At 35.6% G+C, this 144179-nt stretch overlaps 1 protein-coding gene and 1 non-coding gene across 2 annotated transcripts; both read left to right on the forward strand.

Moving 5' to 3' along the window:
* The first annotated feature begins 754 nt into the window (after nt 1-754).
* CEP128 (centrosomal protein 128) lies at nt 755-83937 on the forward strand. The gene is made up of 24 exons (XM_072338965.1): nt 755-915; nt 5681-5841; nt 7761-7847; nt 9020-9146; nt 10123-10244; nt 11014-11105; nt 11818-11890; nt 16098-16214; nt 24596-24682; nt 25437-25511; nt 26474-26606; nt 28221-28381; nt 36170-36520; nt 37166-37816; nt 42443-42607; nt 46173-46349; nt 47554-47613; nt 49628-49820; nt 61148-61197; nt 65313-65336; nt 73676-73753; nt 75673-75786; nt 79129-79252; nt 82585-83937. The coding sequence occupies exons 2-24, from the start codon at nt 5695-5697 to the stop codon at nt 82689-82691; spliced, it is 3315 nt and encodes a 1104-aa protein (XP_072195066.1). The 5' UTR covers nt 755-915; nt 5681-5694; the 3' UTR covers nt 82692-83937.
* On the forward strand, nt 33122-33192 carry TRNAG-CCC (transfer RNA glycine (anticodon CCC)). The gene has a single exon. It is a non-coding gene; the product is annotated as a tRNA-Gly (tRNA).
* Nucleotides 83938-144179: the final 60242 nt, after the last annotated feature.

Here is a 144179-nt window from a genome sequence, read left to right on the forward strand (position 1 = left end):
TGGCCTCTCTACAAGCAATCACTGTAAGGTGACTCTTGCAACACAGCACTTCAGATAGCAGAAATACTGAGATACTTGTTTGTGATTTTATATAACAGTTTTGTGCGTGAAAAGTTAAACGGCCTCTTAATCTTAGTATGCATATTTAAATAATTGTTTTCTTACATATCATCCTCCCAAACTGAAAAGGTGTTCTGCAGCAATTATACGCTGTTGCATTTAACATCCACATTGTTTCATTTCTCTAACGCTTTTCAGCACAGCAGTCTGTAACATTTTGCTCTTTCTATTACTACACACAGGTAGCAGATGCAGCATTTGTGAGCAGCGAGGTGCCTGGCTCAAAAACGCAGTTCTGGAAAAGCTGAGGGGAGGGGGAAAGAGGTGCCTTCCAGCCTCCTCTTGTGTACAATGTACGGAGCGTGCATCTGCTTCAGCAGAGCCACAGCTTGCTTGCTCTCTTTCTGTTTATTTACATTATGTTTAGAGAACGTAGATATTTGTAAACATTAGCGTGCATTTTGTAAAGCTGTATCTTTTAAACACATTTATAAGCACCTCTGTACATCACGGACTGCGCTCTATCGTAGCGGCTACTGCAAGAAGCGGGGAGCAACCCCACAGCCCTCTGCCCACCGGGACCCCCGCAACCGCGGCCTCAAAAGGGCCAACGGCTCACGGAGGGGCGGAGCGTGGCCTCTAGTTATTCCTCCTGCGGGTATCCGCCGCTTGCCTCGTCCGGCTGCCCCGCAAGGCTTTTTGGGAGTTGAAGTTCTCCGTTTCTCCTTCCTTAAGGCCGAACTGCAACTTGAGAACTACGTGTCCCATAGTAACCTCGTGGGCTGCCCAGGCTCCCGGAAGGCGGCTCTGCCCGCCGGTGTCAAGGCGGCCAGTTCAAGTTGCCATAGCGGCGAGGTGAGGAGGGTGGGAAGCTTTAGTGGGGAAGGGGTTTGGCTGCGTCCCGGGGAGGTGGGGCTCAGGCGGGGGTGCGGTGGGGGTTGGGGGCTGCGCCTTGCGCTGCTGGTGGCACGTGGGGAGGCGCTGCCCTGAGCAGCGCGGTGACGGCGGCGGGTTGCTCCTGCGGGACCAGTGCGGGGCCTCGGGAGCAGGCGGGCGGTCCGCTAGGAGTTAAGGCGGCCGGGGACCCTCGGGATGGGATCGGGTGTTGGTAAAGCCAGGTTACGTGAGTGTGCTCGGTGTGAACGGAATGAGAGTCGTTCTCTGTGCCGTGCTTTGAAGAGCTCAGTGAGCGTGATGTCACGTGTTGGTGGTAAATGTAGTTCTGGAAGCACGGTGCTGGTGTGTCTGCTTGTGGCATCGGGTTCCTGAATGCTTTTGGCACAAACAGAAGCACTACAGGTAAAAGGGTTGCCAGGTATCGTGCTGTCCCTTTTTGGAACCGCTCTCAGTCCTTATCTGGTTCACCCATAACTATAAGGCTTCGCTCACGGCTTTACCACTCAGTTACCTAGTGATGGATTAGCGTATGTGGGGATAAACAAATAGAAGCGCTTGGGAAGCAGTCGGGCTGTGCGTGCCCAACTCATCTGCTAGCTTTAGGCTGCGGGCTGCTCGTCGAGCTGCTGTTACCCTGCGGGTCGCTGCAGGAAGGTCCCCCGTCGTCTCGGCGCACTGTGCACTAACCAGGGACGGCGCCTGGGAGAGCTGGCGTGTTTCTTACTGCAAGAAACGTTATGGCCTGAGTAGGTACATTAACTGTACATTAGAAGACCCAAATAAAAAGCAAAACTGACCACAAACGTTTCTTGCTGTCACATAGGTTATATGGTTGTGAGCTGCAGTCAGTGTAGTTTTTTGGAAAAAGTGGTGATAATTCTTTTCTGGTTTACATTAATGCAGCAAATATCCACGCATAGTATTTGTACACATCTCTGCTCTGTATGATCTTGGTGTTTGTAGTTCGTTTGTTTGTTTTTTAACCTCAAATAAAACTTCTGTAACTCCTTTAAAAATGAGGATGTTGCTTTGTATGAAATGATCCTTCTCCAACTTAAAAGTGCCTACAGTTCCTCTATGGTTGTTTATAATAGCAAGGAAGAATGCTATGTAACTATAAATGGGAACTTTTCTTCAAGTCTGTGTAGTGTTGCCTTTTAGATTTCTGCCATTTACTGCCCTTTCCTTAGTACCTTAACCACTTAGTATCCTGATGAGCTAATTTTGGTCAGCTGAAAACAACACCATCAGTTGTATTACTGTAAATCTTCATTTCCGTTTTGTTTTCTTCAGTGGTGTTCCTGTTCTGATTTTCACTCTGATGATTGAGGTACTTCTCAGAATTATTATCAACACCTTTCTCTCTTCTGCCATGAGTTCTATAATCATCTAATGAGAGGTGCACATAGAACTGTGTGCAGTGACCAGTTGCTTTGAATTTGGGAAAATGTAAAGAATTTTGTTCCTGTCAGCTGACATTCAATAACTAATCTTTGGGATTCTGCTGGCTTATACCATTTTGTCTTAAAGCGAATTAGAGTGCTGAACTGATGAAGAGTGTTTTGACATGTTTTTTCTCTATGCAGGTATCCTTAAGAAGCCCCATTTCACTAATGTGAAATTATTAATGTTGTGAAAGATGTTATTTTGGGATTCTTTGGTATAGAAAGAAATGTGACCTCATGGAAGTGAGAATTAAGTCTTATTTTTCTCTTGGAGCTGTTAAGCTATCAGACAAGCTGAATGAATTGCATAAAGTAAGGTTAGTTTTTCTGGACTCAGAAGATACTTATGTGCAATATTTTACATACAGAGTAAATGTAACACGCTCTTTCTGCATATTTAGGGAGTAAAATAATTTGTTTTCTGCGAACTGCAGATTTGAAGAATCTAATTTTCTTGAAACAACATTTACTATGACTTTGTAGTTGAGATAAAATGTGTTGGGTACAGGTCCTCAACTGTTTGCTGAGATTATTAAAGATGAATGTACTTCAAATGTAAGAATGATAAGTGGAAATATGGTGGTACAAAGGCCTGTGGACAAATAAAGAGTAGATTCCCTTGGATTAATGACTCAGGGCTGGGTTTCTGATCTCTTCTAGGGCTGATCTTGTGCTTTATTTTTAGTATGGCCATTAATAGCATTGAGAGATTGCTTGGTGTCTTAAAAACATTTTCATGAAGTGCACTGAAGATGAGGATGTTTGTTATTTTGAGGAGAGTGGTTGCCAAATCCATTGTTTACTGGATTTTGAGTGATTGTGCTGCCTCTTGTATGTAGTGGGCAAGAACATTAAAAACATAAAATAAAAAACAATACCCCCCAAACAGGTGATGATTTTTCTTTGAGAGAGAAATATCTTTTTATGCTTATCAGTGATAAAAGTGGTTTGTGTGCTAGAATATGGACTGTGCTGATGTCTGTGTGAGTTTGCAGTAAAGACTGATGGGGAAAACACAGCTTAATACAGTGATTAGCAAGATGTTATGCTAAAAATTGAACTTACTCCACACTGTCATTACTACTTGTGCTTTATTTCTTTTCTTCTTCTCTCTTTGAAAATATCCAGTATTCCTTGTTTTTTTTTTTTTTTTTTTTTTTTTTTTTTTTTTTTTCCCCCCCAGTGCTCAGTGTTCATGCTTGCTTAGCCTCATTTAGACTTAATTTCACTTGACTGGAGTGAGACATACTGGAACAGTGATTGCTGATACTGGCAGTCAGAGTGTGCTTTAGTAAGATAAGGGGAGCAAAGATGAGATAAATTCCTCACTTTAGAAAACAGCTGTGGGGAATATTGGTGTACTTAAGCAGAAACTGCTTACATTGATTTACTCTCATATTCCAAAAGTTTCTATCCAAGTCTAGCAGACACAAATTTATGTCCTTTTAATAAGACTCTGGAGAAACATCACGTGGCGTGTATATAAAATACAGCATAAGAGTTAAATCTCATCCATGGTTTCTTTGGGAAGCTTCTGTTTTAGTGGCTACAAGAACAATATCTTTACTATGGCTTTTTCTTGGATCTACTACAGGATCAAAAGGAATTAAAAAAAAAAGTCTTTTTTTTTTTTTTTTTTTTTTTTTTTTCCTTGTCCCCTGAAATAACATAGATTCAGACTGCTTCTCCAAACTGATATTGCTAGCATAAATCTCAATGGTAGTAACTCCATGAACACTGGGGAGACTGCTGCATTGTGTAATAATTTAAGAAGTTCTATCTTAACCTAGTTTTACAGGGTTGCGATTTTGATCTGTTAATGCTTGATTTTGCTACAGCAGTCATTACTGATCCAAGCTCTTGTCAATTTTTTCTTTCAGTTTTCTCACCACTACCTTGCCACTCTCAGTCCCCACTCTTTTCTCACAAGCTACATCTTTTCTACCTCAAATTATTTTTGAGTTTGATTCAAGCAGGTTTCTTTAACCTCAGCACAGCCACAGGGTGATGTTGAATGCAAGGTGGGTAAAAGTAGTAGTATTTCACTGTTTATGAAAGTAGCTTTTTTTCCCCCCCATCTTTTAAGATGTTAAATTTTTCTTTCTAGGACATTACATTGTCAATGCGTACTGAACTTGGATTACTGTCTACCAAGTATAGTTGTTGTTTTTTGTTTTTTTTTGTTTTTTTTTTGTTTTTTTGTTTTTGTTTTTTTTTAATTCTCCTCTGATTCTTCTGCCAGCATCTATAAACTTCTGCAAATGTAATAAACATATTCCATTCTATTATCAGGTAAGCTAAAGAAAAAATGTAGTAGAATTACTGTAGGTTCTTACTTGATTTTTCTCCATTTGACACAACTTCTTTATGAATTTTGATGTTCAATCATTTCACTTCCTTTTTATTAAAGCTTAATTTGGTTCATTTTTCTTTAGCTTAATTTTGTGTATGTCATGAGCGTTTAATGCTTTGTTTGTTTAAAAGTAACCTCTACTTCCTCTTTCTTGTTTAACAAACTCTAGTTACCTATTATTGGCACAACTGATTTGATATCAACTCATACATTGCTTTTCTTTTTTTTTGAGTAAAGCTATTATACTAGAAACTTAAAATAGCCTATTTTTGTTTTTTTCCACATATTAAAATTAAACTGATAAGTGTGTCATTTCTGGCCCCAATTTTCTTTCTTTTCTTTTAAAGACTCAGTATTTGCCTTCTATCATAATGTCTCAAGTTCTTGAGTCATTAAAGACACTGCTTCTTAATCTTTCTTTGCATAATCAGGGGTATTAGTTGAGCGCAGTCAATCTGTACATAGCCTAGAATTGAGGGAGGGAGAAACAAAGGGAGAATGGTTCTGATAGAATAGGATAGGGTAGTTTGGTTGGAGCCTATAAAGACTGCAGTGCCCAACTGCCTGGTCACGTGAGAGCTTCATCAATTGTTCTGCTCTCTTGATGTCTCTATTGTGTATTTTACAGAGAGAATTTGTTTTCAGCTGTGATTTTTGCCTGTGTACTGAACAGCTAGTAGTGTAGAGAATACATCTGTTGGTTAAGTTCTGTTCAAAATAAGTCTCCTTCTTGCATGTTGGCCCCTGCTTCATGGTGTGAACAAGCATAATAACTGAGGAACACTTGGTAGATGTGCCTCTGAAGTACATCCTGCTAGTGTAGTGGTCTGAGTAGTTTATGAAGTTGCTTTGGGAATATTGTATGGCTTGGATTTGTTCAGTTACAATCAGGATTTAACATTCATTTTCTGCTCTTTCAACCTAGGTTGCAAGATTCTGATGGCAGATTCATCCAGTGATTCGGACAACTTTTTTAGGGCTCGAATAGGAAGATGGCCTCCTTCAAGGGCATCCCACAACAGAGCTCGGAACTATGGTGCTGAAAAAGTTACAGAGAAGATTCATACGCTAGCAAGCACTTTACAGGTTGCTTACGAAATACTGTTTCAAAGTATATAAACAGTTTGTAAAGAAAAATCAAAAAAGTGAAAAATTTTCATTTCTGAAGTTGTGCAATGTATTGGTAGTGATGAGAAACGTTGCTTTCTGCGTAAGCCAACAGATATTATGTATCTGATCATGTTGCCTCGGAGGTGGAATTAGGTAGCTTGATGCTACGTGGAATAACAACTAACTGAAAGCATAATGGAATACTGTTAGAAATAATAATGTGTTTAGCAAAACTACTAATAAAATTAATGAACTGAATAATGCAGAAAACCCTTTCATATCATTACAAATGATGCTGAATTTTGTAGTGGAAACTTCCAGCCTCATCTTTTACAGTCTACAATTTTCAAGTTCTATATAAAGAAAATAGGCAGGCAGTCTAATCTGTTCCTCATAACAGAGGAATCATAACTTCAATAATTTGTAGATGTGGAACAGCACAGTGAGAAGCAGTACTTGTCAACCTGGAGTAGATCCATACCTGAGCAGGAAAAAGTGTTCAACTAATTTCTGCTTCTTCAGTGGAGGCAAGAGAGCAGGTTTATTTTGCACATAGGAGGAGGTGTTTAAATGACTGGACATCATTTATCACTTGAAGTCATTCACATTCATCAGTATGAAAAAATTAACCTTGTGGTGAGAATCCCTGTTCTAGCTAACAGTCCTAAGAACTTGGAACAAGCAGACTTGTACATTATTGCTTGTGCTTAATTATTGTTTCACCTAAAATAAATAAATGTATATACACACATACATAGTATGTGAGGAGAGAAAAGATGTGCTCAATGCTGAGGTCAAACTTCAGAACTTCTTGGCTGAAAAGTGATCATCAGACTAGAAGGTTAAGTTAATAACAGTGTAATATGGCTTTTTTTTTTTTTTTTTTTTTTTTTTTTTTTTTTTTTTTAACCTCTGTCCTTGGGGTTTTTGTGTTCCAATCTAACCTCTTTCTGGCTGCTCTTCTGAGAATCTGATTTTAAGCTAATGGCTTCTCAGCAGACCTACCACCATACCCTCTCATTCTTCACCTGGTTCAGGCTTCATTGTGTAGAAAAATTGTGCTGAAGAGTAGGGTAGGACTGCAGCCATCTGGCTGAAGACATTTTAAGCTACTGTGAAACTGTTATATAAACTAAATAATGGTATTTTGGTCAAGTTGCTCCACAGTAAAGAATGCAATATTTATGTCTTGACTCAGTCATCTTTAACTTGGCATTTCTTCCCATTATTGTGTAGTTTTATGTAAGCTGTGATAAACGCTGTGCATGCCATAGATAAATAGTGTCTTGAGGGCGATGTAATCTTGCATTAAACTTTAAGAAAGTATATTTATGTTGACCTCTTAAATAGGATGCTGATTTCCTGCCATCAATAAAATGTCACCTGAGAGCCTTTATAACCATTTCTTTAATTTCTTCATGGAAGTTTTAAAATGTGGCTTTAGAGTATCTGCTATATCTCTGCTTTCCTTTGTCTGCTTGGTGAACTTCCTTACCTTCGATAAATATGTTGATCTTCAGGAATTTATTTCTCTGTTTTGCCAGCAAAATAGAAGAAAGTTACTTTAAGATCTCTGTATAAAAATATATACTTTTTTTCTGGTGAGTGGCCGAGTATTTACACTTCTTTTGTCTGCTGTTTAAAACAAACAAACAAACAACAGAAAAAACCCCACCACGTTGTATTTTATTTTTTTTTTTTTAGCTTCTCTGTACTTCTTCAGATTTTGGCTTCTTAAATAGGGTTTGGAATTTTTGTATGCTTAGACCCTTGTTTTATTAACAAGCTACTTGTTTTATTATTCATTAATCAGGAATAGTGAAGACAACAGTGATGTTAGATTGTTGGAGATTTCTATTTGACTTTTCTTCCTGAAACATTATTTTATTTTTAAGGATACCAACAGAAACCTGAGGCATGTTGACCATCTGCTGGGGCAATACAGGGAATACAACAAAGAACAAACAGAAGCAATAGCAACTGTGAGCAACTTTCAGTTTGTCTTCTCTTAAATCTTTTTTTCTTCCTAGTAGTATTCACAGTTGAAAACTTGGCAGTGATGGGTAGAATATATCAAGAGTTAAGTAGATGTTAACTTTTTGTAGTTACTTGAGCAGCCTACTCCAAAATTCAGTTGTATGTTATACAATAAAACTCCAGTTTCTGAAATTTTATTACTTTTCTGATTTATCGACTCCAAGGAGGTTATGTTGTAGTATGAAAGCCTCGGAAGTACAATGTGCAAATAGGCCATGTACATTTTGTGTCACTAGTTTTTTTTCTATGATTCTACAATAGCTTCTGAATCCAGCAAACACTTTTCTCTAAATTTCAGATGAATAGAAGTTTTAGTAAAATCCAGGGTTATGCAGATTTGAAAGCAGCTGTCTGAACAGAGGTTATAAAATAAATTAATGTCTTTAGGACAAGAGGGATCTATAACTTTGTTTCAAACTTACTGCATCTGGTACTTCCTTGAAACTTAGTTACAAGGCAGTATTATTTGATATGTTGAAGTGGACTGAAGAGGGGAAGAAATCCTGAATCTATAGAAACAAAGAAGCACTTCCTTTTGAGAGCACTTCCTGTCCCCCCAACAGTTTCTTTCTTGGTTTATGGAGTTTTGATAAAGTAATACAATGAAAACACTTTAGAAAAAACCTAAGCAAACTTGAAAAGATAAAGTGAAGATTTAAAATAGTGTTTTAAGCTTTAGGAAAAAAAACAAACAAGGCACCCAGGCGATCCAACTCTCTTAATTTCTGCAATAATAAAATAACAATTTAGCAACTGTGTATATATCCCTGTTAGGAGAGGAGGGATGATCCTCTAAAAATAGAGATTTTGTGGACTTTCAGATAAAGGTGTGGTAAAAGTGAGAGGTTTAAAACCAGAGTTGGCTTATTGTAGATATACAAGTATTCCTGGTGCATCTATATTTTAAGAAACTTAATATTTGATACTGCCAACATTGAAAACTTGTTTTACAACAGCTAGGAGAATATTATGTATATGAGAGAACCAAGGAAAGCCACTGTTTGTTCATGATGAAACTTGGCTTAAAAAGTGCTCTCATTATCTTAATGATTTAAGATTATTTGCATGCTATTGTATATGTCTTTGTTTATATTTCGGTAAACTGATTTCTTTGCAGTTAAAAGAAACATTGGAACAGTCTATAGGTCAGCTAAAGAGTCAACGACTAAGTGGAAACTCTGGAATGAGAAGTGCTTCTCTCTCAAGCTTGTACCCTAGTGATCTGGATGGAGAAACAGTGCCAGGTAAAATACTTAAAGTGCTTGAATGTACTTAAATTATGTCATTATGTGGAAATAAAACTGTATAAAGATATTGACATGAAGAGCTATCGTTAATTTCTTCAAAGAAATTCATTTTAGAAATTTGGAAGACCTGTGTTAAGTTTAGGAGTTGTTTACTTGGTAAATGCCTATAGCTTTCCAGTATGTATTTTCTTTTCTGATATCTCAAGAAATCTAAATAATCCACTGATAGTTGCTATGGAGAAAACTGCCTTGTCTGCTGCATGGGTTGTAGCTATGTGTAAGTTGTAGTTAGTCCAAAAGATTGTATCTTCTGAAGCTTACTTCACAGCAAAAAATAAAATGTAAATTTTAAATACATAAGATAATGGACACGTAGGTAAAATCATACTCAGTGAAAAAGGAGGAGATAAAATGATGTACTTTTCTGTAGGTTTTACTATTTTTCTTATACATCTCTTGAAAAATTCATTATTTTTTAGGTTAATGTGTATTTGGGAGGAATATTCATGTCAGGAATAGCATTAAATGCATTTTAGGAGAAAACATTAAAATTTTCTTTTTATTCCTAATGTAAATTCTAAAGATTTTTATTCTAGTTTGAAGCTTCAGTATATCCAAACAGAAAAGAATCCAGTGCTCAAATAGATAAAATTTGAGGAAATTATCTACCTACTTCCTTTACCCTTCATCTGTATCTGTATATACATATACATGTATATGAATCTGTATAACAAAATATTTTGACTGTAGAAGAATCCTGGGGAGAGCTAAACAAGTATGCCTGTGAATTTTAGGTAACTTCAGTAATTTACCTGCAATGTGATCCATATTCACAAGATGAAGCACGAGTTTTTCTCAAAGCAAAATTAATAGTTTTCTGTATATTAAAAAAGATAATAATAAAAAATAGTGAATTTTTTTTTTTTTTTTTTTTTTTTTTTTTTTTTTTTCCCTTGTCTTTTATCACATAAAGGGATCCACCACTTTGTGCCTACATCTCCTCTCAGGGATCATGGAGACTCACGGGGCAATAGACATCGGAGGTCTAGATCTGCAAGTGTTCGATTTATCAACGAGGCTGACAATTTGAATCAGGTTTTAACAAGAGTTGCTAATGAGAGTTCTTTCCCCAAGCAGACAGTGTGTGTCTATCAGGCTCTTTGATTTTACATCAGATGAAGTTATTTTGATGGTGAAGCTAAGGATGTTTCAGCGATGAAATACTTTTTCAGTGTTCTATGCAATTTTTTATTAAACAGTAATCTCTTAACCATCAGTGTCCTGAAGTTTCATATGATTCTGTCTTCATAGATTTAAAAGAAAGTGAATGGCGTGATATCAAAAGTGATTAAAATAATTTCTGTACGTTCTAGTTTCTGAAAACGTCATAATACTTTGCTTGGTCACTTGCAATTTTACATGTTGTCTTTCTTTAGTAGTACATGTAGCTGGGCAGAACTTTTTCCTCATTTGTACTAGCATTTATTAGCAGGAAATGTCTGTCCTGACTTTAACTGTTCAAATCTTTCAATTTGCCTTGCATTAAGTTAAAAAAGGTGATGCAATGTCAGATAATTAAAATGAAAGCATAGAAAAAACATGGTTGGGAAACTTAGTTTAGCAAATAATGGACTGAAAATCAATGGCAAATGAGCAAGTGTTGTGAAGGGTTGTTAGAAACAGAAACACACTTGCTTCATCCAGGCTGATCTGCAATTCATGTGGACTTGTTTCATGCATTATTTTTATCTGCTGCTTTCTATTTAATATTTTCTTTTAAAAGGTGTGTATAGATGTACTTTTGAAATATCACAGATAAAAGCATTCTTAAGCCTTGGCTTAATTTATGTACTTTTACTTACAGCTGCATTCTTTTCACCAGTCTCTTCGTGATCTTAGTAGTGAACAAGTTCGTCTCGGAGATGACATCAGTCGGGAGCTTTCAAGAAGAAATAGGTATAGACAGAATATAACTTGTATGTGAACAACAATGGAGAAAATAGTTTGTGCTTCTAAATAATAAATTATTCATCTGTACACTGTACCAGTACATCTGTACAGCTATTACTATGAATGGCTTGTTACACATCCTCTTGTGCAGTATTTCAAGGTGTAAATAGCAAGTGCAAGTTCTGATTTGTATAGAATATGTGGCTTCCTTCCTTTTTTATACGTATACAAAAAGAAAAGGCGTTGGGAATTTCTGTTAGTAAAACTTTGCTCTTTTTATGTTCTTGATACTGGAGTTTCATGAGGACAAGCTCTCATTCAGGCCATAATGTTTTGGTTATTTCAGTACATGCTGTTTCAATGTATGATGTTTTTCTAATAACAATAACAGGAATTAGTACTCTTCTTCTCAGTAAGAACTAGTCCTGTTCAATAGGATTGTGTCGGTGTCTTCCTAATTTTGTACTTGTTGATCTGATATCTGGTATTTCAAATTAGATCGCACCATTATTAGGTGCTCTATTATCTTCACTAGAGAAATGGAAATTCTTTCTGTCCACTTGAGGCTGGTCTCCAATGATGCTAGGAGTATAGAAGCTGTAGAATGAATTCAAGTAGCCTAAAAATCCACAAGATTGTTGCTGCTTAAAATTAACCCAGTTGATCCTTAGTTTTTGCACTGCAGAATATTAAGTCTTGCCTGTATTTTTCTGTGAAGGGCTGATGCAGAAATGAGAGAGACTCTAGCGGAATTGTCTGAAAAGCTCACTGAGTCCCGAAGACAAGAAACGGTGAGTGTGCCTAACAAGAAAAGATCATGTATGTTTAATATTCTAAGCAAGTTGTGGGTTACTGTTTATTTTGGTACTCAGCAACATGTATTAGTATGTATATCTGAACAGGATCCTCACTAGACCAGGTAAGATTGTTGTAATAATATCCTTCCTTAATAAAATTAGCAGAACAAGTGTGTTTATCTATGGTACTTGTGTAAAGTAAAAGTGAATATTTTACAGTTGGGTGTGCAGTGAAGTTGTCTAAACATTCAGTTCTGGAGAAAGCTGCTGTTTGAACATAGTTTTGAACACTTCAATAAATGCAATAGATACCTTTTGAGAGATAGACATTAGGTTTTCCTGTGTTAAATAAGCTTCTATTTCAACCATGAAATCTGAGTGTTTTTTTTCCCTCTTCCTTCCCACCTCCCTATCCTTTTCAATTCTTATCATCTGTGCAGTCTTCTGAAATGAATGAGTCTCTTGGGATTATGCTCTTCTCTGAAGGCACTGTGGCAAATGTTTCAAAGGAGACAGTGCAGCTGTGATTGTCTCTTTTTTGCCTCTTGTATCTGGTGGAAGGAGACTAATTCTAGTGTTTTGAGATGGAAGTCAAATCAGAGTATTGCTGCAGGCATGAGAGAAGATGAGAACTCCACATTTAGGTAGGAAAATCCTGTAGGTAGTTCCAGACTCAGACTTGAGTCTATGCTTTTTGTGCGTGCTAAAGTGAAGTAATACTAACTTTGCAGAGCAAGTTGGGTTGTGTAGTTATTTTCTTCAAGATGGCTGACCTTGCACTAAAGTTGCATAAGTTAGTACTAAGTGATCTGGCAAGATCTTTAGTTATGCATTTGTCATTGATATCAGTATTGTAGGCAAAAGCAAATTCTTGACATCAACAGGCTTAATTATTGTACTTGTGCAGATGATATAGAGCAGAGATTCAATAAACTATAATCTATCAATACCACTTAATGTGATGGAATTAATCAGCAGAGGAAGACTTCCCTTTTCAGCCTTCCTAGAAGAGTTTAGCAGGGTGTCTTTGTTAGAATGTTAGCTCTGTTTATCTGGTGGGGAATACTTCTATGCTTGCAAGACTGTTTTTGCTGTTGCCTGTTTCTCAGTATACTATTTTTCCCCTCTCTAATGTCCCATGAAATTAACGTGCTCTTATGTTTTAAGCAGGATAGTTCACAAGAAAATGGCTTCTGCAGCTGACCAGAGTACAGCTGTTCTGTGCCTTTGAATCAGAGAAACTAACCTTCCTCTTCAATCTTCTGGAATTCTGGCAGCCACTGTCTTAATTTTTGAAAAAAATAAACAGCTTTTTGTTTGTGACCTACTACAGCAAGTTTTCAAGACTAGAAATCAGATGTCGCAGATTTTATCTGAGTGAAGCAAGAAGTGAGAGATGTGCAGTGTAACGAGGAAAATCTATTTTTTTTTTTTTTATTTTAATGATAAGGGGAATAGAAATAGAATAGTAATTCTTTTCAAGGATGATAGTTTCTCTCCCAAATAAAGTTTTGAAAGCTGAAACATTTAATGATACACTTCTAATGAGGACAATAATGCTGTAGTTGGCTGCAGAGACATCATTTTCCGAGACAGGCATTGCCACCTTGGTTTTAAATGGGATGTTCTTTACTTTGTGCTTGATTGATGATAGTAGGTGGCGCTTCTTAACAGTCAAATCCATTTTTAGCAATTTTGCTGCTAAATGGAAGCCTAACACAGAGGCGGAGCTCTTAGCATCATGAGTATTGTTCAGTTAGTCTGTGGTGCTGAAAAGGCATTTTATGTCATGTAGAACCTCTGTGTTCCTTGTACTGTTCTTCAGTGAATCACTTTTCTACACTAAAGCTTTTGCTCTAGAAGACAAGATACATACTGTTATGGTAGGAATGTTGTCCTGAATTAGGGTCATCTGGGATAAAAGTAAGATAATTGAGTTTTAGTCTCTTCTTCGTGTGCTGCTTGCTTACTTAATGGCTCTAATCTTTCTAATGTCTTTAGTCCTATTATTGCATGTCGTGCATTCTGTGATAAACTAAGGAAGGCCAGAAAGGCTATAAAACCAGGAAACACAATTCTTAAGTGTACACTAGTGTAGACTGGGTAACTGTCATCTTGCAAGAGCTACATTTTTAGCTGGTGTATAGGTACTTCATGTGGCTAATAAACAAAAACTATATGAGAAGAAAGGACACTTGTTATAAATCAAGTCCCATGCATGGCTTTTAATATGTCAAGTACTCAAATGGGCAATGGATAGAGTAAAATATTTCCAGACAGCATGGTTGGATTATTGGACTGTACTGAAAAATTTGTAACTGAGAATTTGCTCCATTAGTGTTATTGTGGTGTTTCTATCTGTATGGGAAATTAGTAATCACAGCCTGAATCTCTGATTAATCAGCTGAAGCAAGTGTCGGGTCAGCTGTGGGAGCACAGGTGAGAGTAATTTAGCTGTGCTCCTGGAAGAGGTTAGCTTGACTCCACCTCCTCTAGACCTCATTTAATGGCTGATCACCACTAAGACAGTATCTCTTTGAGATTGCTCCTTGGTGGAGGTTGTCTCAATGTTTCCCAGCAGACTGAAGGCTTCTATACAGGTGAGTTTTTCCTGTAGATAACCTTTGAAAATTTATTACCAGCTCTCTTGTACGATTACCATCTTTACATTATTGTCACCGTTCACTATCTGTTGTTGTTTCCATGGAAGTAAATAAGAGGCATTACTTTTGGAAAAACCTACGTAGTTGGAATAGCTTGTGATATTGCAAATTTTATATTTATGAAATAACATTATCTGAAGAAAAAGCTTCAGCATATGGAGGAAATGAGAGTTGGACAAATATCCAAAAATAGTTAATGCAAATTATCTTTAAAAAAAAAATAAAAAAATACATATATATATATATATAGGAAGTGCAGGAGTATACTTATATTTGAATATTTGACTGAATGAGAAGCTCTTAATTTACTTAAGGCAGAGTGTAAAAGCTAAAATATTTTGAAACAACCTCATACATGTTAGCTGAGATACTTAACTGTCTGAAGTGGTCTTAAAATTGCTGCTGAAGTTTTTTGTTGTCTCTTAAATATTTACTGATCAATTTCTGGAAAAAGCAAGCTCTCTCTTACAGTTGTGTATGAATACTCTAAAATTGTGATTAATTGCGAACTGACCACAAACAAGGAACCATTTCTATCTGACACATTCCTTTTGTAAAGATATAAGGACTGTATTATTTTTATAGTACTCATGAAGCTCAGAGCATAAATGTGTCATTAATTGTTACTTTTGCTACATAACTGTTCTTGTTTAAATTTTCTGTCCATACACATGCATATTGTTCTTAGAAGCATGTTTAGTGAAAATTTGTTCACTCCATATGTATATACAAGAAACTTGTTGAATCGTGTTTTAAATCTTTTTTCTTTTCTTTTCTCTCTCTCTCTCTTTTTTTTTTTTTTTTTTTTTTTTTAAAGTACGGAGGAAACATTATGTAATTGTTTTCCTTACTAATCTTCAGCTTAAATGGTGTAAATTTACTTTGCTGCCCACAAGAGGGTGCTGTCTGCTAGCAGCTTGAAAAGCAAAACTATTGTAGCTTAAGGTTGGATTATTGTATTAACACAGATTGCTTTCACAAATGACAGATTTTTATTTGCACTTGTTTGCATGTGAATTGGTAAAATATTGGGAAAAAATCTTAAAGTTTATGTGCTATCGCACAATTATTCTCCAGTACTTATGTCTTGTTTACTGCTTGTCTCTCATGGGTTTCCGAAAATAAAGAATTTTTTTGTTTTGGTTTTGTTTTACATACAGGGAATGTGAAGGAAGTGACTCTCTAGAGATTAATTAGGCCTGTGGCAGCAGAGAAGCTAAGATTTATTTATTGTGGCCTCAGCTTAGGTGGCACCAAGCTTGGTATTGACATATTTAGCACTTTATTAGAACTACCACTGTGCAAAAAAGTAACATAAATGAAGAAGGAGGGTAGTACTAGCAAGATAGCAATATTGAGTACTCAGTGCTATAACTCCGTTTTTTTGCTGTACAGTTCCAAATCTTGCTTAAAAAAATAAGTCATTTCATTTTCCTTTCATCCTGCCCCATACTTTCTTTACCATTTTCTCCACTGTTATCTCTGTATGTGGTTAAAATACACCCTAATTTCCTGCAGGTTTTTATTTTCCTTTGAAGGTTTCTGCACGTGTAGAGAGAAGACTTCAGGAGATAGAACAAGAAATGCATGCTGAAAGACAGCTTGTAGAAAGGCGCCAGGACCAACTGGGACAGATGTCTGTTCAATTACAAGAGGTATGCAAATGAAAACTTCCTCCATACTCAAGATCAAATAAAAACTCCTGATACTCAGGATCAAATTGAGATTTTCCTGTTTTTGTGACCCTGTGTCTGGCAAACTGGCAAAAGTGCCCATACTTATGATGTGTTCTCTTAACTGTATCAAGCCTACTTCCTCTTGATTTGCTGACCAGGTGTTAAGACCAGGTTGTCTGTGTTACTCATGGTACTTTGCCTAGATTTAGACCTTTTTTGATAGCTAGCACAAACGTTCATTAAAGAAAAGCAACCCTCTTCCCACAATATTCTCCCTCAAATCCACCCCAAAAGCAAAACATTTGCTGACTGTTTTCAATTAAAACACTTTGTATTTTAAAATGTAAATGTTGCGTGTAATGAGTGGTTTATTTTATTTCAACAAGCAATCAAATACGCTGCACAGGCTTCTTAGTGTTTTTCATACAGTTTAGGGCAAAGCAAAAATCTGATGAAATATGAAACATTGTTTAATAGACAAATAAAGATGTTAATAGTTTTCTGTAATTTTAATTCATAATATAATGTCTTTTTGTGCTTACTTTAAAAAATATATGAAAAGTACGTCTCTATTTCTGCTTATAGTGCTATTTGGAAAATGTGTGAATCACAACGTATTGTGATTATTTGATGTTCATAGAATCATTGACTAGCTTAGGTTGGAAGAGACCTCTAAGTTCATCTTGTTCCAACCCTTAAGATATGATTTACAGTGTCATTTCTGACAGTGTAATAGAGAAGCGTAGTTGAGAAGAAATACATAATTCTGGTGTTTTTAATGATGGTACATGTGCTTTTTTGGAAGGCAGTTTTATGCTGTGCCATGATATTGAGGGGCCTTAAGGTAGACCTCTGCTTTACATTTCATATGAGGATAGAGACTCTTCAAAGAGGTCATATTTAAAAAGATAACGTACTTTTAAAAATATGAATTAAAAATACTTATGCTAATATTTCAGAATCAATGCATCATTTTTTCCCAATTGATACCTTAGTGGGTGAAATGAACTTTTATATGAAGGAGAGTGCTTTATTACAGTTTTGAGAAGATGCGATATTTCATAGGGATTTTAATCTTCAATATGCTTATGGATTGGGTCTTCAATCTGGTAGCAGCATGAATTATGAGAGGAGTTACTGTTACCTGATAGTGTTATCTGTTAATTGGAAAAATCTTCCATTGTGCTTTTAAAGCAGTAATGACTTTTATCTATAAAGATGTATTGATACTGTGATTATTCCCTTGCAAGAAAAATCTGTTTTCAAGTGAATGAATTCAAATGTATTTCAAAGAGTTTCATGAGATTGGCAATGTGAATCATAAGCCTTCAAGCCAGATACCTTTTGTTCAAATAGCTCGTCTTTTGTGTTCTATGCAAAATGAATGTGAAATACTAAGTGGTTGCCCTAACCTTCCATTCCCTTAAGCTTTCCAGCTGCATGTGAAAATGTTTTAATCTTTTCTGCAAGTTCTGTTTTGTTCTATGCATATTTTTTTATAAATTATTTTTTCCAAGGAGCTCCTTCCAGTTTAAATAAGATTTTCTGATATGATTGTTCAAAAATTTGGTATTCAGGCCCTAAGATTTGCAAAGCTAAAAGGGAAGTTCAGCGCCTATTAGTTTGCTTGATAAACATTCACTACTAAAGATTAGCCCAACCCACAATTCAGAGCCAGTCCTGACTGGAACAGACTTATTCCACATCCAGCATTTCATAATTGCAACTTTTCTGAGGTGAATCTCATTCTTGGTGAATGTCTTCACTCTCTCAGGAAGGGTCTTCTATTTCTGTTTCTTCCTTCTGCATGAGTGAGTTTTTTCCATTATGGCTTCTGGATTTCTTTGACTGGGCTCTCGGCTTGGGAATCCTAATTAAAAATCAGATTACTGATGTTGCAATGAATGGAGGATTTTTTTTTTTTTTAATTTTTATTTAATTATCATTATTATTTTTCCTCCTCCTCCAAGCTCTTCTAACCTTTAGCATGAGAAGTAGAATATGGTGACAAGTATGAAAGGTAGCCTCTATAATCTTTGATGGATTGCAGAAGAAAATGGACGTAGTTTAGACTTTGAAACAAAGGCTTCCATTACACTCCCAGTAGTAACAGAACAATATGTCCTCTTCCTGCTACTTATATCAAGGCTGTTATGTTTGACGTCCAAGTAAAAAATTATCTCAATTCTGGATAGTGTTTATATTTCTTAGGAACAGTTAAATAGTTGGTTGAGCTCTTCAGCTCACACATTGGCAAACTGGACCAGGTTGGGCCTTAGCTTTGGAACTGTTGTTTTTTTAAAAACAAAATAATATGAACTCTATACATGTTGTAATACTCTGTATAATACAGTCCTCAGTGTAATACTAACCTGTGAAGCTGTTGTATGAAAAAGCTTTCAGAGGAAAATTATTTTCTGTCTAATTGAATATACATTACATAGGAAATAAAAGTATAAAAATTTCTAAGGAGGTAAAAAGTCTAGAACTGATCTAGCCTTGAATTTAAAACAAGGAGAGGAAAAAATGCCATCACCAAAACAATCTAACAATTTGAGTTCTTGAACTGGTATTTTTTCACTTTTTCTCTTGTACGTGGTGATAGAGATAAATAGATCTTCATTGCACCAACAAAATAAAATGAATAATGAAACCTTTGACTGTGAAGCATTTAAAATTTATGAACAGTCTTATATGACTGTCATTTCAACAATGTATCTGTAAGCTGAGTACTAGTTGTCTTTTTTTTTTTTTTTTTTAATTTGTTCATTACTTCCATTGATTGTATTTTGCTAAGGTATTAGTTTTTCTACAGTATAGAAAAACTGTTTGTCATTCATTCAAGTCTTTGAGCAAAGTTCTTAGAAAAACTTGTTAGTTTACACATTTCTCATGAATTTTTTTTTTACATCCTATACTTGAAGGTAGGCAGTCTTTGCAAAACCTGGGTCTTGTGGTGACCACTGCATGGATTTAATACTCTGTTGAAGTCTCTTTTTATCCTTTTTTTTCTTTCTTCAACATGCTTTACAAGTAACACTACTGGAAGGGAGATAAGGTTTGGACTGAGATCTGAAATCCAATCATTCAATATGGTATGGATAGTTTACAAATAAATACTATTTAAAGCATTTTTGGCAGTTTAGTGTGACAGCTTTTTTCATTATTTTGCCCTCTATGCATCTCAAGCTAAATAAAATCAAATTTAACTTTTGGATTTGATCAGCAGCACTTTTAATTAAAAATTCTGGTGGGATTTAAATATTAGAAGTGATCTGTAAGGAAAAGTGCAATGCCTGCAACTGACCACTACTTGTCAGTATTTTACCATCTTAAGATGGACATCTTCCTAAATTTAAATTATTTAATTATATATTTTTAGAGTTCAACTGAACATGATGATACTTTACTATTTCTTTTTTGACTTCCCTTTGTCTGCCTTTCTCATGACATGCAAACTTTATTTGTATTTCATTGTTACCACTACGAACTGATTATCAACAAAGAATACATCTAATTATATGCTGACTGTAAAGAAAACTTCAAATATAAAATTTTACATTTTTAAAAGTTTGCATGTATATATATATATTTTAAACTCTGTTCTTGGTAATATGTCTTGAGTTTATAGGTATTCTAGGCCTGCATAAGCACTGTTTGTAAGGTAAACCTGAAAATAGTGTGAGTCATCCATCTTCATTTTCTTCTGTCTGTGATTCAAACTTGTTTCTAGTTAGAAAGGACACCAAGTATGTTGATTTTTGTCAGTGCTGCTGGTGTGTATGTATAGATTTTTGATGAAATGAGAATCATTTTGATAAAATTCATAGAATCATAGAATGGCTTAGGATGGAAGAGACCTTAAAAATTGTCTCATTCCAGTCCCCCTGCCCTGGGCAGGGTTGCTACCCAGTAGATCAAGCTGACCATTCAACCTAGCCTTGACTTGCTTCAGGGATGGGGCATCTACAGCTTCTCCACAACTTATTTCCACCCTTTGAGAAGAGAATATTCTTCTGACATCTAACCAAAACTTTTAAATGTGTTGGAGTGGCAACTGCATCAGCCAATTCCTTCAAGAGCTAAGGAGCATGCATTTTTTGCTTTAGATGTACAGAATCATCTTAATAGAATGTTCTGAACACACTGACTGTATTAAAGTAATAACTATGGGTACATCTTACTGCATGTACTGTGAAGTGCAAGAGGCTGGTGGATGTTAAACAGAGGGTAGGGTAGAGTGATGGTCAAAAATGTTGAAAAAATGTTTTTGTATGTCCTCTATGATCCTTTTAGACAAACATAATCTTGATCTGTACTCTGACACATCTGGTTGTTTTAATGAATCACTGGTATTTGTCTCCTGGCTCTGTGCTATGCTACCTGTGGCTAGTAATTTCTGCTTTGATTGTGGTTTGAGTTTGGCTTGCTTCTCTGCCTTGTAACATGAGCAAGTCTCATTCAAATGTCACTGAAATAGCTAGGCAAGATGTTTAAAGAAATAGTAAAATACTTGGACCAGTGCTAGCTCCAAATGTGGCAGGTTAGAGAAAAAAAAAAAAAAAAAAAAAAAAAAATCATTCAGGTTAAGTACTTTTTTAATTTTTATTTTAAAATAAAGCATGAAGCTGGTCTGCTTGTGTATTTTTTTCTAATATGACTTTATTTCACTGTTCAGTTTCACTTTGGAAGAGCCAACTTCAATTTGTGGTCTGTGCGCTACTTTCAAATCTGTTTTTATTTAGGAAAAATAAGAAAAGAAGTTAGTAGGTTTAAATAATTCATACGTGTCTACTTGAAGATTTTCTTCTATGTTGGAAAAGATTACTGAGATCTTTGTAACAACAGTTCTCATACTTTCCCCATTTATAATTGTAGGAAGTAAATGACTTTCTTATTAATATTGTGGATTTGAGTGCTCTGTTTGTGGATGAAGTTCAGTGAGTAGAGCTATATAATGTATGTTGATATTCTAGTACTATCTCATGACAGTAAAGGCTATAAAAAACCTGTAAGAATTGCTCGCTTGGGTCAATTCAAAAGTTCATCTTCCCTGTCAGAGATGATAGCCTGTTTCTGACTGAGCAGACTGCAGAACATCTAGATGGTCCATCCTGAAACCATGCTATAAAGATGTCTTAACACACAAATTCTCTGCTTCCTTGTGGCTGTCTCCAAGGCCTTGCAAGTTTATACAACCTCCTTGCTAGCTATCTCATGGCCAGTGTAGACATTAATCCCTTTAAGGAAAAGGCATTGTTGAGGGCATTCTAATGACTGTAGACTTATTTTCTTCCATTCCTTGGGACTTCAGTGCTGCTTTGCTAAACTTCCTGGATGATGCTTTCCTGTTTTTAGGAAACTATAAGGAAGGAGTGTATTGGAACTGCTGTACTCAGCATCCACTTCATATTTGTTATTTTTGACCCTTTTGTTCCCCCATTTCCTTCTTTGGAGATAACAAAGAAGGAGAAAAGGAGGTTCAGAAGAGACCTTATTGCTCTCTACAACTACCTGGAAGTAAGCTGTGGAGAGATGGGGATAGGCCTTCTCTCTCAGGTAACTAGTGATAAGACAGGTAAGTTGTGCCAGAGTAGGTTCTGTTTGGGTGTCATGAATCATTTATTCTCTGAGTTGTCAAGTATTGGAACAGGCTGTCCTGGGAAGTGGTAGGGTTGTTGTCCCTAGTGATGTTCAGGAAACATGTAGATATGGCACTGAGGTATATGGCTCAGTGGGGGTGGTGGGGATGGATTAGTGGTTGGAATAGATGATAGAGGTCTTTTCCTTAATGATTCTGTGAAATGAAATAAATAAATAAAAAATTATTGGCTCTTTATATGATGCTTTTTACATTTTTATGTAAGCCTTCCTTTCCCAAGTTAAAACTTTTGCAGAGAAATGGCTTCAATAGAGGAGAACAAGAGTGGCATAAGGCCGGAAGAGATAATTAAGAAGGAGGGCAATAGGTAGCATGCAGCTGTCTTTTACCTATGTAGTTTCTGAGTCATTAGTAAGAGCTACTGCTTGTCTGGTTGTGGGTGACCAAATAGTTCTGTTTCTTAATGACATTCTAATTGCTTAACTCATGGTCGGTCTGGTACCTAGTGGAGAAACCTGTGTTTCACAGTTGAAGCAGTGCATGTGCGGGATATGTCTTATTTTATTGTACCATCACATTCTTTGTACGGTATTTTAATTGTGGCATATTTGAAGTGTTTTTTCTTAATAATAAAATGATTATGGGTGATTCTTTTTTTTCTTTTTAAAGACAATATACAGCAAATAAAAGCAAACATCATATTTGTAGTATCAGCAATATGAGAGACTGCCTTTTTGTTTGACATTATTGCTGATTAATAGTCAAAATATCATACAGGGATTCTGGTAATTTGAAATGACATATTGATTTCTGTGGATCTTCTATGAATTTGGATGTACTAGTGATGCAGAAATGTATTTTTTGTCTTCAACAGGGGCATCTTTGAAAGCTTTGCTAGTATTTGTAATTTCAGTTCAGCTTTTATTGAGTTACAGTTTAGTTTTCCTTAAACTGTATTTTATTACCTTTATATGCTGACTTTCCTAGCGAAATCAGCACATGAAGAAATGTATTTTTTAAAAATTAATTACTAATTTACTGCAAAAAATAATATTGGCAAACAGTTGGCTGTGTACAGCAGTGCTTCTAATTTTGCTAGAAAAATGAAACAGAACTGCAGTTAGTATGTATCACTTAAAAATAAAACAACCACCACCTTATGCGCAGTAATAACATTAGCTGAAATGTTGATCTTAGGCTTGTTTTTTTTTCCCAGCGCTGTAGCTTTTGGGGAGTTCTTTGAAGAGTCCTTTCAAGAAAGTGGGAAAGTGTCAGATTTGAATGCAACTTTGAGTTATATTGGTACTCATAAGGACTGATTTCAATATGTATTCAATAGTTAGAAAAATATCTTAGATGTGTTATAATCTTGCAGTGTCTGATTATGAATCAGTAAAATGAAACCTTAATTCTTTATTTAGCATAATATTTTCAGTGTCATAATAAATAGCTTCTAAAATCTCATTTTTTAGTATAAACAGTTCAAGCAAGAGAGAAATCCAAAATATACTGAAACCCATATGTTTTATGAGATGAGGATATAAGGTTAAGAGCAATATAGACATCAATTTATTTCTCTACAAAGCTACATTTAAAAATAAAACTTCTACAGCTGAATTTTTAATGAAGTGAAAGCTTTCCCCAGCATACAGCAAGTAGAAAATGTTCAGAATTGCATGAAATTGCTCTAATGACAGGAATCAGTTTTAGGGATATTTGTTTAAGGAGATATTCCTTTATGATGTAAAATAAGTATTCAGAATGAATAGACTGGAAAAAAAGCTTTTTATTGTGGACAGGCTATAGGTGTTTCTATGTTTTGTAATATTGCAACAAAATGAAAGGTGTGTGCTGAGATCTGCAATGAATTGATTTTGTGGCTAGCCTGGAAACTGCTTGGTCATGTTGTATAGAAAAGAAATGAGTTTTGATACAATTAGTAAAATTCACAGCAAATGAAGTGGATGAGTTTGTTATGGCTTGTAACACCCAAGCTTGGGCTATTATTTTACAAATCTCATATAATGTCTGCTGCATTTCTTTGCGAGTAATAAGCTATATTTTGTAAATAGTGTTGGTTTATAGAAGAGAAATATTTCAAAATTAATAGTCAAAACAGTTTTATTTTCATAAGATGCTTTGTAAAATGTATGTTGGTGGTTTTAGACACTTAATTTGGAGCGGGACAGGAAAAGTCTGTAGGGTTTGTCTATTTATTTTTGAAGTAAAGCATAAAAACTTTAGATCAGGAATGATTCAGTTAATCCCGCATTAACACTACAATTCTAAACATCTGTCAAAATTCAAACACAACTTTATAGAAGGGTTTTCCTCACTGCAGTGCATCGTTTGTCATGTAATCACACATTCTGTGCCGGGATTGTCCTCATCTGATATTTTTACAGCTTATCTATAGGGGATATCTTCAGATTTGTAGTCCTTCATTTCATAGTGTTTGGGGTCAGTCTTGGGCATCTGCAGATCTCTAGATCGGAAGGATATTAATGCTAATTATAACATTGTATGTGGCCCAGTTCTGTTTATGTAGGTGTTTATGTGTTCATGAGCACTTTTTATTTATTTTCAATTTTTCATGACAATAGATACTGACTTTAACTGGAAGATTTAGACGCAACCAGAAAGCACTCGCTTAGCTCTTTTCTTAAATGTATCGGCAGATTGCTTCATTTTAATATACTTAAAAGAAACATTTCTAACTTTTTAAATGAAGCTCACAATACATTTTTCACTTTTAAAGGCTTTAAAGAAACAGGATGCTAAAGCAACTGAGACAGAAGAACTTGTGAAAAATAAACTTGTGAAATATGAAAGTGAAAAGACACAAGTAAGCCTTTTATTCTTCTTTGGCTTAAGTGAGTGTATAATGTCATATGTTGTAGTATATTCTTCATCCTTCAGAGGAACCATCAGGATAAACCTTTCTTTACTCTTTAAGATAACGTGGTGGTTTGTTTTTTTTTTTGTTTTTTTTTTTTTGTTTGTTTTGTTTTTTTGTTTTTTTTGTTTGCTTTTTTATATCAGACACACAGAATGCAACTACACTAAACTTATGTTGTTCTTACCAAACTTTTTAGTTACAGTCTGTTTCTTCTACACTTTACACTGGACAATCAATGTAGCATTTTATATCGTTACTTCTTAAATTTCACTAATACTAATACTAGTCCTGTTTACTTTGCCCATTTGCCAGCCTCCTTAGCGTTCACAAAAGGGATATTATGTCTGCAATAACAATTTCCACTTTGAAATACTATTTTTATTTCCATGTGCATCTTTTCAGTCTTTGAGTTATTTTTAACGAGAGTTCACAAAATATTTCATAGCTTCTGTTTTCTGGTTTTGGAATGGTAATCAGTTTGATGTCTTTGTATGACTTAAATGTAACTGGGATTTAGGAAAATACAGATGAAAATTTGTGTTAAAATTTGTGATTTGGATGAATAAACATATGATATGCATTATATTTTATTTTAAAAAATAGTTTGTGCCAATTAATTTGTGCCAGAATTAAGAAGTTAAAAAGCACTTTTGTATTATGATGCACCCATAGATTTTCTGTCTTCATTATTTTCTGTAAGCTTGAGCAAGAATTGGAGCAGTCCCGGAAAAAGCTGAATCAATCAGAAAGCAATAGAGAAGCTCTTTTGCATCAGGTAACTGCTTTTGTGTGATGGAAATACTGAAGTTTTCATATTTGGCTATTTCAGAGTCTTTCTGATTAATCTTCCTATCTCATATTCTGATAATGTTCTTTTGGAAAGGAAAGAAGGAGATTCAGAATGAAAGATTTGAACACAGGTATAGACCTTTTTGTATGTATATTCATGCATTAATAAGAACAGTAATAGCAGTTGTGATACTTTTCAAGTACATAAGCACATTATTTGTAACTGCCCTTCACTGTATGCTCTGGAACAACTTCTAAATTAGTGATAATTGTTATGCAAAGTGCATGACTTCATATACATCAGTGGCATAGCAGTATTTGCTGTATTGTGCACTATCGTATGAGGGGAAAAAAAATTAAAAAAGAAAGCAAAGCACCTTCAAAATGGTTCAGAGTGTGTTCTGTATGATGCCTACTGGTGCAGATATGATAGAATCTTGAGGATGCAGGAACCTGGATGATTATAGCGTTAGAAAAGGTCCTTTTACCTAAACATTTGTTACTGTATGTAAGAGATGGAAAGTAAAAAAATGTAAAAGGCTAGTATTTTTCTTAAGAATTGGTATATTGTATATTTAATTAGTAGTATTTCCATAAAATATATAACCTTATATTAGTATTTTCAGTGTAAAAATACTACTAAAATATATAAAATGATGTTATTTTGTGTTGTCTGGAGAAATTAATAGTCAGCCATGGTCACCATAACAGATTGAAATGATCCTTTTAATTTTGCTTGAATAAACACTTTGTGGCTTGTAACTAGGAATTAATTATCTTTTTTTGTTGTTGTTGTTTGTTTACCATCTGCAGAACTATTCAGATTTAATATTGTATAAATATTGTGAATAGTTACTGTTTATGTTTGTTACAGTTTAATAAAAGTGCATTACTTACACTTTTGCTCTGTTTTCTGTCAAATGTCTGATACTTCAATATGCATTTTAGATTGAAGATCTCCGTTCCCAGCTTTTGAGAGCAGAAGAAGATCGTGCAGACTTGCAGCGTCAAATTTCACGTTTGGTTATGCACCATCAGAGCTCTCAGGATGTCTGCGAAGATGAGAGGAGAATTAGAACAGGTACAGCTCCCAAGTTTGGTGCTAGATGCTTGCAAACTAGTTAGTCAGCCTGGATGTTAATATTGTCTTCGGCTGTTTCAACTAAAACAATTGCTAAAATCCTCACTTTCAAGTTAATAAGTACTGTAACAAATAAACATCAATTTTGAATATTACACCTTGATTTCCATGGCTAAAGCAAATGAAGAATTACTAGAGAGAATTAAAGAAAATTGAGTAGTATTTTTACATTATTCCTAAATACTTTTTTTTTTTTTTAATTATTATTTCACATTTTATTACTTTTGCAGTTTAAGCCCTGTCAACTTGAAAATCATAGGAGATTGCCATTTTGTAGCTGGCTAATAAGGTTGCTGAGCTTTTGGTAAAAGCTCTTAAGAGGTACCATCATATTCCAGAGTCTTTAGGAATATTATCTGTATAATCCAGTATAATTCAGTCATGACTTCTAATTGCAGTTTTTTGGAATTTTAGGGATGGAACCATGATATGTAGAAGAAAAACATTTTAAATTACAACATGAAATCATGTATTTAATTGCATCTTTAGCAAGGCCTTTGCTGTACTCTAAGATAACTATCTGTATTTAAACTTTTCAAATGTAATAAAAATGCATCCTCATTAACAAAGATATGTGGTATTCAATATTATAGAACAGCTACTCCAAGTCCAGTGTTTTGGAAATGTTAAATTAATTTGGTTAATGACTTTTTATGCTTTCATGTCTCAGCTACTGAATCTTGGTCATGGAAATGTAAATCAGGTAGTCAGATTCCTAAATCTCATACAGGGTACTTCAAAATGGTTAATTGTGTCAATGGTTTAGGTTCAGATGCAACACTAAAATGACAGTCCTGTACTTTTTCTTCAGTTACTTCAGTGTTAGTATGCAAGCTTAAAAGAGAACTTACTTGTTGCTATACTTTTCATGTTCAAGAAAGCTTTTTTTTTTTTTTTTTTGTTTTTTTTTTTTTTTTGTTTTTTTGTTTTTACCACACTTGTTTTATAATTGTAACGAGTGCTGCAAAAATGTGTGGAAATGTAATGGATGTATTAAGATACATATACATATGATATTTATAAGAGAGGAAAAAGAAATGAAAATTTAAGCAATTATTCTTGTTTCCTGATGTATTTGACTTATTTCTTTTGCATGGAAGATATATGCAAACTGAAATTTTCTTTGCCTCTAAAGACTTTTGAAATTCTGGCCTAGGATACTTGCAGCTTATTTTCATGAAGAACTTCTATTGTAGTTGTAGTATGGAGGCATAGTTCACAGAAAGCAATGCCTGTCTTGGAACTCACACTCAGGTTGTCTAAAATCTTTCCCTTGAAACTTGTGGGAAATTTTCTTATTTTACCTGTTTATTTCCCCCCCCCAGGGATAGGGGGTGGGGGACCCCCTAAAATGATTGGTTAACTGTAAGAGCTGAAATACTGATCTTATTCAATGGAAAGTTATCATATAATTATAACCATTTTTTTCACAGATTCATCAATAGCCTTGTAGTAGTCACATATAGAAAACTGCCAGAAGTAAAATAAGAAAAATAATTTTCCATGACTCCATGTTTCTACTAGGCATATTGTTCTGTTCCCACTGTTTTACAGTAGCTGAAAGATATGAGAGAGAAAAGCAAGAGCTGGAGAAACATATTTTGGAGCTTAAGGCAAAACTGACTCATAACACAGCAATGTCAGAGGTAGAAGAGCTAAAGAGACGTATAGAGCATAAGGACAAGGAGAAAGCACAGCTTGTATTGCACATAGAGGTAAGTTTCTTTGTAAGTTATTTCCCATATGCTTAAGGTATGTTATAAGCCAGATTAGAGCGTAATTGAGTGACTGTCATGCTATACTGAGTTTATTCTATAAGAAAGTTTGAAAGGTGGTCTGATCTTGGAGATGGTTTTCTCTCCTGTCTTCTTAATAAACCAAAGAATTTTCTGTTGAACATGAATTTGATTTGTTTTACTTGCCTTCTTCTCATGTCCAAATAAAGGATGATCTGATTTTTATCTGCTTTTACCATGAATCATGGAGTTCGTGGAGTTACTTCTTTAAGTTTAATTTCAATCAAACTGAAATACCTTGTTTTATGAGAGAGAAGTATATTAACAAAAATAAATTTTAACTTCTCCTTTCTTCACTAATAGATGCAGGGTAATAATGATGATAATTATTATCATTAGCATGCTTATTTATGATAAACCCACGTGATCTATGAGGATGGATAGATATTAGAACTTATTGCCCATAGATTCCATCCCTGGAAGTCCTCAAGATGAGGTTGAATAGGAACCTAACAACCTGATCTAGTGCAAGATGATTCTGCCTTTGACAGGAGGTTGCAACTAGGTGATCTTTAAAAGTCCCTTCCAACTCAAACTATTCTGTGATTTGACAGTCACATAAAAGATCCTTTCATATAAATTAGAGGGACTTGTGTTTGAAGAATGGACTACTTGGTGGATAAAGAATTGTCTGGTTGGCCACATCCAAAGAGTTGTAATCTGTGATTCAGTGTTTGAGTAGAGACCAGTGATCAGTGATGTCCCTTGAGCATCTGTGTTATTGCTGAAACTACTTAATATCTTCACTGATGACACGGATTAAATAACCTTCTTTCACAAGTGTGCAGAAGGCACCAAGCTGAATGATACAGTTGGCAGTCCAGACAGACATTTCAGAAAGGTCCTGCTCTTTGGCTGGGGCAGTGTCAAACAGTGTTGTTTGGATGTGGTGCTCAGAGATATGACTTAGCAGAGAGAGGTTAGAGTTAGGGTACTATGGTTAGGCTGTGGTTGGACTTGATGAACTTTGAGGTCTTTTCCAACCTGAGTAATTCTATGATTCTATGAATATAATCTGAGTGATTTATAGATTGAGGGCAGCCTGCAAAAAGAAACTGGAGATATTCATAGATGGGAAAAATGCAACATGAGCCAGCAAAATGCACTTGCAGCCTGGAAATCCAATTGTATCCTGGGCTGCATCAAATGAGGTGCGGGCAATAAGCTGAAGGAGGTAACTCTTTCCCTCTAGCCTGCTCACGTGAAACCTCACCTGAAGTATTGCAGTGAGTTCTTGGGTCTCCCACGCAAGAGGGATGGGCCTGTTGGTCTGAATCCAGCGAATGATCAGGGGGCTAGCACACCCCTTTTGTGAAGCCAGACTGAGGGATTTGGAGTTGTTTATCCTGGAGAGGGCTTTGAGGAGTCTATTTTGCAGCCTTCCAATACTTAATGAATAATTAACCTTGTATGGTGTGGAGCGACCCTTTACTTTTGCTGTATTCTCACCATTCTATTGTCAGCTTCTCTGCTGTTTTAAATTAAACTTAATACCTGAAGTTGCATAGGGAAAAATTAAAGTCTCATAATAAGTTCCAAGATGCTGTTTGAAAGTTGCCTGTTGAGCAGGTTTAAAAAAGCCCAGGCTGCTCCTGTAAAGGAGAAGGCAAGCTGAATGCATTTCCTACTGCCTATAGAATTGCTCAGGTTGGAAGAGACCTTTGAGAATATCAAGTCCAACCACAACCTAACCATACTATCCTAACTCTAACAACCCTTCACTAAATCAAGTCCTTGAGCACCAGTTTTTTGGGTGGCAAGAGTTAATGGGGTACAAACATGGAAAAACATCTCTTAAAACTTTTTCTCATGGAACATGCCATTTGAATGTCAGAATGATGTTCTACTACTGCTCTGTGAAAATAGGAATGGATGAGGACTCAGATAGGGGTCATTGTCATTCCTGCAAGTTAGGAATCTGACTTCTCTGATTAGCTTAACAGAAAACACTTTGTACTTCTTATCTGCTTCCCACTGCCATTCACCTACAGAAGCAGCAACAGGAAAATAGAGGTGGTGGTTTTTTTCGGTATTATTTAATGAGACATCAAGGAAACAAGGATGTGAATTTCTAAACTTATGTACTAACAAAGCATTTGTCAAGCCTGTTCCAACAGCTGCTCTTATCAGATAGTCTGATTCTCAGTTGGAAGTGAGCAGTCCTGTTTAAATTGAGTTAAACTTATCTTTGATTAGTGGAGAGGATGTAACTGTTTGCTTCTGGTGTACATGTGATATAAGAAGTTTCTTGTCATTTATTTAAATGTCATTGTTTTCAAGAATTTGAGTTGTGTTGTACATTTAGTTCCTGCTACCATAAACATACAATGTGATGTAAAATGGAGAGGATGAGAAAGATTATGATCGTGTTCTTAAACTCATGATTAGAAGTGAGTTATATCTTTAATTTTTAAATTTCATAGAGAATTTTAATTTTAATTGTTCTAATTTACCTGATCTTGAAGATATATATAATTATTTTATATATGTTTTTCTTTGTGAAACTTAATAGAAATTGATTCAACCTTACTATTATGTTTAAGAAGTAAGCAAAGTGCACAAATTGTAAAAGTGCAATAAGCTAGTTTCTCCATAAGCATACACAAACTTCTGAATTAATTTGATTTACTGATGATTTATATAATTCTGATTAGATTCTACTTAGGTCAGTGAGGTCTTATAGTATTGTTTATTAGAGTGTAACAGCAGACAGTTTGTTTAACATATTTAAAATTTCCTGAGAGAGATATATTGATTTGCTTATTTAAATCTTTCAGTCTTAGGAAGATTGAGTGACATTTTTAGCCTTGTTAAAATCTATTTTATGGCTTTTCTTCCATTAAAGATGATGGTGTTAGCCAGTTATTTTAATTATGCAGGACAACTGAGATATCTGAAAATCAACCAATACAACTTTTATAAATTTATTCTTACAAAATATGAGAAATCCATGACTTTACCATAGTCCAGCTTGTATCTGTACTATATCAGTGATTTGTAAACACTGAAGAAACTTTATGAAAGTGACTAACATACACATGTTATAAATGTATCTGAAATCACATGTCAGACTTAAATTTTACAGTGTTTCAGCTGTGTCTTTACATTTACATATGCTACTACTTACCAGTGCCACTAGCACTTAATGCTTGGGGAAAATATGGAGAAGACACCTCCTTAATTGATTTTGTGCAGTAAACCTTTTAACGAGTTATGAATTAATATGTTAATTGACAGATTGAGTGTAGGTATCTTTAGTTTTTCAATTAACAGGACTTGTTTTTGTATGAAAGATCGAGACCCTCTGGATCAATGATTCTTCGTGGTTAGACAGAACACGAGTCATAAGGGGTTCAGATGAAATCTATGCATCATGTATTCAGTAAAAATTACATAGGTTAATCTGAAAGCAATGCCTCCTATTTATTTCCATGAAAACTAAATCAGATACAAAGAGCACAGTAATACTCTGTCATAGAGCAATTTCTCAGCTACAAAATACTTTTTTGCAACATAGTTACCACATGAGCTGCGCTTTTTTGCCAGTGATGATCAGGAGCCTGTATGCTGCACTTGTAAAATTTTGCAGAAGTGGGGATGACCTGCTGTTACCACTGCTGAAATGTACAACCCACTGCCTCAATTTGCTCACAATTTTTTCTGCATGGAGAAATTCAAAGACACACTTTTGCTTCATACACACTCTCACATCAGATGCCATTCTATCAGACTGCCCTTCTGCTGCTCTCTGTGGCATGGAAACAAAATGTAATGGAATATTGGTGGAAAGGTTCAACCTCTGCTGCCATGCCACCAATTTCCACCTCTGAAGTTGTGAGCTAACAACATAAAATAGAAGGCATTAATTTCAAAGTAGCTCTCGTACTTTAGCTGGCTAACATAGTAAGTGTGGATGAAGTGAAGTATGACTTATTTAATTCTTATTATAGATTGTTTGCACATAATTGATTTAAAACATGTCACTGTATGAAATGAGTTATCTTTACATTCATTTTAAATGTTAATAAAAGTTTTAAGGATTGTTGCACTGAATACACAATGCGGTTTATTTTCTGTTCCTAGAATGGGATTTGTTTTGCTGTTTGTGGTGATTAGTTTTAAATTAGGTTGAAAATGCAGGTCACTGAGTAGTCAAGCAAGGGGAATGTAGATCTGAACTAATCACATGTTTAAGACCTATGATGATTAGTTTATATTTCAGATAAATAACTACCTCTAAGGAGAAGAAGTTGATCTTTGCCTACAATTTCTTGTGAAAGTTGAATAATAAGTCTAATATTGGGATGCTGGATACATAGTAAACTAGAACCATTAAATACACAACTGTTTTATGTGGGGTTAATGTTGCATCAGTCTTTCAGTTTTTTAACCCCCTTTCCTCTGCATCATCTCTAGATGGAGTCTGTCCACTGAAATATTACTGGTGTTCCAGTCTGAGGGCTGATACAAACTTTAATCAGTTTTGAAAATAACACTTGTGTTGAAATCTCTTAAGCATTAAGTTGTTGTACTCCAGGATCAACTAACTAAATATAATGAATTTTTAAGAACTGCAAGGAAATTAATTTTCTTTAAAAAATATATATATATATAAAAAATTCCTAGATATTAATGCCAGGAGGAGCATTATTGTCAACTGCGCCGCTGGTGTAGTGGTATCATGCAAGATTCCCATTCTTGCGACCTGGGTTCGATTCCCGGGCGGCGCAGAAAGTTTTGATGATCAGAGGCTGAAGCACCTCTCCGATGAAAAAAGACTGAAGCAGGTTCTAGGACACTAATAGTAAGATTATAACTAAGACATTAATGATATGTGGTTACGGCAAAGTACAGAACAACGTCTCCTTTGAAATCTAACTATTCAGGGCATTGATCCAAAGTGTTGATCCAGACCTGCTTCTTATACAAGCAAGTAGTTACTGAGCATATAGGAGAACATATAGATAAGTGATTCAGTCAAACTCTATTTTAGGAGTTACTTTATTTTAGGACTTGCTGTAGACAAGTCAAGCACAATTTTGAGGTGTACAGATTGATAATAGGAAGTGGCAAAGAGATTACTTAGCTCTGTTACCTTAGAAGTGTTAACTAAATGTATTTGCCAGGAATCCTCCTCCAGTTTTCAGTGAATGTCTAGATATTAGGAATGTGTTAAAATTTTCTAATGAACCAAAAGACAGGATCATAACATGCACTTTTTACAGACACTTAAGTGATGTGTGAGGTGTACTACTATAGATACAGGTTTCTCCTACTAATACTTGTATATGTCAATTCCTGTAATGTGAAGATATTCATATACCACAATGGGGAAAAAAAAAATTGGAAAATTATTAGTAACCAATCTCTCTCTATATATAGATAATAAATATCTTTTCATGAAAGATTTTTTGCTATAAGAACTTCGACATATCTTATGGCAGTGCATATCTGAAAAGTTGCTTATTGAATGTTTTAAATACCAGTAGGGAAAACTTCTACAGATTGAATAGAATTTTGACAACTACATGAATGTCAACATACAGATAAACATATGGGTTTCATACATCATAATAGGAATTCAAAAGTACAGGTCAGTACATTTGGGAGTCCTGTTATAGAAATAAGAAAATACAGGCTGTGGAGAGAGCTACACTTTTTCTATGCACCTTGTTTTACATGGAGAGCTACGTGAAAAATTGATATGCTGCAATTTTGCAGATTCTATCCTCTTTGAAAAGATCTGTCTTATTTCCTTAATAGTAAATTCAAATTCACAGTAGTACATCCTTGTCAAAGTTTATGCCCCCCCATGCAAATTAGCTAGTGTTGATTAATTAGTTTCTCTTTTTTTTCTTTCGTTTTACTATAAATCAATATTTGTAGACTAAGAGTTCTGTTAAGTGAATGTTTTCTATTAGCTTAGCATTGCTTTCTGTATTTAATCTTAGTCTTGTACTCTATTAAAATGTTTGTGGAAATTGTAGTTGTATTTGTGAAATGTGCTCTGGGGGAATTTTGGTCAAATATGTATTTATATATTGTTTTAGGCTGATGGCTTCTGTAGTGTCTCCAGAAAGATGTGAAATGTGAAGTGATAATCTTTTTTTTCTTATGAGTCAGTACTGAAACAAATTGTGTGTGTCTTTTTCTGATGTATAGGATTCTAAAGCTAAGAAATTTTCCTGTTTTCTTGTTGCCACCTGCATGGTATTCACTTTATTGCCCAATTAATGTGATGATAACATTTATTTATTATTTATATCTTAGTTGTGTCTAGAGTGAGCATGTACATCCTACAAGTGAACAACTGATAGGCAAGTGGATCATCCTACTTCAGTTTTACATCATGGGTACAAATAGCAAGTTGATCCAATTGTTCGTGCCTGTTGTGGCAATGCATTCCAGACTGCAAAGTGTTCTGGCAGACCCACAGGCTGTCACATGCTAGTTGTCTTGCCAGGACAGTAAATGCTATCCTGAAAAGACTGATACAATTTATTGTCTCTTTGAAGGTGGGGGGAAAAAAGAAAAAAAAACAGAAATATTTTGTCATGACCTTTGATTAAACAGTCATTCTGTGTGTGTTTGTAAAGACAGTTATCAATTCCTATGCAAAATAGTTTTATTTTGTCCATTCTGAATTACATTTCTGAGTTCAGAGGACAGTTCCCATTTGTTTCAGTTGTTCTGAAATCTAATCCTCAAAGGTTTTTCCATCCTTTAAAGCTTGATGGTATTTTTGAATGAAGTAGGCCTAATAAATCCATTTAAGTCATTAACAAAAATAATGAATAGCATAAAAACAGTCTAAATAGGTCTGAGATATGGAATGCTAATCTTATGTTCTACTTGACAATCTTAATAAAATTCAGTTTGGGATTGTGAAACTTCAGTAACTGTTTTCTGAATGTGCCCTTGCAGAATGCTTATGAGAAACATTTTTACTAACTTGCTTATGAGACTGTCTTGGGAAATATCACTAGATTCAAGATAAGCAGCAGTTATTATTTTTAAAATACATGTTTTTATTCTTTCCTACTTCATTCCATCTGTCAAATTTAATTCAGTATTAAAGCCAACTGATGTCTCCAGAATGGTTGCTAATGTTATGCTGAAATGAGGTGCATACTAAAAGTTGTTTAATTTATTCTAGAAACATCCAGCAAGCTGCTGTATTTTCTTTGTATTTCTTCCTTCCTTCCATAAGACCCTTATTCTGTCTGTTGGTGATATAAAATTGGGTAATATCTACCTTGTATATAAGTTAATTCTGTTGTGATGACAGGTGTTCTTTCCTGGCTTTTCCCTCACAATATATTTACGCTCATTTCCTTATAACTTACTTTTTGATTTATTCTGTTTGTCTAGTGCATATCATACTAGGTTCTTGGTCGCCGATTCTGTTTTAGACTTGAAATACAAATAACAACATGAACAACCATAAAATGAATAAATGCCAAAAGGAAAATATAGGATAAAATGGCCATGTATTTTGTATCAAGTGTTGAAATTATTTACCAGTTCAGAGGAAGATTCTGTGAGCTAACAGGGTACTTACTGCCTAATCAGATAAATCTTTTAAACAATTATTACTTTAGATAGAAATGTGTTTTGAGCATTGCTGTTTTTTTTTTTTTTTGTTTTTTTTTTTTTAAATATATCTTTACTTTTGAAATGTTTTGTACTTTTCTATGATGATTTTAGGCATTAACATCTGACCTGGGAAACAGGGAGAAGCAGCAGCAAAAAATGCTAGACCAGCTAAAAGAGATAGAGAGTTGCTACAAGGCTAGTGAGAATGGACGTAGGCAAACAGAACGCCAGTCTGCTGAGTTAGCTCATCAAGTTGAAGAGAGTACCAAGGAAGCAGAACGGTACCTTACTGAATTAAAGCACTCAGAGGCACTCAGGCTGGAAACTGAGAAAAGAAGAGAAGATTTGAAGGTGAGAGCACAGGAAACCATCCGACAGTGGAAACTGAAGTGTAAGAAACTGGATCGTGAGGTGGAAAAACAAAATGAAACTATAGGTGAACTGATGGACAAAAATAATCAGGTAAGATAGAGTCTTTATTTGTAACCATCACATTTACTTTCAGAAATGAGTATAAGTTTATTGATGCAAGTTGTAACTTAAACCATCCACCTTCTTATATTCTGGACTAAATTTTCTAATGAATCTACAAAACAGCAAAAAGATGGAAATATTTATCTTAAATATTACAGAGTTCCAAATTCTGTTCTTTAGCCAGTTTTGAGGATTTTTCTCTTAATCAAAGCTTTCTTCTTGCAAAGAAGAAAGTTGTGCTATGAATGTTGCTTTCTTTTTCTTTTCACTTTGCTGTTAACATAGCTTATTTTTGTAAGATTTTAATCATATGAAAACGATGAAGTTGTACATTGTTTAATGTAGTATGCTCTGGTCACATCTTTGAATATAGTATTTGTTTTTCCTGTGTATGTACAGTTGCTAGTGTATCTTAATGCTTACAGATTTTGACGCTCTAGGCATATTTTTAATTCTGTTGTGTTTTTAAGCATTTCTCAGACTCTAGAGTTATAGTGATACCTTTTGTTGTCAATGAAGTCTACAGGTTCTGAAATTTTTGCAGAATGAAACACTCTATTTTGGTGTTAGCTTCCATTGATTTTCTTTAAGTACTTTAGGTGGCACTGGATTTCCTATTTATGTTTCTCCTAGGTCCTCAAGGAAAAAGATGACCTCAGAAATCAACTTCTCTCTGCTATACACCAAATAGAAAACCTTCAGAAAGAGTTGGATGATGTGCTTGCAAAGAGAGCTCATCAGGAAGAACAACTTCACTGCAAGGAGGTAAAACTAAATGAAATGAAGTCTCAACAGCTATCTCTGGAAGAAGAGATAAAAGAAGTTCAAGGTACTGTAAATAAATTAGAGAATGAGTTGAAAATGCAAAGCTTTCTACAAAATCAGATGCAAGCTGAAAAGGAACATTTGGAGCAAGAACTTGCAACTAGTAAATCAATTCATGAAAAAGACCAAGAAAGACTCTTAGAAATGCAAGCAGATGTAAAAAATTTGAGTGCTGTGCGTGTGGAGCTAACGAACAGAATAGCAGAAGAAGAAAAAATCAAAAAGGAATTACATAAGAACCTCTCAGAACTCCAAAAACATCAGGAATCTAAGCATGAAGAGATGACTTCAGCTAACAGGCAGTTGAAGATGGAAAGAGAAGCTCACCAACAGGCGCTAGCAGATCTTCGATTAGAGTTACATAATGCTAAAATCAAACATGAACGAAACATTCAAGAGCTTACAAAACTCCTTAAGCAAGAAAAGGATGATGCAGATGCTCAGATTAGGATGCTAAAGGTATTCTGTATAACTCCAAAAACAAACTGTTTTATTTCTTTTGAGGGATGAAAGTAGTAAAATATATGTGACCTTATTGCCCTCTTCCAGTACCTGAAAGGTTCTTACGGTGAGAGTGGGGCAGGTCTCTTCTCACTAGTGACAAGTGATAGGACGAGGGGAAATGGCCTCAAGTTGTGCCAGGGCAAGTTTAGGTTGGATATTAGAAAGAACTTCTTTACAAAAAGGGCAGTTAAGTACTGCAATAGGCTCCCCAGGGAGGTGGATGAATCACCTGTGGTGCTCAGGGATATGATTTAGTGGAGGGTTTTGGTTAGTCTGCGGTTGGACTTGATGATCTTCAAGGTCTTTTCCAACCTGGGTAATTCTATGATTCTATGATACTATGTGCTGTAAATCATTTGACACACATTGTTGCAACTCAAGTCATCATAAAAACTGTACTCTTATAGTTCCGAAGTAATGGCCTAGCTATATCAGTGATCAGAACAGGAGAAATGTAAGGCTTTAGTTTTTCCTTGTTCAACTACTATTTTAATAAACTATCATCATGGCTCTATTACATTACTCACTTTATTTTGGGGAAATGGATGTTCTAAACTGCAGATAATTATTGACATTTGTACAAAATCTGTATGAGCTAAACATTGCACTGTTATTTAAGCAATTTGATTACATGATTTAATATATATGTAAGATAGTAACTTTTTCTGTGTTCTATTTGTGTCTTCATATTAGTGGAGGCAGCAATTTTCAGGTTAGGTTGTAAGTTATCAACATAATTTGAATGTGCTTCAGAAGCACTATAAATATGCTATTCTCCTCAGTTCCATCAGATATTTTTAATTAAAAATTTGCCATACAAAAATTAAAGTCATTTAATCACAGAAAGCTATAAAATCCTTAATCAAAGCTGTACTGATTGCTGGTGTATTTCATCATAGGTAACGTAAATTAATTTCTTTTTCTCACAAATACGCAGAGTAGGTTAAAATGCATGTTTTCCACATCTTGGCAGTTATGAATTGATGTTTCTTAGAGAAGCGTGGTTAGTTATCATTCATAGCAGAACTGACAATATGTTAAGGACTGTATAACATAGCATTTAATAAAGACAGTAATAAAAAAACCTGAACTCTGGGTAGCTGTTAGTGGAAGGATCATTAGAAACAGAAAATATTTTTATAGGAAATGCTTAGTGTTTTGGGAAATTAATTTATAATGTGTCTAGCATTGTTACATAAGTGATCTGTCCAAGTAAGATTTTTTTGGCATGAAATTGCAATTTCAGTGTCAAGGGAAGTGAATTCGGGATGGTGGTAATCAAAACCTGAGTTGATTGTGATTATTTTTCCCTTGAATGGAAAGGTCAGTGTAATAGTATGGGCATTGATATTGATCCTGACATTTGTGTCTTAACAGAATATTAAGAGAATTCACTTCATTTTTTTCATTTACAGAGCTGTGACTTTATCCTAGACTTTTTAATCTACATGTAATTTTTTACAGCTTCAGCACAGATGAGTGGAAAGCCTGAGGGAAATGAATTTTGTAAGATACCTGGGTAGGCAACTATTTTTAGCAGCACACAATAATAATACACAACAGTTTCAAGCAAGGATTCAAACATTGTGAGAGCAACAAAATAGCTAATCATATTAATTTGTGAGAAGATCTGATAAGTTTGTGGCGGTACAGGTGGTATAGTTTCTTTTTGTCTGAACTCACCATTAGATTGTGTTTGGGTTTCTTCTTCCAAGTGAAGTTAAAATTAGCATGATTTTAAATTCTTTTTTTAATGTGTTTTTGTTTGTTTGTTAGTTTTCCCCTCATTTCACTACATTTTTATGCCTGATAATCAACAGTCTTTTCCAATCACCTAGATAGTCTTGACTTTATTTATAATCTTTGTTCAACCTTTGTTATAAGTACTTGTAAGCACTAATGTGAAAAATGATACATAACACTGTTCAAAGTTGATCATAGTAAAGTCTGAAATATAAGTCAGCTGAGAGGGATGTTGTAGTGGTAAAGGAAAATTATGTGTTTCTTAAGAACCAGAGCCTAATCTGAGGAGGATTTCTGATGTGAAATGTTCTTTTATCCTTGGCAGTTCTTTCCTCTCTTATATCTTCTGCATGATACCTTCTGCTTCACTCTCATCTGATTTGCTGTGTTGCTGCATTGGATTGAGAAGTTATAAAATAGTTAAGAATTTTTGTTTTAATGAGACATTTGCATTGGGAGTATTGTATGTTGCAGTAGTCTAGAGAAGCACGTAGCATTTCATACAGGATATCGTTGTGTCGTTGTTGAGAAGGATCTTACTGTCTCAGTACTGAGATTCTGGTAGTTCCATTTCTTCTGGAACCTGTTAAAGGAGGCCCAACCAATGTCCTTTTTTTTTTTTTTTTTTTTTTTTTTTTTAAATGGTAGATAAATGAAGCAGAGGAAATGAAGTAGTTTACTATGTGGTTTCCAACTGCTGTGTGTGATCAGAAGCCTTAAATCTCCCTCCTTAATTTTGCTACCTGCCCTCATTTGCTCTTCAAAAGCATTCTTGCAACCTTAGAAAAAGGAAATACAAAATCTTCTTGTCACAAGTGTTTCAAGTATTAGTCTTAAGGATTGTAAAATGATACATACGTATACATAAATATTTGTGTATATTTCTTTGCTTTTGATTTAAATTCTCTATGCACTCAACAAATTGGTATGTTTTTTTCTTCCTGAAAATTATCAGAGGCAGATTCAATCCAGATCAGTGAAATTATGACTGTGCTGGAAATAAAAATTAATGTTCTCAATTGTGACTCAAAGGTAATATGATTGAGGAACATGTTTCTTGTTTGTGTTTTCATATGCTTTATTGTACACTTACCTTTAGTAGGAACTGAAAAAATAGTTGTATAAACCTGTTAACTGGAAATATTTTAGGTGTTGCAGGCTTGCCTTTGTGTCCCAAGTCTAAATTAAATTGTAAAAACATTTTCCTTAACCTTCTTCCCAATATAATGTATGAGGGCTGCTCAGAAAGTAATGCCTCCTATTTTAATATATTTGTCCATGGTGTCAAAGGCAGATGCTGGTGGTGCAGTGGAGGTTGAACCTTCCTGTCAATATTCTGTTATGCGTTGTTTTCATGTGACACATGGCAGAGAGGGGCACTCTGACAAAATAATTCCTGATGTGGAAGTATGTGTGAAACAAAGATGTGTCACTGAATTTCTCCATGCCAAAGAAAACTTCAGTGCCCATTGATAGATATTCACTGACACTTGCTGAACATTTGTAGAGACCAAACAGTGAATATGAGCAAAGTGAAGCAGTGGATAGTACATTTCAGCAGTGGTGACAGTGGTTTAACTCCACTGCTGCAGATTTTTACGAGCGCTGCATGCAGTCTCTTGTTTGTCACTGGCAAAAATGCACAGCTAATGGTGGTGACTGTGTTGATAACTAGAGTTCTGTAACTGATAATTTGTTCTATGAAATAGTGTTACTGTGGTCTTCATATCTGATGTAATTTTCATGAAAATAAATAGGAGTTATTATTTTCAGAGCAAGCAATGGATATTTACAGTCTTGACTTCTCCTCAGGAAGGAATTTACTCTGCAGGTGTTTTTTGCTGTATGACTGCATCTTGCAATTAATCTATTTTAAATCTGGTTTTGGATAATAATATGTTAGTGTAATTTTCTTTGTTTTGTTGTGGTTGTTTTACTGTTCTGTAGATCTTCTGGAGAATTTCTAAAATCAGTCAGCTGAATGAGAAGCAAATATTTAATTGAGGAAAGGCAGATTTCATCTTTTCCACTAGAAACTGATATATTTTATTCATTCAACTACTTTGGGCTCTTAGATCTCTTAGATTTCTTTTTTCAAGTTTTCGTCTGTAACATCTTTATGAATAGTGTTAAGAATGCACAGTTCTAGAAATGAAAAAGCATGCAATCCTTTGAAATTATTTCCCTGCACATAAATATTTAGTATTCTTGCAATGAAGTGAGCTTTGGTATTTCTGATTCCAAATGATTGCAGTGATGGAAAATTTGCATAAACACTGAGCTTCTTTAGGTGATGTCAGCTGATGAGTATAACAGACTTGAAATGCAGAGTCTGAGACTTCTACATTCTGCTTTAAAGAGACTGTATGGTGCTACAGCCTGTTACAGAAATTCAGGGTGTACTTAACTTAAAAGAATGTCAATGCTAAGTGACCTGGTTTTGCAGTTATATTTGTATTTTTGGTAAAGTTCAGGACAACTCTAAATTATAAAGGAAAAATCTGTATCATTTAACTTTTTTTTTTTTTTTTTTTTTTTTTTTTCAGCACAAATAATTCATCATAATAACAAAGTCATATTAAGTCAATGTCTATAATGATTTTACTTTGACTGCGTGGGTTCCTTAATTGATTATTATTTGTGTGATATATTTGCCATATTCATATAAGAGATAGCATTTAATGTAACTTGAATGAAAGCAAACAAACAAACAAAAACCCTAACCTAAAGTTAATTATCATTCTATGATTATGTTCCATGGTCTTGAAACTCAACTGTCTGAGAATGATGGAAAGTTCATCATAGTGACTTTGTCATCTATTTATCTTTTACCTCCAGATGGAACTTGTAGAAGAGAAGAGCATAGTCAAGACTCAGAGTCAGCAGCTGGAGAAGATAAAAATAGAATGTGATAAATTGACAGAAGAATTAACCCAACGTGAAGAAGAAAATACAAAACTCAGGCGAAAATTTGAGCTTGTAAAACAAGAACTGGAGAAAAAGGTAACCGTAATTTGTCTCATCTTTTTTTAAACTTCAGAGAAATGTCTAAAATGAAGGTGAATTATAGAATTAGATATAGAATAGAAAATAGAATTAGATATAGAATTACAGAATAAGCAAAAACAATACCTAGGCAGATTCAGTAACAAATGCTGTAGTACATACTTTGTATATTAATCAGTCTAAATTATGAATTATATTCTTCCATAGTAATATTGAAACTAATTATTTGTGAAGTAAAATAAAAAAAAAATCAGAGTAGGAATATAAGTTCCTTTTTTCTTCTAATATGGGTAACTGGGTAACTAACAAATACCTAATTAAGCTCTTCCAATTCTCTTCATATTCTGTGTATGAAGCTATGAGTAATTCAGAACAAATCTGAAGTACATAAGGAATGTAAACGTGGGGAAAATTTTTTTTTAAATAACTTGTTTAAAACATTCAAGTAGGAAATATTTTTAGCACAGGCTTTCAGAGAAATTTACATCCTTTTATTATACTGGTATTTTATTTCTAGAGATGTGCTCTCTGCCAGCCATTCATATTGCTGAATATTCTTCTTACTAATATTTTTTTATTAAGTAACTATTCATATTCTCACACCCTTCAATTATTTTAAAAAATCTAGTGGTAAATCTGCAGGTGCTGAATAAAATTTTATTTTGCAAGTTCATCTGCTGTTTACTTGAGTTTTTTTGTTTCCATGATTGGTGCCACAATATTACTTTTTAATGTTTTCCTTAAAATTATTGTATTTTACATGGTCCTGTTTTTAGCTTAATTTCTTTTTGCAGAATTGTGATTTCAGTTGAGTATCTCTGTACAAGAACAAGTTTTACTTTCTCCAGTACAAAAAGCCTTTCTGTCCATTTTTGATTGATTTATATTAAGAATAATATTAAGAATAATGTTAAGAATATGAAATTAAGAGCACCTACCCTACGAAGACAGACTGAGGGAGCTGGACTTGTTCAGCCTAGAGAAAAGAAGGCTGCAGGGTGACCTAATTGCAGCCCTTCAGTACCTAAGGGGAGCATATAAACAGGAGGGGAGTCAACACTTTGAAATTGTAGGTAACAGCAGGGAGTCAACACTTTGAAATTGTAGGTAACAGCAGGATAAGGGGAAATGGTTTTAATCTGAAGGAGGGAAGATTTAGGTTGGTCATTGGGGGAAGTTCTTTTCTATGAGAGTGGTGAGGTGCTAAAACAGGATGCCCAGAGACTGTGGATGCCCCATTCCTGGAAGTGTTTCAAAGCCAGCTTGGATGGGCCCTGAGCAGCCTGGTCTGATATTGAACATGGAAGCTGGGGTCCCTGCCTGTTGTTGGGGGGGGGTTGGAGATTCATGATCCTCAAGGTCTCTTCCAACCTGGGCCTTTCTGGATTCTGCATGTATGGGAAACTGTTGATCACAGCTGAACCTCTGACCACCTGAGGCAAGCAATGAGTCAGCTGTGGGAGCACAGGTGAAGGTAATTCCTCTACTTCCTAGATCCTATTTAAGGGATGACTGTCCCTGAAGAAGGATCTCTTTCTCTGGAGATTGCTCCTTTGTGGAGTTTACTGTGAGCCTTCAACATAAGTGAGCATTTCCATTTATTATAGATTCTTTCCATCATGATAATCTTTCTTAATGAAACATCTGTTTAAACTTCTGTTTACCTATTGGTTGTACAACTGTATACTGTAATATACTGAAAATGATTGTTGACAAATTAAAATTGAGTTTCTAAATTAAAATTCGAGGAAACATAAAGAGAAAACTGTTTCTCTTCCTTCAGGAAGTCGCATATAATTTTTTTAGTATATCTTCGCTTTTTAAAAAATGGATATTTGTGCTGCTACTTGCAAAGTTCTTACTCTCCTATGTAAATTCAGTAATTACTTATCACTGTGAACTTAAATTCTGTGTTATAAGCGTTTCTCATAGCATGATACAGGTTTATTCATTCATTGCACATGAAACACTGAATTGTTGTTAGATGCTTTAGCTCAGTTTATTTAAATCTGTTAATAGATGCCACTTGATGCTGTGGATCCCTTTTGACTTTTCAATTTTTTCAATTTAAATTTCAACCCATGTTTTGTTATGATAAATGAAATATGCAGTCACCGCATAAACATTGAGTTTAAAATCTAATGAACTCATTTTGAACGTAGATAAGGAAAAGGGATCATTTGGAAATGCCATTAGTTCCTTTTGTCATATTACTTGTGTCTACAGTGTATGCTGACTTTTTACTGTGAATACCAGCCCTAAGAGAAGAATATAAGTTTGTTTTTTTTTCTTTTCTTTTCTGAGAGTATGCATTGAAAAAATCTTGACATAATTTTGTTTGCTTCTTGTCTCTTTTCCTCCTTGTCTCCAAAAGGAATATGAGACTTTTTATATGTATCAGTAACCTGTTGAATTAAACACAGATTGACTCAATTGGTGTAAATGATAAAGTAAACTTTAAAAGCTTTTAGAAATAGAAAGGAAGACTGCTGGTTTTGCTGTTGTTTCATTAGCTGCAGCTACTCTTTGGTTGTGACTAGTATGTTTACGAAGTTAATGTATTTTTTTTTTTAGGGGTACAATTGCACAGGGTACAATTTCTGTTGTATGTGACAGCAATTTCATAGTTTACTAGTGAAATACCTATGGATTAAAAAAATGGGGACAGAAGTTTAATTGAATGCAGATGTTTAGGTTTAGAACTGAATAAAAATGGTTTTCAAAATTTCTTCTTTCTGTGAAAAAATTAATATTAATTTTCATTATTACAATTATTACTTTCATTTCTAAGATAATCTTAGACTTACAGGCCATAAATTTGGGAAGTGAAGTTTGTTTTAGCTAGCTTCTGTTGTTCTAAAAAAGAAGTTCTTTAAATGCTCAACTCCATTAGACTGCTATGAAGTACTTCAAAGGAAAATTCAATTTTTTTTTTCTTGGTTGAGATTTTAATAGTATAATGTCTGTTGTTCAGAAAATCTGACTGAAGGAGGGTATTTAGCCTCCTCCAGTGAGTTGAAAGCTAACTCCAACTTCTGTAGTATTAGGAAGATACAGTTTTTAGACAGAGATGATCATTTATCTTTAAAATGTTTTCCTCAGTGCTAGTCAAAAAGAGATTTTTTAAATGCATTTCATTTGAGGAAGTGCAGACTGCCAATTCAGGTTTCATTTGGGATCCTGTGTTTGTGATGAGTGATTAGATGCCTGTTTGAGCTTCAGGACAAAACATTAAAAGTTAATTTGTAAATGAATGTATTATTAGCTATTTTTCTTTTAATGAAAAATGGATTCATGATAGAATGTATTGTTTTGTCTATGAAATCAGGCTTGATGATTGCTGGGTTTGGGTTTAGTGCACTTCTTTCAAAACTGATTTCCAGGAGAATATGGAGAATCAAGGGAGGATTTTGAGTTAGATGAGAAGGTGTAATATTCCATGGCAAGGAAATTTACTCAGTCCCAGGGTGTGGAGTGGTTATAATATTGGAAGATAGTTATATCGCTGTTTATGCACATTACTTTATTGATGCAATAATTTGTTGTTGTTTTTTAACTGCAGGATAAACAGATCAGTGATGAAGAAGATCATTTAAGAAGGATTGACAAGGCAAGACTGCAGTTTAAGGTTCAGCTTCATCATTTAGAAATGGAAAAGGAATCCATTCTCACCATGATAGGAACTGAAATTGATGCTGCTTGTGAGATTTTTTCTCGGGATTCCGTGGAGAAATTCAAAGTAATTCTAAGTTTTGCAGTATGCTGCCTTTATTGTTGTTTTCTTAATGAGTGATTGTAGCAGAATCTGTGTGTGTGCAGATTACACACACAGATCTACAGATTTTGACTATCAACAAGAAACGTAGATAGCCAATCAATAACAATTTGCTTAAAAAAAAAAAAAAAAAGTATTGAAATAGCTACAGTGATCTGGGTTTCCCACTATATCAGTTATTTTGAGATAGTCATCAGATTATTCAACAGGGTAGTATTTGTGTGCTGAGGTCATGTACCACTCATTGGGTATTGATAATTTAGGGACAGCAGGATTAGGGATATTTATTTGATGTACATAGAGTTGCTGGGTACTGGGTATTAGAATATTGTGAAGGTATCAGGAGGTAAATTTCTTAAAAAACAATGCAGCTTTGCTTGCCACAGTTCTCCCCATGTATGTTGGATCTACCTGTTTGTAATAAGTGTCGTACAGTGGAATCCCAGCAGAAAGCTGCTGGCTGAGTTGGGGTGAGCACCACAATCTTTCTCCTACAGATTCTGCAGAGACAACGAGGCTGGTGAAGGGCTTGGAGAATATGTGATGTGAGGAGCGACTGAAGGAACTGGGGCTGTTTAGTCGTGGGAAAAGGAGGCTGAGGGGAGACCTTACTGCTCTCTTTAAATACGCGAAAGGTGATTTTTGGAGAGTGGATTTGGTCTCTTCTTATTGGTGACAGGATGAGGCGAAATGACCTCAATTTGTGCCAGGGTAAGTTTAGGTTGGATATCAAGAAAAAATTTATGGAAATGGTGGTTAACCACTGGAATAAGCTCCCCAGGGAGGAAGTTTAGTCACCATCCTTGAATGTGTGTTTAAAATCCATTCGGATATGGTGCTCAGGGAAATGACTTAGTGGAGAGTTGATAGGGTTAGGGTAGCATCAACGACAGTATGATTAGGTTGCTGTTGGGCTTGATGATCTTGCAGGTCTTTTCCAACCTGAGCAATTCTATGGTTCTGTGATTCAATGAGTTTGCATAATTTACCTTTAAATCTAGCTTGCTTATGGCTCAACACAACTGTTTATCTATTTATGGATATAACTTTCCAGCTGGACTTTATAGCAAGGAATATTTATTTGATGATTTTTCAGTAAACTGGAAAGCATATTTTCCTTTTCTAATGTCCTTTTTATTGCATGCTTCTCTGTCTCGCTGTTCTACAGGCAATATCACTTACACCAGCAGTGCTGAATGATCCTCATCGCTGGTTAGCAGAGACAAAGGTAATAGTCAACTTGTCTGAATTGTTGCTGAGCAATCTAATATCCAGACTTCATAATCAGTAGAATTTGTGTTTGAAAAGACAGTTTTTAGGGGAAAAAATGCAAAAGCTTTCCTTTGTCAGCAGTTATGGTGTTTCCAGGCTGTTATTTCAGCTGATAAAATTATTTTACAGATTTTACTATCAACAAGAAACGTGTGTCTCTATAGCCAAATCAATAACAAATTGCCAAAAAATAAAAAAATTAAAAATAGATACAGTGATCTGAGTTTCCCACTATATTAATTATTTTGAGATAGCCAGCAGATTATTCTACAGGGTAATATTTAATGAGACAAGAAATAGTTTGAAACAAGGCTCTTAAATCTAAAGGTTATTTGATTGGTTTCCTGGAATTTCCCTTCCACTTTCCTTTAAAGCTTCTGAATTCTATAATGTAGTTGTTGTGTTCATGCTTCAAAACTGTTTTGAGGTGATGACTGGTAAATCAGAACCATTGCTTTTCATTTGGTAGCTTCCCTCCTGTTCCCCCAATATATGCTTCTTATCCAGTATCTTTTAAAAGAATTCAGCTTTTAATCATCAAAGTAGATCACAAGAAATTGTGGATTACATAAAAATTTCTACTTTGTTAGGGTGAAAGGAAGAAATGGGTGATGTACATGTAAGCTAATTTGAGGTTATTGCTGATGTATGCTTTATGTAATACTTGTAGACCAGGAGAGACTGTCACTGCAAATAATAGAGATAACATTTCTTCTTTGACCTTATGTATTTTCATAATTTTAAAAGTGGTACTGACATATTGAATAGATTACTCAAAGTGCACCTAATTATTCTTTGTGTACATTTCTCTTGTAAGTATCTTTGGATACTGGGCGGAAGTTTAGAATGAATGAGAGCTTGAGATGACATCCCTCTCTATTTTCCTTTTTTCTTTTTCTTTTTCTTTTTTTTTAAATAAGTGATAAAAAATATCTGTCAAAAGCAAAATTAAAATAAGATGATATAAATCTCAGTCTATCAAGCCATAATAGTTACCCACATTTCCATTTCTGCATCATTGCAACTGCTTATGAATAATCAAAACTTGAAGGAGTGCCAAGATTTGTTTGTAATTATAATGGCCTCAAAACTGATATTTTTGGTAGCATAATTAAGTATCGTACTCACTTTTTCAACTACTTCTGCCAAACTGCCCCTTTTTTCTCTTCTGTATATTGATTTTTCTCTAGATTACTACAGTCTCTTGAAGGTACAAATTTGCTGCTATATTTTTGGGACATGATTTTTGAACTTTAATGTTAAATACAGAGTTTGTTTCCTGCATTTTTCTTCTATTTCCTGATTGTAGATGAAATTGTTTAAAAGCATAGTTTGGAATGTATTAGGAACATTTATTTTAACTTTTTGGTAAATATAATTTTTCACTGACTTTGATTTTTTTTTTTTTTTTATACACCCTCTAAGTGCTGTGTATATTTCTACTATTCCATACTGATGAAAATTTTATGGGAATGAATAGCAGAGTACATTAACAATGCTGTAGAAATCTCACAAGACCAGATGGAAATGACAGCTAGATCTTGTGTGGAGGCAGAAAGGTGTCTATGTGAAGCTCTACCTATTGTGGCTGACCTCCTGGAAGAAGGATGATTTAACAAAAGAGTTTGGAAGAGCATTTTATACTGCGAAATGAAATGCATGTTATTAATGCTAAGCTCAAGAGCAGCTCTTGGTACCTATATAAAGCTCTAAATAAATATGAATATCCTTTCTTACATACAGCAGAAAAAAATAGAAATCTGTGTTTTGCTTCCGTTGATACAATTATCAGCCTAAATATATCTCTGTTGAGATTCCTTGAGGATCCTTTTAATATACGAGTGCTTCCTTGTATTATAGTTGTGCATTAATAGCTAGAAATAAGTAAGCTGTGATTCCGAAGATAATTTGTTCAGTTAAATTTGTCTTTTTATTAGAATTCTGCTTTTTGTCCACATTTTTCATTGCAGACTAAGCTGCAGTGGCTGTGTGAGGAGGTGAAGGAGAGAGAAAGTAAGGAAAAAAAGCTGCGACGCTACTTGCTGCAGAGCCAACAGCATCTCAAGCACCTTACACAGCTGAAGGAGTCTGAACATCAGTCTCTCTTCAAACAGATAAAAAAGCAAGAACAACTTTTAGAAGAAGTACACAGAGAGAAGAGAGGTATGCTGCTGGTTGTCTTTTTGCTAAAAGGAAGAAAGTTTTAAGAAAGGTACTAGTTATTATTCCTGTGCATTCAGGTGTAATAACTAGTTGATGAAATACAAATCCTTCTGTATTGACAAATGGAGTAAGACAAGCTTTGATTCTAATTGGAGTGGATGACATTACATAGAGAATACTACATATCACATAGTTTTCTCCCTCTTTTGGCTTGTAATTTTTACTCTGGAGTGTAACAGGATTGGTGGTAGCATCCACACCATCTGGGTTTGTTGTGAAAGGAAAATAATAATCTAATTTTACTGATTAAAAAAAATTTTAAATAAAAATTTTACAAATTTCTGGTGAGGATGGACCTCACTGTCTCATACCGAGTGCTAGTTCTAAGTCTCTATTCCAGTACTTGTAACTTTCTATTTTATAGTTTTCTTGGAGATTGACTTTGAGCAGAACTCTGTTAGTAGTAGATAAACATACTTCCAGCATGAGTTCCTTTCTTGTGCTGAGTGCTTCATGAAACTAAGGAGATCTTAGTCTTTCATCATCCTGCTTTTCATATACATGCAAGCTCACATGCATGCACTTCTATGTTAATGAAACATATTTATTCAATGAAGAGTATTTTAATAGTAAAACCAGAATACTATAGCAAATTCAGAACATAGATTTTGTACAGTACACCTTTATTTTAATCTTCAGAAACAGTTTATTTCACTGTCAGAATATTTGGTAGTACAACGCTACAACCACGTTAAAGAAAGTTATAGCAAGGTGGAATTCAGCCTCTTCACCTAGGTAACTAGTGATAGAATGAGAGATAATGGCCTCAAGTTAGTCTAGGGGAGATTCAGGTTGGATATTAGGTTATGGCATTTAGGGACTTGATTTAATGGTGATGAACTGATGTTGGACTAGATAATCTTAGTGGTCTTTTCCAACCTTAGTGATACTATGATTCCGGTAATAACTAGTGATAAGTTTCTGTCCCTGGATACCATTGTACGAATCATAATGGTGAAGTAAAAAGTGTAATGTAGTTGATGCAGAGAATATGGTAACAAAGGATGTGGAGCAAGAAGCTTTGTATGGGAAGAAGACAGGAAGTGCATCTCTGAATAAGAAATTAATTCCAACCACTAAGGCTTGATATTATCACAGAATTACCAAGGTTGTCAAAGATCTGAGGTCATCAAGTCCAACCATCAACCTACTACCAAAATTTCCCCACTTAAACCATGTCCCTCAGTGCAACATCTAAACAATTCTTGAAGAAGTTTTTCCTAAAATCCAGTCTGAATCTCCTCTGGTGCAGCTTGAGGCCATTTCCTCTAGTTCTCTTGCTAGTTACACAAGAGAAGAGGCCACACCTCATCTCGCCACAACCTCCTTTCAGGTAGTTGTAGAGAATAGTAAGGTCTCCTCTGAGTATTCTCTTCTCTAAACAATCCCTGTTCCCACAGATATTATGCTCCTTATGCTTCTCATAAGGTTTGTGCGACAGAACTCTCACTGGCTTTGTTGTCTTTGTTATCTTGAGGCCTGCAGTGAACATTTTGAGAACAGTAATTATCTTGTGTACGTGAATGTGTGTATAGTCACTCCCTCTTTCTATGGCACTGTCCCAACAGAGGGGCAAGTCTCTTAGGGCATCTGAAAAACATGGATAGTTTGGTATCGTACAAGTGGAGCTAGGAGGAAAATGATTAAAGAAAAAAGAGGTGGTCTCTATAACAGAAAAATGAATGCAAGCAGAGAAGCCAATGCTAATTTGATGCGTGTTTCTGGGATCAGAATTTCCATACTGGAAAAGATTGTTTTTTCATGTTTTCTTTTAAAACTTTGTTCTGGCCTTTATTCAGATTTCTGTACTGATAATGACAAGCCAATTATTTTGTCAAAATACTACGTTTTGTTGTTTTTTTTTTTTTTTAGTCATTTTGTATTTAGATTTGGTGTAGATTCACATCAGAGTGAGCTTTTAAGTAAGTTTATTTACAGCTTCTGGTGGCTGTCTTAAATATTATTGAAAACGTTTTATAAAATATTGAAACAAAAATAAAACAATAGCATGACAACAGTAACAGTAACAAATAAAAGCAAAGCATTTTTGTAAATATTTTGTAGAACGATATGGATTATTTTCTCTACAGTAGCAGTAAGATCCTGCCAGGATTTTCCACCTCCGCTTACAGAAAACATTGATAGGGAATGTGCTTTGATCTTTCAGGATTGAATGTTTCCATTGTTGTCTTTCATTTCATTAAATTGTTATTTCCAGGACCCAGATATAATTATTAATACTGTTTTAGTGTTCTTTGAATAATTGTCTGCTAAGATGATCTCCCTCAGGCCTTATCATCATTTTTAATTTGTGTATAGTAAAATAAAACAAACCTTATTTAGTTTTTAATTCTGTTCTGCATATTTTCTTCAGATTTTCTCAAAAATTTGTATGTTGTATTTTCATTTTAAGCTATAACCAAAGCTATAAGTAAATACAAAACTGACAAGAATGGTCAAAATTAATGCTATTCTATAAGAAAAAAGTGTAGTGTGTAATCTTATGCTTTCCATTTAGAGAGTGATTCATTTGTTCCTTACAAATACGCACTATCCAAATTCAGGAGAGATCAGGTGAGGTAACTTGTTTTGGCTGCTTTGATAGATTTTTACCAAAGTATTTCCCTTGCAATCTTCATTTAAAAGCATTCCTTTATCAATTCATTACACTTGCTTTTATATATAATTTGATTCCAGATTGTCTAAGATGTTTTTGAAGTTCTGAAAACAGTCTTAATGAGTGCAAATTTGGTTTATTTAATCATATTCTAATTTGATTGGGTCCAATAGGCAACAAGATTCATAAATACAGATTAAGATATAATTTTGCCTAGTAGCATTGTATTTATGTAGCTTTAGATGCTATAGTGTCACAGGCCTTCCATTAGTTGGCCCTCCACTTTTAACAGTATTCAGAGCTTTAGAACAAACATACAGAATGAATAATTAGAAACATGGCATTAAAATATAACAGAGATTTACCACAGGTAGCTGGAGATTAACCTGGTATAGCTTTCATTTCACGATGCAGCTGGTGGTTACTAGCTAACCAATAATTTTAGCAGATGACAGCCTGTCTTACACTCACCTATGCTAGAAATTATTAAATAAAAGAACTATAAATTAGATTAAGGAATGTTCTACTCTGAGGAACAGATGGGTAGTTGATGAAAGAGATGGTTATTCAGTCCTTCTTCATAGATGTTGGTCTGTGGGCTCATTTTTTGTTGTCAATGAATTTACTATAAAGAGCTAATAGGATAATAAAATTTGGAGCCTTAGTGCATTTGTTGATACATGGAGGAAGTGGATCATGTGATCACTCCATTTCTTTTACCTGGTGCCCAAGAAGGGGCACTTCATTTATTGCTTTTTTGTATCATTATTTGTATCAATTTTGAATTTGAATCACTGTGCCACTGATTTTTTTAATAACACAGGACAGTATATGCAAGAATAATGGACTTACCATCTCCATGTGAATTTAATTTGCGTCCTTCCAAGTCTTGTCAACATAGGTTTTTTTTGGTTTTTTTTTTTGTTTGTTTGTTTTTTTTTAATTTGGATGACTGACTTTCATTTAACAAATCAATTATTTTAAGTTGGTAGAAGATGTAGAAATAACGGAATTCATGTTTGTTACTGCATGATCCAAGGGCATGATTTATGAAGTGATGCATTTAAATGTTTAGAAAGTGTTCTTTTTTTTCTTTAACTATGTTCCAAGAAAAAGTACAGCTATTTAAAATTCATATGTTCTTACAAAAAGCTCAGTTTTTAACTGTGATGCAGCTAATAGATTGTAAACCTGTAGATATAAGTGACTTGGAAAAGAAAAATGGAAAAGCTATTTTCTCAAAGGAAAAAGAGAACACTACTAATACCATAGAAAAGATGTTAAACTGTAAGGAGAAAGCAATTTTCAGAGAATCCAAATGAAGGAGAGAAGATGTTGGTTGGCTTTTGTTACTTAAAATAATGGAAGAAGTTGCTCACAGAGAATACAAAGGCAGTCATGTAGTGACATCATGGGTAAAGCCCAGATGCAGCAGTAAAGCAAATGAATGAAGAATGCATTTAGTCCAATTGTTATGAAGGCTCTCTGTTCTTTTCTGTTAGAAAAATTTTGAATGCCTGTTGTCTTCACTAAAGATTGTTGTCTTCACAAATATTCTGTTTTTTATGGCATTTTAAGCCTTGCACATATAGTACATGATATTAAATACATGTACAATACAATTATCAATTTCTTAAGTTAGAACTAATGCTGTGTTTGTGCCTCAGATTTATCAAGCTATGCTAGAATATATATTTCAGTGTAGCTTGTTGATTTGTTCAACATCTTTTCTATCCTTTCAGCTGATGTTCTCTTTAAAACTCTTTATTCCCCAAAGTTAATGTTCATGATATTGTGTTTTTGGACAACTGAAGTTTCAGTTCTATTTCAGTGTCAATACTTTCTCTTTGAATAGAGCTATGGTCACTTATAAAGCTAGTATCTTCAAGGTAATGCCTGAATGTATCTGAAATTCAGCTTTTATTTCTGTTTTTTTGACTGAATCTCGTATTTATTTTTCACAAAATAGGGACTCTACTTTACAAAATCTGTAAGGCAATTAAAGTTTAAAAAAAATTAAAAAATGGATTTTGGCTTTTGAACCAAGCACAGCAAACAGTTTGTGTGGTTCATATGCTATCAGTGAGATCAATACCTTTGGGATTTGTATCTTACCTGCTGTCCTTTGCTGAAAATGTTGTGAAGGGCCTGTTTGATCTTCAAACAGCTCATACCTTTCTAAACTCCAGTCATTTACTCATCTCAAGTAACAAGTGTCTTCAGCTAGGAAACCTTTCTGTATTGCAGCCGTTTACCTTGGTCAGTTTGCCCAGTTCCTGCAATTCAAGTGAATTGTGCTGACTGCTTCAGAGAACTTGTTACCTTTATTTGACTTGCCCTTAGCTGTTAGATCCAACATCAGTTCTCTATATTTTTGGGTATTAAAATATGCAGCTGCCTTTCAAATATAGCCAAAAGGAAATTTGTGGCTATGCATAAATATGTTTGGGATAATAAACATCAGAAAAAGGAAAACCTATGATATTAAGTCAGAGAACTCACTCAAGAAAGCAGCATTCAATTTCCTGTTTTGTCATTTTATATATGCCATACCATAATTTTTATGTAGCTGCTGTGCCCATAAGCATATCAGCATGATTTTCTAAAACAAGAAATGACAAATTATCTTTTCGTGCTTGCACTTGGTGAATGAAAACAAATTAAGTTTCTGTTTCTTTCTGTGTACTTCAGGGAGGTTTTATTCATCATCAGAAAGGAAATGTTTCTGCATTCAGTAGAGAATTGTAAAAATTATGTATTGTATGCAGTGACAGAAAAGAATGTTCAACTGTCTACAACAGCAACAATTCTGATTACATGGCTTTGAGAATATTTCCTATCATATTTTGTTTTATGTAATGCTGATTTATTTTCTATTTAATATGTTTTCTAATAAAAAAAATATGCAGGAAAAAAAGGCCATTGCTCAGTCATCCTGGATATCTCTACACTGTATCCAGAGGCATGACTGCAGTTCACATACTGAAATCTAAAATCACCATGGGTTAGAATCATAGAATGGCTGAAGTTGAGAGAGCCCTTAAAAATCATCTAGTTCCAATCCCACTGCTGTCTGCAGGGGCATCCATTACTAGATCAGGAGTTAGTGTTTGCTTATCATTGAGCCCTTTTGCAGTCCTGTTTTGCTCATTATTAACTGTGTATTAACCATTTGTTTCCTCAGTGTAGACTGTTCCAGTTGTAATAAACTCAACTGTCCTATGTGGATGTCCAGTGAATATTACAGCCAGGACAAAGCATTTAAAAGAAATGCAGCATAAGGGGCAGAGATCAAAGAGGCCTTCACGGTTTTTAGCAAATGCAGTTTGTGATGGTGTCTGGCTTCATCTTGTGGGACTAGGGCACTTAGTACCAGCAGCACTTCAGCTGAGTTTACAGCTTCTCTTCTACACAGTAGAATCAAGTCATTAATGAAACACTGGCATTAAGGCTTTAGAAGCATTGATAATATTCACAAAATGCTTAGTGGCAGGTACCATTTCCTTGCTAAATTACTACATTTACTTAAAACTGAACAATTCACAGGTCAGCAAGAGGTTGGTGAATGGAAAGGCAGAGCCTAATGTATTTATCCATATCCCTTTTGCTAGTACTTTTTGTGGTTCATCTCTAAGCCTCAGGGAGTAGAAAGAGAGTACAGTACATTCCTTTTCCTGCATAGCAATGAGTCTCTATTGTAGGGAATCTGAACTTGTCTCTCAGCTTCAGATGCCTTTTCTCCTTTCTCTGTTATGATTGTGGGTATTACTTCAGGTTCATGCAAACAAACACACCATTGTAGATTTAGGAAACTTCTAATGTTTCATCGCAAAAATAATGGTGTATAGTGAAAATGGATTTTCATCAAATTTTCTGTCATCTATATTTCTCTCCAAGTTCTCTATTGCTAAAGATTACAGCAGCTAATACTTTGCTAGAGTTTTTCAAGGCACAGAATTTAGCAAAAAAACTTTTTTTTTTTTCTTAAATATTGTTATCCATGTTTATGAGAATGCTGTTGATGTAGGTACAGTTAACAGGTAATCTATCCCTGCTCATTATGAGCACGGCAGTCATTACAGTGGTGGTATCCGAGTTATAATATTTAAAGACTGTCTAATGTGATTGGTGTTAATATAACCATTTGCTCATGCATTAGAAAACTGTAACAAGTATTAAAATTCACTTGAGACTTTTTAGGTTTAGCAGAACTGCAGATAAAAATCCAGTCAAATTGATTGACCGTTGAGTTTGGCCATGACTACTACTAACCTTCTGAATATAATTCCAAAGAAAATAAAAGTTGAAGTTTCTTCCTGCTTTATCTTCAATCACAAGTTAAAAAATATATCACCATAATTTGTTTGCTCTTCAGTTCAATATTTTTAAGAATGTGCAATAATTAAATAGGGAACTTTTGCATCAAAAAAACCTCTGTTCATGAACAGTGTGCAGTTGGAAAGGCTGTTAAAAATTCATTTAAATTTTAAGAAATATTTTTTTCCTTCATTATTTCTGTAATATATACTGCAGATTTGCTAAAATGATTTCTGATCTGAAGACCACACAACCTAGGGTTAAAACACTAAAAAAAAGGGAAAGTCTGTGATAGGTTTAATACTGTAGTTTGGAGATGTGGAGAATCTAGTAGTCATAGGACCATGTTATTTCATTTTCATTCTGTTTACCTTTTACTTGGACTTAATTTGTTATTTAGATTTATATTAAACCTATGAATATGACAGGAATGAAGTAGCAGAATACTTTATATTTTAGAAGTACTATCTTTTATATTCAAGTGATACGGTTTCCCATTTAAAAGGATATCTCACTTAGGATTATACAAGCACATTACTGAATGCTTTTAATTTATGGACCTTGTTCTTTACTAGCAAAAATTAAGTTTCCAATAAGCACGTATTTCTGTATAGTTCCTTTAAGATGGTGTCTTTATAGAGAAATTCCCTTAGTGGCTTACACGTGCTGTTTCAATTAGTCATTTGAAGAGAGTCTCAATATTGTTTTATATCTCAGTTGTATTTAGTGCCAGATGATTTGTTGTGTCCAGCTTGATTGAACAAATGTCCAGACTTGCTGAAATACCTTCTAGTATCCAGTGTTCCTGGACCTGTGTCAGGATACTTTGAAACCATCCACCAGAACCATGCTAACACAGGTACAGGGCAAGACTGTAGATCTGTCTGGACAAGTGATAAACGTATATATTGTGAAAAATTTTGCTTGAAATAATTCACTTACAAACAGCTTAATTCACCTCCTTCAAAAATTGTGCTGTAATGTCTGAATCATTACGTGAAGACCTTGTAAGTGGTATAATATATGATTAAACTTTGCTGTGTAGGTATACTCAAGATAAATAATTCATAGTTGAGGAAAAACTGGTTTATGCAGGTACTAGAAAATTCCCTTGTGCTTGATGGAAATCTGTTTGGCTGCCTTGTGCACCTGCAGGAATGTTGTAGTATCTGTTCAGCAGCTCTCTGGGCAATGTATCTGAATGATGATTGAAAACCGCAGGTTGTGTATTTGAAGTTAAAACAATTAGAAAGACTTGAGATAAATCTACTGCAAATTCTGATGAAGGCAATTTTAAAAGATATCTAATTAAGTGATTTCTCAAGAGCTTGTCCATAAATTTGTGAAATGTGAAGTACAAATTTTCAAGGTTGCAAACCTGGGGAGATCAGAATAGATTTACTAATGTATAATAAATTCCTGAGGTGTTTTGCGGAAGAGCTCATTTTAGCTTGATGGAACAAAAATATGTCTTGACAGTATTCTCCAAACTGCTATTATTTTCTTGCAATAACTTAGATTCCTTGTTTTAATGCCACATCATGGAAGTATTGAGATTGCCCTTTGAGTACCATAACACGGTTGTGCAAAGTTTGTGTAATGGCCTTCCTCATTGATTGACCCAGTTAATGTTGAAGTCTGTTTCTTTAAAACATGCAGTTATGTTCTTTTAAATATGCAGCCTGTTAAAAATGCTTAGCATTATATTTGGGAAGTTTTTATTTTTCAAGTAAAATCATAGTTTCATTAGGTAGCTAATTATATACTTTCCATTTCACAGGTGGTAGAACTAATGCAGAGAACCAAATTCCCAATGTACAGTATATATGTTCCTATTACTATTACATCAGAGATAAATTTTATTTAGGGAAATTAGTGGTGAGATTCATTTTGAAATTGCTATCTAAATGAGATGGCTGCATTTAAGCTACTTGGCTGAACTCCCATTACAGCCAGTCAAAATCTAGTGGGGCTTAGGAAGCTATTCTACCAACCACAGTGTCTCATGAACAGATGTTTATAATTGCTGTATGAATTTCCATACAGCTTCCTGTGTAATCTGCAGCTTTTTTGGAGGGCTGGAGGTATCTGACTTAGCTTACAGTATCCTAGCTATGTATGAGAAACTGAATTGAAGTACAAATGTCAACTTCAGTGTAAACAAGTCTTACACATTTGAGTCTTATATATGCTTGTGACTATTAGAAGAACTAATTTTGCGTACGTCTGTATTTGTGTCACCTTTGTTGGGAGAGGTGGTGAACTGGCAGATACCAAAACATAATTTATTCAGTGTCTTTCAAAAATAAAGGTCCAATTTTTAATTCAAATTGTCTTGATTTTATCAATTCAGCATCTTGTTTACCAGCTTATTGCTCTCAGTGTAGAGGTAACTGAGTTGAGATTTTTTAAAATTTATATATATATATATATATATATTTAACATTTTTGTCTAAGTTCTGAATAACAGCAAATCCTAACTTATTATAGAACATATTAAATAGTGTCTAGTTTAATATTTATGAAATTTTGTGACTTGTTATGTTCCTGTATCAGGCAGACTGCGAAAGGTGGTCATTGAATGTTTTAAATCATAACTTCTGTATTTCCTGGAATTTTGATTGGATAAATCTAAAGCTGTGGTATAATGTCACGGAACTCAGCTGGTGTTTGCTGATGCATCAGTTAATTTTGTAGAACTATACGAATGTATGATGCTTAATTTTTCACACAATATTCTGACAAGCTGTTGATTTTGAGTATAATTAATACAACTGATATATGTTTGATTTTTGAATCATTTTAGCTTATAACTCACTACAGGACTTTGTACTTCTTACTAGGCTAGAAATAAAAAATGGGACATACGTTGTTTAACCATTGATGCCTGAGGTAGCCTTTGTGATACTTTTCCCTTACTGCTGATCATTCCAGACAGTCTATAAATTGGTGTGTTCTGTGCTCCATGAAAATGAAGATATATTACTTAAACCCCTGTGGTTACCTTCGACCTGGAAAGATAGTTATAGCAGGATTGCTGAGCAATGTAGAAACTGTTGGCACAGATCAACTGCCTTTAATATAGAAAGGTGTCATTAGAGAAAATCAGAGTGTTCACTGGATGAATTTAAGGAGCCTTCACTAGGAATAGTGATAATCTTCATTATGTTACAGACACAATGCTGCTCTATCTTTTAACTGTAATGTTATTTTTCAAAACTGAATTTCTAAAGCTTTTTTTTTTTTTTAAGTGGGAAATATTTCACAATTTCTAAATCAGCAGAACTTTTGATGTCAAGTAGGCAAAAATATTTTGTCCTTAAGAGTAGGCATATTTAAAAGAATGTTGAAATATGCAGAGTTTTTAAGAGATGCTTTTGCAAACCTGCTTAATATATGTTGCTTTAATATCTATTTTTTTCTTCAGCTTTGTTTTCTTAGATGAGGCATTAAATGGAATCATGAGCTTTGATACATAACTTGTTTCTTAAATATGTGGCTATAAAGGGCAACTCTATAATGTAGAAGTATATTATCAGTTAAATTACATCACTTTAACAGCTATCTGTCTGGTCCAGAGCTTCATGAAGTATCATGCTGGACAGACAGTTTAGGCAGTGATACAGCGTAGGGAATTAATTCTGAAGATAGATAATTTCAGACAGAGTTTTTCAAGTCTAGAGACCATTAGCAGAAGTTACTTCAGTTTATATTTTATAAAACTTACTTGAAAAGGACCTTGTAATCACATCTTCTTTGCTTAGAACAATAATGTCATTCTGATGGAATGTCAGATGTTGCATTGTAATTCAAATAAAGCCAAGCTGAGTATACGAATCTTTTTTGGTCAAGTGGAACACAGGGAGGAATCTTCTATTTCACATACCTTTTACACAGATGCATTCCTCCTCTTTTTTTTGTAAAAGCTGGTTTTACAACATTAATTTTTACCAACTCGATTACAGTAGTGAAATCTACTCAAGCAAATTGTGCAAAACTGCCACTTTCCAAACCCACATTCAGAAATCGGAATTCTGCAGAGTAAATTTCTTCACTTTTAAAACTGAAATCTGTAAATACTAGAAGATTGATTTAACCATAGGGAGGTAAGTCATGTAATTACTAAAACTGTCAACTTTTGAGTTTTTATTAGTGCTCTCAACAGTCTGTGCTTGGAAATAACTGTATCACTGATGCACTACATCAGTTAGTATAATCAGGTTGTACAAGGAATGTTGTGAAAACAAAACAACTCACTATTACACATTGTACCTTTTCTGTCAGACTTTAAGACAAGTAGGGGAATTCATGGGTTTCATTTTTTATTTTACAGAGCTACTAGAGAAGTTGTTCAGAAGAGAGGAAGAAATGGGAGCTCTCCAGGTATGCCTTTTATATGATTAAGTTACATGTTTTATTGCCTTTAAAACTAATACACCGTATCTTGTATCTTAAATTCAGCATGGGAAATGCATGTAACCAAACAAAGACCTGATAGCTAATAAGACTCACAGTTGAGTTTCTCCCCACATTTAGGTTGCACATTAGAAAAGGCTGAAGTACTTAGCACTCTCCAATTAATAAATCTAGTCTTTCTATGAAAAGAATGGTTCTTTTATGTCACAGCATATACTGAAGTTGTTCTGTTCTTACTGTTGGCTTCACTAAAACCAACAGTATGGGAATAGTTGTGGTGCAACTCTGCATACAGAATTGCAGAAATGCTTCAAATTCTACTTCACTGGCTAAGTTAAATTCTCTGAGTATGTTGCTTTCTTCTGTATCTCCAGAAAAAAATGGAAGTAAATTATTTGAAGTAAGTGTTTCAAAGCTCTGAAACAATCAGTGTTCGTCATTACCTTTGTGAGAAAGAAAAGATCAGTAGATATATGCTAGATGTTGATACAACATATTAAATTCTCATTGTCTAGCATCCATAACATTTACTTCACATTCGTGCTTGCACAGTGAGAGCTTCGCCTCAGCTATGGAATAGTATTAAAGCATTACAGTCAAAGAAAACATACACTCCTTTGAAATGAAAATGTCTAGGAATGCGAAACCAAACTGGAATGTCTCAGTAGTGAGACTTGGGAAGTTATAAGGGTAATTCATGTTTTCTTCAGGATGCTGAGGAATGGAAAAAAAAAATTACAAAAAATTACATCAAGCTATGCCCAGTGTGAGCATAAGAAAGCTTATATTCAGCATGAATAATGTATCAGTGAAGGAGGATCCTGTAAAGTTAGTGGGAACTGAATTTTCATGAGGAAACTGAGTGACTGTTAAGGAAAATGAAATTATGTATTGACCTGAGTTTTGACCATAGGAGTCCGAAGCTATGCTGACTCTGCTCATATAATAAATATAATGCTCTTTGAGGGCTAGAAATGTCAAAAGCTTAGCGTAGAAACAGCTTGATCCAGAAAAAGAGACAAGTTACGAGACCCAAAAATTACACAACACACCAATCCAGCTGTTTCCTGCTCAAACAAAAAATTTGGCTTAGCTTTCTGGCAGCTCAAGTTCAACAGGGCTGAGAGCTTGTCTGCGCAAGCAGTTTACACAGGTGCATATCTAGTTACATCAATGTAAAAAGATCTCCTTTCATGTGAAGCAATTCTGTATCTGCTTTCCTGTGAAGCACTGTAGTTGACAAATTGTTCTAATTATTTTCCTTCCGACTGAATAAGGAATGATGTTATACTGGAGAAATGTTGCATCAAATTAGTGTCTTGTGTGCGTGTATGTGCACGTGTGTATTCTGATCGTCTGTCAAATGTCTGACCAGATAGCTCTATGCCCTTCGCTAATGGGCCATTTTGTTTAGGTATGTCACTTGTACTGCTCTGTTTGCTGTATTTTTACTTAAGTGCTTCAGAACCTTTTTCTTTATATGTTTTCAAATGCACATGTTTTCACAATCAAAGTATTCAGCAGAGAGCATCAATTATTTTTCTGGATAGTAATTTGTCCAGAATTGTCAATATGTTTCAAAGTGGTTCCAATCTGGAATGCTCCGTTCTTTTATATTCAAATTTTGCAGTAGTGGAATATACACAACTTTGCTAGCAAACAGTTATTAAAAAAAAAAAAAGCAGCTCAAGTCATAGATCACAGAATGACCTGGGTTGGAAGGGACCTCAAGGATCATGAAGTTCCAACCCCCCTGCCTGGCAGGGCCACCAAACTTCCAGATTTACTAGATCAGGTCATAATTAAACATTCTGGGGCCCCCAGCACAAGGAGGATGCAGAGCTGTTGGAGCAAGTTGAGAGGAGGGCCACAAAGTTGATCAAAGGGCTGGAGCACCTCTCCTATGAAGAAAGGCTGAAAGAGTTTGGTTTGTTTAGCTTGGAGAAAAAAATGCTTTCGGGAGACCTCGTTGTGGCCTTCCAGTACTTAAAGGGAGCTTATAGAAAAAAAGAAGGAGGCTAATCTTTTACATGGGCAGATAGTAATAGCTTAAGACCTGCTTGAATAGAATTCCTAGGATATTATGACCTGATCAGTCAGTTCTTTGCTTGGAGATTGCTGTTACTTTTTGAGTACAATTTCTAGGGTCCTATTTTTAATAAGCATCTTAAATATACAGAGAATTGTATGAAGTATATCAATTCTTTGTGTGTTCTTTGCAGTCTGAATAGACTTTATGTAAAAAGTATGTTCAGGAAACAGGTAGGCAGAAACATTAGCATTCATACTACGGACAAACAATTGAAAGTAGTCGGATTATCATGGCTGAGGGAGTTCTTCATGCTTGAACCTTGAACATTGACCTCATAGAAAAGCTAGAGGTATAAGGAAAACTATGAGAAATCAGTGCATCGCTGTGGATATGACCATGGATACATTGAGGTTCTTTGCAATGTCTCTATCAGTTATCAAGAATATTCCCCAGAGTTAGTGATGTGGTTTTCATTATATTTTTAGTTTACTCATTTTTGAGGAGATGCAAGCATCACCTTTTGTTTTAAAAAAAAAAATAATTAATGAAACTTAACAGGTTGTAAGTAAATAGTAAAATCATACTTCGTAAAGTGGAAGATATGAATCTTTGTATATTTCAGTATGAACCTCGAAATATGGTCTTATGTGTCGAGTATGGAGTTTTTATGTAAATATGTGCTGTTCTTTGATGTGGGGCTTTTTAGGAGGTAGGACACTGATGCAAGAATACATCACTTATTCTTGGTTTTGCATCTTCAACTGTTTTCATACTTTTTACCAAAGTTTCTGTGTTATACACAAATTTGGGTGAGTTTATATAATTAGATATGAAAATACCTATGCTCTCATTAGAGTTATGCTCGCTCTGTTTTTACATGTACTCTCATACTCCTGATATGTATTTTTTTTATCTTCTGAGGAGTCTGGAACATTTTCAATATTCACACTTTCAAATACAACCTCACTTTTTTTTATTATCTCATTGGAGGTTAACAACTCTGATTTTAAGTTTTTCACCTTCCTTTTTGAGTATACTGTTCCATGGTACAAACCATTTCTTTCTTGAAAATAATGTACTATGCATGACTGCAGTATTCAACTGCATGTATGTTCTCCGTGAAAACAATCACAAGCCATATTCTTTGACATTAGTGACACACGAATATAAAAAAATAGAACAGAAAATAGAGAGTCCCAGTTTAGACGTATCTTGATAATGTATAAATAATCTGTGGTAGATTTCCAAATATGTTACATGGTGGCTTAGAAAATGTACTGAGATTCTAAGAATTTATTCAGCTTTTAGAATTTTGGCAGCTACATCATGTGCCTCGAGAGTCATTTTGAAAACTAAATTTATTATTTTATTCTATCACTTGAATCATCCTACTTATGCCACGCTGACTCTAGGACTTTATTATTCAATTAGTCCTTTGTAACTGAAGATCTGAACTGCTGTTTGCTATCACCACAAATTTGAGATCTGTAAATGTCAATTTTTTTATAGTAATTAGATTCCCCTTTGTTTAATCAGTAACAAGATGTTGTTAATACTTCTTCAAAGCAATTTATGGTAACAGAATAATGCTATGGAATTTCTATTCATATTTACATTTTCCTTCTCTAATTAAATACCTCAAACATAACTAAAGAAAATTAAAATAGATGCTAGTGTGGCATAAACTCCAAAGCATTCTAGATTTACAGTCACAGATGATCAGAAAGGGAAGCCAAATTCTGGGATGTGTGAGTAAAATCAGCAATATTGAAAATTCAGCTGTTTTGGAAAATCTACTGTTTGAAAAAATATATACTGGAAAAAATAGATTTTGTTTAAATTCTTTTCTGGGAAGTTTCTTTTTTAATTTTCTTCAGTGCAAAGCTTTAAGTGAGATAGTTTGATAAATGGGTCAGAGGTCCAGTTAGGTATAGCAGTTTCTCTATAAGTGACAATTTCATGAAAAATAAAAGAAGCATTTAATTCTTGTTCGACTTATGTTCCGGTTATATTCTTAGCTTTCTAACTTCATGTTCTACTTTATTTGTAGGAACGAATTATGTCCTTAGAAATGGTAAGTTTCTTAAATTTATTTTCAAACCAATCATAATGAGACTACTGATGATTCAAAATGTATTTATTTTATTTATTTATTTATTTTCAAATGTTGCCATCTGGATTTTTTATTGCCATTGAAGACACATAATATTTTTACACTGCACCTTTCTATTTAGGTTTTTGGTACAATATATGAGAACTGGCTATTTAATATTTAATGTAGTATACTTTTCTGTATAGTTCATTGCATGTTTTTTTGAAGTGAAATGTAGTAGATTTGAGTCATACTGAGGGTGAGCTGAGAGGTTCAACTATTGGCAAAGTGATTGGGGTGTATGTCTAAGCACTCTAGTGCCTTTTATGTGCTGTAAGTATATTTACTCTGAAAGGTGCAGATAGGACCACATCTGGTTACACTGAGACTAAAATCAAGGAGAAATACCATTCTGAAATACTAAGCTGAAAGTACAAACACCTTAATACATGTACATGCCATGAATGCAGCTGGACTTATTCTCTAGATTACTCGAGTTAATAAGTCTACAAAGTGGATAGGGTGGAATGGATTGGAACCAAATTTCTTTTCTCCTCTATAGGCATGTCCAATAAGATATCTTACAATTGTTTCTATTTATCAGAAATCCAGAAATTTTCATATAATGACATTAGTACTGACACAACATCAAGTTTGCAAACACTTAAAATCTAAAATAATTTAAGTTCCCTCATAAATTACAATGCAGTATTGGAACATATCCCTCCACCTTGGTAGAGACAGAGAAATTGTATTTGATATTAACCAGTTATTTCAGTGAATATGTGCCTTATATATGAGTTGGTAATAAGAAAACTCACTGTTTTCAGTAGAGAACCCAAAAGTGAGGATATCACCTGCATAGATTATTTGGATCTGGATGTTATTCGGCTTTTTGTTATAATGTCATAAATTTAGAATAACTCCATTAATGTTGATAGTATTCTGCAAGATTGTTTTTTGACTGAAATTTCCTTTCCAGTATGAACATCTACATGTTTCAGTTTAACTCATGTTTTAGGTTATTGAAAATAAGGCTTTGAATAACAGCAAAACAAATTTCTGTTTGCACACACTCAGGAATGTGAAAGTTCCTCTACTGGAGCAGCAGGCTCAAAGTTGCATCATTTTTTTGATTATTCACTCATTTTGATGAAGAACTGAATGGGTGACAATGCCCAGTGCAGGGAGATTACCTGACTGCCTGACACTATTCACATTCAGGCTCTTTTTCTTTCTTTCTGTGTGGCTTCTATCGATAAGCAAACTCTGCAAGTCGCTCTTGTGATTATTTCATGGCTGTCCCACTTTGCATGCATGAATATTTAGTTTTTTGTTTTTTTTTTTTTTTTAATCTAAGGGTTAATACTTTCTTCTGTCCTTGGTTTGCTTCTGTAGTGTCTTGCCAAGACTACCATTACATCAAAGGCCTTCTGATCCTCCCAGAACACAGCAGCTCTTTGATCTTATACAAACGCCTGGGAGAGGAGCAGCATCATCCTGCCCGCCTCTCCCTTTCCTTTCCTTTCATCAGCAAGCCAGTGTGTCACTTCCTTTCACTGGGGGTACAGAACTTTCCCAAGGGTCTCCAGTTCCTTCTGCTCACTCCCACCAAGTAACTTTTGTTGCCTGACAACACTCATAGCCAGGTGTATCTTTTCTCCTAATGCTCTCCTTACCTTCTCCTTTGCTGCTGTCTGCTCCTCCGATGTAGCTATTGCACTTGCTACTTAGCCATGCTTTGCTCCCTGCTGCTTGATGTTTTACTTATTCTTTTTTTTTTTTCTTAAAGAATATATTTTTCCGTTAAGAATGATTTACTTATTTATTTTTGCATTGCTCTCTGTTATACTTATTTCTCGCCTTTTGCCCAGTTTTTGAATTTAGAGTAGGAATCAAAAATATTGGAATTCACATCTTTCTAACTTACGTGTTCCATTAGGCTGCATGAAAACTAAAAGAATGAAACTAAACATGTATGTGTATGTTTCTAATGTTACCTTCTTATCACTCTTCCCTCATAAACTGATAGAATTATTTTTAAAATGACTCTTCACTAAAGCTGTTTTTCACTATCTTGAAAAAAAGAGTTATTAAATTAATTTAAGGAATAACATTGTTAGAAAAAATATACTTGTGTTGAGACTTTGAATGCAAAACTTGCATATAAGCACAATCAAGAATATCTTGATGTCTATTTTTAAACAAATGTTAAAAATATTGATTTGTGTATTTATTGCTAAAGTTCCTTAAAAAAGAGACACTGCAAAATATGGATAATTCTGTACACTTTATTAAACTGCTCTGTTTCTGGAAGTCAGGATGAGTTGTTTCATATGTACTGATCCCTTCCTGTTTCATATTTACTTATTCATAAATAGTTATTGTGTGGCTTGCAACTTGATCGAATAACTTTACATTCTGCCATGGTGATATTAATAATATAATACTTCTCAGAATCATGAAATAGTTGAGGTTGGAAGGGGTCTCTGGAAGTCACCTTGCCCAAACATTGGTCAGGTGGCTTTTGAAGATGACTCGGGAGGAAGGTCTACAACTCTTTTCTCTTGGTAATCTGTACCAGTGCTCAGCCACCCATTACAGTACAGAATTGCTTTTTGATGGTCAGACAGAATTTCTAATATTCCAGTTTGTACCCATTACCTTTCATCTTGTACCTGGACACTACTGGAAGAAGCCTCACTCCATATTCTTTGCACCCTTCCAGTGGATATTTGTGCACTTTGATGATATCCCTCCTGAGCTTTCTCTTTCCCGGACTGAAGAGCCCAACTCTCTCAGCTTTTCTGAGAGAGATACTTCAGTGCCTTTAACAATGTTATTTGCCATTTGCTGGACTCTTTATGGTATGTCCATGTCTCTTATGTAGAACTGGACTCAGCAGTCTAGATGTTTCTCATCAGTGCTGAGTGTAAGGGAAGGATCTCGTCGTTTATTTAAGAATTATGTTGTACATGGCACTAAGGAACAATGCTGAGTAATGGGACTCAGTAGTACAGATTTACAGTGGACTTGATGAACTTGAAAGTCTTCTCCAACCCAAATTTTTATATTTCTACTCTTTTTCCTATTCTTATTCTTATTCTTATTCCTCTTCATTTAGCCCTATTCTTTTATTCCTGTTCCTATTTTGTTCAACCTGTTGGCAACACTCCTCCTAAAATAGCCCTCAGATGCTGTGGACAGAAAGCTCCTTTTGATATTGTAAAGTTAGTTTAGCATTTTCTATGTATGGAAAATATTGAATATTTTTGCTATATTTTAATAAAGCAAAATAAATTTGATTTTCTATTAGAGAAAGTAAAAAGCTTTATTACAAAGGACTAACTTTTTTAGGTATTAGAAGTGTTCATTACCAAAGATATTTTTAACATAGTGTGACTACATATGCAACTAAGTATAATTTCAAAGAGATATTTGTGTATTCTATTTTAAAATGTTGACTTTTCATGATGAATTCTGCATAATATATGATCCTTATTAAGTGATAAGATAGAAATATATGTGGGGTATAGCACGCATTCTCTCATTTGATATATGACACATTAAAATTGTGATTGACCACAGACTGGTGACCAGAATGTTTCTAATATTCTGCTAATTCCTTCACTTTAGATTTGATTTTTTTTTATGTTCTCTCAAATTGTCACCTTAGGAACACAGGCTTTAATTAGAACTGTTGGTGCAACCATAGCTGATGTTTGTTTTTGTTGTTTTTTTTTTTAATTCTCTCATTGTCATTCAACTTTGATTACAATAAGGAAATCTGTAAAATAATTCCTATTTTTTTTTTCTTATTCTGACACTAATTTGGTTAAAACACTTGTTTGTATTCCAGTTTTTCTCTGCTGTAAGAGAAGAACACTATTTCTTCTTTCCTGTGAGAGATGCGTGATTTAGTTTCTTATAATGTATTCAGAAAGGCTTAATGAAATAATATTAGCAACAAAAAAAAAAGAAAAGAGTTACGTGTAAATGTACATGTTTAGCCTGCAGAGCTTCAGAAAATTGAAGTCAGCATTACGAGTGACAAGGAAGCCCTTCTACATTTTAAGAATGTGTACTTACTAACATCATGTTACGTACACTTCCTGTTGAGTTATATTTCTTTTAATTTCCTGTAAGGATCCCTTGATATCTTTTGATAAATTCTTTGTAAATGATAAGGAATTGATTCCCAGAAACCTTTTTTGTTTACCCCTGGTAGGACTCCGAACACTGGTTGATGATTCATGGGGATCTGGCTTGCCAAAAGGTTTCACTCACTCCCTCCTCCACATTTCCAGCTGTTAGTATGCATCAAACAACTGAAAATTTATGAAATACTTTCCTAATACTTTTCCATGTAAACAATTCCTGTAGTTACCATAGGGATGATGAGTGGTCATGAATGTGAAAAGTGATGGTCCGTGTTCCTGTGAATGGGAAAGGAAGCATCCATGAAGCTCTCTTAATTAAAATCTGCAAAAACATCTGGAGTCTGAATTGAAAGTTCAGTTAGTTTGATATTTGCAATGCTTACTTAACAAAGATCTGCTGGTTTTGATTAGTATAAGTGCAGTTTTTTGCTTAAAAAAATCGTAGTACTTTGAACCTCAGTGAAAGAATGTAGTTTAATGAAAACCAATTGAACATGCATGTTGTATAAACAGGTTTTATATGTTTACCTTGGTGAAGGTAAATTTATTTCTTAATGTGCTGAAATCACCAAAACAATGGCATAATTAAAAAGGGATAAAATGAAAGTATACAAAACATATATTTCCCTCTGTATGGAAGATGTTTGAGGCCACAGAATGTCCCAGTTAGAGTGAAATTTTCCTGGCATGTAGAGGTCAACAATGAATCTCACTCTGTGTTAAAAGATTTTAAGTTGTATTATCAGTATACTGCTGGAGATGGAAGCTGACAATACGGTTTTGTAGTTTAACAAGAAAGTCAAAAGATATCTTCAAACATGCTGGAAACATCCTGCTCTTGCTATTTAAGTATTCAATTTGCAAAGTTGATTTAGGAATAAGACATCATAGGTCACCTTCAACATTACATCTTTTATTTGAATTGCATGTAATTCCCTGATGAAATACATTACAGTCAGTTAAAATTACAGTTGCACTTAATCTTTTTATGGATATTCTTTGGGGACTGGCTAAATGTTACTGAAGTCAGATCTAATTTTCAAAAATATCTGTGTTATACAAATATACATTTATTTTTACCTACCTCAGAAAAGAAACGGACATTGTAACATGAAAGTCAGTGAAGTCTGGTTTCTGGTTTGTGCTTGTGTTTTCAATATATTGACTATAAAGCTAAACTTTGCAAGAACTATACAAAAATCTGCTTTGATTTATTTCAGTTTACCATTGCAGATTTGAGGCTAAAAATAATACATGTATCTGATCTTGATTTAGATCCATCTCCTGAGACAGTGTGCGACATTTGCATCAGTATAGGAGGATTAGCTGTTCACATGCAGTTTAAATATAAAAGTGTTTGTATGGTCTCATGGAAAATGAGTAATTTGTTTTATTCTTCTTCAGGAATATAAAGTTCTCGTTTTCAAAGCAAATAGCCTTTATTTTAAAAACACAAAGATTAATAGCATACACTCTGTGGAGGAGTCTGCTGTTAAATAAAATATCATGAATACAGCTTCACTCAATACAATTGGTGTTCCTCTTATCAGTACAATCAGTACACTATATCAGTACCTTCTGTTCCCCTTTAAATAATGAGCAGACAGATGCATTTGCTTTCTTTAGGATTGTTTGTATGTATTAGGGTATATACCTTTCCGGTTTCTTGGAAAAAAGTTAACAATGCTTAATCGCCTTCTGTGTCAGGTGCATCTAATATCTCTTTTTACATTTTATCTTGCATGGCTAAATTCATCTCTCTTAATAGAGTATAGTCATTAATGATACAAGTGTGGCATTTAATCCACACTGAAGAGTTGGCTGTGTGTTTCACTGAATTGCTGGACAAATTTCTGTGGGCCAGCTGAAAGGTATTTCATTACTTCTCCCCTCATTTTTCAACATGTTATTTTGTTGCCTTCTTCTATGTCCAAGTTCTCCTAAGAAATTTTGATTTTTCTTTTTCCATTTTTGTTTGTTCATCGTCACTGTTTCGTTAGTTTTATGTTTCTGCCTGTGAATATGCTACTGTATGTTATTCTGATCACATAATCAGAGAATTGCTCAGGTTGGAAAAGACCCTCAAGATCATTAAGTATTTTAGAATGTAAACACAGGCAAAGTACAACCATGACCAAAATATAATACTTAGGGAAGCAAAGAGCAGAAGCATATATTTTATTTTTTGTTCAGTCGTTTGGTCAGATTGTAGCCATTCAGTGGTCAGGGAGGCTTCTTCATCATGAACAGGCCCAAATTCTTTCAAAACTGATATAAACTTTTCTATCATTACATGATTTGTGATTACCATTTCTCCCTTTGGATACCTAACTTCTTTGCTGAAGAATCCTGCTCTATTTAATGTTTCTACTTATTCACTCTTTGCATGGAAAAAGAATTCAATAATATTGGTCATTCTTGTTGTTTTTCTCTAAGCTTTCTCCATTTTTGTTTCTCCTCTAACATTTTACAGCTGTGGAGACAATTGCATGCAATAATCTGTGAAACACTATGTTTAGTCCTCCTGCCTGATTGCACCATTTTAAACACTCATTGTTAATACATATGTGAAAGATCTATCATTCCTTTCTGGTAAAGAACCAGGTATGTTACAGGAAAAGCAATATTATTCTCCTTAGTAAGATCTCTGTAGATGAGTTTTGTAAAATGGAGGGGAGAAAAAAAAAAAGGAAAAAATAGAAAGAAAAAAAAAAAAAGGAAAAAAAAAAAAAAGAAAAAGAACAAAGTCCACCTGATTGCAAATTGTGTCATATTAAAATACAGAATTTCTTAGGAAGATTTTAAAGAAAAAAAGTAGTTTTGATCTAAGCACAGCTAGCCAAATGCAAAATCTGCTAATCAGTTCATGTAGCCTGTGAGAAAAAAGGGTGTATTTTTTTGTTACAAGTAATAAACTATATTAGTTTTGACTTTACAATTTTGTGAATTTGATAGGCCCTGCTTTCTTCACTAAAGATTGGCACAAGTATGCACCTTCCTGTCCATACAGGGTTTTTTCATCATTCATAAAAATCAGACGTCACCTTTGCAAATAAAGACTTACACTGGGTTTTCTCAGTGCTGCCTATGACAGGAAATGGTTTACTTGTCTTTAAGGCATGTCTTCAAATATATATTCTTACATAATTCCTGTACAATTTTTTTAAAAACTAAGATGTTAGATTATTGCTTTTGTATAAAGGTAAAAGTCATTTTGTTTTGGGTACATACACAGATAACTTCTACCTTACTTTCACTATCTTGTTTGTTCTGACCAAATGTCTAAGGCTTCTTTTTTTCTTACTCTGTTTCACTTCTGACAGTTCTTCCTTTGGTTCTTGAAATCTTAAAAATACTTTCTGGTCAATCCTCTTTCTCCATTTGGTAGACTCCTTTTTTACTCTTCATATTATTCTTGAAGAAGCTATATGTGCAGCCCTCTCAAAACTTGTTCCTCTGCTTCAATAACTGTTCAGTTTTGTTTTTTTTTTTGTTTTTTTTTTCTTTACCCTAGTGTGTTCTTACTCTGTTGTATGTTGTGTGAAGAATAAAATCTACTCTGAAACAAGAGATGACAGATTCTAGACTTCGCTTACTTGTTAAGTATGATAAGACAGGTGTACATCTTTGTTTTTTGTTCCATTGAGTCTTACATTCCTGGTTTAGTATTTAACAATGGGGCGAGAGCACTTTTTTAGCTAAGTATGCAATGTAAGGATATAAAATATTTCCTTGAAGCTGAGAAGCTGCATTATTCTCATAAAGAACCCAGATTTCTGTAAAACTGATTTAGCCAGGTGGTTATTTAGTAGAAATAAACACTAATATCTTTTTCCAGTATGACTTTTGGTCTAATTAAACAAAATAGTTAGTAGAACTGAGAAATTGCTGTCTTATGCCTAATATATTTTGTATTAAGACTGTATTGGTTTCAGATTCAGTTTTGTGAGATAATACAGAGAGAAGGTGAAAAGAGATTGGTTATTCATTCTTATGTGTACAAGCGAGCATGTGATTAATATAACAGTTACTACATTTTCCATGTACTACATTACAGTAATTTGAAAAATTGCTTATAAATTATAGTAGCAATGGCATGTTTAGTTCAATTTATTTATTTTTAATATTTTTTAATATTTTCTCTTGTTTTCTCTTCCTTAGAGTACTCAAGTAGCTTTAAACCATCTGGAGTCTGTTCCTGAGAAACTGAGCCTCTTAGAAGATTTAAAAGATAATGGAGTGAGAAAGACTTCACTTGACTCAGTAGTTCTAAATTATCTCAGTTAAATGATGTCGACCCCATACATGTAGACAAATCAATTAATAAGATATATAAAATTACATGTGACAAAAATATACAGTGAGACATTTTTTGTTAATATAGCTTTACTGAGACCATGAATTTAGTCCTAATTATAGTAATACAGCTGAGGTCTTCCATAATGCAAGCAAATGTTTAGTACTGACTATACGCAGGTTGCTCAGAAAGTAATGCTACTTATTTCCATGGAAACTACAACAGAAACAAAGAGCACAATAACACTGTTTAATAGAGCAAATTCTCAGCTTCAAAACAGTATTTTTCAATTCAGTCCACCATTAGATATGCATTCTTGCCAGCAATGAACAAGAGCCTGCATACCATGCTTGTAGAAGTCTGCACCAGGGGAAATGCCCAACTATCTCACAGCTGCCATGATGGACTGTTGAAAATATTACCCATGCAACATTTCATGTTTCATCTACCCAAACATATGGAAGTCAGATATGCCAAATTCCGAGTGTACAGTGGGCATGGTAGGACTGTCCAGACAAGATTGGGAATTTGCTGTATGGTCTTCAAGCTGATATACGGCCTGTTTTTCTCATGTTGCAAGAAAAAAGTTGTCATCTTCTCTGGCCTGACTCCAGAAGTTTGAGCCTTCAGCTTCTTAGCTTCATAGTGCAGCAGACAGTTGATGGTTTGTCTGAATTCCAGGAAATCCAGAAGCATCACCTCTTCCCTATCGCAAAAGACAGTGCACATCACTTTTACACCCCTACAGCTGCATCTTGAATGTTTTCTTTAATGGGAAATTCACATGTTGCCCATCCATGGGCTGCTTTTTTGTCTCCAGCTAGTAGTGGTGACATCACATCATCACTGATAATGGCAGGATTCTGGAAACTGTCACCTTTAGCTTCATATCGATTCAGTAAGTTGTAACAAACTTGCATACAGTGTTCTTTCTGTTCCTCTGTGAGCATTCATGCAACCCACTTGGCACAAACTTTATGACACTCCACCATTATTGCTATTATTTCCAAAACACTGAAGACAATATTTAGCTCCATACACAGTTCTCTCATCAAATAAGCTAATTTGTGCTGAGAAGCTGACCTATATGCTCTTTATTTTATGGTTTGTCAGCTGTGCATGGCTGTCTGGGACAAGGTTAGTCTTTCACTTCGTTGTTGTCACTGCTGAAACATATCACCCACTGCCTCAGCTGTGGTCTCTGTAAACTTTTAGGAAGCATCCACAAATGTGAGTAGATGCAGTTTTTTCTCCATGGAGGAATTCCATGACACTCCATGTCAGATGCCATTCTATCATACTGCCCCTCTGCTGCCATCTGTTGCACAGCAACAACCAGTAAAGGAATACTGGTGGGAAGGTTCAGCTTCTATTGCCATACCACCAGTATCCACCTCTGACGTTGTGGGCCAACATAATAAAACAAAAGTCATTACTTTCAGAGCAAACCTTGTAATAGGTCAAAGCCTAATGAGCATCTCAGAATATGCATATGAAGTGTTGTGTTATGATATTCATTAAAAGAGCTTTTTCTTAAAACATTTTTCTAAAAAACTGTAATTAATTTTTCTACATTGCAAAATTCATTTGTTAGAAGCTATGAAATTTTGGAAAGAGTTACCAGACATCAGTCACAAATTGAGGATTAATTCTTAATCTGTGTTTATTATAATATTACTCTTTTGTACATAGCATCATACTTTCACATGGTCCTTGTATTTCAGCCTCTGAAAGTTAGTGATTCGCTCACGTGAGCTGCATGTATAGTCCTGGGTGATACTCATATATACAGTAGCCAGCCAACATTTACTAACTGATTTTCAAATTACAACATCATTGAGATATTTCAATGTGTTTCTAGGAGTCCCATTGCAGGAGGGAGATGATTGAGGAGAGGTATACAAAGTATAAAGAAATAGTGACTTCTCTGCAGCAGCAGCTGGAAGACTCAAAACAAAGAGTCCAAAAATTCAAAGTAAGTGTGTGTACTACACTTTGGTTTTGTGGTTGCTTTCGGTTAGTACCATAAGGTTATTTAATGTATATCAACTCCTGATGCAAACACAGACTACAATGATATGTGTATGTTGCTCTTTCTGTCCTGGACTGTCAAAATTTTATGTAACTGCTATAGTAGTTGTAAAGTTTGATGACGTTGTGTTGTCTTTGTTATTATCTGAAATAATCACAAAAATCTTAAAAATTTAATGGAAAAGCAAATCTGTATTCTACTGTTCTCAAGACTTAGCTTGTGCTGGTGCTTTGTCAAATTTTGTCCTCAATTTTTTCATTGGTTTGTTCGCTTTTCCCTTGTCCTTTTAGGTTGAAGAGAGCTATTGAAATCTGTTGAAGGGAACAGGTTGAATTAATTTGTAGATTGCATATACTGGTTGTTTGGTTGTGTTTTTTTTTCAGTAGCTTGTCTCTTTATTCTTTTCAATCATCTATCTCATATATAAACAAAATTGAGACAAATGGGAGATGTGATTTGCTAAAGGTCACTAATAGCAGAGCTAAGCATAGTTTCCTAATTCCTCTCATGAGTCCACTTTTCCAGTGTTAACATTTCTTTTTATTTATATAGTCTTGTTCCTTATCATATTATTTCTCATTGCACGTCCTTATGTTAGCAGCTTACCTTGGCACAACTACAACAGTTTTTATGGTGCAGAATCAAGTAATGTTGAAATAAATGTTAGAAATGAGAACAGAGAATTTTCTGCTATTGCAGTCAGGATTCATTGGCCGTGTCAGGTGTGTCTCTCAGCAGTTGAGATCCTGATGTAGGACCATGCCCCATTTTACAAAAAACTTCATGCTGTTCATGCACCTTCTCCACAGCAGTCTTCTGTCTCTAAAACATTAATCTACCTAGAAATAAGTTTTCTAAAACGTGGAAAAGATAAAATGAAGATGGAATATTTTAGCTGAGCAAGTCACTGCTCTAAGACAACAGTGTGAAGCTGCCTGAGAAAGGAATAGAGCAGATTCATTTTCAGACTACTGCTACTAATAGTCTTCAATTTCTGGAATTTCTCTTGCCTTTACACAAGAGTTGTGATTTCAGTGGCCACTGAAATTTGGAAAATATTGAAAAATCTAAATGGAATGCAATCAACTGAGAACAGAATATAGTATTGCCCTAAGATGACTGAGCTTACGGAGCTCATGTGATGTGTTCAAAATCTGTGAAATGCTGATTCCAAAATGATATTTCCTCTTTCTTTAGGCAAGAAGGAGCATTTAATGGCTTCCTTTTAGTCAGTCCTAATTGTTTTTTTGCACGACATACAGTCCTATTTGCTGTTACAGCTGTTACAAATAGAACAGAATGTTCAAAAACATGTAACAGACGGGTGCTAATCTGATTGTAGTGATCAGGCTGGCTTAGTCTAAAAAATCCATTTTTAATGCTTGCCTTTGTTACCCTCCCTTGGAACTGACTCAAATGCATTGTTGTTTCATTTTTTTATTTATTTTTTAAAAATATTTACTGTTAGTTAGTAGGGAGTCTCTAAAATTGATTGGTGGAAGAGTGTTGTCTGGAGGACATCAAAGTTCATTATGATGGTTTTGATTCATGCTCTATATACAATGTTGTGCTGCTGTTGTGTAAGGCTGACAGATATTTGGTATATAATGTTGCTTGAAGACACTAATCTGAGAGAGGTATTAGCTAATCCCATATCTAGCCTTTTTTCAATTTAAGGACCAAAAAGGAAAACCATGTTAAATTTGTCATAAAAACACTTATTCTTCCTTCCTTATGGTTACCTTTGTCCCCACTCTCTTTTTCCACTTCTCAGTAGTCTTTTCAGGTGGCTGTGAAATACCTGTTGCTTAGAATGCCAGCAAAATAATAATTCTCATTCACATAGGCTAAAATGTAACATTTCAGCTAATTAAGGAAGGCAGATGTTGAGGGTGATTTTTCAACTAATGAGCTAATTGATAGTAGCTAAAAAAGAAAATGCGAAAAAATGAGGTTAATAAAATCAGTAATAATAAAATAAGTAGTAGAGAATACCAACTAATGCAAAATCAAAAGAAAAAGCAAGAAGAAACCTAAAAATTGTTATTTTGAACAGATTAAAATATATTAGGGCTGTTTTCCTGCGAAAAACAACTGACCACCTAGTAAAACATGTGTAAGTATTAAAGAAAGTATGTAGTGATTGCATGTTCTAATGTATGTGCTTTGTTTTTTGTTAAAAAGCTCTGCTCTGACAAAGCATTTCTGGAAGCAGAATGGAAAAGACTAAATTTTTATCTTCTTTTAAAGTTGTTGTGCTATGTACATTTTGTATACTAAGTCTCTCATCAGCACATAAGGGGATTAAAATGTATAATTCCTATTAGTCTTAATAGGAGTAAATACCTCTTCAATGGTAGGACAAAAGCTTATTGTATCTGTAAATTAACGTTAAAATTTATTTTGTTTCCTGTTCAGTTTTCAAATCTTAGCATCAGTATTAACAGTAATTTGAAGTCAGTTTTAACAAAATTCCCTCAGGGTGTTTACCTTAAGAATTCAGAAGCAAAATTATGTGGTTTATATACCAATCTGTTTGTGCAGTATTATCTTTTCTCATTTCAAGAAACTGAGTAATTAGGATACCAAAGCAAGCTTTCAATCTTATATTGGAAGCTATTTATTACAACTGTGGGCTACCTGCTGCATTGGTAATAAGTATTTACAGAGTTTTTTTTTTTAAATAGGCTTTTAAAAAATACCTTTTCGTAGCTTGCAAACCAAATGACTTCTCTCTCTAAAAAGCTATGTTGTACAGGTCTAGCCATAAATATTAACATTGGACTTCAAACTTTATTAAATGGTTAAAAGAAAAAAAGAGAAAAAACATCCTCAGGTACTTTCATATGAAAAACCAATGAAGTTGGAGTTTCCTCAGTGGCAAGGAAAATGGACTTAAATTTTATTATTACTAAATTGTTGAACTTCAGTAAATTGATGTAGATGATTCACTGGTGGAAACTTCATTATTTGTTGATGCCTGTCTTGCTAATATGCTTTGCTTTGCATTGTGGATGGAGAAAAGAACATTATTGCAACTGATTGTAGTAACAACAGCAGTGCTCCCATTTTTTTTTCAGCTGAAGATTTTCAAAGATTTTGTAGTGATAAAGCAGGCATTGAATTAATAAGCAAATACCTATTGTAACACTTAGTCTGAGAATTCTAATCAGTATTCTCCAGAATGTGTGAAATCAGAGCATATATATGTGTAACTGCATGTATTTTGTAAAATTTTACAGCTTAATGATACGACATCTTATTTTGTTTAATTGGCTGCCATAGGATGTATGCAGCAACCATGTGGAAATGGATGCTGAAAATTCTGGTATACAAGTGGCTGCTGCTTCTTCCAGTTGGCGAACTCAAAACAACTTTTTGTCCAGCTCGCTGCTCTCAGATTCTAGTTGTAAGTATTGTTTCACAAGAAAAAAAAAAAACCCACAACAGGTAATATATTTTCCTCTTTTAAAGTTGTTTTACTTGAAAATGTAAGACTCTTAACAAAAAGTGCTAGAACTTTCTGACGAGTTCTGCTATATTTCAGCATTAGGTACCAGATGGATGTCTATGAATAGCTTTGTAACATCACAATTATAACTTTATTTTTAACTGGAAAATAAAATATTTATGTTTGTCAGCCAAACCTCTGCCAAGGAATAGGACTGCATTTGGTTTCGTGGTCTCTATGTAAACAATCATGTGTGTAAGCTGTGCATCTTCTCAGAGACTAAAGATTTACCCTCCATTCCTGATAGAATGAAAGTGTTTTTACTTTCTCACTTTGCTGATTATTTTCACACAAGTGCTATTATATGTTCCTATATGGGGACAGGACTAGGGGAAATGGGCTGAAACTTCAGCATAGGAAGTTCCGCACGAATGTGCGCAAGAACTTCTTTACAGTGAGGGTGACGGAGCACTGGAACAGGCTGCCCAGGGAGATGGTGGAGTCTCCTTCTCTGGAGATATTCAAGACCCGCCTGGACGCCTACCTGTGCGACGTGGTGTAGGGAGCCTGCTTTGTCAGGGGGGTTGGACTCGATGATCTCTAGAGGTCCCTTCCAACCCCTACAATTCTGTGATTCTGTGATTCCTTATGCTCAATTACTCGGTAGGAGAACAAGTTAGGTGCCTGTTGAAGATTTCTCATATCATTTTAGATGTCCTAGAGCATGTTTCCACCAGTCATTGCAGGACAGCAGAGGTTTCCCTTAAGTTTCATCACATACTTTGCATCCCTTTGTGATGCCTCAGAGCACTAGTGCATTTGAGTTACTCCCTGAACACTTTTTAGTGACTGCATGTTTTATGCTGAACCTGTTCTCCAACAGTCATATTTTAAAGTTGTTGCTGTGGTTTCAAGTAAAAATTCTGCAGAGGTACTAACATTTGGGAGCTTTTCTTGCAATTGCTAATAAGCATTAAATGATAAAATCAACTACTTCACTCATCTTAGTCACATAAACTACAAGAACTTTTAATTTCAGTAATGATACTAATTAATTATAACTTTAGTCTTTGACAGTGAAGTCTAGTTTGAGGTCTTTTACTCCCAAACCTCCTGTAGCTTTTAATAAATCTACCTGTGTCATCACCTATTTGCTATGACTAATTCGTCTTATTTCAGAAATAGAAGACCTTTCTTTTTAATTCATTTTCCAGAGCAATTTGCAAGTCTTTGTGATACAGTGTGTATCTCTACTCTCTTAGACTCATGAAAACTTACAGACTATAGTCAATAGCTGGTACAAAAAAGTCCCTTCCTGATAGGGGCTTTTGTGACATTTAAAGAGCGTCAGGGTAGAGGGAAGATGCATCTAATGTACTTTAATTTATCTGTGGGGGGAAACCTGGGATTTAGGTTCAAAATTAGTTGAAGAAAGTAGGAAAAAATACGAAAGAATAGATAAGGAAAAGACAATCTGCATGTCTCTCTATGTATGTAACATAATGTTGCCAGTGCAGCATGCAGATGAAAGGAAAAGTAATTAGCATTCTGTTTTCATTGATGTACATTTTTCTACCTGAAGAATCTCTACAATTATAATGTCTTTTATTTAAAAAAGAAAAAAAAATGCTATTCTAAAGATGTTATGGAAACTAGCTTTTATTTCTATACTCATGTTCTTAGTAAGGAAGATGTGTAACCTTCAACATAATTTATACAAGGAACTGTTCATTAGGTACAGCTTGCAGTCTGAAATATTATCAGACCAAACAGTTGGTCTAAAAACTCAGTACTGGTTGTTATCTAAAGAATAATCCTCAGAAACTGTTTTTCATGACCACTGTAATTTTCTATAATTTTATATTATGAAGGTCCCAGGAGTTGCAGATGCTTTACATTAGCTTTGAAACTTGGTTCCTGCCTTTCTCTTTGTACAGTTCATCACTTCAAGGCCTTAGCCTGGATAGTTTCCCAGCAGCCACATGTGTTTCTGGCTGTCTGTTGGTTTTGGGAATTCATGTTCCAGGGCTTCATAAGCTATGACTTTATGGAGAAGAAAATAGCCACCAGTTTTCTGTGTGGCTATCTATAACTAGGATCAGTCTTCTGTGACCCTTGTCACAACACTCTTGTTATGATGTGGTCTATAGTAGGGTTGATATCATGACTGTATAAAAGGAATTTGTCCTAAATGTTGATTTTTATTGCCACAGCAATTAAATCCTGCAGCGTATGCTGATGCCTTTCTTTATCCCTCTATACTTTTTCTCGGGCTTTTAAGACAATTTGAATTGATGTTTATAAATAAGTAGCTTAATAAAAATTAAAAAGGCATTATAATGTCATATTAGATAATGTTATAGAACAAAATCTTGTGTTGCTCAATGGTAAGAAGCTGGAATGGTTGGAAACTAAAATGAAAATTCTTTTAGTACAGCAATTAGTTCTGTGTGTGATTTTATTTTTCATCTGGACATGAAAACATCTCACTCCTCTTAATTAAAGTATGAGGATGTGATCCCTACTAAATGGTTATATATGTCTACAATTTTACAGCACTCTTCAAAAGTTGTCATCTTAGTATTTATAATAAACAATCAAGAATCACCATTGCTATTACATTCATGAGATAGAGGAGAGGCCATTAGAAGAAAGATACATTGTATATAATATCTACTTTGTTCCCCTTTATTCCACCTTTGTCAATTTACCAGATATCTGGATATTTTGATTTTTTCTTCCTCCAGCACTTCATTATAAAATGTTTTCTCAATATATATTGTCTAGGTTTTGATACAATATAATGTATTTAGAATTTCGTAAGTGTCCAGTTGAAAAAGAGTATACATGGTATGTGATCCTATGAATGTCTGTTCAGCATCACTTGTTGACTTTTATCTATGCTGTTCATTATGACATTTCCTCAATAATTTCCAATGGTTTGTTTTGTGTTATATAAACAAAAGTGTTGTAAAATTAGATAGAAATGGGATGTCAGTGAAATTTCTGAATTTCAGAAAATGCAGAAGTTTATGTTTGTTCAGCATGAGAAAGATACGTTATCTACATCCATATTACACAGCTTTGGATTGTATTTCTCTGAAAAAAATGAGTCTGTTTCATCAATTTGTAGCTTTACTCATAATGAATACTTACTAATGACATATATTCTGCTATGTAAAATATATTATTGCATTATGAAACATACTCATGCTCAGCAAAATGTGTCTTTTTTTGAAGGTGTTTAATTGTTTTTTTGTTTTTGTTTCTGTTTTTGTCTGACACTTTAGCACATGTGCAGAGAATAGTCCCTTTTGATACAAGTGCCACCAGGGAGGATTCAATTAATGTTGCCATCAATGAAATGAAGCTGCAAGCAGGAAGAGGAAAGCAGTAGGATATTTTACAAAAACTCAGAACTTTTTTTTTTTTTAACTGTGGTAATTCCATCTGCTGTTGGTAGAAACATCCTTAATGATTTAATGATTGCCAAACACTTAAATGAAGAGTCCCAGAAGACACTTTGTTTGACTTCTGTAACCTGTACACCAAAGGTTTTCTGGGACTGTTATATCCTCTTGCATTTTTTTCTGCAGTTGTAAACTAAATGTATTGTATCCCTGAAATATTATGAATTTAAAGAACTGTGACATTGATCTTTGATATAAACTTATTTACCCATGTACAGGACTTGTGCTGAGGTGTTATTTAAAAAGATTCAATAATATTATTAATAATCAAAAATATTCATAAACAATGTTTGTCCTAATATTTATTGAGTCATATACAGAGTTATACATTTATGAATTTAAGTGCTTCACTTTGCAACAAGCATTTAAGAAAGAAGCAATAAATATTAAAAGCTAATTTCCTCAAAATCATATCGTGTCTTCAAGCTCAGCATATGTCACTTACAAGCTGTTTAGAATCATTATTCTGATCAGAATAGTTTTATCAGATGCTATGGCAAATTTTATCTTGTGGGACCTCTGGTAAAGCACTTAATAGCACCTGAATCTCACTCATCTGTATCAAGTGTACAGAAGGGCATTGCTAAGTGGCTGTGAAAGTTTTACTAGCAGGGCTTGATGATCACTTATTTATACTGTTTTCTTCTCAGATAGAAAAAGACACATCATACTGAATGTAAAATGCTATGGAAATACAATATTGCATCGCTGTATTTGTATGGATGAATCTGTATGATGAAACAGTAATGGTACAAATTCCGCATTACCGTGATCTCAGGCAGCACATCACAGAAGAATCTGCTGTCAGAAGAAATAACAATTCTTCTGATGCTCCTGATTGTATTTCCCCCCCCCCACACACCTTTTTTTTGTGCTTCTGATTGAATCAATACTAATGAGCCTTAAGTGTTTGCCAAATCTATTAGAGTACTGTAGTAACACAAATACCATTATGATAATTGTTTTGTACACTTCTGTCATGCTTAAGAAGTGTTTCTCCAAAACACTTTTTTAGCACCATAGGAATCCTGGGTCATTATGTGCCACCTGAAAACAGGACTTTTTTTATATTTTCTTTTTGAGTTTCTGAAGTTTTCTGCCATCCCAGTGGGCTCTATAGCCTTAACAGAGTCCGTATGGATTCTGTCTGTTTCTCTAGAAGGAATTGAGGGGAAAAAAAAAAAAAAAAAAAAAGAATTTTGCTTTCATTTTCTGTGGACTTGATTTTTTTCTTATTTATTTTGTAAAGTTTTCTTTACCTTCTGTATGTGTATAATGCTATGCATTATAGTGCTGTCATTGGTTTTTTATACGTCTGTTAGTTCAAAAGGTCCAGAAAGCAAAACAGTCATATCCATTTCTTCTCATCTCAATGGCAATGGAAGGACAGGACAAACACATAACTAAATAATCTCTTCTGGAGAGGGCAGGACAAATAGAATTAAATTTCTTTCATGATCTATAAAGACTACGGATGTAATGAAATAGTGCGTAACTCAGGCCACAGTTACCATAAACTAAACCAAGTGTATGATGTATCCAACATTTGTAATTTATTTTTTTAATTAGATCAGAGCACAGCTAGAAATGGGGTGTTTAAAATGTTTAAAGTGTTCTTTTCTATTTCTGTTTAAATATTAGAAAACTGCAAGAAAATAACCTGCGTGTGGATTTTATAGTACCTAAAAATTATGACAAAAATATTTTTTAAAAGTCATTTTAAAATATATTATAAAACAGTAAATCATGCTCTCTAAGTCTGAGTAATGGTTTGAAAGTAGTGCCTCCTCTTTTATTACATTGGCCCATAATGTCAGAGGTGGATATTGGTGGTATGGCAGTAGATGTTGAGCCTTCCCACCAATATTCCATTCCACATTGTTGCAGAGGGGCAGTCTGACAGAATGGCATCTAACATGGAAGAGTGGATGAAGCAAAGGGGTGCCGTGGAATTGCTCCATGGAGAAAAAAACTGTATCCATTCATATTCATGGACGATTCCTGAAAGTTTACAGAGACCAAACAGTGGATGTGAGCACAGGGAGGCAGTGGGTGATGAGTTTCAGCAGTGATGACAGCGACTGTGTGTCATCTCCACTAGTATAGGCTTTTATGAGGGTGACATGCAGGCTCTTGCTCACTGCTGATGAAAATGCATAACTAATGGTGGTGATTGTGTTGAAGAATAGTGTTTTTAGCTGAGAATTTGCTCTATGAAATAGTCTCATTGTGCTCTTTGTTGTAGGGGGGTTGGACTTGATGATCTCTAGAGGTCCCTTCCAACCCCTACAATTCTGTGATTCTGTAGTTTCCATGAAAATAAATAGGAGGCATTACTTTTGGAGCAACCTATGCATATCATTTTGGAAAGAATCTGGTGCTGATGGATAAAAATATGTGCTCTACTCACCTTACTGAAGCTGAAATGTTTTTTTTAAGAAAATCGCTTACTGGAAAATGAATGGAACTTAAATGTCTCATCTGAGAAGCAATGTGTTGAGAAATAACATCCTCTCTTTTTTCTAAGGTATTTGTAAAAATCTGGATATTGCTTTTACCATTTTATATATTTATACATTGTTCATCAGTTGTAACTAGAAACCCGGTGTCTTTCCTTAAAACAGCATCATTTCTACTTTATAGCATTTGACAATGATGGATGAACAGTCTAATCTCTCTTGCTATTACATGAAATTCTGAATTATTTTTTAAAAGTGCAGGTGAATAAATTTAGTAAGTTCAGTGCTCAATATATTTGCCTTTGACTGTGTGATTGGGTTTGCGGTAGAGTTCTTTCTCCTTATTTTCTAAAAGGGCTGAGGGAACAGAAGAAAATCAAACCACACACACACATAAGTTAATGAGAGGGCTTATGGTTTCCAAAGCCAGGAAATTGTTTCTTAAATTTACCCTCTTGGCATGGCAGACCAGATAGCATGTAATATTTGTCTCTCTTCCACCTTGGATAGAGGTTCATATTACAAAGTCAATTTTGTTTCCTTTTTACTGAATGCTAAAGTTCCTTTCATGACATTATGTGAAACTGTCCCCCTGTGGTTTAAGAAATAATATTTTTTCCATATTGGCCTGAAATAATATTCCTCTGACCAGTTTTATTTTTTAAAGTAGAAAACCAGATTATTAGTGTATAAAGCATACTGTATATGTCATATCTTAAAAATTACTGTCCTTTCTGTTTATCAGAATGGATTTTAACTCTTCAGTGACTCATTCCTTCGTTCTTTCCTAAAACACCAGTTTTCAATAAGGAAAAATATGTCTTACTCCACCTAAAGTGGTGTTCTATTTCTTTGTTCTGTTCAATATTTGGTAAGTAAGGCAACTTTGTATGTATATATTTAATAATGGCTATAATAATTTAAGACCACGTATCCATGCTTTTAAAACTGTTCTGGAATACAGGGGTACAATATAGGGCTTTCAGAAATGCACTTGGCCTTTATTTTGGCATCAAATAATTTTCACTTAACCTTCAGATTTTGTAATGTCCTTCAGTTTTTTTAAATAATTTACTGGAAATATAGGAATATTTATTTTAATTTCTTTTGAGAAGGTAATTACTAAATATTCAAGAGAATAAATTTGCATTATATAAACTTCAAATTAAAGATGGATCTCAGTGTAGCAAGGAGTATCCATCCCTTCATGGAGTGGAGAACTGAATCACAAAGCAAAACAAAGCAGTTTTCTTATTTTCCCAAAATTTTCATGAAAGCCATGTTTTGGTGATGGTGAAAGTATTCCTTGAATATTCAGAGCTCAGTCACTTTATTATTCTTTCTTTTCAGCTGTCTCGCAAATGTAAATAAAGAAGATGAAATTACAAAGAACAACGAAAACACTATTCTTATATTCTCCAAAGTCCATTTGTGAGCTAAGGAGTCTGCTTATCAGTTCATCTCTGGCTTACAGACATAGTGGCTGCACCATGGAGTGCTGAACCTATTTTTCATGAATGAAAATGCCAATACTACGGTTAAAGAACAAACTATTTTTATAACACTGGCACCATTCGCTTTTTACAGTCAAAAGGTTCTCTAAATCTCCTCGCATTCAAACTGCATTCCTAATATACCAGTGCCTCTTTAGTTTATGTTTTCACCTCCTATTACTTAAGTCAGTGAGAACTGGAGGCCAGCTATCTGGAAATGCAGTAGAATGCAACACTGATTCCTATTGTTTTGGTTTGATTTTTTTATCTAACTGTAGAATTTAGAAATAGATGTAGAAAAAAACTGGCAGTACTATGAGGAAAAGGAAGCAAATGCTGATTAAATTTAAATTTCAGAACAGTTTATTTTTGTTGTTTTAATCTAAAACCATTGATATTTCCATCTGAATCAAAGCAATCCCTAAAAAGGAGCCCATCTTGGATCTTCTTTCTTTATTTATTGCATATTTTCCACTCTAGCAGAAGTCACCACAGCCCTTTACTGGAAGCATAACTGGGCTGTTAGAAGTATGAACTTAATTGCTTTTCTTTGTAAAGAACTAAGTGAGATTTTAAATCTGAAATGCTTCTTAGTGCTGTATACAGAAGTACAGCAGTACAGAATGTGATAATCTCGGTCTTTCAAAAATCTGTAACCTAATGTCTCTGGGAATGCTGACAGCAAAAATGAAAGAGGTTACTGTGGTTGAAATACAGAAACATCCAGCATTTATTGTTTGTATTAACAACAATAGCAACCATGTTTCCAAAGCTAAAGTTGCAAATCTGTCCTTACTCTGCATGCAAGAAGGAGATAGTTGTTTTCTTGCCTTAATACCATAAGATTTTTTTGATATCATATGCTGTTAGAAAACAGGTGGTGATGATTTTTTTTAGCACCAATGAGGCACCTTCTTGGTACTACTTAGAGCTAAATATTCTTGGAAATCAATTATTAATGTATTTTCATTAAGCTACTATATTTAAATTTAGGAGCTGCATAAATAAACCTCTTTTAGGTTTTGTTTTGCTATCTTTATTTAGGCTGTTCGGTATGTGTTTTGCTTCAGTAGGCTCAGTGGTTCTTCTTTTGCTGTCTGTTGTTTTCATCTGTCTTCAGATGAGAGTCTTAGATTGCTTTTCTCATCAGTCATCTACACTGCACTAGGATGTCAAAAACTGTTTCTACACTAGGATGTCAAAAACTGTTTCTACACTTACTTCACATTAATCATTTTGGTAGTTGATATGCCCAGTGAATGACAGTAATTATAAAGGCAGTTGTTGCCACTAACATAATCCCTTTTAATGTGAATTCTACCACTCTTACTTGTTTATTAGTATAAAACCTACTTGCTAAGCTACCCTCAGATCACATGGTGCCTAATTGTAGTGATTATTCCTCAAGCAAAGGCAAGTTTATCTAAGTTTGTTGAGATGTTTTAATTGCTATTACTCAATCTACTATGAGTCTGTAGTGGAAAGTAATAAAGGATAAGTGCTGTTGCAGTAATGCCAAAATATTATTAATTTCAGGAGAATAAATGGCTACAAACTGATTTAGGAGATCTGCTGAAGTATGCAGTGGAATCAAAAAATCAAGTATTACAAAGTATATTTCTTCAAATTACCTTCAGTAGAAACAGTTGCTGACATCTAAAATATTTCTGAGAATTAATACTGAAATTTGCTAAAGATGGTCACATGGTATCATTCTGATAATGTGGATTTCTGTGTCACTCACCTTGTTAAATAAGCACTGAACTGGGAAGTCAGCCCAAATTACGTCCTGGCAATAGGCTTTTCACAGAAACCACCAGTAACCCACTTTTGGACTTACTTTGAAAAAAGATGAGTATAGCTGTGTTTTACAGCTGGCCAAGAGAACAGTTTGCATCTGTGGCATAAGCTATTTCATCTACGCTGCTCAATATGTGCACCATTTTTAAAGAGGCCTTCAGTGCTAGGTTCAGCACAGCACATCTCATCCAAACTGCTGTGTCTCTGGAGTTGGCAGAAATTTTGTCATGTGTTTTGTCTATCAGAATATCAGTAAATCCATCAGAAACCATGGAGTTGTTTGTTTTGTCTTCACCAGAGAGATAGGTAAAGAAATCTCTGTCAAAACAGAAAAATCAAGTATCAGTATCATTTTTCCAGAATGAGAGTCATTTCTGAAACTTCATGAGAGTGACTGCCTTATATAAAATGTCTTTGGGGCCCCTGAACAAATCAACCTATCCCATTTCAAGTCTTCTCTTATTGTGAGAGACTTGCTTAATTTTTTCCTGTACTTCGGAAATTCTCTTCTGTGCAATAAACACTGAATATCAGATTTGAAATAATTTCGTATGTGGTGCTGGTGTGATGGATTTTAAGAAATGCATCATATGTTCTAATTTCAACCTTGCTAATACCCTAGTGGAAGAAAGTAACAAATAGACGTTTAGCCTGTATGTAATACAAGGGCATCCATTCCCTGTAACACTGTTCTTTAAGGTGACTCTCTTTTGAAACTGAAATTTCTGTATCTGCATATGTGCACGTGGTTTTTGTTTTTTTTTTCCCTTGGGAGTGTGAGAAAAAAATCAGTCACTGGAGTTCTGTTTTATCATTTCATGCCACCGGTTCCTGCTTAATTCAGGGATAACTAAAAAAAACAGCTAATCCCAACACCTCATTAAAAGCACTCCTAACCAAGTTAATTACTGCGTGAACCAATGAACCATTTTCATCCAGGTATTTTTATTTAATTCAAATAAAATGCAGTGCCTTTCCCATTTAGCATTCTAAAACTGAAACAAAGTGGATCTTATGATGTAACATTTTGATTGTGAAATTCACAAACTCAGGTTGCCTTGGCATCTAACACAGGTGTCAGTGGACATATTGCATCATATTTCCCAGTCCGCCGTTGCTGCTGCAGTTCACTGTAAAATGACTTTACAAAAATCCCAGACTTCCAATGAATTGAATGTGTGCAAAATGCTCCGTACTGGTTTAAAGTCAGAAAGGTCAGTTTGATACCTCTAATCCTCCTGCCTGCAAATGAAATGGTGTACTGGAATGAAATTCATTGGCATGTGATTATTTCTAGACATTAAATCCTGAAAGACCTGTGCCAGCAATTCAGCAAGGAGTCTATTCCCTGATTTAATGTAAAAGGCTCTCTGACCACATTCCCATATATATTCAAGAGTATTAGGAGCATCTATGTGAAAAAAAATGTGTATGTCTTTTCTTAATTTTCCCTCCTTGTAGGTTTTATTCTGCGTGTCTGTAGAAACAGTGATATTTTTCATTCCTCTGAATTTGATTACCAAATGGTAAAGGTGTGTTCAGACTTTTAATGGCTGTACAGGCAAATATGTGAATTGTTCCATTCACATAATTATGTACATATCTTACAGTTATAGACACGCATAAACATGTACGATCATACACTGTAATAAATTACTGATCTAACAGAAAATTAACTCTTTGCGCTTTCCAATCCAAATGAAGCTAGCAGAGGCATGTCTAGTATCAATGAAATTAGCATTTAAGTATGAGTTTGAGGAAAGGATGAAGGAATATTTTCTCAAGGTATGTTTTCACTGCATTTTGTAGATCTCCAAGTCTACTTTATATGTTGATCTAGTGAGCAGACAAATACATACTAACAAATACACATTTTATTAAAATATTTCCTTAGCAGAATAAATGCTTGCAATACTTCAGCTCTATCTCTCTCTCTCTCTCTCTTTTTTTTTTATTTATTTTCTAAACTACAATTTTCTCCCAAAATTCTCAGAATTAAGATTTGAGGTTTATTTGGCTTCATGTATATATACTGTAATCTTCAGGCTTGTACTGGTTCAGTAAGTTGTGACAAACTTAAACATGGTGTTCTTTCTGTTCCTGTGTGAGCATTTGTCCCACTTGGAACAAACTTTGGGTTATTCCATTGTTGCCACCATTGTTTCCAACGCACTGAAGATGATATTCATCTCCATACACTGTTTCTTGGTTGTAATTCAACATTTCTCACAGAATGAGCTGATAGAGATGCTCTTCATTCCATGGTGCTACAGCTATGCATGGCTGTCCTGAATGTGTTTTGTTTTTCACATCACTGTGTCCACAGCTGAAACACACCACCCATCAACTCACTGTGCTCACATCCACTGTCTGGTCACCATGAATATTCAGCAAGCAACAATGAATGTGAATGCGTGTCATTTTTTCCACATGGAGGAATTCTGTGACACACCTTTTCTTCATATGCACTTCCATGTCAGGTGCCATTTTGTCAGACTGTCCCTATAGGAGTTTTTACTTTTGGAGTAGCTTGCATATAGTGAAAAGCATTGAACTTAAAATAGCCTTAGTAGAAAATTATGAAATTTGAGATATTCAGAGTTATTTCACCTCTTTGGTCCACTCTAATATTGACCACTATGGTGTTTACAAATAATGGTTCAGCTGTTAAGATGTATCAGCTATGTGTCACACTCCCTGCTAAATGTTTGTTTCACATTAGTTTTTCAACAAAATCATGTACTTTATAAAGTATCTGAAGTGAGAATTTTCATATATGTAGGTGGAAGCCCATTATATCTTGTGTTAAATAATGTGATTTATTTTATTCTTAAAAAAAAGAGAAAAAAGAAAAAAATACAGAGACTTGCAGCTTTGACTACTTGTCAGATACCCTCTAACTTCTGCAGTAAGTCCTTTAGCTTTTTCATTGTATGACAGTTTCATTCCAAGGTAACTTACCAAGTTGTTTTTATTCCCCCCCCCTTTTTTTTTTTTTTTTTTTTTTTTTTTCATTAGCAGCCATCTTTCATGATGAAAAAAAAATACTGAAAACTAAATAATGAATTACACTTAACTGTTACTTTTGTAAATTGCGTGGATACAACTAAGCCTGTGATCATTTTCAGAGCACCTCTCACACATTTAGGAACAAAGCTTTATGAAGTACAGAAATTTCTTACTGTGATGTTCCTGAGCATGGATCCTTGTCAATCTGCGAAGTTTGTGTTGCTGTAACATGCACGAGGTTTGACTCACGTCACCCCAGCATACCAATCTTATTGTGTGTGGCTGTACTGACTTACTTCAGCATACCTATGTCTAATTTATACCAATGTGAAGTAAGAATCAATTCTTGCTTTGAATATCAGTCAGAATACTAAATGCTGAGATCATCTAGATTACAAAGCATATGAAAGCAATGTATTGTGCTTTGAGTACGTTGCTGCAAACTGATGCCTTGACATTGAGTCTGAAGGTATGTTTATGTACAAGTTTGGTTACACTCTCCCTGGATAGTTCATATATTAAATCAATGTCAAAGTTTGTTCTTACTTTCTCCAATCAGAATACAAAATGTTAACCAGTGAAATACTAAAAATATCAGTCATTACTTTTTGCTGATGTATTCCAAGCTACTCATAAAAGGAAGATTACAAGTTTATCACATCTCAGGAGATTATCTCTTTGCAGGTTCAAAGTTCAAAGTGTTAGTCATAATTTAGTGCAACATTAAGTATCAATTTTGTAAGCTAAATAAATTATTTTTCTAAGCAACGCATACCATTTGTATTCATTTGTGTGACACTGCCATTTTTTTTGTAAGCTCCTACTTGATGTAATATATCTTTTTTGTTTGTGTGAACAATACATGCTTGATGTGATTTTTCTTGTCCAATTCTGCTTTTTATTCTGTTTCTGAGAACAACAAAGATGCTCTTGGATTTTTTATTTCTTTTCTTTCTTCTACTATAAAACTTGCTTAAAAACTAAAATGGCATTTTAGAGGTGAAACTAGTTTTCTTCAAAAGCACATATTTAGTTAAAAGATTTATTTACTTTTATTGATTAAAAAAAAAAAAACAAACAAACAACTGGCAAGGTACTACAACCTTACAGTAGGCCTGGATATTTATGTTGGCCATTAATTGTTGAATGTTTTCAGAGCTGTCCTTGAATGAATGAGACAAGCCCTCTAGTGAGTGTGAATGAAGTTCATTTGACTAAATTTGGGTTTGTGCAGGATACGTGCCTCCATGTAAACAATCCTACATCTGTCATTAATACAGTACCTGGGACTCATGTCCTGATTCATTTTGACCCAAGGTCACCAGCTGCACTAACTGTATTGACTGGATCTCCATTTGGAGATAAAAGAGGAAACCTGGGGAATACCTCCCATCCATTGGCCTATATTAGAGGCACTTTGTTCAGGTGGGATTCACCATGTCCACCTGCAGGAGTGTCTCAATTCCAGGGTAACGCATTTATTGTCCTCAGTAATCTTTATAAGCACTGCTCAGGAACAACTAGAACACTGGTGCACTATCAATGCTATTGCCATCCTAAATTCACAATGTAGCCCTATACCAGATTCTTGGAGGAAAATTAACTTTACTCCAGCAGAAAACAGAACAATTTTCTATTACATAGGGGAAAAAAATAGAAAAAAGTTAGTTATCATTAAATCATTCTATATAAAGAAAACTTCTCATGAGAAGATGGCCAAAATACAGATACTTAATATCCCAAGAAATCAGTCATCGAAAGCCTGTAATTATTTTACTAATTCCATTCTCGATTGTGTATTCCTTTGCCTGTTGGACTTAAAAGCTTTTGTGTGTCTTTTACATAGTTGTGTTCTGTGGAGCTGTTCATGACAAGCATCTTGCTTGCTTCTCAGACCACTTTTTATCTATCATCAGTAAGTCAGTTCTAATTGTATCTGTAAAAATAAGATAACATTGAAAGCAAAGTTATTAGTTCATCGTGCTCACTGAAATTATGAATTTACAAGTTTTTGTTCGTATGAGCTGTACAACAACAGGAGGAGTCACAAAAGAGCATAGCAGACACATTATGCGGTGAATGTTTTGGAGTATATTTGAGCAGATAGATGCCACTTTACAGGAATATATTTCAAAAAAATTCTTGCATTAAAAAAATGTTTCAAAGACATGTTTAGTAATTGACATTAACTAATGGTATCTTTTAATTGAATGCAAAAAAAATGAATTCTGGCTGCTGCTATTCACTGCTAATCCCATTTTATGGGGCTCCAGGGGTGGGTTGGACCTAAGTGTTGAGTTGGAAAGACTCTCAGCTGAGATTATTAAAAAAAAAAAAAATAATAATTAAAAAATAAAAAAATCCCTTTCTTTAAAGGCTTCTCTACAGTTTCCACCGGTTTCTAAGATAGAAAGTTCTGGATAAATGCTGGTTTGATTTGCTGCATATGTTCTGTCTGCCCTCTGGCATTTCTCTGGGATAAGGAATCCTTTCTTCTTATCTATGTCACATTTTTTGTGCTATTGTTTTTTGGGGGAGAAAAAATAGAGGTGATCAGGTCAGGACAATACAACAGAAAATCTGGGTGATATGAAGTTAGTGCTGTCCTATGCCCTATATGCCTGACACAAGTATATAACTTTTTATGTAATTTTTTACATCTCACAGAACTGATTTCAGAAGCTCAGGAATGTTAATTTGGTTATAAAATTGTAATGCTGACATCTATTACAACATGTATATTCTATAACAAAATCCATAATTGTATCTGTTGGCCTATATTTTAATCACATTACTTATATAGAAATTATATGGTCTTACTGAAGTAGCAACGTGGAGAAGATGAGGGTGTTGCAGCTCAACTATAAGGCACAGAGCTGCAGTACAAAACCTGATTTTATTAATTCCAGAATTGCCTGGATTTTTTTTTTGAATATTTTCCCTAATATTAGATTGTAGTTGGTAATGAACATGTGAGCATGAACATGTTTTCCAGTGGTTGTTAAGAGGAGGGGAAAAAACACTACCCAAATAACTATGTTCAAAATCTCCTCAGTGCTTCTGAAAGTCAGACTTCAAGTGCAAATCTGTCTTGTTTTTGTTTTATGTAATGTGTGTTGTCTGGTATTTTTACTTTGCAATAGAACAAGAAGCAACTTCAGTTGTCAGATACTTGATTTTTCCAGGTATTTTTAAAGAGATAAAAATTAAAACATGCTATTGTTTCATGTTCCCTTCGTATGTGCTGTAACTTCTTAAATGTTGTATGCTTACTCTGCTTATCCATTCTTAGTGGTACTTAATTCCAGTGGATGTTTCAGGCACGTGCAAATCAGCTGGAGTGTTCCCTATTTCCAACTGCAGCTTCTAATATTTATGTTTGGAGCAAAGCAGAAACATTACATTTTCAAATGCTATTTAAGATCGGTACTTAGTTGATTCCACAGGTACTTCAGAGAGCATGATGAAATTTTTTTGGCACTTTATAAGAAGAAATGGTTACAAGAAGAATATTAAACAATTCAGAAGGCCACAATGGAGAGAAAAAGAAATAAAAAAACTAGGAGCATCCCATTAAGTAGTGTTTACATTGTTAAATCACTTGGTTTGGAGCTGGACTCACATTGTTTTAAACACTGAAAAAAGAAGAAAGCTTACAATAGCTGTCTTTAAGAAGCTTTCAAAAGTAGAAATGTATTTCCAAATTTTGTATTAATTTGTTTCAGCTCATCTTTCATAAAGAATAGGATTCTCACAGTTGTCAGTAGGTGTGGAAGAAAGGCTCTCAGAACTAGTGGCAAGTTTTTGATTTTTGCGTTAATTGGGGCAGCCTTGTGTGACTGCTCTGTAGCACTGTGGAGCAGCCTCATGTATCGTCCTAAAGTAATGAGATGTCTTTTCTTTGCCTCTGAAGTGATGACTTCCAAAAAAGGCGATGATACATGTTAACAGCACAGCTAGAACATACTGCTGCAACCAACATCAGCAATACACGTGGAAAAAACTAAGACTGACTTTACTAAGATATGGTCCAAAAAGATCACCCCACTTCTACTCAGTATTGTTCACCCCACTTCTACTCAGTATTGTTCCTCTTGGTCTAATGTAAACTCTGTTTTGTGGTAGAAACTGTTGAGTAACTCAAACATTCCACTAAATACAGATGGAACAAAACTTGCCAGCATAAATCAAGTTAAGAGAATAGCTTTTCAGATTTTATATCTAGGCTTTTAGTCATCTTTTCAGAGTTCCTGAGTGTTGCTCATTTGCATTTGTTGATCTTACCTCCGGGCACACGCAACTTTCCATTACCAAAATCTTTTTGTCTTCTAATCCTTGTGCAATGGTTGATATTTGCTTTATTTGTTTGAGTTTATGTGTCATGCTTCTTTAAAAAGAAACTGATGAGGTCAGGAACCTTTGGAGAAAGGCAGGAGTGCTTCTCCCTAAGGAGTAACTGAATGTGCGTAGGGAGAGATCTCAGAATGTGGGGTGGGGCTTTCAGAGAGGGATTGCTCAGCGAGAGGCAAAGCTGGGACATTGTGGAGAGAAGCAGGGAACAGGCCAAGCTGAAGTCTTGGGGATTTAGAAGGAACCTTTCAGCATTCACTGAAACTCAAAAATCCACCATATTGTGGTCTTAGACCAGCTCTGGAAGAAAGAACTCATTTGAAGGCTGGAGGAAATTTGTTTAAAGATACTTTTAATCTTCCTCTGTTTTACTTAAATATTTTAAGGCTTTTATTATTATTATTATTATTTTTTTTTTTTTCAACTAACCTATGTTTTGTCAATCTTTTTGTCCTGCTTAAAACTTTTGTAGCCCTTGTGGGGAAGATAGCTCTAACTTGAGGGTTTACTGGTCAAGTTAAAGTCCCGTCATGCTGTCTCTTCAAGATATTTTTCAAATGTTGGTCTCCTGTAGAACAGTTGAAATCCTATTCCTGTACTGCTTATTACCCTTTACCTCAGCATCTCAGTACACAAGCCTCCTGCTCAGCAGCATGATCTACCCTGTACCTGTCCCAGTACACTCATTTGCTTTTTTCTGTTTGTTATCTGTCGGCTATTCTAATTTGTTTCCTAATTCTTTTCCCTGCCCCCTGTTATCAGCTGCAGCTTCTGCCCTTGGAGAAGCCAGGTACTCTTCTTCCACAAGCAGTCAATTAACTAGTCACAAGTCAATTAGAGATTTTTTTCTTCTTTCTTTCACGTCATTACTTAATGTTCACATACTCTCTTCAGCAGGGAAATTACTTGTTAATCCATGGAAATTTGCATATCCCTGCTCTTTTTGAATTCTTTCTGGTTAGACTCATGGAGATAAACACTTCTTGCCCAGCTGCAGTTATTCTGTATGTTTGATCACTGCCTGTTCATACCTTCCTGCTGTGGCTGCACTTGGCACTGGCTGGCAGTAACCTCTGATTCATCCAAATTTCATCATACATTTGTTAGCAAGCACTGACCTCAGAGAAAACTACTCAAGGATCAAACACAGTTAGTTATAAAGAAAAAGAAACTTACTGCAAAGTAAGGCAGTACTCCTTTGGGAAACTAAACAACAAGAAAAGTGGTACAATTTTATGCAAAGACCTCAGCTACTCTAGAATCTTGTCTTAGAAGATGAAGGAACAGTACTGAGAACTGTACAGATTTCTCATGATGTTTTTTTCAAAGTATTTTCCTAGCGCCCAACAGTTTTTGTTTCATGGATGTCCTGCACTTGTTGTGATAGCTTTGTATTTAATAATGTTCTCAGGGTTTCTTCTTTCTTCCATAAAATTGTGCTGGTGTATTTTGAGTTTATATATATATCCATAAGATTCTTCAGCAGAATTCTGCTACATGACCATGCCATATGTAGTTACCATTCTGAATGTGCCTCCTTCAACTTAATGATTCCACTGATCTACTTCTTAATGGAATAAAAGATAATTCGTATTCAGATGACCCTTGTTTCATCTTAAAATATGTTCCTTTAAAATTAACGTAGGAAGTATGCTATATAAGTTGCATGTCAGCCTCTGTTGTGTCTGTTCAGTGTTAGAAATGCATCAACAGCAAGGATCCCATCTAGAAGGGGATTTTTTAACAAGTACCTTTTTGTTACAGTAAGTAGTAGTTAGGTTTACTACTACAGTAAGTAGTAGTAGTTTTTTTTCCCCCCACTTAAGAACCAGGGCTTCTCTGGTGAAAGATAAGATCAGCTAATAAAACAGATTAAACTGGCTGATTCAGAAGCTGAGAGGGAATGAATAGACAGCTGAATCCTAGCAAAACCATATTCTTCAGAGTGGATTTTCCACATGAAGGTGGGAGGGAAAGGCCCAGTCTAGTCAGGTGTGTAACTGCGTCCTTTCACGCATCAGTAGAAGATTGATGATTTCTGTTCAGTTGTTTTACACTGAAATTCAAAGCCCATGTAATTTTTGTTGAATCTCAAAAGACTGCTGTAATGTAGAAGGAGTTTCCTGCTGTGAGATATTACTTTGCAGGTAAACCTACAATACCTCCACAGTTTTGTTCAAGAATACACAAAATGTAATATGCAAAACACTGGCCACTGCTGCAGGCAACTTGGGTCTTAAATCAGCTCTGCCTGGAATTGTTTTCCTTCTTCTCTGACCCTGAGAAGTCCAAATTTTTTTTCAAGCTTGGTAATTCTGGGGGAAGTCCATTGTTTTATAGGATACAGGAGTGTTTTTTCTTAACAATTGCTGTGACCACCAGAGTCTTGGCCTGCTGCTAGCAGTATCTATGGTACAGGCAGAAGAGAGGGTGTTGCAGGGAGGAGCTGTACTTCTCTAAAGCCAGTGCTGACAGCAGGATCCTATGTGGTGCCAGACAGACTGATGTGGGTGACTCAACAGCAGTTGCTCTTCCATCCGTGTCAGTACTGAAACAATGTCCCAGCATGAGGCTGGAAGCTATACAGGGTTTTAGATGTAAAAGCCTGTTTTTCAATGCTCCATTACTCTGTTTAGTATTTGCTTGCCTTCCCTATTGTGTCTTTGATGAAATTTTAATTATTATTTATTATACTTTTAATGCTGCATGCCAAATACTGAGCATGCATGAAGATGGTTGATAAATAACAGAGTTAGTATTATGCAAAAGAATAGTTTTCTGAAAATTGGCCTCTCTTGGAATAAAAAAGATCAGTGAGCAGGTACTTCTCTAAAATATTTCACTATTCACACTGTTTTGCAGCTTTTTTTTCCTACATGCCAAAAGTGTAATTAAATCTGCCCTCTTGTATCTCATTTGGTAGGTAGGCAGTGATATTCACTTTTGGCTTAATTTCCAGGGAAATTAAGTGCCTTGGCCAAAGTAAAGCTACAAGATTGTGGCTAAACCAGGAAAAAATCCTGGTCCCAAGTCTCCTTTCTCTAGCTGTAAAATTCTTCAGTAATCTACTTACAGCATTTATAGGTAAAGTTCTTTAGCTGCACTAAAAACGACATTAACTAATATAACAAGTTGCCATTGTTAGTAGGCTAAGCAGAGAGAAAGTGTGCAGTGGTGCTATTATTCACCAGAAAATGTAAGATATCTTTCTACCATTCAGTTTTCATTTTCTTTTTTTTAAGGAAAGAGCATAACAAGATGCTTGCAGTACCTCCATAGATTTGCATTGCTAATTTTGAGTCCGCATAATTGAGCAAAATGGAGCACAGCCATGCCAAGCATAGAGGAAAATTAGATATAAGTTAGGAGAACAAAGGAGTGAATCAGGACAGGAAGATTCTGAAGGAAAATGTAGAAATTGTGGCAGAAATACAGTACTTCAGAAGGCACATGCCTGAGATTGGTTATGGCTACCAGGAAACTTCAGTTCTGCTCCCAATTTCATCTCTATTTAAAGAAAGAAAAGAAATTTAATTTTAATTATGTAAAGTAACATGCTGGGGAAGCTGAGCATGCCAGAGCCTACCCTGTATCTAATGTTTAACAGAACTTGCCTGCTGCCCTGGCTGCGAACTTCTATACATGCCTGTCATGTGAGCTGCCAATCCTCAAGGCTTTGGGATTATTTTCTTTTTGTGCCATAACACTCTGTTCTCATTGCTTTAAACCTGATTAATGGTAATGAAATGGAAGTTGAATTGAGGTACCAACATAAAATTAATAGTTGTAACTACTTTCTCAGATCCCAGTGCCTTACTCTTGTTATCTTCAAAGAAAGGAGAGGAATGGCAGGTTGAGTTTTAATCTAACTTTGTTTCATTAAGCCCCAGATCAGATGCAAATAAGGGTAACAGAAATAGTGTCCAAGCAGCGTCAGAGCAGGTACACTAGCTGCAAAGACATGCAAAATTGTTTCTGTGTTTTGTTTGCCTTCCAGCAAGGAAAGCGTTCTCTCCCCCTTTAACAACAACATAAAATATCAAAGGTCTGCCCAAGCAAGAGCAAATACCTTTCTTATCCTCCTTGGTGCTGCCTGGCATGAGTATAGTTGGGTGTCTCACTACTCTGGAGGGAGTTCAGAGCACAGCACGGTCTGGGAACAGGAAGTGGGCCTGGGGACGCAGAGCGCTTCTGCTGCTATGCCAAAGTGTCACAGAGCACTACTGTGTTCTCCGTGCCCCCAGCTTAAAGGGAAAGTTTTGTTCCATCTCTTCTGGCAACTTCACAATTCCCCTTCTGAAAGTGAAGTCTGATTGAGTCAAAGAAGATATGCTGTGCTAGGAAAACTGGACAAAAATCCCCAAACACGAATGAAGCTAAAGCACTACCACGGGCTTTAATGTTGACCATTGCATAGGAACAGCAGATAAAATAAGTAATCACAGGGAAAAAGCTGCTCTGAAAGCCCCAAAATTGTGCAATTGTGATAGATTTCTAGAAAGATCTCACAAAAGGAGATCTGTCCATGCCCAAACATACCCTACAACAAAATTTCCAAAGACAAGAAAGTATCATTTCTTCCAATGGAAATCAAACATACTTTTATTTTCTAACCTTTTCCACTCCTGACATTCAGTGCTGATAAAAGCTAAAGAAAGCAGAGTGTGTAAAGTTCATTGTGGTGCTCACTGATAAACTGGCTTTAAATGTTACTGGTCCTGAATCTATTTTGAATTTTCAATAATGGCACTGAATTTTAGAATGAATCTCAGGTTATTGTCAGTACAGTATCAGTATGTTCCAAATTTTGCGTCTGTCATGCAGATACAATACATCTACTGAATGGAAATCATATGAACAAAGCAAACCCAGGTAAAGCCAGGGGCGTATGGAGGATGCTATCTCAACGTCAGATGTTTCAAACTTTGGGTGTTCACTTTCTTTAATATAAGTCTCCAAATGTCTGTAGTTCAAAGCGGGAGGAAAGCAGAGCGTTTGTGTTTAAGTAAAACTGTGTACTGTTTATTCTGTTAGTGATGGTGGTCCAGGCACTTGTATCATTCTTTATATCAGACTTTGATGCTTGGATATCTACCATTGGACTGGCTGTTAGTTACAAAAGACTGTTGCTTCAGTTATTGCTTGAAACACTGGAACAAAGCTGGAGCTTCTTGAACTTTTTAAGTAGCTGGCTTATTTGTCTTTCCAAAGCAATTTATCTAAATAGGCCAACATGATCAAATAACACAGGATTCTAAATATTGCCTAGTCTGATATCTTAATTAGAACTCTTAAAAAATAATGGTTACCTTTCAGCTCCCAAAATGTCACAGATGTTTCTTAAAAATTGGCCAGTGAACATCAGCTGCAGCCACACAAAGCTATTTGTTTTTCAAAGCCGAACAGACTTTCCACTGGCACATATCCTGGCAAAAAAAACCACAAGGAGAAATGCAATTTACGCTGGTTTGAAAACACAAAAGCAGAAGATCGCTGATAGTTCCAGTTATATTTATTCTGCACTAAGACTTTCTTATCCACCTTTGTCTTTAAAATACTGCCTTATAAAAAACATTTTTCTTCACATGAATTGTAACCTAATTGGGTTACACAATATTATGAGTAATCTAAAATACCATGATGATTACATTGTCTTTTCCACAGTGCTTCCAGCTGAACTTTGTTTCCACAGAGAATGTAGAAGTGGAGCAGTTGCTGTAACTTTGGCTTTTCTATTTTCACACAGAAATTGCCAGATGTGCTTCAGAGTAGAATATCATTTGTGAATGAATGAGAAGAAATATTCCATGTTACTAGGGATGATTAAAGTTAAACTAAAAACGTTTAGACACCTTAACAGTATTTCAAATGCACAGCCAGCTGTTTCACACTAATTTTTAATTTCAGGATATTTACAGAGTTAGTTCTTGCATATTTTATTCCAGTTGTGCCTGTTCAAGGGTCTAGATACTAAGCTTGAAATAGGAGGGACATTTTTTAAAACAGTCATATTTTGCCATGAATTTATATAAAAAAATCTGCTGGTCGAGGTAAGGTCAGCGTAATTCTCTAGAGCTTAAAACTTGTTAAATATTAGTACAGTTAGCAGGTTGGGGTTTGTTTGGATTTTGTTGTTGTTGTTTTTGTTTTTCCATTAAAAAAAAAAAAAAAGTGGAAACTAAATGAGAAATTTCATTCTGGCATACCAAACCCACAGCAACCCTTTACCAGGGACAAGATCAGAACCAAGTAGGTAATTTCCCAAATAGGCTGATCTATAAACTTGTCTGAGTTTCCTTTTTGGATAGGCCTACCCACAGCTATTGAGCAATTTACTTAATAAGAGTTGCACATGTTTTACTACCAACTCAGCTGAAATGGTACACATTAAAGAAAAAAGAGGCTGGATCAAAACTTTGTGAACAATAAAAGCATACCAGTTTACACAGTTGAAACAGAAGAAAACAGAATTCTTCCGAGTATTAATGATTTTTTTAAAATCATTTTCTTTGGGAATACCAAATACCTTTAGAAGTTTGTCAGTTTACTCTAACCAACCAATGGATGCTTGCACAGGTACTGAACAAACAACGTGCTAGAGAAATCTGTACATTACGTTCAGACACCAGTAAACACAGAGAGTTGCCAAGCTGAGCAAATGTTAGCTTTCCAGCTGAGTGAACAAAAAAAAAACAACCCGATGTTGTTAATTCAAACTGATTAGGCCATGCTTGAATTTGTACTTTTATGTAACTTCTTTATTAAGGCAATTCTGTTGGCCAATATTTTTAACCCCTACCAGTTTGTTACTCAAGTGATTGGAGATAATTGACATCTGTAAAGATGGAAGAAAAGTCTAAAACATCAAGATAAAAAGTGAAACTCATCTGCAAGATTAGTTAGAAAAGACATCACTCGTGTTACCTCTCTGCAGTTAAAAAAAAAAAAAAAAAAAAAAAAAAAGAAAAGAAAAGGAAAAAAAAAAGGCAGAACATAAAGCAATCTTCAGTTTCTGGATGCTGTATATAGACCATGAATGAAATTATGTTCCAGTCAACTACACTGCAGTTCTTCCATGAATACCAAGAAGAAAAATCAACTAGGATTCACATTTTTTGTCTTGACTGTAGCCCCTCTTTTGGTGACTTTAAAGAGCCTAGCAATCTCCAGTCTTGATTCTTGTAAGTCAGTAGGAATAAATTCACTGACAGTGCCCATGTATAGGATCTAGTATACTGAGTTCTGCTTTTGATCACATAAGAAAAATTCTAACTGTTCCAGAGCAGAAACATGAAATTAATATTCAATGCAACTGCCTGGAAGATAGCACCAGTTTACATGACTCCTAGCTCTTTGAAAGGTTTGGCCATGCTAAGAATTTTAGACACTGGAGCCTTAAATCTTCTGTAATTCAGATATATCTGAGTTTGAGTTTTTACAAGTTACTCAGTAATATTACTATAGTCATTCTTTATATGTTTTAATATAAATAAACTCCTGTGAAAACAAATTCACCACTCTGAGGAGCTTATATCCATAATGAAGTGGATAACTATTTGGTGATGTAGTGGAACTGTTTAGTCACAGCTTGAAACAGTAACTGAGCACCTGGTGGGAAAGCAGGGCCAACCCAGGGTAGCTCAGGTGCATGCAATACACCTAAGTGACCGGAAGGGGTGGAACCAGAATCCACCCCTTCCCAGACCTCATTTAAGGGTTGGCAGTGGAGGCAAAGATGTCTTACTGGAGATTTGTACTTATGTGAGGCCTTCTAAGGGTAAGCTGATTTATTTTATTTTTATCGTTACTGCTCTGCTATTATTCTTGTGCTTTCTATTGCATTATAACATTATGAGTGATAAATTTAGAGGCCTTCACATGAAGTTGGTAACACTTCAGTGTTGTATATAGCTTGAAGTATTCTAAATATTGTTATAAATTATGTTTTACATTTGTACTAAAATGCAAGCCGCTTTGAGTGCCATCCTGTGGTAGATATAGGTTGACAAACAAGTGATCAGATCCAGTCAGAATGCTGTTATGAAAGGCTGGGAAAAGATCCCATTTCACTAATCTGATCTTCTTCTATTACAAGATGACCTAACTAAGGGCCAAAGGGAATGCTGTAGATATTGTTTTTCTTACAGTTTAGCATGGCATTCAGTGCTGTTTCTCACAGCCTTCTTTTGGTGAAACTAAGCTCATGTCTTGGACAGAATATACTATTTACTGGGTTAAAGACTGCCTGAATGTTTGTGCTCAAAGTGATATTATGAATGGAGTTAAATTCAATTGAAGTACTGTCATAAGTGATGTTCCCCAGGGTTCAGAATTGGTGATAGCTTGAAGGTAGGAAGGCTTTGTAGGTGAAGCTGGATTAACAGGCTGCATCCAATTGTGTGGCACACAACAAGGCTGAATGCTGAGTACTACACTTAAGTTGTAAAGACCTAGTGCAGTGGTTACAGGTTTGGGGAAGAGTGACTGGAAAGCTACCTGGCAGAAATTGACCTGGAGGTGCTGATCAACAGCTGGCTGTATGTGAGGCAGTGTGCCTAGGTGGCTAAGAATGCTAATAGTATTTTGGCTTGTATCAGAAATAGCATGGTCAACAGGACTAGGGAAATGGCTGTTTCTCCAGTGAGACTATAGCTTGAGTACTGTGATTTGTTTTGGGTCCCTCACTGCAAGGAAATTAAGATGCTTGAGTGTGTGCAAAGCAGAGAAACACAGCTAATGAGGGGACTACAAAACAAGGTACATGAAGGAAATGAAGCTGTTTAGTCTGAGGAGAGAAACTGCAACTCTCTATAACACCTGAGAGAAGGTTGCAGCAAAAACAGTAATAGAATCCTTTAGAGCTGGAAGGGATCCTTGAAGGTTGTTAAGTCTAACCCTCCTGCAGTGAACAAAGACATGCACAGCTCAATCAGGTTGCTCATAGCCTGGCCTTGAATGTTTCCAGGGACAAAGCTTCCACAACATCTCTGGGAAATCTGTTCCTGTGTCTCACCACTCACAGTAAAAGATATTTCCCTTATCAAACTTAAATCTATCCTCTTTTAATTTGAAACTATTTCCTCCTGTTCATCACCACACCCTGCTAAAGAGACTGTCACCTTCTTTTCCATAGTTCCCTTTCAGATACTGAAAGACTGATATCAGGTCACCTTGGAGCCTTCTCTTCTCTGGACTGAAGAGCCCTAGCTCTCTCAGCCTGTTTTCATAGGAGATGAGTTCCATCCTATGGATCATTTTTGTAGCCTTTCTCTGGGCGTTCTCCAACCAGTCTATGTGTGTCCTGAGGACACCACATCTGGATAGAGTACTTCAGACGAGGCCTAAAGAGTGTAGAGTAAAAGGGCATTGGGGACACATTATTGGCTTGTGTCCAGCTTCTCATCTACTGGTATAAGTCTTTTTTGACAAGGCAGTGCTCAATCCTTTCATCCCCCAGCTTGCATTGATTAGCAGGGCTTGCCTTAACATAGGTTCCAGACCTTGCACTTGAGTTTGTTGAATCTTCTGAAGTTCACTGGGTGCACAGATTGTGCCTGTCTAGGGCTCTGAATGGCATCCCATCCCTTAGATGTATTGACTGAATTGCATAGTTTGGAATCATCTGCAAACTTGCTGAGGGTGCGCTCACCCACTGTTGATGCTATTGATGAAGATATTGAAGAGTATCAGTCCCAGCTCTGACCCATGTGGGATGCCACTTGTCATTGATCCTCATTGAGCTATTGAGCGCTTGACCACCACTCTTTTCAGATCCATGCTCTTATTTAACACAATTTCTGACCCACGATGATTTACTGAGATATTAACTCTTTCTCAGACAGGTTTTTATTGGAAGATTCTGCTAGTCCTGTTGTTTGTGGAGAACAAACCAGAGCTCCCTTAAGGTTGATGACTTTTAAGTGATGCTCCAAGCTTTGCTCCACAGGCAACAGTTGAAGAGAATAAAATATACCTGTCAGCACAGAGCAGCTGAACAGCATTTCAGAATGCTGACTTTTGAACCAGGTGGATAAAGGAATGCGTTATCCCTAGCATTTGATCTATAACAGGCAAGATGCTTAGCATTAGTTCAGCTTTGCTCCACCCTTTGTTAGGATTTGAGAAGCAAAATAATTATATTTCCAGAATATGTCTAAGTGGATTCTTTATTTTTTAGGAATGTTTTGTGAATATTGCAGATAAATCAAAAGGCTTACCACTTCCTCCTACAAATAGAATACATTGCCTCTGCAAACACTTGTGAAAAGAAGAAAGAAGTAATCTGAGGAATTGAGGCTGATGGGGTTTTGCTTAAGAGGTAGAAAATGCGTCCAACTGATGTTATTTTGTAACTAGCAGAAACCAAGAGGTCCTGCCTCTTTGAGGAGTATATTTGATATTAAATGACATGAAAAATATGTCATTTGAGAGGGAGGAGCATGGAGAATTTCCTTGACCTTGCTCATATTGTATTGCCTCAAACTGTGTTATGTAGCCATAGGTAATTCTGAATACTGGTTATTGGAAAAATATTCAACAGGTTGATTTTGATAGCAGTTTCATTCATATCTCATACCTATGTGGAGGCATGAGCTGATAGGCTTTCACAGTCTGAAAAGCAATTGAGTGCTATAAGTGTTAGTATTTCTGTTTCACTGCTGTTTATTTTTTTGTGCCATGAAATAGGGTGGTTAGGAAAAACAATATTTATATTGAAACTGTATGGTTCACAAGGAAAAGCATTTTTTTCCTTGTAACTAGTCTTCTGTCTGAAGTGACAATATTGTATCCACATGACAGTTTTGTGGATCAGTTGTTGAACAGCCACCTTTTTTTTTTTACTTCTTTCAAAGAGATGAACTGTCATTTACAGTTGATAGCAGTTATGCCAGTTAGTGGTTAAGAAAAACATAAAAAGCTTTACTTTGTATCTGTAGGTACAGAAATGAAAGACTTCCAATATTTCTTCCACCTTGAACTATTTTCATTCAAAATGATTTGCTGATCTATTCTAATATCAACTGCTGATGTTTAACATCAAATGATTTAGCTCATGAATTTTGTGAATACTTTTTCAAGCACGAGGTTAATGAAAACTGGAATGAGAATGTGTGCCTGTATATGTGTATACATATATACTTAGAAGATCAGTCAGTCAGGTTTTCTTGCTTGATGAAGCTGTCTTCTGTTAGGGATTTTGAACTGGAGTTTAGGAAGGCTGTTCTGCAACTTGTGGTTGAGTGAGGACTTGTTTCCCTTCCTCATTCATCCTTTGGAAGCTACAGTACTCTTCCAGCTTTGTTATTAAGATATTCCAATAGCAATCCATAGCAATTAAGTCTTCTGAACATAAAGCTGAATATGAAGAAATTATATGTCAAAAGGCAAGCATACCTTTTCCCATGGTCTTGGTTCTTATTAGTTAAAATATGGTTTCACTTCTAGTATTTTTAGTTTTTCTTTTTTTTTTATTGTATTTTCTTTATTTATTTTCAAGTCTACCAAAAGTTCAAGGAACCATCAGGGCTTCTATTTGTGGATAAAAACACATTTTTCAGTATGAAGTTGGGAACCAGAGCAGATCTTGTGGCCAGTGGCCACACCTAAGCAAATTACACTGAAACAATCCAAGATTATATCTGTAGCGTTACTAATGAGTTTGAAAATTATTACTGATTTTTGTTGACTCTCCTATAATCCAGTCTGTAGGCTGAATGAGACAATGAGACAACTGTTTCATAGAATGAAAAATCATAGGTAATACTTACCAAATTAAGACAAGCAGTTATTGACAGGGTTTGAAAACATTTGTTTTATATTCCATAAGCAACTTTTCCTAAGTACAGCAGGTAGTATTAAAACTGTACAGTCTACTTCAGGAAAGGAAAAAAGAAAACTTTAACTGTTAGTCAAAGAAACTGAAAAATTAGATATCTCTAGATTAGCATCAATGGGGCAGAATCTGGATACATTTATTTGAAAACTACAGAAGAAACTGGTATTGAGGCTTTTGGTATTCAGCTATATGTATTTTTTATCCTTTTTTAAGAGGAGTTTAGAAAACAATCTGGCTTTTTATTGTGATTGTTTTCATATTTGGAGAAGATTTAATGAAGTCACTTTTTAGTTTTCCTAATGTGTAAGTCAGCTCCTTAGGTAGTACTATGCAGTTTTAGCAAAGCACATAGCTAAGACAATGGAACTGTGAAGCTGAAAATAGCTTTTGTAGTGTAGCTGGTAGAGTAGGTCATGCTTATGAGCATTGTGTTTAATTTGCATTGTTTTTTACCCTGTAACAGGAAGGAGTCCATAAGATGCTGGAATTCAGACCACACTGTCTGTTTCTATTGTTGCAGAATTCAGTCCTGTGGAGGCAAATGCAGTTGTCATCTTTGCTTTAGTATTAGCCAGTGCTCCATAGTGACATTTTAGAGCTTCGGGCGCAGTTTTGAGCTGCGACTGCAAATTGTTTCTTGGCTGATAAAAATCATGAGGGAGGTGTTAGAAGCATTGTCTGAAGTTTGTTGAATGCCTTCCATCTAAAAGGCAAGATACCAATTTCATTGGTGTTTCTTTTGTTCTTTTTTCGTTTTTCTTTTTTTTTTTTTTTTTTCCTGGGTTTCCATAATTGAGAGCAATCTTCTGATGATTACAAAAATCTCCAGCTTTTCCTAGATTTGAAGCTTTCACTCTCAATTTAGGCATGGTGTAGGCTCTCCAGTGATATGCATGTTACATAGATGCAATTACCTATCCTTCAAGGGGAGGTCAGGTTGTACTCACTGATAAACTCTCATTTTAGGGAAGGAGAACCTATGCTGCTGGGTTGAGCAGATGTCTTTAATATTGCTTACCCAAGGTGCTTTTGATGCTTTTCAAAACCTTGACAGGAGTGATTAGAGTCCACTCTTTGTTCCTGAACATTCACTGTGAGCAGGAGTGCTCAGCTGCCTCAGCAGGAATAATTGACTATTCAAATTTGATGTTAGCTAAAAATATTTTATTTGGCTGCTTCACTGCCTTCTCATCTTTTGTACACTATGTGCTTCCCTAGGCCATAACCTCTGTAGTCCAGTGCTGTCCTTTTAAAGGTCTTTGCCATGTTTTAATACAGTGAATCTTGGTACTGCCAGGACCTTAAGAGGGTATTCCAGTCCAAGTACTACGTGAAAAATATATTTGGTGTGTTTTTAAACATAAGAAAAATTGTAGATAATGTGTGCAGATTTTGATCTTTTGGACCTTTTAAAATAGGAAAGAGCATTACTTACTAATGCGGTCAGATTAGTTGCTAGAGTAATCTTAGCTTTTTCACTTTCCCCCTCACTTGCAGACATTACTAGGTTCAGTATGAGTCTGTTTACATAACCATTCTGTCTGCTAGAAGTGCCCAGTCTAATAAACATTAATGACTGACATTTACAATGGCATCAGTCTCAACCTGCATTCTACCCAAGGTTATGTTACTAGTCAGTCCATCCTTCACTTTCTTTCCTTACTGAAATGCAGGTATGCATCAGTCAAATACAGAAATGTCAGTATAAGAATATAGGAACAGCCCTTTCATGTCTAACTGGTAATCCATTCAGCTTACCAGCCTGCCCGTTATACTGTTCAGCAGGACATTCTTAGAGGGGAAAGTATTGAGTGATGTCTATAATCAGTTTCCTGTAAGCAGTGGTTTAGAAATTGCATCCAGAGCTCTAAATATAGTCATGAAGATAGTCCCACTTTACCTTAGTCTATTTCCTGAACTCTTTGTTTATTTAGTACTCATATCGTGTTACTTTGAATTCCTTTTTTTAATAATGTGTTGAGTGAGAAGTTCTGGTTTTATATCTATTTCCAGGTCACTTATTTTCTTGCCCCATCCCAGAATGCTATGAAGAACAGCAGAATGGGATTGAAAAGATCCATCCCAGATCCAGATAGTAAAAGGATGAATGTCAAGTCTGAATGACTGTGGCTACTAAACTTTTTTGCAGCAGGAACACTTGGAAGTATCAAGGTTATTTTGTGCTACCTGTGGTGCAGACTTCTGAGAGGGAGTCTGATATAAAATAGAAATCAATAGACTAAACTGAAGAATTTGTTAGAGGTGGGGGTAGTGGAAAAAAAAAACAGGAGTCTGACACTAGATATGTCTTTGGAAAAAGGTAGAAAGCAACTGTTACTGAGTCCATAGCTTTAACAAGCGCAGTGGTCAAGAAATATTTCCTGCAGTTACTTTTGAACTTAGCACTGATTGTTTTGCTTGCTCTTGTTTAGTTATTATAGTGAAAGAAACACTGAAGAATATTTTCCATTTTACTCTGTATAATTTAAACTGGATTTTGGATTAAATGTTTTTCTGTTCCAAACTGGAGAGTCTTATTCAGTTAGGACAACAGAATGTGGTCAGACACTGGAACAAACTCCTCAGGAAAGTTATCAAGTCCATCAGTGCTCAAGCAGCATTTGGACAATCACCATAGGTATATACTTTCATTCTTCAGTTGCCCTGTATGCTGCGAGGAGTTGGACTTAATGGTCCTTTTAGGTCTCATCCAACTCAGAATATTCTATGATTTTATAGTTCCAGTCTTCCTGGTTCGTGCTCCCTGACTTCAGTAATACCTGTTGCCTTTTTAAAGAAAGTCTTTCAATTCTACTTTGATTCATTTTTCCCAAAAGGAATAGACTAACAATTTTTTTAAAATCCCAATGCCTCAGATTATTTGATGGAATAATCCTGTCTGTATAATTGTCTATGTTCTGCATCTTTTTTTTTCCTCCCCACTGTTCAAGTACTGAAATAGTGTTTCCACTGAACTACTACCAAAAACCTCTAGTTTTTCACCCTAGTTAGTAATAGTCTGAAGCAACAGTTTGCATGCAGAGTTCAGGTTTTTTCCTGTGTGCATTTGTCTGATATGAATTTCATCTGTTACTTCTTTGCTAATTCAATCATTTACATGAGGCTTTTCTCAAAAATTCCCTCTTCTTTATTGCTTCAAATAGTGTTGTCACTGTTCTTTCTCACCTCAGTGTTCTCTACCCTTTGTTTCTAAATATGCTGAGGAGCTCAGGTCCCAGAACAGAGTCCTCTGGGACATTATTGGCTTTTTTTTTCCAAACAGATTCCCATCTTCCAAACAATTTTATGCTTTATCAGCACAAAGACCATTCCTTGCTCTAAGAGACTCCAGTCTATCAGTATTACTTTGTCTTTTGAAAATGCATGTATCAAAGGCCTACATATCTTTGTTTACGTTTTTAATAGTTTTTTCAGAGAAATAAAACATTTGCAGCACAATTTTTCAACAAAACAAATTATGTTGACTTATCCTTATTAGTATTTATCAGTATGTCTACTAACTCTATTAATTAGAATAGTTTTCACTAACTTGCTAAAGAACCTGATAAAATGTCCATTGCCTTCTTTCATGTAGCTCCCTTGTAGATATTGAAAGCTCGCTCTAAGGTCACTTCAGAGCCTTCTCTTCACCGGGCTGAACAGCACCAACTCTTTCAGCTTGTACCTGTAGGAAAGGTTTTTCTTTCCTTGGATCACTTCTGTGCACTCTAACAGGTCTATGTCTCTCCTGTTCTGAGGGTTCTACATCTGGATGTAGTATTCCAGGTGGCACAAAGTAGAGGGGCAGGATCACCTTCCTCAGCTTGCTGGTCGCACTTCTTTTAATGCAGCCCAGGATACAGTTGGCTTTCTGGGCTGTGAGGGTCCACTGCTGGCTCATGTCCAGCTTCCCATCCACCAGTACCCATAGCTCTCTTTGGCAGGGCTGTGCTCAGTCTTTTCATCCCCCAGCTTGTACCTGCTCACCTAATGTGTGACTTTTTTTGATGGAACTGAAGAATGTTATATTGGTATGTTGTATCATGGTGCATTTTTAAAAGATGGGAAACGAGAATTGTTTATCTGGAAATGTATTGCTTGTTTCTTATTTATGACTATGCAATTTAATGATTAAAAAGAGGGGCATAGAAATGGAGGGTTTTTTCCTCCCACTCTTAGCTTAGTTACTGACAGGTACCTCCATATGTGCTGTATGTAGAAATAATAAGAAATAATATAATATGAAATGCTGTTACAGCAAATGCAATATGCCAACCTTTAGATTATTGTCATTAATTCTGAGCATTTTTTGCTTTCATGATTTCTCATTTCTTTCTATGTTCAGTCTTTTCTTTCTAAAAGAAGATATCTGGAGTTGCTTTGACTTTTATGTTCTACTTCTCCAGGAAGTAGAAACCACTATATATATATATTTTTTTAATTTAGTTATTTCTTATATACATTTCTATTCATTTTGGTATAAATATTATGGAATTTAAAAGTTTTCTTTACCAAACATTCCTCTTTAAAAACAATTTACTGTTTAAAAACTGTTACAAATGTTGTGAAATACATTAAACCTTTAAAATACTCTCTACAAAAACTAGAATACCTCAGATAAATTGTTCAAATTTGGATCTACAAATATTTGCCCCTGTAGGGCTTAGGAGATGCAGAGTACTATATAGGAAAGAACAGGAAACTGATACACCTCACAGGTACAGGATTATCTTTAAACCCTTGTTGCGTGTGGCATCTCTACCTGTGTAGGGCTTTGTAGAGGAGAAAGAAAGTGGAAGGGGTGGGGGGGAAAGGTACTTTAGACAGAATGGTACTTATTGAAGGCTTCCAATCTTAGAACAAAAAGTACGCAGCATTTCTGAACTATACATCTGAGTATTGATTTCTAATTGATACAGTGACTTTAAAATGATCAACTGTGAAATACTGTTTATTTTGTAATGAAGCCAACTGAGCTAGTTCTGGATGAAGGCTTTTTGTTTATTTTCACCACTGAATGCAAATAGCTGAAGCTCTTTTTATTTTTTCAATTAAAGTTTGTTCCTAGATTTGTAGGTTTCTAACAAAATTCTATGTGCTACCAACCTTAGTATTTTACATTTGTAGCCTTCATTCCCCTTCTAAATTGCTCATCCTTGAGCATTCGGAGGTACAGAAAATAATTTTACTGTACCTAGCCACACAGCATTACATATTCAGTATTTTTCTCTTAATTTCCTTGTCCTGAGATTTACCATTATCTTTCTCTACTGCCTATCCACAATGTTTTCATACTATACCCTAAGTTTGTTAAATATGGCCCTGGCCTTATGAAGGGACAAATGAGTACTGTGAAACTTTGGGATGTTCCAGCATTTTCCAGATAACTGATAAGGCCTTCACCTCTTCCAGTGTTCAGAATACATGCTGCTTTTGAATCTATTCCAGTTGTGTAAATAAAAGTTTAAAAAAACCAATACTACCTGGAATCAGAGTTTGGAAGTGCAGTGGAGGTAAGATAAGCTTTCCCTGTGTGAGATCTTTTTACCTTTGCAAATTTTTTCCCTTGTTGTGAATTTCCAGTGAAAAGATTAACAGGAACTGATGTAACATTCCAAATGAAATCGAGTGGACTTCTCCCTGTTCCTATTTCATGTGCTGTGCTAGTGGCTTTGCTATTCTGCATACTAAAGACTATTGATAATATGGGAGCTGGGAGTGGGTGAGGCATCATTTTGCATTCTTAATACTAAGGATTTAGAAGAATGACTTAACATTTTTCACTTTAGAAGCAGTTAGGGTTTTATTTTTTTCCCCTCTGTATTTTCTGACAGCAGTCTCCTGGATTAGATAAGGGACTGGCTATGATATAGCAACTCTTCAAAGGAAGGAAAGAGATACTGATGAAACAAATGAATCCAAAATAAAATATCTAACAATCTAACATAATTACCATGAGTTGGAAGGGATTTTGCTTTTTTTTTTTTTTTTTTTGGATGATCTCCCGAGAGATAGGACTAATATTTAGATTGTCTATGGCTGTTTATCAGGAAAATGGGTTGCATCATTTGTCTGCTGCTTCCAGGTGCTTAAAAAAGCTCCAGTGGTTGCTCACACTGAAATTTGAGCGCCATCCAAATGTTAAAATAAGTCTCTAAAAAGCTCAGTTCATTATTGAAGGCCATGTCCTATCGGACAAGAACCAAGGCACCCACTGCCCTACTTCGTCACTATCATTGGCACTTCTCTCTCAGATTTCCTGGCACAAATCTTTGTGGGACTGTGTGGTAAACTGGATCAAGGGTTGAAAACCACTTGTCTTTTCTGCTGGGTTATTTTGAAACTAGATTTTCCCCTCATTTTTGAGTGTGATACCACAAGTAGTTGTGCCAGCACTGGAAAAGTATACTACATGTCTAGAAATAAATTGTAGAAACGGGAAGATATTGAGCTGTATTATTTATGAATGTAAAGTTTTCTCATTTAGTTAACTGGATTCACTGGTTAGATAAAGCTGTTGTACTACAGAGAAACCCCAGAGGGCATATGGGCATCAATATTTTATATTTAATGAAGTTCAGAGCCTAGAAAATTTCCCCAGAGAAAAAACTCACTATAAAGTCTTTCAAAAAGCTATGCATGATTATGAATAGTTTGTTTTATTTTTATTATATTTCTTTTTGCTTCTATTCTTCTCCTGTACAAAAAAGGTCTTGTTATTCCCTACCGAATATCACTTAATCCTTTTCTTAATTATTGTACAAAGAAAAGGCAATTGGATTAAATCTTGAAAAAGTGAAATCGTGTATTCTAAATATGACAAGCTGTAAATACTCTATGGTTGTGTATATAATGTTCACTTTTCTAAAGAATTGCAGAGCAATTTGAAAGAACAAAAGATTGCAACATTCAGAAGAAAAAGCACACAGGAATGATAGTTTTGAGATCAGACTCAGGTGAATTTTATTCCATCACTGTATATGTATATTGTATATATAAATGAAGGGATTCCTTGGAGCTGTGTTCTGTGTATCTGAACTTCTTCATGAGTCATTCTCTTCTGGGTCTCAGTTGTGACTGGCCACAAGTTTAACCATCATCTGCCAGTGCTGGGAAATGGAGACTTTTGTGGATTCCTGGTCAGTAGTATCTGTCCTTTGAGATCACACTACAGCTGGGACAGCATGCTCAAAAGACAGGCCATAGACCTCCTCCATCTGATACAGTAACCTGCCCCAAAAAAGGGAAGGAATCCTGTTACTCTGAAAAGCAGGTTCAAATGCTGTGTTGTATGTATGGAGGGTGATGATGATATATTCTGTTGTTTCTAGTATGACTGTACTTGTGATTTCTCAAGCATCCAGCATTCTCCCAGGGCAAGGAGTAGGCCCCATAGTAAGAGATGATGGAAAGAGCTTTCCTTTCAGCTTTCTTCACTACACTATGCATGTTCTGTGAATAAATATGACTTCAATTCCTTAAATCAACAACTTTCACTGACTGAATTTACTTGAGCTTTTTTTTTTTTAAAGTTTCATAGAGCATAATATTTTCAAGAAAGCCTTCTGAAGCAGAATCTGGAGTTGGTTTTGTGAGGGCTGGTCTCTCCCAGTTCATCCTCACTTCTAATTAAATTAGTACAGCTAGGCTTTGGAAGTAAGCTGTTTTATTTTATCATTCTTATTCCTACATACACTATATTAGAAAATGCAGTACATCACTAGTTGAAGGAAATAGTGGGTATTCTGTCCTCAGCTAGGATAATTAGTCCTGGTGGAAAATGAGAAGTTGTAATGACACTGATTCTTGTACCAGCTAAGGTATGAAATAGAAAAACCTTGCTGGAATACTTTTTTTTTTTTTTTTTCCTTCTTTAATAACAATTTAAAAATATCAAGGCCAGCTCAAATGGTGGCTTAAGAATACTCAGTGTGGTAAATATTTATCTAGGGCTTGTTTCTGTCTTGGCTATTGCTATGTGTGTATTAAGTAGGAGGAGGACCTAGAAGAGCTTCACTTCTATGGAGCCTCACAGGAAAACTGCTCTAAACACCTAAGCATAGAGTACTTGTAATGAAATACAAGCCACTTAACAGCTTTTTTTATGTTCTTGTTCATCTTTGCCCCTTTACACATGAAGCATGTATTAATTCTGTGTCAAATTTAAAGATCCCCAAATTCTCTGAAATACATCAGTGCTGATGATGTGTTTAGAAGGGCATCTATAACTTTAAATGCATCCTGCTCTTGTAAGCCAGGGTTGTTTGGTTCTGACAGGTTTCTAGGTGTACTAGAAGGACTAGCTATTCTTGCAAAACTTTCTTTTCGGGGGGGGGGGGGGGGGGGGGTAGGGGGAGTTATTTGTTTGTTTTTTTTTTTCTTTTTTTAAATCAACTCCATCTAAGTTCAGAGAGGCAGATTTACCAGATGTTAAAGTGGGATTTTAGGATGGGAAAAAAAATTAGGCTCTTAGAAATTTCCCAGATCTGAAGTCTTTACCACAACCATTCTGCAAATCTTGTATCTGATTGCCCCATATCATATATATAGTTTATAAAACATATAACTTAGTATCATAGTATCATATATGTATATAAATGTGAACAAATTGGAATTCTTCTCTGTAGACTCATACTCTTGGGTAACATGATTATCCTTAGATCAAATAAAAGTATACGCCCTTTATTTTTTAGTGTAGACTAAGAGTCTAGGATAACTACAAAATTCACTGAAAACAGAAGCAAGAGTAAAAATAATACAGAAGAAAATGTACCTAACCTTTCCATTGGAATTTCCTGATTTTGAAAGTGGTTTACCAAAGTTGGATCAGACTTTGAAGCATTTGTGCCTCTGTATAACTTTGTTTGTAGATGGTTAAAATAGTCACTAGATAAATGACTGGAGGAACTTAAGTGTACATTCGCTCTAGTTTTGAAATCATTTTTCTAGATATATATTTTTTTTCTTAAGGCACTTGAAATTTCTTATTAAAATTCTCACAAAAATGCTCCAAGTATTATTGCCAAGGTTGAGAGAGATCAGTAGGTTGGATATTCTGAGATCCATTAATCATTAGAAGTTTCCTGAAATACTTGACTTTTTCTTCTCTCTTGCCCGTCACTCAGAATTTCTTGTTAAGTGTTGAGTAGTAGAAGATTAAGAGCCCCCCAAAAGAATGCTGTGAGGAAAAAGGGTGACTTGGAGTAAAGTGAGTGTGAAGTGGAAAGGTTTTTGTCCTCAGCTTGGTAGCTGTGAGGTCTGGTCTTAAACATGCACTGTATGTTTTGTTTTTTTTGTTGTTTTTTTTTTTTTTTAAGCTAGCACACTAACATAGAACACAGATGTTGAAGTAAAACCACTAAACCAACTTAATATCTATTAGAGATCCTGGATGTCAAGTTGCTTGTTATTGATAGAGGTCCTTGAAAAAGGTTGCTCTTGAGCAGAATTCAAGCACATCTGTTACTGAGAACTGCAAAAAGATCCTTACTCTTGGAGGAAAGCTGGAGGTGGTTCTAAAGGCCACATATTGGGAGGGGTTAGGGTTAACACTTTCAATGATCTTTGATTCTTGCATCTCTGAACTACTGAGCTGCTGAATGTTGATTGATGCTCAGAACGTAAAGTTCAGCATGGGAAACTGACTAGTTTGTCCTAAAGTAACCAGCAGATTTGGATTTTTTGAACAAAAAGCATCTTTTCTTGTTCTGAGGACAAAAAATTCAAGTACATTTTCTCAAATGGGCTTTCCATTTAAATTTTAAAAATTAAACCCTTTATTCCTGCTAAGAGTAAGCATTGGCTAATTAGTTATAGTCCTCCTATCTCCACAGAGAAATATATCTGGCAAAGATGGAACCATTTTAAGAAGCTGACTAAGATTAAAATGCTTTACGGTTATCATCTTAATGTATAATGAAACACATTGAAATCCTGATTCTCTTTCCAGTACTGGATAAGGTATTTTATGACATTCTCTTGTCTCAAAGCTTCCTTTAAAGAATGTATTCTATGTATTGGAAGATCTCTTCATCCCTTGCAGCAAAAATTGCAAAGGAAATTCTATCAATCTTCCTTTATTACTGTTGATACAAGAAAAATGGTTTTGTTCTTTGTTCTGAGATCTTCAGATGTTAGAGTGAGCCTCTGGAACAATTAATAGCAGGTGTTAATTAGAACAGTCTTTTGTCTGCTTTGTAAACTCTAGAACAACAATCTTAAAACCATATGTACTTATCCACTGCAGTTCCCCTTCCTGAGGATTGCAGAATGCTTTCTGGCTACAACCCAAGTTCCAGATCTGAATAATTAAAGCAGAAACTTTGGCATTTCACATGTCAGTCTTTCTATTGTTGTCTTGCCCTTGCTCTGGTTCTTGAATATATGGGATGGGATAGAGTTTGTGTTAACAGGGATTTCAGCTGGGAGTCACAATGTTTGTCTGCTTCAAGGTATTGCTAATAAAGAACAAGGAATGGTTTATTTATGTCATTTAACTAAGTTTCTTTAAGGCTGCCCACAAGATAAAGCCATCCTCATACATTTCCAACCAATATGTATTTGTATCTTTTCAGTGTAGTTTGGAGAATATTAGTGAGATAAATATTAAGTGGGATTCACTTGGGCATTTCTTCAAAGCTGTGACTTACAGTGAGTTAAGAGTGATTGCCTTAGTAGTTAGGATGTGGATAGTTAAAACAATATTTCATCTGAATTTCAGTACATTTAATCATGCATTCAGTCATTCCCTGTTTGGTTCCTTTCTAAGTTCTTGGATAATCAAAATGTTGTACCTGCATTTGGTCGTCTAGTTTTGTCTGCTTTCTTACAGAGATAAAACAGGATGTGTCTTGTACTCAATCCTATAAGGATTGGTAATTGACTTATTTTGGACTTTAGCAGTAGGTCTTCTGAAAAAAAGAAGTGTTTAGATACAAAAGCATGTGTTTGTCTCTTCTACCTCTAAGCTGAACCTTTTAGAAGAAATGTCAATGTGGCCTTCAACCTCTTATGCGGTCTATGAAACAACTTGTGTTAGGTACTTGTATCCCACTAGGATTTCTAAACATCAGCCTAAGAATCTATTACTGATCTGAGGAACAATTGTATACACAGTACAGTCACGAATGACTGCCCTTTGTGACCCAACTCAGAAAACGCCCCAGCATAGCAATGCAATCAGTGGCAATGCATTGCAATTCTAGTCTTGAAAAACAAAAGCCATTTCTAAAAGCCACTTTTTGTCCCAATCTGATGCTGTATAAATGGAGGTGGAAAGAAGTTTACCTGCCTTTAAGGGAGCTTATGAACAGTAATTCCACAAAAATAACTTAAAACATTGCATTTTGATGTGTGTTTTTTTTAACATTGAGTCCAAAGAAACTAGAAAACTCGAGTTTAAATTTTAAGAATTTAGTGAAATATTTTTAAAGTTTAATGAATAACTTTTAATGAAAAATGCACAAAATGCTGATGTTAGATGTACTACTTGTGAAAACCTGGTTTCAGTGGAAAAACAATTTTATAAATTAAAATAATACTTTTTTTTTTTTTTTTTTTTTTTTTAATTGGGGTTTGCTGGAAGGATATATTCATTGCTTCAGAATTTTCTTTTTCCACAGATGTAAGGTATTAAGAGAAAGAATGTTTTCTTCTAGCCTACAGTGATTGGGACTTTCCTACTTTTCTAAAAACAATATTCTTCTATTACATAGCTCAATGAAAGGATAGCAGTTTGTACTGGAAACCAAAGTTGTATCATGTACAGCAGTGATGAACAGAAAAACAGCAAGCATCCACAGTTGAAGTATTTCAGTCTTAATGCTTCCATCATGAATGTTATTTTCTGGTAGATTAATGAATACTTTAAAGCAGGTCTTGGAATAAACCCTCAAATCTCCCTCTAAGGCCTGGTAATACCTACAACTTTTGATCATTTCCTGGGAAAACAGTTGTGACCAGCAGATGATAAATCACATGTATGCAAGGGTCCACTGTACCTAGCTTCCATTCAAAGTGCATTTCATCTCCAGACAGGTTCTACATGGAAGTATTTATTTTATACTAAAAAGTCAGTAGCTGTGGTGTCACTCTTCTTTTTTTTTTCACTTAATGTGCTACCAAGATGATGTTACAGACTGTAGGGTTTCTGAGGCAAAAACTCTGGATGCTCTATTGATTTGCAGATTTGTTCTGCTGAATGGTACCGATAGCTGTCACTAGCCTCTGGAAACTTTGGCAACAGCCTAGTGGGGAAAGACTTTGCACTTTTCTCTGTGTGCTAATCCTCTCTGTGTCATCGTTCCCCACCCCCTTCAGTTCCAAGGTGATCTTTGACTTGTAGAGCTGGGGGAATCTTATAGTCACCGTTTAAAAAAACATTTTTGAAATATATTTGAATGCTTACATCTGCTAAGCTAGTGCATGTTCTTAAAATTTTGTCATATTGTGTACTCGGGACTCATAAGCCCTGAGATCTTCAGCAAATCAAATCCCTAGAGGATTGTGGTCTGCAAAAGATTTACAATAGTTTTTCACGGGACATGTTCTCAGCAGCCCTGAGGGGGTCATTCTGAGAAAGAATGCTGTGAGCTGGAGCCTTTGGTAACAATAAATACATCTGATACATGCAGTGGCTTGTCGGACTTGAGGCTGGTCTCCCTTTCATTCTTTCACTGCTGCTTTGTTAGGAAGTGGGTGCGAAGTGGTCAGATTTTTTTTGGCAGAGCAATCTTCAGTGCACGGTTCCCTATTACATATAATCTTCATACGTTATTCATTCTTTCTGCCTTACATGTGGAGCTAATGGCAAGAGGGAGAAGAGAACCTGGCTGGATCGTGCTGCAGCAGTTCCCACCCAATGCTGGGCTTTGGCAAAGCAGCTGGTACAGATTAGAGCAGCTCTTGTAGTCCTTTCATCTATGGAAGGGCTGGGTTGGCAGAGAACTGGCCTCAGGATAAGAGAAATGTATTGGCTGTTTATAGACCTCATCTTCAGCCTCTTCCTTAGTTACATCTAATGAACAATGGCACAGCTGAGAATGAGGCCACACACAGTCTGGAGAGTTTCTTTTCATAGCTAGATCTTGGGAAAGATTTTCATCCAATACAGAATTTCATGGATTTCCTTTGTGCAAGTTGCGAAAATAAACAAATAAACCTAGTCTTGCAGCTGGAATTTTTTTGACACTGAAATAAATTTGATTTCCTGGTGAAGTGATATCTTTTAGAGAGCCTTGTACCAGACACCCTTGTGATATCTGAGCACTTCTGGGTGTGGCTCTTCCCATCAAGTATCAAATATCTGGAGTGAATGTATACACTGAAGGTGAAATCATTTGTTGCTGTTGTTGGATGAATCAGATGTTGGCCACCACAGCTGCCTCAGAGTCAGTCTGTGGGATTGGTTGTCAGTCTTGCACCAGTGCCATTCAGCTTTATATGTTATGGTTATCCCACTGCTGAACTGACATTGGGGTTTTATATAACCTGCCTTTAACCAGTAGTTGGATTATGGAACAGAAAGTATTAGAGAATGTCACAGAATGGATGAGTGTTGTGAAAAGAAAGACACAAGGGTGAGATCTCAATGAGAAGCACCCCAAGCAAAAGGGGACAAAAGTGGGGGAAAAAAAGGTCATACATATCTTTCCATGAATAATGAATTGCTGACCACAGAATGGAATGTCTCTGCAAAACATCAAAAAATAACCAGGCATGAGACAAGGGAGAGAGTGGCACTGTACAGGTACTGTAGGGACTAAAAGGTGCTTCTTTCAGCACCAGGGCTCCATTAGGTTGGCTTAAATATCCTCTGACATCTCAAGGAAGACCATGCGAATGTATTACGTATAACTGAATGCCAGTGTAGAGCTCTGTTCTTTTTCCTTTGCATGTATACCCAGGTCTGGTCACATCTATTTCCAAAGTGAAAAAAACAGCCAGCAAAGACAAGATTTAGTCATGTAATGCCTTTGCCGGCTGTCTGAAAGAATTTCCAGCTAACGTAGCTCTGATTTGACCTTCATCTGTTTTCCATGTCTTGGTGAAATCCATCATTTTCCAATACTTTCTCATTTTTACTTGTGGTCAATCCAGCAAATGAGGTTGCACCTTCAACTTCCTGTTTTAAAGTTATTATTTTAAAATGTTTGAAAGGTGATGTAATGTGAGGAACTGGAGCAGAGAATGTTTCTGAAAAACTTGAAAACCATACTGAATACAAAGAATACAATGTGGAAATAAAATACTCATTTAAGGAGCTGGTAGGGAATACCCAGACAATTAAAGAGGATTAGTTTATTAATTTCTAAATGTGTGTATAGACTAGCTCAAAGCATGAACTTCAGTGAAGCAATTCATTCTAGATCTCAATTTGCTTCTACCACAGTTTGCTGTTATCTGGTCTCAAAACTGTTGCTGGAAAAATCATATCGGTGCCGTGGTTTAAAATACTTATACATGTGCTTAAAATGAATCTTATGCCAATACCTAACAAATCACGCATGATTCATTCTATTACTGGTATTCTAGCTGCTAGTTGCCCATTTCTGGTTGGCTGAGGGGTTCCTCTATTGTATTTTTTTTTATATGACATGACAGGGACAGTAGATTCTTCTTGGCACATTCACTGCCTATTAGGACTTCATTAAAGCTTTTTTAGAACCTTTTTAAAGCTGGTGTTCGGCAAAAAGAAAGTCTGAGGCCCTTGATGAGGCCTTTATTAAAGAGGAAGTGTGAATGTGTTGTTGTTTCAGATGTTAATGTCGCACCTGAGTGAAAAGCAGAAATGGGGAGACCCTAGTGAAGCTGTCTTCTCTTGTAGTTCTTATTCCTCATCAGTGTAATTCTTCTGATCCTTACAAAGTGCATTATCAGTATAAATGAATAAAACCTTTCAACATCCTCATAAAATATCCAGTACTGCTGCCTCCATGTTTCTGAAGGAGACAGAAACACAGAGGCAAATGTCTTCCTAAATGATGTGCAGGGTAGACACTCATTTTTCCTTTTGTGATCTAACCCTCTGACCTGCAACTACTTTGCCAGTGTGATGGTTTTTAAAGGTTTGAGGCAAATCCCATTAAAATCAGCATGAATCGTTCTTCTGGCTCTTATCAAGCTCTCTGTTCTTTGGTGTTATGGAAACGGTGTGACCCACAGTTGACTTGTAATTATACACTTGGGGAGCAAAGGGAGAGATAAAATGAAGTTGATATTTTATTCCAGTAATAATCTGACTGAATAGGGTAGGATTTACTGCAGCTGGCCAGGACTAATGACTGTGAGTATTGTGGTGGCTGTGAGTTCTCTCTCTTGTCTGAGTGGAAACTCTGAGGAAAATCTGACTCCACCAAGAACCAAAACAGTCTTACTAGTGGGAATAAAAAGGATCACGTGGTAAGGGAATGTCTGTCTCTAGGCTGGGAATGCTTCCAGGCAAGGGATGAGGAGCCAGCACATGGGAAGTTTGGAATAGGACACACAAGCTGCTGCTGAAAGGGCCTGTCTGCAGTCTTCTTCTGCACATCTAAACAGGGAAACTCCTTTTAGGGGGAGACTTTTTTTTCCCATTCAGTTTTTCCACTGTTGGTTTTCTTCCAGTTCTCTGATTGAGTGAGCAAAAAGTGGTCTTAGTTGCATGTAATGGTTGCTCTAATGGCTTTTAGATAGCAGGGTTCCCTGTGGAAGCTTGCTGCTGTAAAAATGCTTTGTGGGTCCTTACCTGGCATGCTAGGATACAGGGTAGCTGATAGCAAGTGCACACTTTGCACTTAGCAAGGGCAGAAAATTAAATTGAAGGATTTCTACCAAGAGTCATGAAGTTTGCTGGGGATGGATCATGATTTTTTCTCAGCACTGAAACTGTTCTTGTCTTTATGTTAGGTCAAGTTCCTTTTGTGCTGAAGGCTTGAGTAATTTAAAAGTTTAATAAAACATCATTAAATGCATAAACCTCTGGTTTTTACCTTCATCCATTGTACTTTCCCCATAACCAACAGTAATTATACAGTAATAATCTGAATTTCTGATGTTCTTTTTTCCCCTCTATTTATGAAATATTCTATGGCTGCAGACTGCCTATAGGTTTTCAGATAAATCTGTGTTTCTTTTGACATGTCCATCCATTTCTAATATTTCTGAGCAGGTGTGCTGAGTGTTCCTACCAAATAAGAATCTTACAGTATCACCTAGCGTGTAAGGTATCAATACGAAAGAGAAAGGCTCATTGCCAGCAAGTTTACTGCTTAACTATTTATATGCTAAGAGTATTTCTTGCTTGCATTCTGGCTCAAGTGAGGAAAAAGAAAAAGTAACTTAGTAATCTAGAAATATCGTGCTATTTGTCTCTTCAGTGAGGTGTGAAGTAGTAGGAGACAGAAAATCATGTGTTGTCACATATACACGCATACAGGGATATGAATACATGTACTTCAATAGACCACTGCAATATAAAGAAGTATAGCTTAGTTTAAGATTGTCAAATAATAGAGAAAATGTTTATGTTCTCCATGCAGCACCACATCTGAGGCACATGAATACATGGAGGATAGAAATCACTGGGTTACTTGTTGGTCCTTTGGTAATTTTACAGAAACAAACGGCTTGATAAACATGTGTCTGTATGTGTCCTTCATGATGAAAAGCAATAAACTTTTCAACTGCTTGAATTCAAGAATAAAGAATATTTGGATGAGAACAGTTTGTATGATTTAGATAACACTGTGAATTCCCACTATCCCGCTTTGATTTTGAATGATGTCAGTTTTCATTGAAATAGTATTTTGTAGTAGTTTTTTCTCATAATCTGAATTCCCCATCAATAAGAATTATGTGTAAAGCCAAATTCAATACTCATGAAACTCCAGAGATAAATTTGGCTCATCACAGTATAGCCATTATTTCTGGTATGAACTTATAATCTTTCCTCTTCTACATTTTTTTTCTGGTTGAACTTTGTTCTTGGATACACTCCACTTTATTATTTTAATGTTAAAATTCAATTCCTGTTACCCTCTCAGAACTATGTGTGTTTCTTATTCTGGACTAAATTCAGAAGAAACAAAAAAGAGAGTTTTTTGTTTGTTTGTTTTTAAATAAAAAGATCTTTGGTATAGTATGATTACTTTTATTGCTAGGTTTATTAGATATTAACTTACACTTGCCAATAGTTCCATGAAATAATAAAAAATTTCATCATGTGCAATATCAAAATTGACTTCAGGACTAAATAAAAAGTTATCTCTGTAGTCAAATAACCCAAGAAATTTCTTTCCCTAGAAAGCTCAGTAAGAAATATGGCTTTAATTTTTATTTATGTCTCTTGTTAGATCTTGTTAACTTTATTCATCTTTCTTTTTATCCATGCAGTACTTCCTCATTTTCGCATTTAATATTAATGTCTCTGTTTCCAGTAGCCAAATGAAAAACAGTCACTGCAGTATGAGAATTCCAGTTAGGAATTCTTTTTTGTGTAGTAATTTATTTGTTTTTAACATGGAAAAAAAAAAACCACAACAAAAAAACAAATGTGTGTATGTATGTTTACATACATATATGTGTATATTATAAATACATGTTTTACATATTTCCCAAGGTTTCAGCAAGGTAATTCCTTTCTCTTTGAAGTCTCTTTCAAATTCATCCTTTAGATGCTCCATCTTCTTAAGTCCTTCCTATCTCTTGTGAGGAAAAGTCATTTAGATAGATATTAATGGTATTCGTTTTATTAGAATAGAATTTGTCGGATGGAGAAACAATTATGATTTTGTCATTCCAGTGTACTGTCTTTTACATTGTTTAATCTTTATGGTGTTACTTGGGTTTTCCATGGAATACTCCTAGAAATTCTAAGTAACTGCTGATTTGTTGCCCATTTTGCTGCTAGTGGCTGCAAAATGAATACACTCTATACTAGCTCACTGAAACAATTTACTTTTCATTGTCATTGACTCTAACTGGACAAAAACATCTTTTCTTAGTCTAAGAGTGAATGGAAGGTTTCTCAGCTTAGAAAAATCAACATATGTTTTGCTGGTAGTTACCTCTTGCTTCATTCATTTCCATGTGATTTCCATTTCCCCCCATGTTCACAGCACAAAACACTAAAGATTTACCTTTGGACTTGCCCATATTTTTAACTTCCTTTAATTTTGTTGTAATATACACTTCCCTCTGAATGAGAATATGCATGGCATAAATGTAACTTGGATGGGAGAGCAAATTTTTTCTCTTAGGGTATAAGTGAACAAAGTTTTCCTGATTGGATCTCAATATTTTCTGGAGTAGCATAGTCTAAATATATTTTCATGACTTTGCCATTCCTTTGGATAAAATTTTCCAAAGTTAGAAAAAAATCTCTAGTTAGGATTGCTGATTTGTTGGAGTGGTTATCCTCTGACCAATACAGGCTTTTGCTTTTTTGCTTCTGCACCAGGAGACTGGAAGTCCCTGATGTGGAAATCCAGATGGAGCATAGACTGGAGGATTGTTAAGGAAGGAGAAAGGGGGGGAAAAAAAAAAAGAAAAAAGAAAAAAGAAAAACAAAGCTTTCCACCCAGAATGCCAGTTCACTGTGGTCCTTATATGGGAAACTCCTGACTGATTTCCAACTCATAAGAAAGAAAGTGAAGCTAGAATTTCCACTGCAGATTTCCACTGAATTTATGGAAAGAAGGACCTCTGGACTTCCAGAAAGTTTACAGCCACCATATTAATATAACTTAAATCAATACATCTGATCATGCAAATGGTAATGGCTCTGCAATCACATAGCTGTTTCTCCTTTCTTTTTATTTTGCAGTGGTGCTTACTGTTGTTTAATATCTTTAAAGAAGTTTTCTTTCAGTTCACTATGTGTGGTTTGATGTCCTTATAGTACTTATAGCAGTTCATAACAATCTAAATTAGAACAATTTGTCTGGAAATGCAGTGGGAGAATACATAAGGCTGAACAAGGAACACTTAGTTTTCATACAATACCCTCAACGTACTTCTGGTCTCTCCTTTGGATTCCCTTAATGCTACATGAGTTCAGTTAATTGCTTCTCAGTAAGTAGATTGCACTCAGTGTATTGGTATAAGCTCACAGTCCACTGATATTCCCAGGTGTACGTAGACTATGTTAATATGGTGCAGAACTCAAGCTCCTAATTAGGACTTTGTTTGGTTCAGAAATAATAGGTCAGAAATATGCACCTAAGTATGAGATGTATCTCTTTTACTGGACACGGTGAAATGAGAAAAGAGATGAGCATGCATCAATTTAAATCTCCTTAAAATTGCAGAGAACTTCTTGACAAAAGCTAATTCAGTTTTCCAGTGTATATTCCACATAACTAAGCTGAAGCCAGTAAAATTTCACTAGATTTGCAGGACTGTACTTATGGTTGTTACCACTGAGAACATTCTGAGAGAGAATCTGTAATGTCACTTACCTGCAGTACTCCCCAAACAGAAGCTGTAAAGACTAAAGGATTTTAATGATGAAACATCATCCTTTTTTTTTTTTTTTTTTTTTTTTTTTTATCATATTCTTCTGTCTTGGTTCTTTGTGTTTGCACCTGGCATGCTTTCACAGTGTGATGCAGAAAGTAAAATTGTCCTGAAGTATTTATAAAGGATAAAAAGTTGAAAATAACAATGGTAGTAGTTCTGCAGTTCTTTATATTCTGTCTTTTCCATATCTGCATATGCTTTGCAGTTCAGAATCACTGTCTGTTTATTACAGTCAGATACTTAAATTCAATATTTGCCTGGGATTGCACTACAGAATTGTTGCATGTTATTACTTTTTAATAAAGAAAATATTTTTACTTGATGGTGAAGATTTTCAGAATAAAATTGTACTGTATATCCTTTTTTCAAAACACATAACTAAATCCTTCCTGCCTTACGTGCAGAAGATGATGCCAGAACCAGTGCTAGAAGTCATCCTACAGCAGACAGTTATTTTAGTATTTTCAGGGCATGTTCTAAATAGGTGGACAAGTTTGCAGCAGTATGTGAGGACTTTACTTCCAGAAGGTGTGCCTAAAAGAATTAGTAAAAATTTCTGTAGTCTGTTAGAGCTGGAAGACATCCCGCTCGTTAAGGAAATCCTGTAGCGGCCTCAAATGGTCTGTGGTGGTTTTCTGTCGTTTTCCCGAAAGCCACATCCCACAAATAAACCTCTACTGCTCCTCAGTAAGGCTGTGGTACCTACTATCTTAGATCTGTCCCCAGGTTTGGCCTTTTCCATCTCCCTGCCTGTGGTCAAATAACATTGAGTCAGGGGGAGATGAGCTGTGCAGTTATCACTGCTGATCCCGCAGTGTGGCCTAAGAGTTTTGTGAGAGAAACTAGTGCTACTTCATTTCTGCATTGTTGCCCGAAGAGCCCTAGCAAGCACTGAGAAATCTTAAGAGCTTAGACATGAATTGGACCTTACTAGCATTGACAGGCCTCATTTTTAAAAAGAAGTTGCCAAAAAGAAACAAAGCAAACAAACAAAAAAAAACACCAACGCAACCAGGAAAGGTTCCTGCAGCTGGTTTGTTTGATGGGTGAAGCTTAGCTTTCTCCAAAAGAAAATGAAACCTCTTCCTATGCTGTGTGACCTACAGTAAGATTTAGTCAGTTGAATTGTGATTAGACAAAGTTATATATCGACATCTGTTCCTACTGTGTCTGCTGTTCCCACGTGCATCTTTCCATGTTATAAATTCTTTCATTTTCTTCTTCCATCATTATTATTATTTTTTTTAATCACACCTCATTTTCCCTCTGGCCTTCTCTCATTCAGGAATGTGAAGATGAGAAGGAAGCTATTTGTACATTCTGTTTTGCCCCACAGTTTCTCAGTCTCTTTCAGTTTAACTAGCTGCTTTTTCACTTCTTTTGAATGTTGGAGCAGAGAGCATTGTTTTACATATGTTCCTCATAGGAGCAAGTCAGGGAAGGACTTAGATGCAGCCGGTATGTTGGCTAGGGAAACATTAACTCACCATTGAGAATGAATAAACCATAAATAGAAAGTAGCATGCCAAATTCAAGTCAGAAATTTGATCCTTTCCCCTGCATTATCTCCCCCAATCTATTTCTTTAGTTCATTCTTCTTTCCAGTAGCTGTTTCCCTTGGAAAATATTGTGCTTGCAAATGCTCTCTGTGTAAGGAATTTCATTTCAGCTGTTATTTCTCTGATAGATCTCTGGGATATAAAATCCTTGAAGTTAAACAAACCACGTAGAATACAAGCACAGTATGTATATTTTGAAACCAAGTCTTAGAAGTATTCATGGCAAATACTGTAACTAATGTTGAATGTTAGCATCGTTACTGTTCCTGATGTTCTAAAATCTATGTCTTTATGAAGTTCTATGTGCTGTGGCACTTCTACAAAACTGCTTTCTCTGAAGGTGGTTTCTGCTTAGTTGCCATCTTTATGCATTTTTTATTTTTTTCTTGCAGACAAGCTCATTTTTCAGTGATAATGTGAGGGTCTGTATAGCCTGTCTTGGTAACGTCGGTTACTGTTCTAGAATCCATCCAACACTTATGGCAAATTTTGTAATTTGGTGCTGAGGAGGCAGGGGAGAGACATTCCTCACGAGAGCCAGAACTGCTTTTTGCTGTTACTAACAGAAGGCAGGGACAGTGCTTGTGTGCTCTGATACTTGCTTTTTGTCCCTCCTGGACAATGGCTGTCCATCTGCTTGTGTAACACACAGTATAATAAAGCCTCAAGTTTGAGAGAGATTTTTTTTTGGCTGTGGTGTAAAATGAGCAGTTAATGGTAAATCTGCCGTAGAGCTTGACACAGCCTTGGTAAGATAAACAGATGGAAAAACATAGGTCTCTTCTGTCTCAGATTTACGTACGCTGCAGATTCTAAGCTGAATTCAGTCCTGAAGCATGACATCTAAGTAAGAAAGTTTCACGAGATTGAAAGATTCATGAATTGCAAACAAGCTTTGTGAAACAGAAGTTGTTGTTTAGAAAAACAACTTCCTAAGTGATAGAGACAATCTTGTGAAGCACTGAGGAGTATCATAGAGTCGTAGAATGGTTTGGGTTGGAAGAGACCCTTAAGATCATGTAGTTCTAGCCACCCTGCTATAAGACAGCTATCCTCCCCTATGAGGAGAGACTAAGTGAAATGGGTCTGTTTAGCACTGAGAAAAGAAGGCTGAGAGGGCATTTGATCCAGGTTTATAAATACCTGAGGTGTGTGAGCCAGAGTGGCGAGGCTGGTCTCTTTTCAGTAGTGCATGGGGACAGGACTAGGGGAAATGGGCTGAAACTTCAGCATAGGAAGTTCCGCACGAATGTGCGCAAGAACTTCTTTATGGTGAGGGTGACGGAGCACTGGAACAGGCTGCCCAGGGAAGTGGTGGAGTCTCCTTCTCTGGAGATATTCAAGACCTGCCTGTATGCCTACCTGCGCGACGTGGTGTAGGGAGCCTGCTTTGTCAGGGGGGTTGGACTCAATGATCTCTAGAGGTCCCTTCCAACCCCTACAGTTCTGTGATTCTGTGAAGACAGGGATATTGCCCACTAGACCAGGTTGCTCAAAACCCCATTTAGCCTGGCCTTAAATGCTTCCGTGGAGGGGGCATCCACAAGCTCACTGGGCAGTATGAACAGATGTAACTTATCTATAAAGAAATTTGAAAGATCACACTCTTATGATTCCTTAAGCTAAGAAAACTGGGTTTGATAAGGACTACTTGATAGGTCTGTTGACAGTTGGGAGCACAGAAAATACTATGTGATTGCGAGATGTACAGGGAATGGGATCCCTGTGCAGACGCCAACTAAGAAAATGTAAAGAGCTCTGCTCTTGAATCTCAAGGTGAAATCATTAACTACTAGTTTCTGGTAGCCTTTAGGTTGGCTCTTCCTGATGCTGCTAAGAAAAGCTTACAAGCATTTTAGAAATTATTGTATGTAAAAGCAACTTTGTCTGTGAAATATTTGCCCACTTCCAAGGGTATACAGTAGACAAAAAAGTGGTAAGAGTAAACACCCTCTCTGAAGTTTTATGTTGACAGAAGCAGGGAAGAAACATAGTACAGGCTGGCTTCATCCTCACAAATCTCTTGTACATCAGGAAAACATGCCTGAGTAGTGAGAAGAGCTGAACACAGAGCTCTAAAAGGACATTTGTTTGAAGTTGTGGGATCATCAGGAAGACCAAATAAATTGATCCACTTTAGCCTTTTTCACACACATTTCCAAGACTGGAACCCGGTGGTTTCTCACAACTTCTTCCCTTAACCCCACCTGCTTAAGAGATGCTTTTGCCCACAGAGAGAAAATGTGGCTGAACAGTGATGAGGAGGTAGCAATCTCAGCATGACAGGGAGTGCTGACACTGCGCTCTTATTCTCACAAAGGCAGAAAAGCCATGTCTTGCTATTCAAAAGGCTGTAAAAGAAAAACTGCTTAATGTAAATGTAGCAGTGCTAGTAACATTAACTGTGTTCTTATTAATATATGTGCACCTACTTTTGGCAGAGACCGGACGGCATTTAAAAACTGCTTGCAGATCTTTATTTTGCAGTTTAATCATGCTGCAGATTTCACACTTGAGAGAAATCACAAAATCTCTCATCCTCGTTTTGCTGTAATGCTTAGCTTGTCTGTTGTAAGGGAATTTATGGAAGCATCGCAATGCAAAGGTGCATTGGATTGAAGAGGAAATTCACATGTAAGAAGGAATTGAAGAGAATTTTAGTTTAAATTCAATCTTTTCTAAATTTCTCTCCCTTGAGTGGGACTTTGAAAATGGACAATTAGAAGGAAACTCTTTTCACTTTTCAGTTTCTCTCTTGCAAGATCCTATGAAAGTCCATGATGAGTTGTTAGGGTGATGAAATCCCTAAAGTTAGAGAAACCAAAGTATTGCTGATGGCTGTATTTTCTAGTTGTACTTTTTACAAAGGGCTTAGAACTAATTCAGAACAGTTCTTTTTTTTTTTTTTTTTTTTTTTTTTTTTTTTTTTTTTCTTCTCTCCTTTGAATGAACAGTGATTCAGAGGTATATATAGAACATTTACCTCTCCCATAAGCTCAATATCATTTTTCCATTTTTTTTTTCTTTCCATATGTCCTCTTGTCTGTAGCAAAGACAAGAAAAAAAGAGAATAAATGCTGTCTCTTCCCTCCCACATCTCCCAGTACAGTTCTGTATTTTGCTCAATATCAGGAATTGTGAAATTTCAAATGATGATTCATCAAGTTCATTCTGAATGCCCAAGGCTTCAGAGAAAGGCAACACCCTTGTCACATCTCTATGCCTTTGGTCCACAGTTCAGTGATGTGGCTTCTTTGTAAAAACAGAACTGGATCTCTTCCCTGATCTTTGGTGATTCGCTGAAATAACAGTTCATGAGCAGATATTAACCCTCTCTTAGAGAGCAGAACTACAGAAGTTGGTGGCATGAGATTTTTCTTCGTAGTCTTCAGTAACCTGTCTCAGGTGCTTTTGAGCATACCTGGCAGAAGAAGTGGAACAACTGACCGTGTTATAAGTTGGGTGGAGTTTCTCCTTTGTCCCCCTCATTTAGTATTTCACACATTTTTTGGAAGTTTATACTTGAACATATTTACATAGAGAAAGTAGTAAGAAGTGCTGAGAGGTAAGACAAATACCAGTGGTTGCAGTGCTCAGGGAGAGTTGTGGAATGGAGGCAGGATCTGACAAAGTGACCATCTGTTCACTCCATCTGCGCTAGAGACTTGTTCTATCAGGGGTCTAACCTGGAGACCAACCTCATGGCCTGCTGAGATCTCCAAAGGAGCTCCAGTAAAAATCTTCCTAACCCTGTTTCAGATTTATAACTCTTCTCCCATAGTTTTCTCCTTTTTCTGTAAGTGAGGGTGTCATCTGTAACCACATATGCATTTCACCCTGTTCTAAATCCTGTAAGTCTCATGGTACCTTACAGGTGCTATTTAAATTGAGACAGCTAGTAAAAAAGTTCTTTTCATGCTCTGAGTTTTTAAGATCTGAAATTGCACACTCCAAAAACATACTGATGGGGGAAGTATATTCTTCATTTTGCATTAAATTTTTTTAGTTCTATTCCATTAAAACTATTTTTGGTGCAAAACAGTGCAGGAATGAGAATCAATACACATTACCTTTATCCTTAGAAACTGGAATGGTAATGATGGTACACATTTGAAAGTTACCCTGGAAATTTTTGTACCTCGGGTATTTTCTCTCTCTTCCCATTTGCCAGACCCTGTCACAATTTATGAAAATGAATGCATATAATTGTCTTTTAAATTAACCATATGACTCAGCAAGAATTGTTAACCTGAAGTCCAGATAAAGGGTGTTAAAACATGTAAGTGTTGCAAAAATGAATCAGTATTTTGAATGTATTCTGTAGCTCTCCCGATTTTCTGTTGGTTATGCAAGTACACTGTGGGGGAATAACAAAGCTAGTGAGAAGGCAATAATAAAAGAGCTGTGATACCTGTTTCATAGTAGAAGCTATGACAATGGCATGTTTAATGAAACGGCTGCATATTTCTGATCTTATTTCTTTTGTTACATTTCTATTGCGCTGTTCCAGAAGAATGCACTTTTTTAAATCTTTTGTGGGAAAGTTTACTTTGATTCTCCCTTCCAATTGTTTCTTTTCATGTGTTTAGAGAATGTTCATGAGATGCTCTCTGATGTCAGTATCTCCTCTGTATGTCTGTCTAGATGTGGGGTATAATCAGCTTTCAGAGGCTGTAAAGTGCTGTGAGAGCTAAAGCTGAGGCTGGGAGAAAGTTCAATATTTATGCAATGTCAATATGCAAAAGAAGTCAGTAACGCAGAAAGGGTGATTGGGAAGTTGCTCACTAAGGTCTGAACTGCAAGCCTAAGAAACCACTTGTCAGCTCCTAAATCCAGTCACATGTAGGGCAAGAATGAAGCGTACACCAGCCAGCTGCCAACTTTGGCAAAGGAGGCTTGCATGCACATAGGTTAGAGCTGTTGAGGGGTACTTTAAGGAACCAGGTTATACCCATGCATAGGCAAGGTAAAATAACAAAAGTATATCTGCATTGTTATTACAATATTATGAGGTCTGTCCTCAGATGTGAGGATAATTTCTGTCATCGCATCTATCATCATATCTATGCCTAAATCTACTTTTCTGTGAATGTAGTGGTTTGTGCTTTTTGATGCTTTCTGTAGAGATAGTGTTTTGTGTCCGTTCTCTTCAAAATTGCTTCTAATTCAGTAGTTGGCTGGGGGGTGGAGGAGATGATCTAGTGGTAATTTCTGTAGAGACTGTTGAACTACAGCAAAGAGCAAAGTATTTTTAAGGTATATGAAGAAACGCAGCATGCTGTTCTCACATGATGAGGCTACAGCTGATGTCAGTGAAGTTGCGGTGATCTACATCAGCTGAGGGTCTGGCTCACTCTTTATGAAGACTGTTTCATGCTCATTTGGTTGAAAAATGACACACTAAGCCAGTGTCTCTGGCTGTCCTCTTATTGCTGGCTGTGGGCTCAGTCCTTTCAGCACAAGCCCTCCCTGCCAGAAGCACCCTGTTCTACAAATGACAAATAGGATGCTGAGATTATTAAAACCCAGTGCAGTCAGAAGTCTGGCATCTGTGAAGCTCTACTTCTGTGGACTTTTCAGTCAGTTTGTAATAGCGTTTCAAGACTGGTGCACTAACAGGTTTAAATGTGCTTTAATCCGCTTATGTAATTTAAGTGCCTCTGGGAGTAGTGGGCATTCATTAAATTATTTTTTATGGTGGGAGTTATATCATGTTGAGCCAGATGCTGCTTTCCATGAGATATACTATTGTGCCTAGCCCAAACTAAGCTGAATAGCTCCATCAAATTTGATTAGATTATAAAATAGGTCTCTGCTATGTATTAGAACACATCAGAGCAGCTCCTTGGCTCTTCTGAGCACCTGAAAAGGTTTCCTGAATGTAACTTTATCAGCTATGCTACAGCTGGCAGTTTTTCCTCTTCTTTCAATATTACTTTTGACTTTTTCTACATCATTACCCATCCTACAGACAAATGCTCATAACGGCTGATTTAGTTGAGGATAAATACATTGGTCTGCAATGGCTCAGGGGTCTCCTTTATTGCTGAATATTGCAGGAAGGTATCTAAATTACAGCAAACTTCATTCTGAGGGGAATAAAGGGAAAGCGATTCAAGACCATGTTCTGTATTATTTGCTCACTCACCATTTATGGAAATGATACACTTCACAGCAACATAGTTCTGCATAGTTTGCAAATGTGGATCCAGTCCTGTGTTTCTGCCATACCAGGACCTCTCTTCACCTTGCAGAAGTTTGGAATTTGCCAAACTTTTTTGCCAGGAGGGGAAGCAGACGTGTAAGTGCTGTCTTGACATGAATTACAGCTGAGATAAGGCCAGATGTATGCAATGGAAGTATCATTTCAATTGTAGCCAGTACACAGTAATCTTTATCTTTTTGCTGCCCAAACTTCCAGGACTTGCCTGGTGTTCTGCTTCCTGCCACATTTCCCAAGTGCTGCATCACCTCTCAGAGTCACTGAGCAGACGGGACCGCATCTTCTTACACTCTGCCTCTCAGCCTGGGACACTGATATCTTTGTCCTCTGTATGAACAAGTCCTATCCATATCCCTAGTGCTGCTTCCCATATTCCTTACATTTCCATTTATTTAAAAAATAAAATACACAAAAAACAGAATATCCATTTCTCAGGTCATGAAGTGCAATCACTGTCAAATAGCATGCCCTACAAGAACGATATATGGATTTCTTTAGGAATCAGCAGCTTCAAGAAATGTTGGGTTCAAGTCCTATAGATCCACTCTCAAATGAAACATAAATGAAATTTATACCTGAGCACAAGCCAGAGCCATATCCTGAGTCAAAGAATAAAAGTAAGTTCTTATGTTTTGGAGATTATTCTTCCCAACTTGCAGGCATATGGGCGTGTTTTGGAACTTGAAATAATAAAACATTTTTATGGAGTGGGGAGGAAAACAAAAACTCACAAGAAACCTGAAAACCATCTATATTATCTTTGCAATTAGCTGAAAAGTAACAAATGGTTTGACTGGAAATTTGAAACTTTAGTGTAGCCATCAGGCTGGACTACTGAGTCTCATAAAATTCACCTGTAGGCCCAGACAAGGTTAGAAAAGCCACTGGGATGTTGTTGCCCATGTCTTTCCTCACAGGCCCTGCAGCTATGCCTTATTTGATGAGAAGCTCTGGAGCCCAGCCCTGGCAGTTTATCTCTGTGCTGTCAACCTCCGGTTGAGAATGGGGAAGTCAGGTCTTCCATTTGCTTTAGTTTAAAATGAATTGGGTGCTTGCTGCTTGGAAGCACTTGGCTTGGTCTCATTTGGACCCTTTCTCAGCAATGTTCAAAACACTCCTGAAAGGAGCCCAAGGTTCCTGGCCCAGTGTCCTGGATGGTGAGAGAGTGAGCTCTGTGTTCCCTTCTTGACCTTTTTCAAATTACAGCTGCTGCCTGTACAAACATGAATGTGATCTTAGGTCAGCACTGATCTTGTGCAGCTCCTATAACTCGTCTTGACTTTACAAAGCAGCACTCTTATCATTTATACAGCTGGAATGCAGACAAATGCTAAAAATGCCAAGAGTACTGCATAGAAGAACCTGTAAGGAACTTACGATTGACCTGACATTCAACTTCAGTGAGTCCCTAAATGTAGTGGCTTTGTCCATTAGAATATTTTCTTCCTAAATCTGTATTAATAATCTTGTGAAGTGAGAGGGTCCCATAGCATTTTGTGGCCTATGGATGACAATTTAAGCAGTTACCTTTGGTAACCACTGTACTGAATTAATGTTCTCAGAGTCAAACTTTTAACATTTGCAAAAGTTAAATAAAAATGTTTATATACACATAAAATTCTATCATATGCATCTGGAGCCAATCAAACACTCTCCTAATGAAATCTGTAATGGTAAGCCATGTTTGAGGTTTAAAGATACACGTTTTAGGAAATATCTATGATGCAAAGTCAGTTTTCTAGCCGCCGGAGAGTGACAAACTTTATATTGTTCTCAATGGTGGCATATAATATAGTAAGTGATTTTAAACAGAGTTCCTAAGCTCTGAAGGAAATATTACCAGCAGTTTTAGAAAATGTAATAAGGATGAAAGGGAGGGATGTTCCTGAAATGCTTAACTCATTTATGGCTCAGAACAGTTAATGAGCTCCTGACATCGGAAGTCTTGTTCCAATAAATTCCTCTAAATTCCTGGAGTGCATTAGCCCTAATCTTTTTCCATGGGAGTTGATGGGAATGCTACCACTATTCTGTGTGGGAGCAAGACTGATCTGTTCTTAGCTACTTTATGTAGCCACCAACAATATGATATTTGAGTTTCTTGTGTATAGTTTGAGATTGCAGATGAAATGTTATGGGCTTTGTTTCTACTTTGCCTTTTTTTCTTATCTGTATCAAAATGTAAACATGGGCAAAATGTAACATCCAGGGTTCTATTTCTTAAATCTAACCACAGAGAACACTTTACAGACACATTTGCCCCATTTAAAAGGAGAAGAAATTAGAGTGTTTTTCTTATAAGTTTTTAGGGTAGTAATAATGAAAACTGGTGTGATTTCTGAACAATACTTTCTACTTACAGACTACTCTTATGGAAAATTGAAATTTCAGAAATTTTACTTACCAATTACTAGGTGGAGTCCGTTTATTTTGTCCTAGATATCAGGTGCCTTGAGCAACCTTGAAGAAATTTGACTGTATCTAGATAAAGGGAATTGTGAAGAGACTATAACAGGCCTTAGGGTAAATTTTGTTTCTTGAAAGGTATTTTCTTCTACTAGTGCTTCTCACAGTGAACTTATGGTAGATAAGTTTGATTTCTCCTCAACAAAAACCTTTTGAAATGAAAAAGATACTGCATGGTGGCAGTAAAAGTAGATACTACTTTCTGCCCAGTTTTTGAATGAAACACCAGTTTCCATGAACTCTTCGAAATTTATGCAATCTGTTGCATAGTTCCTATCCTGCAACATATTGTAAGCAACATTATTTTGGGAAAGCTGAATTGCTGTTCCTCTGATAACCTAAACCAATGTAAATGTGTCCTTCAAACACCACCCAAATATTATCACGCCATGTTTACAGGTCAGTTCATCCTGATGTTAAGAAAGCAACTCTGATAAACAAGTGATAGAAAAATCAATTATAAACCCTCCTCTTCTAGTCAGTAGACAACCGTTTTTCACAGTGTATTAGTAAAAGTTCAAATATTAAATAAGAGATGTACTGTAGATTCTGGTGAGTGGCTGAATAGTAGAACAGGCAAGCAGATACTGAGAAAGTGATGTGTGCCATTACAGTGTCTGAAACCTGGAGGGAAAATATGAAAATGTAGAATTGCTTGCTAAAACACTTACGTGGTAGGAAAATGTTTTTATGAAAGAAGTCTCAAAACTATTTACAGACCTAATTACTGAAGAAAGTCATGTTGTAAAACAGTTTTAATGACAGAGTAGAAGAGTACAAATTAACTGAGACAATGCAGTTCTAGTATGGAAGAAAAACAGGGTTATTTAAAGGTGGTCCTAATATCAAAGCTGCTTAAAGAATTGGAAGAACAGCTCAAAGGGACCAAAACAGTCATAACATCTTATGAGGTCTGAATGACAGACACAATTACAGACATTTTTCTATCTGACAATTTTTAACCTTATAAACAACCAGCAGGTGGGACAAAAACCACAATTTCTTACTTTGAGCACCCACAGAAAAAATTGTTCTGTAGGAAGTTCTGAGACATAAGAAGCTCTGTGATTCTGGTGAGCTTAGAACGAGACACAAAACCACTATCTGTCACCTAAATTTGAATATACATGCAGAGAACCCCATAATTACGATGGCTGCTCCAAAAGTAATGCGTCCTATCTTATTATTTTGGCCCACAACATCAGAGGCAGACGTCAGTGGTGTGGCAGTAGAGTTTGAACCTTCCCACCAATATTCTGTTACACATTGTTGCTATGTGACAAATGGCAGTAGAGAGGCAATCTGATAGAATGCTGTAGCGTTGATGAAGTAAAGGTATGTTGCTGAATTACTCCATATGGAAAAAATTGCACCCACTCACCCTCACTGGTGCTTGCTGAATGTTTATGGAGACCAAACAGTGGATGTGAGCACAGTGAGGTGGTGGGTGGTACATCTCAGCAGTGGTGAGAGTGGATCACCTCCTCTAGCACAGATTTTTACAAGTACAGCATGTGAGCTTTTATTCATGGCTGGTGAAAAGGCACAGCTAATGGTGGTGACTATGTTGAAAAATAGTGTTTTGTAGTGGAGAATTTGTTCTATGAAATAATGTTGTTATGCTCACTGTATCTGTTGTAATTCCCATGTAAATAAGTAGGAGGCATTACTATCGGGATGACCTATGTGTATTGCATCCTTGACTCATGCAGACTATATAGCTCCTTATATCCCTTTCAACATTAAAAAGCCCAGTACATCTCTAGAAAAGTATTCTGATGAATATACTTTCTTGAAGAGAATAGAAAAGGAAAAGTGAAATGGAAATTTGGACTGGAATCCCAGTTCCATTTGTGTAAGCAGCAAAGAGCCCTGTGATTTAAATAATTTAGGATATTGCCTTAATTGGTTCTGGATACACAGTCTTCTGTTAATGTCTTTCCTCCCACAGTTTCTCTGAAGGAATGTGCTCTAATGAGAAAATGTTCTGTCTATTTTATTAAGGACTGAGTGTTAGCCATGAAGACAGTTCCCATAAAAATCACTATGCAGAGGTGGATTAAGTCACAAACACCAGAGCCAAGGGCCCCAGCTGCTGGAGCCATGTGATTATCACAGAATTCAAGCTTCTGTCTTTTGTTTTAGCCAGGGCAGGGGAGGGGAGGAAATTTTAAAAACACGACTACTGTGTAACTGAGGAAGCAGTATTTCAGAACACAGAAAGCCATGAGAGGTACAAACTATATCTTAGTACAAAACCATTCTCAGATCCATTGGATAGACCAACAAAACAAGCCTCTTCATTTGAAAGTGCCTTAAAATGATTTGTGTGGAAAAAAACTAATCTCAGAACTTAACTGAAATGCTTAAGTTCAGGCAACCTATGGATATTGACCCAGAGGTCAGGAACAAAGTCCTGACGCTCCATTCTGTTCTGTGGACAAAATAAACAACCTCTTTTTTTTTTTAATTTTTAATTTATTTTTTTTTCCTCCTGACCAAGTGTGTCTCCTGATCATGCTTTGTACACCTGGGCGTCAGGCAGGCACGTGGCAAATGTCACATGACAAGAATTAGGCTGCCCGCAGAGATCCCTTGCAGTGAGTTTAAAATTTTGTGTTGCATCATGTCACGGTGTTGTTGTATCATTTACTGGCTTGTCTGTGGGAAAAGGCTGACTTGGGTGCTGATAGGAAAGGTAAAATACAGAAGCTAGGCAGTAAGTAATTTTGGAGTGAGGCTATGGGTAGGAAAATCTCTTCTGGGGATAGGAGTGAGCGTGCAAGTGGCCTTTGTTGTTATACATCACTAGGAAAAGATGACCATGCTGGTTTGGGAGGAGTAGCGATGCCCTTTCCCAGCCCTGCAGTATTGATCAGCAGTTCTCCAATCCTATCTATGAGGATGCTTATTTGCCCAAAAAGAGGGTGAATAATTGTATCAATTTCTTTGATTGGAAATGTGTGTGTGTCCTCAGATCTGTGTGCACCTGTGGTGTTATGTTACATAGCATGGGTGAAATTTTGCTGTAGAAATTAAAGGTTAACAGCCTGTATAGAATTTTAGGGTACCTGTTTTTATCCAAGCGCCTCTACCTCTTCTGCACATGCTGCCCATAGGAGATTATTGTTAGGTGAGCTTTCAGCATAAAAAATAATTTCAGCAAAACATAACACTTGTATCTGCTTATGGATTATCGATTATAATGGTCCTTGAGGTCTCCCTGCAGCCAATCTCTGCTGTTTCTTGGGACACATTGTCTATGATCAGCATACTGGCACATACAGTCATGTTATATACATGAACAGAGATGCTTTTATGTCACTCACATGCATAAACTTTTCCTACCAAGAACTATAAAGGCACAGATGACCTTGTGTTATTTCTCCATTAGAGCAGCAGGTATGTTCTTTTGAACACTTCAGAAAGTGAAGATGGTTCTCTAGTATTGTCATTTGAAAAGCGGACATTAGGTCAAACACTTGTACGTAAAACTCAAGATTTTAGCTGATACCTGAGTTCCTGAAAACAGGTAGTGAAGTTTGCTTTGCACTGCTTAAAAATGTGAAGCTGCTTAGTTTCCAGTGAAAGCTGATTCTGATTTAAATCTTCTAATTTTCTGTTGTTTAGCTCAGGAGGACTCTTAGTTTTGAACATGCTCTTGTGAGAAGCTAGGAGGAGTTTTGGAGTCCCCAGCATTTCCTGAACCTGAAGTTCAGTGTAGTGAGCCCTGCAGCCCAGCAGCAATTTTCCAATTTGGATGATTTTGTCTGAAGCGACCGGGTGCAATGAACTGTGGTACTTCACTGAAGAGGTGCCATGTGGAATCCTTTGCTAGGAATATGCAAATGTTTTCCCTCTACTCAGGCTTTTTGTGATTGAGTTTTTTTTGTATAAACACAGAGAAAGAATGACTAGTCAGTAGCACAGAGCAGAACTTTGATATTGATTAGTGTCACCATTGCATAACATTTAGGAACCCTGTAAGAAGCAGGGTCAAATCAATCTTAGTGTGTTTAAATACTTAGAAATAAAGTAGCGGGAATTCTTTTCAGGAAAAAAAAAAAAAAAGGGAAAAAAAAAAAGATCAGATCTTATGAGAACATCATGTTCATTCAGCACAGAGCCAGGCCAAACTCTCCCCATCTTCAGCAAAGTCACGATTTCACCAGATGCTTTAACTCAGGCAAAGGCAACAGACAACAATGAAATCAGCAGAAATGCATGGCATTCTACATGTCAAAATGTACTTTCCAAATTCATGTCTTCCTTTACCAAAATGAATAATGTACACTGGTAAAAATACACATGATCATGGCTTTTTGATGTGAGAATATGTGGAATTCCATCATTTAGGTGTTGAATATGAGCAGGGGAATGTGAGGTATGGAGTATAAATTATTTGCTTAGATCACCTGGCAAATTCATGAGGAATGTAAGTTAAATTTAACTTACCTTAATTCCTCATCTCTGGAACTAAGAATGGCCATGATGGACAGATTGCAGAGTGTGAGGCCCTTCTGTCTCATCCTTGTTTTAGAAAATTTTAATTGCCACATAACTACCCCTTCAACTCTGAAGTCCTTGGTTGCATTATTTTCAACTAAAAATGCTGTCTCACCCTACAAAGAAATCTCCTGGATACATATTCTTTTTAAGCCAGCTTTGCATGTGGCAGTATAGATTCTACACAAGACTATTCTAGATTGACAGCTAATAAAGCTTTTATGCGTACTACCAGTATGCATGTTATAGATGGATGGATCAATAAATCTAGACTTGGGAAAAGGGGAGGTAAAACTAACTTAAGTTCATGCTTGAAGTAAGATCACAATGTAAGTTCCAGTTCTGTATAAAGATATCCTCAATATTGAATCTGGTCAGTATATAACATTCATGCTTTCATGTTTTCAGATTTGTCTCATCAGATTTTTCATGATTTTTGATATGTTTCTCAGTATTTTGTTGTTGTCTTTGAAAATGAAAGTGCTTTTTAATCATGTCTATTAGCACATGAAATGTTCAGTTTTCTGAGAGAAATAATATATTTCTTAAATAGCTGAAGTAATGCTGTTTTAAAATCTGCTTTCAGTCTGGAAAAAATATCTGTTTTGTGAGGATTCCAGAAGTTCCTGCCAAAATGCCATGAGACCATTATTTCACATTTGCTTCCAGATTTATCTGGAATTCAGAAGTGTAGACACAACACAGAAGAGCTGGAAGAAACAAGAGTTCACCAGCCATTCCTGAACTTTTAAAATGAATTATTTCTGGTTCAGTTTGTGAAAAACATAGAACTTCAGGCCAGGAGGAAGTTCACTTTATTTCCCAATACTGTTCTATTCTAAAGCAAATCCTCTTCAGATTAAAGGTTAGTTTGATTAATTAGAAGATAATTATCCATTTGCTGACTAAACAATAGTTTCTTCTGTTGAAACAAAACAATAGTTTCCTCTGATGAAGTCTATGCTTGAAACATAGTCCTATTCAGAGAAATGACAAAATAATTGCCATTGAAAGTTCCTATATTTATTTCTCACCAATATCAGAAAAATATGTTCAATTTTAGACAAAACAAGAATAGAAGACAATACTCATAAAATAACTGGTATTCCAGTGAAAAGGACAACAAGAAGCTTGGATGTCAGGGCAACATTCAAGTGTCTGACCAGAGTCAGACAGAGAAAGGACTGAGTCCAAATCTCTATCACTGCCTAAAAGCACCGCTTATCAGCCAGATACCTATTTTGGGCTTACACATTCTCTGGCTTTGATCATAGTTTCAATCCTGGAGGGAAGCTTTTGTTGAAATTTGACTTTTAAGAAAAGTTTCAGTTTCAACAAGCAGAGGTTTTCACATGAAACCCTGTTTAACTGGGAATTTCCTAACAAGCTGTACTTGATTAAACAATTGCCTTTAGAGAAGTGATGTTTTTTTTTTTTTTTTTTTTTTTTTTGTTGGTTTTCTTTTTGGTTTTGTTTTTTGTTTTTTGTTTTTTTTTTCCTTCTATAGTATTATCCTTCATTAGTATGGAGAAAAGAAAGAAAAACAAAAGGAAGTTCTGTTTCTTGGGTCAAAGCCTGCACATAGTTAAACCTATTCATACTTCAACTGATCAGACTAAGTTAGTTTCCCACCTTCCAAGGTGCACAGCATTATGTACAGATATGCTTGAACTCCAGGGGATCCTTTTGAAGGTAATTGCTTTTTTTCTTCTTTCCTCTCTCTCTTTCTCTCTCTCTGTCTCACTCTTTCTTTCTTTTTCTTTCTTTCTTTCTTTTTTTTTTTTTTTACTGTGAAATTGCTTGGGATCTGGAAAAGGGATTCTGACAAAATGTTGCTATTCATCTGTGTAAGTTTCCGTTCAATATGCATATGTGAGTACGTGATATAGAAACAGCATTTTCTGCCAGTAACTCACAAATCATCTCTCACATATTGGCAACAGATCTTACGTGCATACTGAAGTAGAGGTTGACAAGTTAGGTCTCTGTGGGAATGTGTGCGTGTGGAGGAGAAAAACACACTCAAGTCTTACTGGAGAGAGGTGATTGTAATGCTGTGCACATTCCTTCAGGTATGTGCAAGTCAAATGCCTACTGACCTGAAGCAGTCATGTTTCAGGCAGCCCAGCATGGATGGCTTCCTGCCTGCTGTGAGCTGGCAGAGCCTAGGGAAGCACAAGGTTCCTGGTGAGTTGCTGGCTGCCCCTCTTCCCAGGA

The sequence above is a fragment of the Excalfactoria chinensis genome, chromosome 5 (assembly GCF_039878825.1).
Source record: "Excalfactoria chinensis isolate bCotChi1 chromosome 5, bCotChi1.hap2, whole genome shotgun sequence".
Classification (NCBI taxonomy): Eukaryota; Metazoa; Chordata; class Aves; order Galliformes; family Phasianidae; genus Excalfactoria; species Excalfactoria chinensis.

What these genes read in the sequence shown, in the direction of transcription:
- CEP128 (XM_072338965.1), top strand. Translation starts at nt 5,695, where the DNA reads ATGGCAGATTCATCCAGTGATTCGGACAACTTTTTTAGGGCTCGAATA. An exon ending in CGCTAGCAAGCACTTTACAG is followed by an intron (nt 5,842 to 7,760) that starts GTTGCTTACGAA and finishes TTTATTTTTAAG; the next exon opens with GATACCAACAGAAACCTGAG. An exon ending in AGTACACAGAGAGAAGAGAG is followed by an intron (nt 49,821 to 61,147) that starts GTATGCTGCTGG and finishes TTTATTTTACAG; the next exon opens with AGCTACTAGAGAAGTTGTTC.